Here is a 144,179-nt window from a genome sequence, read left to right as displayed (position 1 = left end):
GTTGAATTCAAGCCTCACTTAGCCCATTGAGCTATCTTCATATTCAGCCCCAAATTTTCATAAGAATTTTATACAGGGGACAGAAAGGTAAGGTGCCCACCTGGCGTGTGGTTGACCCTGGTTGCATCCCCATACTCAGGGACTCTTCTGAGCAGAGTCAGGAATAGCCCTGGGCAAGTCTGGGTATGGGCCCAATCTTCCCCCAAATAATAATTTTAGATAAATGATATCTGTTGTGCATGTTAAAAGCATGATCTTCCTAAAAGTTGTAAATTAAAATATACTGTAATATTTATAGCCCTATCTTAGCATGCCCTCTCATTGAAAATTTTATTTCATGTCCTTCCTCTTTGTTGTTGCTGTTGTAATAACTGGGGGGTCCCACATATCCCTGTCTGTGCTGTTCAAATATTTAGCTGTAGTGCCCCCCAGGGTGTGGCATTTGCACAGGCGACTGTGGTATCCCCCAGGCTTGCTTCTTTCAGTTGTGGTGCTTGCATATGTGCTCTTTTAACTGAGTTCCTCACACCCATTCTGGATGCAGTGCTCACTGGGGTTCACTGGGGAGCCCATCATTGGTTTGACAGCGATTGCACTTCCTGACCGCAGTACTGGCACACCTCTAGTTTGGGTCTCACCCAGGGGCACATGCTTCCATTGCAGTATTTGCACATAACTGGCTGCAAAGCAGTCAGGAACCATTTGCAATATCAGAGATCATATAGTTTCCAGGGTTGCACTCAATGCAGTTGTCAGCACCACGGACTCATGACCACACCCATGCCATACATGTTTTCTAAGCCACTGGGCTCCTTGGTGCCCCAAGAACCAAGCACCACTACCTCCCCAACTCTTTTGGGGAGGTAGTGGAATGGATTGGGCCACATCCGGCAATGCTCAGGGTTTCCTCCTAGCTCTATGCTTAGGGATCACTGCTAGAGGGGCTCATTGGACCTTATAGGATGCCATGGAATAAGTCCTGACCAGTCTCATGCTAGGCAAACACCTTATTTGCTGTACTAGCTCTCTGGCCACTCTTTCCTTTATATTCCAGGTCCACACTGTTCTTGACTCAGACAAGTCATGGCTCTGTGAACTTTTCCCGCTGTGGATCAAGGACAGTCTCTGGATGCCTGGACTTTCCCCAGCATTGACCACATCTGCTCCCATAGCCATTCACTAAATTCTTTCACTGAAAGTGATGGGAATTTATTGAATGGACGTAAGTATGACATCAACAGACACGTGGCAATAGTATGTATGAGGAAAGAACTTGCTGGGCTACTTACTAGCTGTCCATCATGGAAAGTCACATTTGCTTTTGTCTCTCAGTTTGTTCTGGTATAGCAGGTGGGGAGGGGGTCATGAGTCTTATTTTTGCAAGGTTAATGAAAGGATTAAATGGCTGATGTATGTCAAGCTCAGTTCCTGTCAGACAGTTGGCACTAAGCAACTGAGTTCATTTCCTTATTTCCTTTGTTATATAACATCACCACTCTCAAGGCCTTCTAATCTCTGCTCCTCTCACTCCACTTCAAACACACTTTCTCCATGTCATTCTCAAACACTACCTTAGTCCTTAGCACATTCTGTTCCTTCTGCCTGCCTGGAACATTCTTCCTATTAACTGATTAATTTCTTCACATCCTTTAAGCCTTTCCACAAATCTCCCTTATTTTTGGTTGTTGGGGAGATGGGGCGGGGGCACATCCAGCTGTGCTCAGAACTTACTCTTAGTGCTGTACTCAGGCATCATTCCGGAGCTGCACAATTAAAAAATGCCCTCAGCCCATTGAGCTTAGTCTCTCTCTCTCTCTCTCTCTCTCTCTCTCTCTCTCTCTCTCTCTCTCTCTCTCTCTCTCTCTCTCTCTATCTCTCTCTCTATCTCTCTCTCCCTCCCTCTCTCTCTCTCTCTCTGGTTCAAGAGTTTTTCTTTTTATTTATTTATTTATTTATTTATTTGTTTATTTGTTTATTTATTTATTTATTTATTTATGTGGGCTGGAGCGATAGCACAGTGGTAGGGCGTTTGCCTTGCACACAGCTGACCCGAGTTCGATTTCTCTGCCCCTCTCGGAGAGCCTGGCAAGCTACTGAGAGTATCTCGCCTGCACGGCAGAGCCTGGCAAGCTACCCATGGCATATTCCATATGCCAAAAACATATGGAATGTCACGATGGAGACATTACTGGTGCCCACTTGAGCAAATCGATGAGCAATGGTGTGACCGTGACAGTGATTGATTTATTTATTTATTGGCTTTTTGGGTCACACCCAGCGATGCTCAGAGGTTACTTCTGGCTCTGCACTCAGGAATTACTCCTGGCGATGCTGAGGGGGCTATATGGGATGCCCGAGATCTAACCCAGGCCATGTGCTAGGCAAATGCCCTACCCACTGTACTATCACACCGGCCCCCAGGAGCTTTTCTTATATCTGTTTCTGAACTATCTTCTGCTCTAAGTAGTGCTTATGCCAAAATGGCCTCTTTAGGGCTGGGGATTCTGCCACCTTCCACTGCCACAATGGTTCAGATGTTACTTTTCAGCGTTCACCTTTCTTATCTTCAATCTCTTGCTTTCTCTTGAACCATTTTCTTTAGCTCCCTCATGAGATCCCTTTATCACCTGACTTTCCTCCCTCCCAGCCCTGACTGTTCTCTCTCTCTCTCTCTCTCTCTCTCTCTCTCTCTCTCTCTCTCTCTCTCTCTCTCTCTCTCTCTCTCTCTCTCTCTCTCTTTCTCTCTCTCTCGGCTGTGGTTGAATCCTCAGCCGCCCGGGGGTCACTTCTCACCTTTCTGCTCTCTAGATCTATATTCATTTCTCTGATGATCTCTCTTCCCTGTGGTTTCAAATAACATGAACGGGCAGACACTGCATAGATTGTACCTCTGCTCTAAGCTCAGGATACTGCAGCCCACTGAGCGTTCCACATGTCCACCTGGCTGTGTACCAGAAATATCAAACTCAGTAGGTCCAAACCAACAGGGGGGTCTTCCCACCCCCTCCCCAGCCCTGCTTCTCCCGCTGCCGTCTTCCCTGTGCAGGAAGCAGTCAGTCCATCTTCACACTTCTTCAGGCCAAAATCCTGAGTCATCCCAGACTCCTTTTTTTTTTTTTTCCTGTCAATCCTTGGCAGAAACTATCATTTCGATCTCAAAAGCATTTTCAGGGGCTGGAGCGATAGCACAGCGGGTAGGGCGTTTGCCTTGCACGCGGCCGACCCGGGTTCAAATCCCAGCATCCCATATGGTCCCCTGAGCACGGCCAGGGGTAATTCCTGAGTGCAAAGCCAGGAGTAACCCCTGTGCATCGCCGGGTGTGACCCAAAAAGCAAAAAAAAAAAAAAAAAAAAAAAAAAAAAGCATTTTCAGAATCCAACTGCTTCTTACCGCCTTCCCCACTCCCATCCCAATCGCAACTATTTCCATTTTCTTCTCCAGATTATTACAACAGTTTCCAAGCAGTGTCAGCTCAACAAAGCAGTCCAGAAGGATCCCCATAAAGCCTCTGTTAGATTCTATCATCTCCCTCCCAGATCCCGCCCAGGTCCTTATTCCTCACCAGGCTCTCCTCAGCGTCTCTCTGGCTTCATCCCCATACTTGTCCCTTCTTCCTCCAGCTCTAGCCACCCTGGCTTCCTTGCTATTTCTTTTCTTTTCGTTTGGTTGCAGGGACACATCCTGGCTCTGGGCTCAAGGATCACTCCTGGTGTTTTTTCTTGGAGGACTGGGGATTAAACCCTGAGTTAGCTATAAGTAAGGCAAGCACTTTACCCAGTGTATTATCTTCCAGCCCTGCTTTTCTTTTCATTTTATTTCTTGTTTTTTTTTTTTTCCTTTTGAGAGCTGGGGTGGGGACACTTATAGTGCTCAGAAGGCTATTCCCAGTGCTGCTGCTCAATAGTGCTCTAGGGACCATGAAGTGTTAGGGATCAAGCTGTGGGCTCCCACACGCAAAGCACATTCTGCAGCCCTTTGAGTTGTCTCCCAGCACAAACAAGAGCACGTGTTTAACTTGCTGTTTTGTCTTTTTTGTGCTGGGGATCAAACCTGGGCCTTTAAACATGCAAAAGAAGTACTGTACTGTCGATCTACATCCTTGGTCATTATTTATTTCCAAACACCCCAGATTTAGTGATTTTTGAGAACTTTTGGTTTATCTGGTGTACCTGGGTTCGATTCCTCTGCCCCTCTCAGAGAGCCCGGCAACCTACTGAGAGTATCTCGCCCACATGTCAGAGCCTGGCAAGCTACCCACGGGGTATTTGATACGTCAAAAACAGTAACAACAAGTCTCACATGGAGATGTTACTGGTACCCGCTCGAGCAAATCGATGAGGATGACTTTGACAGTCACAGTGACAGTTACTCCCAGATATCTGTGTTTGGTTTCCCCCTTCACTTCCTTTGGGTCTGAGGTCTTTGCTCAGATACCCCTTCTCAGAGAGGCTCCCCCTCAGCTCCATATCCTCTCTTTTACAGTGTAATACCTGGGCTATAGATGTGGCTCGGTGGTAGATTACTTATCTTGCGTGTATGAGACCTTGGATTGAATTTCAGCACTGCATGGATCCCTAAGCACTGCCTGGAGTGACCTCAGAACAAGGAGCCAGGTGTAACTCATGAGAACGGCTGGATGTGGCCCCAAAACAAAACCAAAGAAAAGGAGCAATAGAGGTCAGAGTGATGGTACAGTGGGCAGGGCGCTTTCCTTACACCTGGCTCACGCAGGTTTGATCCCTCGCACCCCATGTGGTCTCTGAAGCCTGCCAGAAGTGACCTCTGAACACAGAGTCAGGAGTAAGTCCTGAGCACCACCAGATGTAGCCCTCCACCTAACAAAACAAAGCAAAGGTGTAATACCTGCATCACCTCCCATTTCCTCTTTCCTCCTTTCTTTATTTTTATCTGTGGCTTTCACTATCTGACATACTGCATTCCTACATTATTACAGTCTGACAGCAGGAATTCAAGGCAAAGAGCAAAATAGTTGGGTAGTCAGGCTTGAAGGGGCCAAGAGGTGCTCAGTGGCAAAAGCTCCTCCCTTGGAAGGTGAGGGTCGGTGGGGGTTGGATGGGTTGTGCTGGTGCAGCCAGCATGTGCCAGGTGCAATCCTGCCAATCTGCTATGTGCCCTCCCCAGAACCACAATCATTCCTGGCAGCCTGGCATGTGCAAGCACTGCAGTTAAAAGGTAGGAACTCTGACAACTAAAATGGTACATGAGCACCATGGTCAGGGGTGCTACCCCTGCTGATCATGCACGAGCGCCACACAAAAACTGTGTGAGCACCAAAACCAAGTGTGTGTACCACCCCTAGTCTTCACATTAATGGAGAGAAGCAAAGAGGACAGCCAAAGACTCCTGGAGCCAAACTCTCTATATTTGAAAGCTTGCTCTCCAAGTGCTCAGCTGTGTGACTGTAACCAAGTCATTTCATTATGCCAATGTCTTCATCTATAAGATGGAATAACAATAAAACCATTGCCATAAGGTTTTTATGAGGGTTTAATGAATTCTGCATACAAAGTACTTAGAATTATATCTGCTACTTAGTAAGTGCCACATGTTTTTGCTATCATTGTTATTTCAATATATTTGGTTCATAGTAATACCTATGTAATTATTTGTTACTATTGTTCTGATTTTAGGGGCCATACCTGATGTTGCTCAGGGATCACTCCTAGAAGTGATCAGGGGATGATATAGAGTTCTGGGGACCAAACCCTGATTGACTACAGGCAAGGCAAGTACTTTCTCTGTTGCACTATCACTATCCATCAGTTCTAAGTGCAAGGCAAGCTGCCTCCAAGCCTGGAAGTCCTATGTAATTGTTACCCATTTGTTCACATTAGAATGTACACTGTTACATTAGACTTAGAATAGCAGTCTGCATGTAAAACATTAAAGAAAAAATTGTTATATGAGCACACAAACTTGATATATAGTATTTTAATCTCTCTCTCTCTCTCTCTCTCTCTCTCTCTCTCTCTCTCTCTCTCTCTCTCTCCTTCTCTCTGTGCCACACCTGATGCTGCTCAGGGGCAACTCCTGGCCTTGTGCTGCAGTTCTCCCAATAGTGCTCCAGTGGTGGTCTGGGGAACATGCAGTGCTGGGGATTGAACTAGAACCTCCTGCCTGCAGAGCACACTCAGCCCATTGAACCATTTCCCCAGTCCCATTTATGGTCATTTAAACTTATGTCAGGGCCAGAAAGATAATACAAGAGCTAAGTTACTTGTCTTGCACCCAGCTGACCCTGTTTTCTCCCCAGCACAGCATATGGTTCCCTCAACACTGCTAGGGGTCACTCCTGAACACAGTCGGGATAACCTCTGAGCACCTCCAGGTTGGGGTCCCAAAACTCAAATAAATAAATAAATTTCTATCAATGCTATTCATCTTTATTTTTCACTCAGTATGAAAACCATGTCGATAGACACAAACCTCCTTTTAGCTGCTCTAAGGTAAATATTCTTCCTGCTCTTATTTATTTATTTATTTATTTTGCTTTTTGGGTCACACCCAGCGATGCACAGGGGTTAATCCTGGCTCATGCACTCAGAAATTACTCCTGTCTGTGCTCGGGGGACCATATGGGATGCTGGGAATCGAACCCGGGTTGGCCGTGTGCAAGGCAAACCTCCTACCCGCTGTGCCTTACTCCAGCCCCTTGATTATTTTTTTTAATGCTCTCTTCTCGTTTCACTTCTCTCCCCTTTGTTGCTGTTGCTTTTGCAATGTCTGGAGACGGAGCACTGTAGCCCTGGGAACAGTGGCAAAGCCACTGAGTTTATGCTTGACAGCATGGAAGTCACAGTGTCAACCCCAGCTCATGCTCTGGTTTCTCTTCAGATTTAATTTCACTTTTTGTTTAAATAAATAAATATTGCATCATGTTGCTATATTTTCACTTTATATCTGTTCTTCTTGATGGAAATTGGAACTGTTACAGTTGTGCTATTGTTGTATATTGTGTTACAGTGTTGTATCAACTATTCTGCATATCTCTTGGTACACAGGTGTAATAATCCCCCCACCCCCCAGGGGATGTGGCTCAGCCATCAAGCACTTGCCTTGCATATCTGCAGCCTGGGTTTAGTATACACACACACACACACACACACACACACACACACACACACACACACACACTTCTCCCTATATACTTGTAAATTGTATTTCTGTATTTAGAATTTGCATTGCCTCTGCTTTCCTAAATTGTTTTTCTGAATTACCTTTTGCCTTCTCACCTGCAAGTATGAGGCTTTTCCCATGGTCTCCTCAATCCTTGAGTCAGACTTTGTTAATTTGATGGGTAGAAAATAGAATAAATAGAATCTCTTTACATGTAAATTACTTTTGTGTTTATTTATCTGAGGGCTTTTTTTTTTGCCACACTCAGCTGTTCTCAGGACTTATTCCTGGCTCTGCACACAGGGATCACTCCTAGTGGGGCTTAGAGAATCATATGTAGTGCCAAGGATTGAACCCAGGTCAACTGCATGCAAGGTAAGCATTTTACTGGCTGTACTATCTGACTAGCCCTCTTCATTAACTTTTAACATCAGAATGCCTTTAAATCTATGGAAAAGTTGCAAAGATAGTTAATGAAGTTTCCATGAGCCTTCACTCAATTTCCCCTAGTGCCTACAATTTATATTACCATGGTAGGTTTATCAAAGCAGAAAAGCCATCATTGGCATATTGCTATTAAACTCCAGACTTCATTCCAATTTCACCAACATTTATTTTCTATTGCAGGATCCCATCTAAGCTAGTACATTGTATTCAGTCCTCTCTTATTAACCTCCTCTGTTCTGTGACCATCTCTTGGTGCTCAGGGGATTGTTGGATAAACATTGGGTCATCCTTGCTCCTCCCACAGGGAGCTTAGGTTTATTGAGTTACTCCCCCAACAGTGCCCCTAATGGCACATCAAGCACTAATAATTCTATACTGCTTTTCTCTTTCCTTTATGTCACTTGCATGGTTTGGCAATGTCCTTTTTTGTATAGACACAGGAAGATAGTTCATGCTATTCTATGTAACATGGGAGTTAATTGACTCTAAAATAATATTTACTCCTGGGCATCCATATTTACTTGACTTAAGCCTCAGTTGCCCTTAGCTCCAAGTACTCCAAAAGCAGGCAGCTGAAGACCTCTGAGACCCAGACACAGCCATGCTCAAGGCCACTCTCCACAAGCTTGGACGAGCTTCATGCATGAAGGAACCAGCAGAGGAACCCAGGTGTGCGGGGCTGAGATCTCCAAGCCTGCTCGGATTGGGACTGGGCCTCCTCCACCCAGATCCCCCATTTTCCAGTAGCTAGGCAGTCACACCCACAAACTGCGCCTCCCCCCCCCCCCATGTAATCCCATCAACAGCCAAGATCCAGAGACCATAAAACAAAGCTCCGGAAGCGCGCGGCCTCATTCAAGGTGCAAACTCTTATTGTCTAGTTCTCTCTCTCAGAGAACCCAGCAAACTACCGAGAGTATCATGCCCGCACAAGAGAGTCTGGTAAGCTCCCCATGGTGTATTCTGTATGCCAAAAACAGTAACAATGATGGGTCTCATTCCCCTGACCCTGAAAGAGCCTCCAATGTGGCACCGTTGGAAAGGACGAGTAAAGAGAGGCTGCAAAAATCTCAGGATTAGGATGAATGGAGACATTACTGGCGCCTGATCGAGCAAATCGATGAACAACGAGATGACAGTGATGCCGTGACGGTAAGGGATAAGAGGGCTAGAGGACTTTGAGGTCTACGAGGAGACTAGGATAATGGAACTATGATGATTGGGACTGCAACCAAAACTACGACTAAGATTGTGCTATAAGGGGAGAGATTTTTTTTTTTTAAACAAAGAAATAAAACATTTTATTAAAAAATTCAACTATTGGGCTGGAGCAATAGCACAGCAGGTAGGGCGTTTGTCTTGCATTCGGCTGTCCTGGATTCGATTCCAAGCATCCCATATGGTCCCCTGAGCACCGCCAAGGGTGATTCCTGAGTGCAGGGCCAGGAGTAACCCCTGTGCATCACTGTCACCCAAAATACAGCAAAAAAAAAAATTCAACTAAGCTTCAAATGAAGTGTCCACTTATAAACACCAAGTGTCCAGGCCTCGAACCCTCCAAAGCTGATGTTTGCCTTTGAGGTCCGACACCGACTGACGCTCTTCTCTGCCTGCAGCTGCCATTTCACTCGTGTCATAAATGACTCTTCAAGACTTGACCAGGAAACGAGTTCCCAATCCACAGAAGACTGTACTGAAGCCAGCCGGGAAGACGCGAATGTCCTCTCCCTCTGAAGCCGCCACCCCCTAGTCCTCCTCTGAAGCCGCCGCCTCCTCGGCCTCCTCGGAAACCACCTCCTCCTCGCCCGCCTCTGCCACCCCCTCTGGAAGGCCCCTTCTCCCCCGGGGGCGGGGGCAGGAACCTCTGCAGGGGCAGCAGCTTGTAGGGGTCGATGTAGAACTTCTGCAGTTTCTTAAAGGAAGAAGCCTTCATGTTTTCTGACAATTTGACTGAAAAATAAAAGTCTCTGAGCTGGCCGAAGATCTCGTCCACTTTGCCGATCTGCTCCTTGTTCTCCAGGTACACGGGCGCGTTGAAGTAAGGCACCTTGTTTTCTTCCGTGGTACACTTACACACGATGTCGTCTTCACAGGGGTGCAGGAACTCTTCCAAAACGACCACGTGCTCTGGGGGCCCGAAGTCCTGGCCCTTGGCGAAGCCAAGGGGAGAGATTTGACTATGCTGGGGAGGAGAGAGAAATAAACTGTCTACCAACCAGCCTGGGGCCCTGTTTTTCCATTCCCCTGGTCCTTCACTCATCTGTCACTGTGGGCCTGTCAGCTTTCAGCAACTGAACACTCAAGTTCCGTATGCACCCATGTGCTTTCTTTGAAAACTCACAGGGCTCATGTGGTGCTGGAGATTAAGCCCTGGGTTCCTGCATACAAAGCATGTGCTCTATCATGCAAAGTATGTACTCCAGCCCTTTGAGCCATCTCCCTGGCCTCTGATCACAGTTTTAGAAGCACTAGTCACATATTTTAAAGAATATTCTTCAATATTTTCTGATTTTCTGATGTTTTCTTCCTGTCTGGATGAGGTTAGGGGTTTAGAGGAAAAATAGCAGGAAAGTAAAGTATCTCCCATCACACACCATCAGAGAACACCTTTTTACTACTAGATCTTACTACTTTTGATCACTTGCTTCATGAAAGTGGCTTCAGTTTACCCTACTCAGTGTTACCATTTTTTTTTCTTTAGTTTTTGGAAGCATTATCTAATCATTTTGTTTTTCTGGATTTTTGTGGTGCCAGGAATCTAATCCAGGACTTAACACAGGCAAAGCATTGTTGCCCTACTGCTGACCCATATCTCCAGTTTCATTTAATTTTCTTTTTAATTTTTATTTTAGGCACTGTGGTTTGCAATCCTGTTAATGACAGGGTTCCAGACATAACACACCCCAGAACATCACCCTCCACCTGAATGTCCTTCCCTCCACAGTAGCCCTAGGGCATTTGTTTATTCTCCTACTCCTTTCTTTATATCCCACGTGTGAGAGAGATGGTTCTGTTTCTTTCCCCCTTTCTTTGACTAACTTCACTCAGCATGATGCTCTCCAGATCCATTCACATAGCAAGAAATTTCATGATTTTATCTTTTGTTACAACCTACTAGTATCCCAGTGTGTATATGTACTATAGTTTCTTTATCTAGTCATCTGCTCTTGGACACTTGAGTTGATTTCAGACTTTGACTCTTGTGAATAGTGCTGTCAACTAATTTTTTTTTAATTGAATCACTGTGGGATACAAAGTTACAAAGTTGCTCCTGATTCGGTTTCAGTCATGTTCTAACACCAGTTCTTTCTCCAGTGTACATTTCCCACCACCAATGTCCCCAGTTTCCCACGTGCCACATCCCCCACCCCAGTTTGTTCTAATTATTTTTGTCTGATTGATTGGTTTGTTTTTTATTTTGGCTTTGGTGGGGGGCACTCCCAGCACTGTTTGGGCTCCTGGGAGTAGGGGAACACACAATGCTAAACGGAAGCTGGGCTCCAAACATGCAGAAAGAATGCTCCAGCCTGTTGAGCTCCCTCCCTGCTCCCTTCATCGGTTCATTTTAATTTCTATTTCCCTGACTCTGAAAATTCCTCAGAGGAGAATTGCTTGCTCATGTCCTTTGCCTATGTTTCAACTTGCCTATTTGTCTTTAGATCTTACTGATTTCTACAGGTGATTTATATATAAATTGCCATCTGTGTCAATTAGGATATCATTTAGTAGTTAATTTTGTGTAGGTCTTTTGCCACATGTACATTTCTAGTTTTTATTTAATCTTGTTTACATATTGTTTCCTTTGTTCTTTGTGCTTTGAGAACTACCTTTGGAACACTCAGCTGTGACTCAGCAGTCCCTAATAACCATTGCTTCTTGAGACTTTATTAATATTGCCTCTTTCCTCCAATGCCCTTTCACTAGCAGGCAAGTTCCTACTTATCTTGACTGCCATAAATCAAATGAAACCTCCTCTGCAAAATTCTTCCCAGTTCCCCAGGTAAGAATAGTTGGTTGCTGTCTTCCCAGTGACCCCACAACTTGTCCCTCTGTTTATGAGAGCATTATTGCCCTCCATGATAGTGCTCCTCACTTAGGGTACATATATGAATATTTACTTATAGGGACCTCTTCTGTTCAGGTTGGTGGCCACGCCTGGTGTTGCTAATGGGTTACTTCTGACTGCTCATTGATCACCCCATGCAAGATGTGGGGACCCTTTCATCTGATAGAGGTTGGATCTTGATTGAAGTGTGTGCCAAGCAGGCACCCCAAGCTCTGTGCTGTTTCTGTGTTCTCTGTGGCCATCATAAAAAAGCTTTTACTGTGCTTAAATTCCAGAAATTTGTGATAGTAGATATTCTTTTTTCTACTAAGTACACAACTCACACTTTTTGAGTATGTGTTTTTGCTTTGGCAGAGTCTCTTGCCCCTGCGCCTGCCTGTCTTCACTGGGGCCCCTTGGAGGGGGTGGGTTGAGTTTCCCTCCCTGCTCCAAGCAGAGCCCCGGCAGCCAAAGACCTCCAGAACCCAGCCACAGCCATGCTCAAGGCCCCTCTCCACACATCACACATTCGGGCAAGCCTCACGCATGAAGGAACCGGCAGAGGAACCCAGGTGTGTGGAACCCAAGGCTGAGATCTCCAAGCCTGCTCAGAACAGGACTGGACCTCTTCTGCCCAGATCCTCTATTTTTTCATTTTCCAGTAGCTAGGTGGTCACATCCAGAAACTGCCCACCGTACCTCTCCCCCCCACCCCCCGCACTGTGTAACCCCATCAACGGCCAACATCTAGAGACTATAAAACCAAGCTCCCGAAAGTGACTTCTTATAGCCTAGTTCTCCCCCTCGGAGAATCTGGCAAGCTACCAAGAATTTTCCTGCCTGCACAGGAGAGCCTGGCAAGCTCCCCATGGCGTATTCATATGCCAAATACAATAACAATGATGGGTCTCATTTTCCTGACCCTGAAAGAGCCTCTAATGTGGCACTGTTGGGAAGGATGAGTAAAGAGAGGCTGCTAAAATCTCAGGGCTAGGACGAATGGAGATGTTACTCAATTTGCTCAAGCAAATTGAGGATCAACGGAATGATAGTGATAGTGATAGGGACCTCTTCAGCAGATCTGGGGGGAGGCGCCAGGGGACACTCCCAGTGATACTTAGCCTGAGTGTGAGCTCGAAGTTTCAGTGCTAGGGCCTGGTGGCGCTTGAGAGTCAAGAGAGCCATACACATAGTGGTGCTGGGTGGGAGATAAGGGGTGCTAGTATGCATGCCACCCCTTTGTGTCATATCCTTTGTCCTGTTTTATGAATATCATCTCACTAGTCACATAGAGCTTAATACTATTGGCCTATCACTTTTTCCTTTCTGCTTTGCCCCTGGTCCAATCCCCTTCAAGGCTATATGTTGAGGTTAGAAAGGCTTGCTTAAGGAGTAAATGATGGTTTCTGTGTTTTAGGTGTACGTGACTAGGGGGTCGAGTGAGGCTCAAGGCCGGACACATGATACAGGCACCCTGTTTTGCTATCTTTGCCCAGTTACTCCCTTTTGCGAGGTTCCACTTCAGGACCGCTTTGCAAGGTCATGTTTTTCCTGATCTAGAGTCTGTCACCCTGCTTCACAAAAGGATCACTACTGGTCATGCCTAGGAAACCATACATGACGCCGTTGATTGAACCTCTGTTAGCCACATGCATGGTAGGCACCTTAACTCCTACACTATCTCTCCACAACATTCATTATTTAAATACATGTAGTGTAGCATTTACCACACTAAGTATTTTAGAGTGTGGCTTTGGTGGTCTCATACAACATTCACATTGTTCACAGCCCTTGCCACTGTCCCCATAACTCTTCATCTCTGAAAGTCTGTAAGTTTCCCATTAAACTGTAGTTCCAATTTCCCCACCCTCCAGTTTCTGACAACCACTATCATACTTTGTCTTTATATTTTGACCACTCTACGTACCTTGTAAACATGGAGTCCCCCAACTTTTGCCTTGAGGTGATTGGATTGCTTAGCATATCTCCGAGTTTCTACTATATTGTGACATATTCAAGAATTTCTTTCCTTTTTAAGGCTGAATGATATCCTAGTCTCTGGATGCATCACATTCTGGTAATCCTTGATCAACAGACCAGAAGAAGGCAGGGTGTTTCCATCTCTTGGCTAATTGTGAATAACGCTACTAGAAATGTGTATGTGCAGATATCTCTAAAGACCTGTTTGAGAAGTATGATTTCTGGTTCATATGGTAATAATTTTTTTGTTTTGTTTTTAAGCTCTAGGGATACACATGGTTCATGGTACTTTGAGTATCATCCAGTGCTAGGGATTGAGTCAGTTTCTCCTGTACATAATGCATGCATGCACTTAGCCCTTTGAGTACTCTCTCCAGCTGGTTATTCTATTTTTAGCTTAAGGAGTCTCCATAATGTTTTCCACAATAGCAGTATCACTTTACAGTCCTACCAAAAGTGTACCAGGGTTCCAATTTCTCTACAATCTCACCAACACTTGTTTTCTGGTTTCCTGAGAGTAGTCATCCAAATGGGTGTGAGGAGACTATTTAATTCATCTTTACAGCTAAGCATTTTGCAACCAGGCATGATGCAGTGAGGGGTTATGGAATGAAGGATTAAGGTTATAGTATAGATGGGAGGTATTCAGACTTTTTGCTCATATATCCCCTTCTAAAACCCTGCCCTGTCTCTGTATTTGTGACATTCAAGTAGAACACTAATTTTAACACAAAGAGGGCCTCAGAGACAAAGGACTAGTGCATGCTTTGCATGTGGGAGGCCCAGGTTCAATTCCCAGCACTGCCAGGAGCACATAGCCAGAAATAACCCCTGGCCCTTCTGGGTATAGTCGTCTTCCTCCCAAATAGACAATTCAACAAGGCCTTATATAAAAAAGGTGACTTTTTTGTGCCATAGCTGGAGCTGCTCCTGGCTTACTCCTTGCTTTGTGCTCAGGGATTACTCCTGGAAGGGCTTCAGGGACCACTAGGATACCAAAATCAAACCCAGGTTAGCTGTATGTGAAGCAAGCAAGTGGTCTTTTTAAAAAAATCTCCCCTTTCCCTACTGTTGTAGTATTTTATTGTTGCAGTGGGTGGTTTCATATATACACACAGACAGACAAACAGACACATGCACACACACACACACACACATACACACACACACACACACACACACACCCCTTGTGTGGTGCTGTCACACAGGCTGCAGTGCTCGTCAGGGTCACACTCTAGTCACACTGGTTGTAGTGCTCACTAGGGGTCACTGTGGAGCTCACACACCAGCCAACTGCAGGTTATGCTCCCAGACGTGGTGCCTTGCACATCTTCAGCTGCAGTGTTGCCATGTACAGGACAGTGCATTGGAGCTCACACACCCTGTTGGAGGCCCAGAGATTCTGAACATCAAAGTCTTAGGGACCAGCTTGGTACACAGGGCAGCACCAAGGATCAAACCCTCAGCCACGTGCTTTTGCCATGAAGCCTACCCCAAGTCCTCACAAATAGACAACTTAAATTCTTTTCTTTCTTCCTTTCTTTCTTCTTCTTCTTCTTCTTCTTCTTCTTCTTCTTCTTCTTCTTATTATTATTATTATTATTATTATTATTATTATTGCTCATCGATTTGCTCTGGCGGGCACAGGAAGGCCTCCATTGTGAGACTGAAATTGATGAGCAACGGGGTGACAGTGACAGTGACGGTGACTACACTACTACTATTATTATTAGTTGGGGGGGACCATACCCACTGTTGGTCAAGTGCTACTCTGGCGTCATGTTCTGAGGTCATTCGCCTTTTAGCTCAGAAGACCATGCAGCGTCAGGGCTTGAACCTTGGCCTCATGCATACAAAGCAAATGTTTCTTCCCTTTGAACTCTCTCCCTGGCCCCAAATGAACTATTTCCTTTATTCATTTATTTATGTTTATTATTATAAAGTCTATTATTGACTACCTACCTAATTCATATTTCATGCAGTGATATATAGGAATCAAACTCAGGGTTTTATACATGCAAGGGATCAAATAGGCAAGGGCTCAGACTCAGGGTTCCTGCACGCAAGGTAAGTGCTCTGTCACTGAGCTACCTCTCTGGCCAAATGGACTCCTTTAGAAAATGTGGTCAGGTCCTCTGAGCACCACCAGCAGTGATTCCTGAGTACAGAGCCAGGAGTAACCTCTGAGCATCTCTAGGTGCGACCCCCCCCCCCCTGAAGAAAACACAACAAAATGTTGAGACCTGGGAAATAGTACAGCTGGTAGGGTGCTTGCCTTGCTCACAGCCGACCTTGGTTTGACCCCTTGCATTCTGTAGAATCCCCCCGAGCAACTCCAGGAGTAATTCCTGAGTACAGAACCAGGAGTGACCCTGAGTATTGACGGATGTAGCAACCTCTCCCTCCCGCCCCCCTACCCCCCACAACAACAACAAAAAGATGTGGTCAGGATGTAGGCAAATCACTAGATTTCTGCAGGAAGCAAAGTGGAGCAGCTGCTGGAGTGTTGCCTCCCAGAGGCCTAAGGGGACAATCCCTCTGCCTCAAGAGAAACGATAATGTTTAATTCACAGCCCAGGCTGAACTGCAAGGGGCAGGAACCAGGGGAAGAGTTCCTGTGCTCCCATCTTCCTTCCCTCCTGTCTTCTTCTGTAGGTTTCCCCAGCGCCAAATCCAGGCCAGGTCAGAGGGCACTGAGTCACTGATGTGCTCCAAGCCAGCCAGCCAGGAGAGAGGCGAAGAGGAATAGCGCAGAGGATGGATTTGTGGATCTGCTCACAGGAATCTGGCTCTTTGAGAGTCTTTTTCATGTGTTTTTACCCAGCAGTGCTCAAGGGCCACCTCCAGTGCAGTGCTCAGGGAACCATGAGGTATCAGGACAGGCCCAGGGCTCCTCTATGCGTGTCCCCTTAGGCCAATTCCTCTTCTGTTATTTGTCCTCTGCCCTTTCTATTAAGTCTTTTTTTTTTTTCTTTTTGGGTCACACCTGGCGATGCACAGGGGTTACTCCTGGCTCATGCACTCAGGAATCACTCCTGGCAGTGCTCAGGGGACCATATGGGATGCTGGGAATCGAACCCAGGTCGACCGCGTGCAAGGCAAACGCCCTACCCGCTGTGCTATTGTTCCAGCCCCTCTACTAAGTCTTTTTATTTAAAAATTTTTAATTAAAAAAATTTTTTTTCTGGGGCTGGAGCAATAGCACAGCGGGTAGGGCGTTTGCCTTGTACACGGCCGACCCGGGTTCAATTCCCAGCATCCCATATGGTCCCCTGAGCACTGCCAGGGGTGATTCCTGAGTGCAGAGCCAGGAGTAACCCCTGTGCATCGCCAGGTGTGACCCAAGAAGAAAAAAAAAATTTCTTTTTCAGTTTTTGAATCAGTGCTCAGGACACCAGGTCAAACCTAGGACTCCCACAAACAAAGCATGTGCTCAGCCACTGGGCTCTCCCCAGCTCTCTGGTATGTTTTTTTTTTCTTTTTTCGTGGCATTTTTTTTAATGATCTAACATGTATTTCTCTCTCTTTCTGGTTTTTGGGTCACACTTGGGTACACTTAGTACCTAGGGTTACTCCCAGCAGTAATGCTTTGGGGACCGTGGCATGCCGGAGATCAAAGTTGAGGCTTCTCTGTGTAATCAGGTGTGACAGCCCAATGAGCATCCCCCAGTCCCTAACATGTTCATCTTAAGTGTCAGTCATTGAAAGGATAGCTTTCCTAGCATGTTCATATTAATATTCATAAACATGAATATTAATGTTTACCTATTTCTTTATTTGGGGACCAAACAGGACCTATTCTTGGCTCCTTACTCAGGACTGACCCCTGGTGCTTTGAGAGAAATCATATAGGGATCAAACCAAGATCAGTGGGATGCAAAGAAAGTTCCTTAATCCCTGTACTGTCCCTTCAGTTCAATATTAATATTCTTAATAGTTTTCCTGTCACGAGCTGAATGTAAGTACCATTGTCATTTGTTACTCATCACTCATTTCAAGAAAATATTGAAACAAGTTTTACATTTATAGGCAGAAATGCTTCATCTTTTGGGGCCAGAGATAAAGTTCAGAGGGTATGGTGCTTACCTTGGGTGTGGCCAACCTATTCAATCTCCAGAATCCCTATGGCCCCCTGAGCACCTCCAGAAGTGATCCCTAAGCATAAAGCCATAAGTAACCCCTGAGCAACTGGATGTGGCCCAAAAATTAAAAAAAAAAAAAACTTAAACCTCCATCTTTTTCTTTCTTTTTGGATATATAGATTTTGCTCCCTCTCACAGAATATTTTCCTAGGATGAAATATTTTACGCATTAAAGTCTGCTGCTTACTATCTAACTCTCACTTCATAAAATTTTTTTGTTTGATTTTGCTTGGGGACTGCATCACGTAGTGCTCAGGGCTTCACTCCTGGCAGTGCTGGGGGTACCATACATGGTGCCAAGCATCAAACTGGGTGCATGCAAGGCAAACACCTTACCTCCCATGCTATCTCTCTGTCTCCATAATCGAGCACCTCCAGCTCTCTCTCTCTCTCTCTCTCTCTCTCTCTCTCTCTCTCTCTCTCTCATGCAAACACACACACACAAATTACAAGTGCCCCTGGGTGTCTCCAGCACAGCCAACCAAAGCGGCATCCTCAGACCTGTGCATCATCAGCCCTGCACAGTCAAATGAGTTATCCCCAGCTGCCCTGAGCACTGCATGGAAGACCCCTTTTGTTTGTTTTGGTTTGGTTTTTGATTTTTGGATCACACTGGCAGTACTCAAGGGTTACTCCTGGCTCTGTGCTCAGGAATTACTCCTCACTGTGCAAGGGGGACCACATGAAATATCAGGGATCAACCAAAGATTGGCCATGTGTAAGGCAACCACCCTACTTGCTTTACTATTGCTCCAGCCTCAATTTTTTTTTTTTTTTTTGCTTTTTGGGTCACACCCGGCGATGCACAGGGGTTGCTCCTGGCTCTGCACTCAGGAATTACCCCTGGCGGTGCTCAGGGGACCATATGGGATGCTGGGAATCGAACCCGGGTCGGCCGCGTGCAAGGCAAACGCCCTACCCGCTGTGCTATTGCTCCAGCCCCTTCCAGCCTCAATTTTTTAAAAATTTAAATCATTGAAAATATCCTTTGAGTGGGGCCGGAGCGATAGCACAGCGGGTAGGGCATTTGCCTTGCACGCGGCCGACCTGGGTTCGATCCCGGCATCCCATATGGTCCCCCAAGCACGGCCAGGAGTAATTCCTGAGTGCAAAGCCAGAAGTAACCCCTGAGCATCGCTGGGTGTGACCCAAAAAGCAAAAAAAAAAAGAAAATATCCTTTGACTCTAGGACTCTTTGTTTATGAATTTTCTTATGGATTAAAGATAAAGAATCATTGTTGGGGGCTGGAGTGATAGCACAGCGGGTAGGGCGTTTGCCTTGCACGCGGCCGACCTGGGTTCGAATCCCAGCATCCCATATGGTCCCCCAAGCACCGCCAGGAGTAATTCCTGAGTGCGTGAGCCAGGAGTGACCCCTGTGCATCGCCGGGTGTGACCCAAAAAGCAAAAAAAAAAAAAAAAGAATAATTGTTACTGTTTCAGAATGTCATCTATCAAAGTGTCAGTAGGAAATCTCCATGACTTTGAGCTCTTGCTCATTAATGTAAGAAGAATCCTGCTACGGGGCTAGGGTACACTGGAGCATGTTTGCTTCTTCAATCCCAGAGGGAAACTTCAAACAGGGAAACCTGGACCAAAAGGGAAGCGACCCATCATTTCCTACGGTGGCCGGCCCGTGGCTGTCTGGGTCCAGGCTGTACCTGGATCTGTTTGACTCCTTCTCCTCGTGGTCTCTCAGGGTCTGCAGAGGAACGAGGGAGCTGAAAAGAATAGTTAGAGTTCGAAAATCTCTATTAGTTCCTGCTCTGGTCTCTGACCAATATAAACCAGCACTGTAGCCACAGCAGAGCCTGTTGCCCACCTTGTAGCCAAACTGCTTGCTCATGATCTCTGACCCAAGCATGCTCAGAAGCCTCAGGAACCAGTGGCCACTGACAAGCGGCATGGGGCACTAGGAAGCACTGGACACTGCTGGACACTGCTACTCTGCCCAAGATTGCCCACACTAGCAAGAACGCACGAAACATATCCTCATGAGTAATAAGTCAAGAGTAAAATGACATTGGAAAATGCATCCCATAGTGAAGTTGTTTCTTTTTTAATTAGTTCCTATATTTATGGATAAACACCACTTCTTCCCTGAATGCGACAGAGTTCGGCATCAATTTAATATCCATTATTTATTTTTAGAATATAAACTATAATCACCGAGAAACCATGTTCACACAAGTAAATGAGCAGGGAGGGAGTACTGCTACAACAATGTCACTTCATTATCTGAGATCCTTCTGAGTCATAAGCCACTATAATTCACATAGTGATTTATCTTTGAAAATTATTTTAATGACAAAATTAGAACCTCAGTCAACTTTATTGAAAGCAAATAACTGGCAACTGCAGGCACTGCAAGAGACCTTATTATCCAATCATGAAGAATCCTTTACTCTTGGTTGGTGCTCAGAATGATTCTAACCTCTAGGAGCCAGGAGATTACCTGTGGTGGGGTGGGGTGGGGGAGAAGGGGTTACAGATCCTGACAATGGTCTGGGGAGATAGCTCAAAGGGTTGTGTTGCATGTTCCCATCCCAACAATGCATACCCCACCCCCCGCCAAGCACTTCTTAGAGTCACCTCTGGCACCCCAAGCTGAGAGTAGTCCCAAACCACCAGTGGGACTAAAATCAAACAGCAACAATAAATAAATAAATATGCATCTGTGTGTAATACACACACAATATGAATCACAAACATAATTTAAATTGTTCTGGTAGCACTGTAGCACTGTCCTCCCACTGTTCATCAATGTGCTTGAGCAGGAACCAGTAATGTCTCCTTTGTGAGACTTGTTGTTACTGTTTTGGCACCACGGGTAGCTTGCCAGGCTCTGCCGTGTGGGCAGGATACTCTTGATAGCTTGCTGGGCTCTCTGAAAGGGACGGAGGAATCGAACCTGGGTCGGCCGTATGCAATGCAAACGCCCTACCCGCTGTGCTATCGCTCCAGTCCACAAATTGTTCTGGTAGCTATTAAAATGTTTTGTTTTAATTTTTGGCCACACCCAGTGATACTCAGGGCTTACCCCTGACTCTGTGCTCAAAGATCTTCCTGGAAGTGGTCAGAGGTCAATATGCCAACTATCAAACCCAATCAGCACATGTGAGACAAATGTCTTTAACCCCTGTACTCTATCTCTCTAGCTCCTCTCAAAATTTGGTGGTGGTGGTGGTGAGAACCCTCCCCGCCCGAAAGGGACCCAGCCCTGGCAGCCGACCTCCACAACCCAACCACCACCATGCTCCAGGCCACTCCCCACTCACTCGGGCCAAGCCTCATGCATGAGTGAAGTCCCCTGGAATCCAGGTAATGTGGAACTTTGTGACCTAGGACTCTGGGCTCAAAGGGACCAGGAAGCAGAGATCCTCTGCCTGTTTCCCCAAGTCTCTGGCAACCCAGGGGTTATTCCTATAAGCCACCTCCTGCCATCCTGCTGTGCCAGATAATCTCATCATCAGCCACCTTCCAGATCCCACGCTGCTTCTCCTGGAAGAGAGCATAAAATGAGGCCCGCATAACCATGCCACCGGACTTCGTGCCAGGCTGTTTTCACTCAGGGTGCCCCAGAGGGGGTGGGCGAGAGCCTTCCGTGCCCCAAGGGACCCAACCCAGGCAGCCGACCTCCACAACCCAACCGCCGCCACACTCCAGGCTGCTCCCCACTCACTCAGGCCAAGCCTCACATATGAGTGAACATATTCCTGGACAGATCATAAGATACTCCCTACCCATTCTCCATAATTGCCACACTATATTTGATGGGGTTCAGACAGTAGGCAACAAATCATAGAGGGAAATATATATATGCATATATACATATTTTCAGATATATATACCAAAGCTCACATCACCCAAACTTTAACAACATGTTAGTGTTATCCTATAGAATGTCTTAATGGCTCCTGCCAAAATAGAACAATCTTCACATTGTTTCCTATATGAACACTTTTCTGTAAGCATGTTCAGCAGTTCTTCATAACAGACAAGACAAAATATATTCTTTCGTTTGTGTTTTGGGACAGGGATTGGGGGTTGGGCTGAAAACATCCCGAATTTGGTGGTGGGAACGTATAATGGTGGTGGGGTTAGTGTTTGAATATTAAATGTAATCAAATATTGTGAACTTAACTTATAAGATAAAAATTATTTTAAAAAATTTGTGGGGGGATGGAGGGACAGCTCAATGGGTTAAGCACGTGCTCTGCATGCGGGGGGCCTGGGTTTGATCCCCAGCACTGCAAGGTCCGAAGCACTTCCAGGAGCATCCTCAGGTTCAGGGCCAGAAGTGAGTCCTGAGCACCGCTGGGTGTGCCTCCCAATCAAAACAAAAAAACAATTAAAATTTTTTTAAATTAATTTAATTTTTTTGTTTTGTTTGGGAGGCTATACCCTGTGATGCTCAGAGATTATTTCTGGCTCTGTGCTCAGAGATCACACCTGCTGATGCTCAGGGCTCCACATGTAGTGCCAGAGATCAAACCCAGTTCAACCGCATACAAGGCAAGTGCCCTACCTGTGGTGCTATCGCTCTGGTCCAATGACAATCTTTTTAAAGCAGGTAAATTAGGCCAAAAAGATAGTACAGGGCTTAAGGCACTTCCCTCACCCCTCAGAATCCCTGAATGAGGCCCAGAACTTCCCTTCCCAGGGTAAGTTGCCTTACATTAATTTTAATAAAGCTTTGTTTAGGGCTAGACAGAGAGTATATGGGTAAGGTGCCTGCCTTGCACATGGCTGCCCCCAGTTAGATGCGTCACCACATATGGTGCACTAAACACTTCCAGGAGTGATCCCTGAGTACACAGCCAGGAGTCAGCCCAGCACCGTGTGGTCCTTTGAGCAACCCCTAAGTACCAAGTCTCATGTGGCTCCCAAAACCAAAATCAACCAATCAAAAAAAAAATGTTACTCTGTCATAAGTCCAAAACCAATCCTAGAGCATGAAAGCCAGATCCCCTGTAAAGACACAGAAGCTGATGCATGAGAGACTGAGAACTCATACGGTCCAGAGCAAACTAGATCCAGACCAGATTCTCTCATAAGGAACAAGTCATGATAAGAACATGAAAGAAGACACCAAGAGATATTTGGTTCCTTCTTCTCTCCTTCCCCACTCAAGGCCTCTGCTGCAGCCACACTCTTTCAGCTCCTGAGAGAAGCGCAGACACCTCCAAGGTTGACGGCTCTCTGGGTGTTTGTGGGAGCATCCACTGCATGTCACAGGGCATTGCTCAGTCCACATGTCAGTGGGGAGAGAAATAATAATCCAGAAGCCTGGAACAAGCTGGGTCCAAGTGATCATTACAAGTTCTGCTCAGTGGACATAGATTACAGCTAACTGAAGAAAGAAGGTCAAGACTTAATGAAACGCTTCACTGGAAACCTGCTTAAAATAAGGCACTTCCAGAAGCCATTGGCACAGTTTCCTATTTAACTGGGACTATTTCTCCTCTAAAAGCATAAAATTATGTTGGGATTTACAATGATTAATAAATATATGGGCTGGAGCGATAGCACAGCGGATAGCACGGTGGGTAGGGCATTTGCCTTGCACACAGCAGTCAACCCGGGTTCAATTCCTCCATCCCTCTTGGAGAGCCCGGCAAGCTACCAAGAGTATCCCACCCTCATGGCAAAGCATGGTAAGCTACCCGTGGTGTATTGGATATGACAAAGACAGTAACAACAAGTTTCACAATAGAGATGTTACTGGTGCCCGCTCGAGCAAATTGATGAGCAATGGGATGACAGTAACAGTGACAGTGACAATAAATATATGAAACTAAACAAACTTCAAAGCTCTTCTGGTATGAATTGTCATACCACCTGGCAACTCTGATGTACACAGAGAACTCCAGGTCACAGAAAGGAGAGACCCTTTCCACAGTTTAGGTCTCTCTGTCCTCTAGAGAAGGCCTGTTTTCTCTTGAATTCATTACCCTTTCTCTCTCCTGGTCTCCACCCACTTTTATGTCTTTTAGGACCACACCCAGTGGTGCTCAGAGGCAACTCTCAGCTTGGTACTCAGGTGGTCATGCAGTGTTGGTTTTTGAACCTGTGTCTCTTGCATATGAAGCATGGTCTCCAGACTTTGGAGCTCTCAGTCTTCCCTCCCTCCCTCCTTCCTCCCTCCTCCCTCCTTCCCTCCTCCCTTCCTCCCTCCCTCCCTCCCTCCCTCCCTCCCTCCTTCCCTTCCTTCCTTCCTTCCTTCCTTCCTTCCTTCCCTTCCTTCCTTCTTCCTTCCTTCCTTCCTTCCTTCCTTCCTTCCTTCCTTCCTTCTCTTCCTTCCTTCCTTCCTTCTTCTCTTCCACACTCAGATGTGCTCAGGGATTATTACTGGCTCAGTGTTTACAAGTTACTCGGGGGACTGGGACCACATGATGCCAGGGTACACCACGCTGTTGGTCCCTTTGGCCCCTTTCTCCTACTTTAATAAAATGTCTTCATTCTGTCACCTCCTAAAATTATTTCCTGTGCGAGTAGATGATGAGCCTGGAAAAACCTGGACAGAGGTCAAGACTAATTTTCCTCTTCCCCACAAAGAGTGACCCCCTCATTCCTGCCTAAAGCCGGGGCTCCCCCAATTCTTCAGTTTTCTCCAAATTTCCATGGCCCCTGGGTGTTGGGGACCAATACCTGCACCATGTTGATAAAGTGAACATCCAGCGCAGTTTGACAGCTGCACAGCGGAGCTGGTGAAATCTAGCATCCATGCAGGTGCCCATGGAAGAATAGTAAAATTTTACCAGTACTGATTCCCCCCACCAAGCACACACACCCTGAATTCTTCGTGGGGAGACCGAGGCATGGCAAGCAGCGCTCTCTCTCTCTCTCTCTCTCTCTCTCTCTCTCTCTCTCTCTCTCTCTCTCTCTCTCTCTCTCTCTCTCTCTCTCTCGGCTCCTACCTCCCTGGTTCCCCAGCCCCCGTAACATCACCACACATAGCTGCAGTCTGTCAAGGAATCTCCCTAAGACCAGTCCATTCCATCTGCATGGGTCCCCCTGGGTGAAGCACAGATCTTGAGGGAACATCACACCCTTGGCCACCTATTAACGTTTCCCCTTTGGTGGGAGGACAATGCTGGCTTGGTTTCTCTTTAAAGTTTCCTGTCTGGGGTCATAGACAGAACATTTTCCGTGCACTCAGACAAGGTGGCTTCAATTTGTAGGACCCACAGGGTTCCCCACGCCCACTAGGAGATCCTTAAGTAAACATAAATAAATTAAAAATAATAAATAAACATTCCCGCCTGACTTTTTTAAAGTCAATGTTCTCTCTTGAGCACATCTCTCTCCTTTTCTCCTCTGCTTTTTTCCTTCTAAACACCTGATCTCATTTGGATACCTCTCTCGCACCCCTCACGCTCTCGAAATTTCTTTCTATATAAAACTATTTTGGGGGGCCAGAGTGATAGTACAATAAGTAGAACATTTGCCTTATATGAGGCCAACCTGGGTTCGATCCTCTGCATCCCATATGGTCCCCGAGCACTGTCAGGAGTAATTCCTAGTGCAAAGACAAGAGTAACCCCTGGGCATCATCAGGTGTGACCCAAAAAGCCAAAAAAAAAAAAAAAACCCACAACCAAAAATCAAAACCTATTTTATTCAAAAAACAACATAAACTTTCCTGCCTCTTCTGACTTAGGATGGACATGTGTTAACAGAGCAGGCCCAGAGCAAGGAGCAGGAGCCAGGTGCCACAGTGCACCTACGAGGGGCCACCATGGTCTTGCAGGTCAGGGGGAGGTTGCAGGAGGAAGACAGGAGAGAATCAACATAATTAATGCTGATGACAACAGCTTTGATTATGTTCAGTTTATAATTATTCTTTCAACTATACTTACGAGCTTGACATGTCCATCTGTTTGTGTGATATATTTTACAATTTAAAAACATGAAAACACTTTGACCCCCAGGAGCAATGAGCAATGATCCAACATCTGGATTTTGGCTTCTGAAACTCATTCTTTTTTTTTTTTTTGCTTTTTGGGTCATACCAGGCAATGCACAGGGGTTACTCCTGACTCTGCACTCAGGAATTACCCCTGGCCATGCTCAGGGGACCATATGGGATGCTGGGAATCGAAGCAGGTTGGCCGCGTGTGCAAGGCAAATGCCCTACCCGCTGTGCTATTGCTCCAGCCCCTAAAACTCATTCTTGAGCAAAAGGAATCTTGGGGGCTGGGGATATGACTCAGTTGTAGAGAACATGCCTCGGAGGTGGGAAGTCATGGGCTCAACCCCAGATACAGCCTCAAAAAAAACCCTAAAAATCAAGAGTAAGGAAATCAGAGATTTTTCAGCAAAGTGTTGATTCTAGAGTTGGAGCAAAGAAAGGAAAGAATGATCCCAGACTATTTTGTTTTTTTCTTTTTCCTTTTGGATTAGGGTTTACACTTAGGGTTGGGTTCAGGGTCAATGTTGTGGTCAGGGGTAGGGTTAGGTTAGGTAAAGGTAAGATTTAGGGTTTAGGTTAAGGTTTGCTTTTTCTTCTGGGGGTTTGAACCTACATGTGTTCTGCCACTGGGTCACCTCCTTGTACCCTGAGCATCTTGTAGTGTGAAGAAATAAGGAAATTCTCAAAAAAAAAATCAAGGAAGGGGACACCGGAGCCATAGTACAGCAGTTAGGGCATTTGCCTTGCACATGACAGACCCAGAAGGAAACACTTAATCCTACTCTGTCCTGAAGTGTAGATGGGATCCCTGGCATCACATATGGTTCCCTGAGCATCTCCAGGAGTAATTACTGAGTGCAGAGCCAGGAGTAACCTCTGAGCATCACCAGGTGTGACCCCCAACCCCCCCAAAAAAATCAAAGAAGGGGCAGGGCAAAAGTAATCAGGAGTCAACCTGAGAAATCTCCCAGTGGTCATAATAGGGACAATTTGGACAACAAAACAAATAACATGCTACTGGATAATAGCAAGAAGAATGAAACCAATAGGGGCCAGAGAGGTAACAGAGAGAGTAAGGCACTTTCCTAGCGTGAGGGCAACCCTGGCTCAATTCCTGGCACCACATACGGTTTGCTGGATTCTGGCAGGTCTCACTCCTGAGCACTGGTAGGTGAGTTCCCACCCACCCCCACCCAGAAGAAAAGAAAGAACAAAGTTTAAAAAAAAATTCTAGATCTAGAGAAAGCTGAATGGGCTGAGCATGAGCACATGCTTTGTTTGCAAGAGGTGAGACTTCTGGGAGTAACCACCAGGAACTGCCAGATGGGACCACTTCCCCTTCACACACACGCAAAAGAAAATTTCCCTTCAGAAGCAAACACTTAATCCTAGTCTGCCCTGAAGTGTGGATTGGCTTGACTGAAGAACGGTGGAATGGCAGTACGTCTGAGGAGCTGAGGGACCAGAGAGGGGAAAGTGAGAGTGATTCTACAGGGGAGAAGCCTGGCAAGTATCACCAAATGAAGCTGACTGACATCAGGTAGCAGGCGCTCCCTGACAGGCTGTGACAAGAGGGGCACTTCACCTCTGGGTGATTCTTGCCCGGCCGGTCATAAGGAACCATCAGACAGATCAGATTCAGGGCCATTCTGCGGAATACCTGGGCATGCGCAAGTCTGAGAGAAGGCATGGAGACACAAGGACTAAGCACAATGGGGTGTGACCCCTAAACTAGATCAAAAAGGAAGACGGGGGAAGAAACAAAGTTAAACTAGATCAAAAAGGTAGATTTGCTGTGGTAAGGTCACTTCCATTATGGAGTCACAGGGATTATCTGATAGAGATTCCTCATCCATTACAGTTTTGCCTTCTTTTGATAAAATGGGATTTAGCATAATTGACTCCATGTTAGAGTCTATCGTTTTGGTTTGGTTTCTTTATTTTATTTACATCTATAAAGTGTTTGGAGGCCACAAAGGCTACACCTCATGGAGCCTGGGGCGGGGGTGGGGGGCATAAGGTGCCAAGGATCAAAGTCAGACCTTCCTCATGTCATGTCATGCTCTGCCACTTAATCTCCTCAGCCCTCTAGTCTGTGTTTGCTTTGTTTTGGGTGTGACATCCTGCAGGCCTGAGGAACTATTTCTAGCAGCACTGAGGGAACCATGCCTTGCAGGGGATGAACCCCGAGTTCCCGCTTTGGTGCAAAGCCTGTGATCCATCCTTTCAGCTCTCTCCCCTACCCTGATCTCTTTTTTTTTTTTCTGGCTGGGGGAAGGGGACGGGACACCAGGTTGTGTTCAGGGGTTACTCCTGGCTCTGCACTCAGGGATCACTCTTTGCAGGGCTCAGGGAACCATATGAGGTGCAGGGATGGAACCCGGGTCGTCCTCATGCAAGACAAGTGCACTGCCTGCTGTACTATCTCTCTGGCCCCCTGCTCTCTTATTTTTAACAATTGTAACCTGGAAGGGATCCTGGATCAGAAATAAAAGGATATTGATGGAAAAAATGACTGAAATCTAAGTTAATCTCATGCTTATCTTATGATAATACAGCAATATTGAAGATGCCTTAATCTTAACAAATACATATGATGTTTGCATTGGGAATACAGTGAGGCCACATGGGAATGCTCATGGCTATCTTTGCTCATGGCTATCTTTCTGTGAATCTACAGTTATTTCAAGGGAAATGTGTGTGTGTGTGTGTGTGTGTGTGTGTGTGTGTGTGTGTGTGTGAAACCAAAGAGACAAACATCCAAATAAGGAGGTCCTGGGGCCAGAAAGATAGTACAGCAGACAGGATACTGGCAACCCGGGCTCAATCCTCAGCACCATATATAATCCCTTGAATACCACCAGGAGCAAGCCCTGAGTACTTCCAGGGCTTTTTTTTTTTTAACCTAAATTTTAAAAAATAAGAAGAGAAAGAGACCCTGAAAGAGCCTCCAATGTGGCATCATTGGGAAGGACGAGTAGAGAGAGGCTTCTAAAATCTCAGGGCTAGGACGAATGGAGACGTCACTGAGACCGCTCGAGAACTTCAACGATCAACGGGATGATGATGATAATAATGATGATGATGATGATGATGATGATGATGATGATGATGATGATGATGAAGAAGAGAAAATAAATGAAGAGAAAAGAAAAATGGTTTTATCCAGGAAAATAACTCAAAGGTTGGAGCACCTCCAGGAACAAGTTCCAAGCTCTGTCCCCAAAACAAACAAACAAATAGCAAAAACAAAAGTAAAAGAGGTCTTGGGGCTGGAGTGATAGTACAGAGGGTAGGGCGTTCCCCAGTATCCCATATGGTCCCTCGTGCACCTCCAGGAGTGATTCCTGAGTACAGAGCCAGGAGTAACCCCTGAGTCTCTCCAGGTGTGACCCAAAAAGCCAAAAAAGAAAAGAGGTCTTGCTTAGTCTGAGCAGAGACACCCCTCACCTCCCACCCTGGGCTGTATTGCAGGGAGAGAGAGATGAGTTAGAAGCAGGATTGACCAAATGGTAGTAAAATGGGATAGTAAGACCTTGGGACTTTATCCTGCAGTGGAATTGGTTCTGGCTATTGAGCAAGGGTGTGGCTCTTCACTCAGTGACTCACCCAAGGTCATACAGCTGTTTCCCTCCGTCCACTATGGATCTCTGCTCCCCAGAGCCTCTTCCTGCCATGGGCTTTTCTCTCTTTACCTGGAGGGGCCAAATGGAGAAGAATCAGTTACTAACAAGAGGAGCCATTCCACTGCTAACCCACTAACTCCATGGCTCAATGTGTTTTGAGGCTCAACAGTTAGAATCTCAATGCATGTTGTGTCCTGTTCAGAATCATATCTTCCACACACAAAGTCCCTTGAGGCAAGGAGTTGTAGGGTGGATTCTTGTGGGAAGATTTGAAATAATGATGGTGGGAAGGTGTAGTGGTGTTGGTATTGGTGTTGAAATATTGAATGTAATAAATCATTGTGAACAACTTTATTAAAATATATATTATATATATATATATATTTGCTTTTTGAGTCACACCCGGCAATGCACAAGGGTTACTCCTGGATCTGCACTCAGGAATTACTCCTGGCTGTGCTCAGAGGACCATATGGGATGCTGGGAATTGAACCTGGGTTGGCCACGTGCAAGGCAAATGCCCTACCTGCTGTGCTATGGCTCCAGCCCCTAGAAAAAAAATTTTTTTTTTAAAAAGAGCAAATGAAAAGGAAAAAAAAAATCTATAAGCTCCTGGGACAGGAGAGAGAGTATAGAAGGTAAGGCTCTTGTCTTAGATGTGGCAAACCTGGGTTCAATCCCAAGCACTGCCAGGAGTGATTCCTGAGCACAGAGCCAGGAGTAAGCCACCTCCCCACTGCATCGCCAGATGTGGCCCCCAAACAAAAATCAAACAAAATCCATGAGCTCCAGATCAAGTCTTCTTCCATCACTCTCCTGAACATTTCTTGTCAGTAGAATGAGAGCCCGTCTGGGGAGGAGACGGACTTGAACATAGAATAAGACAGAGTGAAGCCTGAAGCTGGAGCTACAAAAAGGTGCCCACAGGTCTGCTTGGAACCATAGATACAGCCAGGTCATGGGGGATGGGGGTGGAGGGAGTGGGGGCCTGAATGGTGTGTGTGGGGGGGATGGCAGAGGTAAGGAGAGGTGTGAAAAGGAGGTGAGGAAATGCATTAGTGTACACTTTTTCTCCCAACAGTAGCAAAAGGAAAGTTCAATGGTAAAAGTTACCAGGTTTTAAAATTTATTTTGTTTGGGTTTGGGGGGCCACCTCTGGCAGCGTTCAGGGCTTACTCCGAGCTCTGTGCTGGCAGATCTCAGGAAACCGTATGTGATACTGGGGATTAAACCTGGGCCTGCCGAGTGCAAGGCAAGCACCCCACCTGCTTTACTAACTCTCTAGACTTAAGTTATCGGATTTCTTGGCAGGGAGGGAACTCCTGGAGACTTGGGGGTTGGGGATGGGTGGCTACTCTTGACTCAGTGCTCAGGGGACCCTGTGATGCCAGGGATTAAATTTGCCCTCCCCTCACTCCCATGCCAAGCATATACCCAACCTGTTGCACTGTCTCTCTGGTGCCTCAATTAAATCAAATTTTTCCATACTGTATCTTTTATGCCTCCAGCAAAAATAAAAACAAGGGCCCAGGATGTGGCTCAGCAGTAGAGCACGTGCTTTGCTTGTGTTAGCTGGGTGTGGTCTGGCATCCCCACTCCAAGGCTAACATTCTTAGCAGTTTGCTCCAGGCTGGTCCTACATATACAACTCCATTTGGTCTTCGCAGCAATCATGTACTAGGGTAGCACTGTCACTGTAGCACTGTCATCCCATTGCTCATCGATTTGCTTGAGAGAGTACCAGTAATGTCTCCATTGTGAGACTTATTGTTACTGTTTTTGGCATATCGAATATGCCACAAGTAGCTTGCCAGGCTCTGCCGTGCGGTGCGAGTGGGATACTCTCAGTAGCTTGCCGGGCTCTCCGAGAGGGGCGGAGGAACCGAACCCAGGTCGGACATGTACAAATCAAACGCCCTGCCCATTGTGCTATCGCTCCAGCCCGTACTAGTGTAATCATTTTATAAATGAGAAAGTCGGGGCTCAGATAAAAAGTGGCATGGCTGAGTATGTAGCTGGTAAGTGGCAGAGCTGAGCAAGAGCAGAACCAGTAAAAATATAAATATAATCCACGTTAGGTGCATGGCTCTGAAAGTGATCTGTGGAATTTACTCTCCAGAAGAAGAGAACGTGGATTTTATGGTAAAATTAAAATTTCTTCTTTGTTTTTTGTTTTTGCTGGGGTTTGTTTTGGGGACACACCCAGATGTACTCAGGGGCTACTCTGGCGTCTGCTCAGTGGTTGCTCCTGGAGGTGGTTCCCCTATGCAAAGCAGATGTTCAGACCATCCAACTCGGACCCATTTCTGATCTCAGTCCTCTCCTCTGATGGCTAATGTGGCCACCGCATGCAGAGAACCTCTCATCTCAAAGCCTGGCCCTGCTTTGTCCCCAGAATGGAACCCCCGTATCATTCCTTCACTTCCCTGCTCACTCCAGCCAGAACCTTTTGTCCACACCCCACAGTCTGTCTCTGTTGTCTGCACAGCCCTTTCCACAAGTTTCTGGATTTGTTTCTCTGCTTGTGTCAGTGTCCGCACTACTCCATGGCCACAGGACCTGCTTGCGGGGCCCACTGCTATGTTCCCAACGGCTGACATAACCAGCTCCTGGAAAGATGGTTGGTGAAAAGGGAAATCTTCTACTCTGCTCATGGAGTACTTGACTCCAATTCTTCAAAAGCTGCTGGGGCTGGAGCGGTAGCACAGCGGGTAGGGCGTTTGCCTTGCAAGCGGCCGACCCGGGTTTGATTCCCAGAATCCCATGTGGTTCCCTGAGCACCGCCAGGGGTGATTCCTGAGTGCAGAGCCAGGAGTAACCCCTGTGCATCGCCGGGTGTGACCCAAAAAGCAAAAAAAAAAAAAAAAAAAAAAAAGCTGCTAAATTCCCCCCATCTTCTAAAACCTCACTACTCTGCTTCTCCTGTACTCCCCCATCCCGGGTCTGGCACGGTCACCTGTGCCACCACAGGCCAGAAGTCACCCTCAAGTCGTCCCCCCCCCCGCTTTTTTTTTTAAAGTAATAACAGAGATGTTTTTGTTTTTGTTTTTGTTTGGGGACCACACCCAGCAGTGCTCAGGAGGCTCTATGCTCGGGGCATCTCTCATGGTGGGGCTCAAGGGACCATGTGGGATGCCAGAGATCCAACTCAGGTCAGCCATGTGCAAGGCAAACACCCTACCCCTCTGTACTATCACTCCAGCCCCTAAAAAGGTTTTATTTGTAAAATTTGAGGAAGCCAGAGGGTGGGGGAGATAGTGGGGGGGGGGAGAGACTGAGAGAGAGAGAGACAGAGAGAGAAGAGAGAGAGAGGGAGTGAGGGAGAGAGGGAAGAAGGAAGGGAGGAAGAGAGGGAAGAAGGGAGGGAGGGAGAGAGGGAGATGAAGAGAGTAACATGCTCAAGAAAGAGTTCTCCAAGGTGGAGAAGGAGCCCCAGTCTACCTCCCATTATTAAGTTAGGAAAGTCCACATCTCAAGAGAGGAGATGTAGCCGCCATGTGCTCAGATGCTTCTGCAAATACTCTCAACACAGGGGCTCAGGCAGCCACGTTCCATCTTTTCTTCTCATCACTCTCCCAAGCCCCTGGAAGTTGGTGGTTCTAATCATCAACTCCAGTAAATTCTGCCTCTTTATTTTATTTCATCTGGTGCCACACTTAACATGCTCAGGGACAGCTTCCAGCAGAGCTTGGGGGTCATGTGGTGGGGGGAATGGAAACTCATACACAGCATGCATGCACTCTAGCATCTGAGCTATGTCCCTGGACTCCATTCTGCCCTTTGTCTCTGTAAGTCCCTACCTTGTTTCCTCCTACAGGCAGCCTTGCTTGGCTCAATGTATCAATTTTCTAAAGGGTTTCCCTGCTAATAGTTTGTCCCTGCCACTCTATGTCCACAATGCAGTGACTGTTCAAGGGTTCAAATTGCCCGGGGAAACATCCCAGTGAGTTCTCGGTGTCCTGAAAGATCTTGATGTGACTTAAGGTCCTGCCCCATCAAACCAACAGTCTCCTTCCTCCCTCCCTCTCTACTTCCTTCCTTCCTCCCTCCCCTCTTTCCTCCCTCCCTCCAGTCTCCTTCCCTTCCCTTTCCTTTTCCTTCTTTCTTCCTCCCTCCTTCCTTCCTTCTTTCCCCACATCATGGTTTCATGCACTCTAACAGATGACCCATATCTTTGATAAACCATTCCTGTTTCAATTTTTTAATAGAAATGTTTATTGAGAAGTAGCCAGACAAAGGAAAGAAACTCCCCAGCTAGAAAGGAACATGGCATAGGACTAACTTTACCATTTCAATTTTTTTGTTTTTCTTTTTTGTTCTGTTGTTTTGCTTTTGTGTTTGCTTCAGGCCCTACCCAGCAGTGCTGGTGGCTGCTCCCATCTTCATGCCCTGAGGTCACTCTTAACAGTGCTCAGAGGATGAGGATCCAACACCAGATTCCCACATCAAAGAATAAGCCCAGTCCTTTGAGTTATCTTCCCAACTCCACAGTCTCACTTTTAACCATTCTCTGCTCCTGTCTGGTTCAACTACTTCCAGTTCCTTGAATGTGTGCATAATATTCATTTCGTCTAGAAATACTGACCAACTCCTGTTTGCCATCAGGACTCACCAAGATGCCACTTTCTCCAGGAAGCTCACCCTTACCTCTTGCCCCCCGTTAAGCTATTAGGAATCCTTAGTGTAGAGAACCAGGGCATCCCACTCCTAGAGGGATCCCAGGGTCCACCTAGTCAATTCCCACTCTCCTCCGTGGTTTTCTGCCTGGTGACTGTCATTATTCTGGAACCTCCAATGCCTCTCACTCTTCAAGATCCATCTCAAGTCCATACTTGCCCAGAAGAAACCCTGGGGCCATAGTAATAAGTTCCTTTAGCTCAAGTCTCACCTTTGCTACTTCCTAGTGTGTTACTTTGCCTCTGAGAGCCTCGGCTCCCTCTGTAAAATAAAGATGATAACATTAATGTCCACCTCCTGGTTGTTGTAAGTAAAATTACAGATGTCAAAGGACAGGGTAAACACTAGAGTGTTATATAGATGTGAGATGATTATTATCTTCCCTAGCATGGGGCCCCTGCCACACTCACAGGTTGTGACCCTTCAGTTTGCACTTAATTAGACCCTGTCACCAATGATCTGCTGTTGCTTTGTATGGTAGGCTGCTTTTTTACAAACAGTGTAGAAGCTGGCTGCCATTGGCTCTTTACAGCTCTTGTGCATCCCCAGATATCAGCGCTGAGCAAATGGAAGGTATAGGTCACCACTGAGATTGTAACCAACCACCGTTGTAGGTCACTTATTACACACCAAGCACTTTGCATTACAGTTACAGATAGTTGTATAGATTCTAATTCTCGAGACCAGAGACAGGTCTTTTTATTTTCACTATCCAAACTGAGACTTGAAAAAATTAAATAGGGTGGCCATAGTCACAAGGCTTTTATGACCTAGGGGATAAGGACCTGAGAATCTTTCAGGCACTGTCCCCAGGTTGCTGATAAAAGGCCCATAACTTTCTCTCTGCTGACTCTTATCTTGGTTATCATATGAGATCTGTCCAGAGGAAGAGGAAAAATATTATACGGAAGAGGTGGCTGGCATCATAGACCAGACCCAGGGCCAGGAGACTTTGGACATTGAGGTTCTATCTGACTTGACCTTGAACACTATCTCAAAGCATTTGTCCTGAGGATGCTGTGAGTGACTCGACATCAGGGAAAGCCATCTGCATTATGGGCTGACACAATGCATCAGGTAGGGCACTTGCCTTGCACTCAGCCAACCCAGGTTCCATCCCATCAACCTATATGGTCTCCTAGGATCCACCAGAAGTGATCCCTGAGCACAGAATCAGGAATAAGCCCTGAGCACATCTGGGTGTGGCCAAAAGAACCAAAATGAAACAAAAAAGAGTGCCTGCATTCAACTTCGACCCACATTTGTGTGAAGTGAGTAGAGTCTCAGGGCCAAGGCTCTCACAGCGAGGCACAGATCAGCTCAGACCAGGTTTCCATCCTTCTGGACCTGAAGAGACCCATGTATGATTCATAGTTCACCGCTAGGTGGCACTATGCAAAGAACCCAAAAAATGATCAAATGGAAACCTTGGACACAAATAATTAGAGCAAATATAAATGCTTCCTTTCCAGAGGTCCGAGACCATAGAAGTTGGCCAAGGGAACCAGCTACATTACTAAGCCACTATCAGAGATCCAGGTCTGTACATTTCTCAGTCCAGTGCGCTTTACCTCTGACACATGGTGCTGTTATATACACCTGTCACTCACATTTTTCTGGACTTTCTTCAAGTCCGTGAAATAGAGGATTGGTCTAGATCTGCCATGTCAAAATGGCATCACTATTTCCCTGTCTATTTAAATTTAAATTTAAGACACTAGATTAAAGCTCAGTTATATTAGCCACATACCCAGTGTTTAGGAGATAGTTGTAGATAGCCTAATCTAAAATATTTACATATCAGCAGTTTTTCTAACAATGTTGGAGGGTATTTTCAGGTCTTGTAAGCAGTAGTATTTGTGGATGTGCTAAGATCCTTGGAGGGGATAGGAATAAATTCAACCTAACTCTCAACCCCCAGGGTTTTTTTGTCTTGGGTCACTCCCAGTGATGCTTGGAGTCAATTTCCCAAGCATCTTAATCCTTATACAATCTCCCTGGCTTATCAATTTGATGACTTTTTTCTTGTTTGTTTCTTTTTGTGTGCTACAGACCATTGGGCCCTTTCCAGTCCTCAGCCTGGGTTTTTAACCATATATAAACACTGGTGACAGAAAGAGAAAAGATGGGGCTGGAGAGATAGCACAGCGGGTAGGGCGTTTGCCTTGCACGCGGCCAACCCGGGTTCAAATCCCCGCATCCCATATGGTCCCCTGAGCACGGCCAGGGGTAATTCCTGAGTGCAGAGCCAGGAGTAACCCCTGTGCATCGCCAGGTGTGACCCAAAAAAGCAAAAAAAAAAAAAAAAAAAAAAGAGAAAAGATGAGTAAGAATCCTCCCCCCCCCTTTTTTTTTTCTTTTTGGGTCACACCCAGTGATGCTCAGGGGTTACTCCTGGTTCTGTACTCAGGAATTACTCCTGGGGGTGCTCGGGGGAACCATATGGGATGCTTGGGTCGGCCGTGTGCAAGGCAAACGCCCTACCCGCTGTGCTATTGCTCCAGACCCCTCCTTTTCTTATGGCATTGATCAAGGCAGTATACAATGTATAAGGAAAAAAGTACAAAAAAGTGAATCTTCATGCACAAAATATATACTTATTTAAATATATTTAAAATATATATCATTTTAGTTTTGCGGCCACACCTGGCTGTGCTCAGGTATTATTTCTGGCAAAACTCAGGGGATGATCTGGAGTTCTGGGGATTGAACCTGGGTCAGTTGTGTATAAGGCAAGCACGTTCCCCACTGTACTTTATCTCCAGCCCCAAAATTGATAATCTAATGGGATTATGGTACTGAGTCCAAAAAACACTATTCTTGTAATCAAGTTACCTTAGAACAGTTATACTTCAATGTGTAGACCTGGTTAAAATGCAGTTTCAGGGTAGATAGATAGTACAAAGGTTAAGGCACTTACTAGCATGTGGCTGCAGTCACAGCCCAGGTTCAAATCCTGGCACTGTCTTTGGTCCCTGAGCAGATAACCAGGAATAAACCCTGAGCTCAAACCCCAAAACCTAAAATAAAATAAGTTTCAGTCAATAGGTCTGGGATAGATTCTGTGAGTTTGCATTTTTACATTTGATTGATTCACTGATTTTACTATGTGGGAGAGCAAACCCAGGGTTTCACATGCAAGGCAGTTTCTCTATGACTAAGCCACATTCCTGACCCTACATTATAATAATTATGTATTAATTTTTGTTTGTTTGTTTTGAGGCCACCCAAAAGAACCCAGCTGTGCTCAGGGCTTACTCTGGCTCTGCTCAGCGATCACGTCTAACATTGCTCAGAGGATCATTTAAAATGCTAGGAATCCAACCTGGGTTGGACTCATACAAGGCAAGCACCTTATGCTTATCCTATTTCCCCAGCTCCTCTTGTGTATTTTTACATTCATTTATTTATTTGGTTTTTTTTTGTTTTATTCTGTTGTAGCGCTACTTAGCTATATCTTCAGTGAGAGTAATTATTTTTTTTTTTTTGCTTTGATGTGTTTTGCAGTGCTAGGATTTAAGTCCTGGTCTCATCCATGCAAGCCATGCACTCTACCACTGATACCACTGATCTCTGAATCTCTTTGTTCTCGGGCCACACCTGGTGATGCTGAGAGGCTACTCTCAGCTATGTGCTCAGGAGACCATGCCGAGCGGATTGACTCTAGGCCTCCTATGTGCAAGACTCCATGTGTTCCTGATCTTTGAATTATCTCTCCAGCCTGAATTTGTATGTTTAACAAGCTCCTTGTTAGTGCCAGTGCTGTACATTTCAGAGTACACTCTAAGAAGCAAAGATTTTGAGAACTGGTCCAAAGAGCTAGCACAGTAGACTGGAGGATGATGCTGTGCATGAGGGAGGCCCAGGTCTGATGCCCAGTATACATGGCCCTCTGAGACCCCCAGGCACCAAATTGGAAATAGCCCCTGAATACTGCCAGGTGGGACCCAAAACCCAATAATTATATTTTAAAATAATTAATTATTTATACAAAGACAAAATGGATACTTTCAACTGACATAATGAGTTTTTGTTTTGGGGTGTGTATTTGTGTGTGTGTGTGTGTGTGTATGTGTGTGTGTGTTGGGGACTGCGCCTGGCAGTGCTCAGTGGCTACTCCAGGACTCAGTCTCACGAGTCACTCTCTGATGCTGAGGAGGGACCCTGGGGCTCCTGTCTGTGAAGATGCACTTCAGCCTTCTGAGCCATCTCCCAGCTCCTCAAAAGCTTTTATACTCAGACCCTTCTGGGAAATTGGGTACAAATCTTACTATGCCTGAGTAACCCTTTCTTCCTGGCCCTCAAAACGTCAGGGGTTGGGCCTTTATCGTTTGTCATACTTCTCCTAGGCTGGTTCTGTTCAGACAATATTGCCTTTCTTTTTTCAATCTTTCTCTGTCTCCCCAATGGAGGCATAAGCTACATTAGTCTCATCTGCTTTCATACCCTCAGCACCTACCTACATGATGTCATTTACTACCATACTCTCAGCACCTATCTTAGCACAGAGTCCCAACAATAGCAACATCAGTTTGAATTTTGAGGACTATTTATAGCTTCTTTATTTTTCTCACAAGACTTTTATCAGATGTGTGATAAGCAAATATTTTCTCCACCTGTGATAGTTGGTTCATTCTTTCTGCCATATTTTGAAGAACAGCAGCTCTGTATTATGATGGTGTCTAGTTTAATAATATTTAACATTATGAAAAATAATAACTTATATTGTCATATTTTAAAAATTCTTTGTCTAAATCAAGATCATAACTATGTTGTACTAGAAGTTTATGTAAGTTTTTAGTTTTAGATATTACATTTAAGTTTATGATTCATTTTGACTTGATTCTTTTGCTTGTTCATTTTGGGGGAATACAACCAACAGTGCTTAGGGTTTATTCTCTGTGCCCTGTGCTCAGGAATCACTCCTGGTCATGTTTGGGAGACTGCATATCATGCCAGAGGTTGACCCAGGGTTGGCCATGTGCAAGGCAAGTGCTTAATCCACTGTACTATTTCTCAGGACTGTTAACTTTTTTTTTTTTGCTTTTTTTTGGGGTCACACCCGGCGATGCACAGGCGTTACTCCCGGCTCTGCACTCAGGAATTACTCCTGGCGGTGCTCAGGGGACCATATGGGATGCTGGGAATCGAACCCGGGTCGGCGACGTGCAAGGCAAACGCCCTACCCGCTGTGCTATTTCTCCAGCCCCAGGACTGTTAACTTTTTAAAAACTTGTTTATTAGATCACTGTGAGATAGACCATTACAAAGCTGTTTATTGTAGGGAGCCATTTTACAGAGCTTGGCTCTTATCGTCTACTCAAGAGGAGGCTGCTTGGGATTCCTGTGATCTTATCATTTTGCCATTTGTCTCTCACTAGCCAACGCCCATGCCTGATCGGCATTCTACTACTGTTCCTATGGGGGTCCAAGCATGCATACTATACCATCCCCTCCCAGCAGAGAGGTATAAGTATTGTAACTGCAGTAGAATAAACTCTCTCTCTCTCCTCCTCCTCCTTCTGGCTCTGCGTCTGTTCATTCGGCTGTGTCCCCTCCTTAGCCCCACGAAGGGTCCTCCCTGCTGGACAGGATGGGACCCCCACAGTTCATGATTGGATTTCAGTTATACAATATTCCAACACCCATCCCTCCACCAGTGTACATTTCCCAGCACCAATGTCCCCAGGTTCCCTCCCATCACCCCCCACCCCCATCCTTTGCTGTCTCTATGGAAGGTGATTTTCTTCTCTCTCTCTCCCCCTCCCCTTTTGAGGCCTGTTAAGTTTTAATTCTTGTATAAGAAATTTGGAATTTCTTGTGAAAAGTGGAGATATTTCATTGTTCCAGTGTCATTTGTCAAAAAAGATCTTCTTTGGAGTACTAGAAAGATAGTACATTGAATGGGGCACTTGTCTTGCAAGTGGCCAATCAGGTCTGATCCCCAGCATCCCATATAGTCCCTCAGACCCTGCCAGAAGTGATCCTGCATGCAGACTCAAAAATAATTTCTGAGGACAGCCAGGCATGGCCCAAAACCAAACAAACCAAAAACAAAAAAAAAGAAAAGAAAAGAAAACCCACCTTTTTTCCCTTTTTTACCTTGCATCTTTGTGGGCAATCAGTTGACCATATGGATCTGGGTCTATTTCTGGATGCTATTTTGTTTTATTTATAACTATTCTTTCCTCTATATCATGCTGCCTCCCACACACACCTCACCCCCTTCCCTCTGTTGCTGTGGGAATAACCTAGGCTCTCAGGCACGGGGTTGTAGTGCTTGTACTGTCATTCTGAGAGTTGGTTGCAGGGTTGCTGGGAGTTTCACCGAGTGCCACCTAGATGGACCTCAGGATGCGGGGCAGTGCCAGGCTCTGAACTCAGAACTTCAAGCCCAACAGCCAGGGTCTCTACCCCCTGAGATGTCCCTGGCTCCCACATCATCTTAATTATATACTTTCTAGGGAGACTGAAAATCAGCTAGAGTAAAATGTCCATCTGTTCTTTTTTCCAATCATTTGTGGCTATTCTTTTAAAAATTTTTGTTTGTTTGTTTTTTGGGTTATACCCGGCTATGCTCGTTCGAACATACAATGAAGCACCACATCACTACCAGGGTGCTAGGAGGCAAGGTGGTCAGTGTGGCCACCTAAAATCATTTCTTGATCAAGAAATCAAGGAAGGAAAACGCCCCTAGTTTCCTGACAGCGGGTAGGGCATTTCCCTTGTATGCGGCACCAGGGTTCAATTCCTTCATCTCTCTTGGAGAGCCTGGCAAGCTACCGAGAGCATCCCGCCCGAACGGCAGAGACTGGCAAGCTACCTGTGACATATTCAATATGCCAAAAACAGTAACAAGTATTACAATGGAGACGTTATACTGGTGCCTGTATGAGCAAATTGATGAACAATGGGATGGCAGTGCTACTGTGCTACCCAGCTGTGCTCAGCACTTACTCCTGGCTCTGCACTCAGAAATTATCCCTGGCAGTGCTCAAAGGACCGCACAGGATGCCAGAGATCAAACCTGGGTCGGCCACATGCAAGGCAAATGCCCTACCCCTTGTACTATTTCTCCAGCCCAATTTTGTTACTATTTTTATTCCTTTGCCTTTCACTATAAATTATTAAATTATAAATATAAATTATTCATGTATTTATTTACTTGTTTATGGTGTTGGGAACTGAACCCACAGGCTCACGTATGCAAAACAGTGCTCTACCACTGAGCTACATCCCCAGATCTCTATCTGAAATTTAGAATCTACTTTTCAAAATTTGCTTATTATTTCTTTTGGTTTTGAGGCCAGACTTGGCACTCCTCAGGAGTTTCTCCTGGATCGGTGCTTAAGGTCACTCCTGGCAGTGGGCAGTAGGGAAGCATATGTGATGCCAGGTCTTCTTCACACTTGGTCTTCTGCACACCAAAGATATCCTACATATTAGTTTTATTTTTTATATTTTGCTCTTTGGGTCACACCCGGTGATACACACGGGTTAACTCCTGGCTCTGAAATCAGGAATAACTCCTGGCGGTCCTCGGGGGACCATGTGGGATGCCGAGAATCAAACCTGGGTCAGCCGCGTGCAAGGCAAATACCCTACCCATTGGGCTATTGCTCCAGCCCTTATTTTTTTTTATTATTATTATTTTTTTAGTTTGTTGGCCACATCCAGCGGGCTCAGGAGTGACTCTCTGGCTCTGCGCTCAGGAGTCATCTGCTTGCAAGACAAGTGCCCTACATACTATGCTATCGCTCCACCCCTGCACTGTATCCAGCTGAGTTATCGCTCCTGCCTTGCTTATCAAATTATATTTCTAATATCCTACCTTGGTTCTGTTTATGATTGTATTGAGTGTATTTATCAGCTTGGAAAGAATTGATATCTTAACCAGACCCAGTGGTACTCAGAGCTTACCACTGGCTCTGTATTCAAAGATTACACATCTCTGTGGACAATCAGTTGACCATATGTATATGGGTCTCTTTCTGAATTGTATTTTGTTTTAGTTAGAACTATTCTTCCATATGTATGATTCTATTTCACATACATCATTCTCCTTTTTTGGGGTGTGGATGGGGGCTTGTTTTTGTTTTTATTTTTTGGTCATACCCAACAATACTCAGGGGTTACTCCTGGCTCTGCATTGAGGGATCACTTTTGGTAGTTCTTGGGGTGTCCTCAGGGATCAAACCTGGGTCAGCACATGCAAGACAAGTGCCCTATCCACTGTTTTATCTCTCCACCCCCAACCCCTTCCCTTTGTTGTTATGGGTCCCAGACCCAAATAATCAATCAGCGGATCATTTGTGGTTCTAGGGATAGAGCAGGAGTCAGTTGCATGCAGGGCAAGTGCCTGATCTCCTTACATCTCTCTGGCCTTTTTCTGTTTTGGTTTTGCACCACCTCTAGCAGTGTTGGTTAATCCTGGTCCTGTGCTTAGGTGCTCAGCAGACCATGTGGTGCTGGGGACCAAACACAGGCCTTCTGCATGCAAAGCCTGTGCTTAGCCCTTTATACTATTTCTCTGGCCCTGAGTACTTTTTAGAAACATCTATTATAGTTAAAGTATCATGTTTACTATGATGTTCACATTCCTGACCTTAGTGTGCTCTTAGTGTGCATAGTTACCACCCCTCATTACTATCAAAGTGTCCAAGACCCCCTACCCATGCTTCTGTCATTTCCAGTTCACCTAATTGAGTATCTTGCCTGGGAAGACAGCAGTTTGGGCCATACTTAAAGCAGCCAGAGGCTATTCCTGGATCTATACTCAAAAGGGACCCCTGGCAGTGGTCAGACAATCATCTGCACAGCCAGAGATAAAGCAGGTCAGGCAATTGCAAGTGCCTTACACGTTGTACTATTTCTCCTGCTCCTAAGTGAGCATTTTCTTAAATGATTCTATTTTATCTTTATTATTAGTTTATTAGTTATATCTCTTAAAAAAACTTTAGCAGGTTCTATATTATACCCCAGGTTCTATACCATACATATTTAATTCATCATAGATTGAAATAATTTAATAATCTCTGAGATTATTTGAAGGACCAGAGCAATAGTACAGTGAGTAGGGCACTTGCCTTGCATGAGACCAACCTGGGTTCGATCTCTGGCACCTCACAAGGTAACCTGAGCCCTTGTGACTCTACAGCCCAAAGCCAGGAGTAAGCCTTGACCACCACGGGTGTGGCCTCCCCACAAAATCCATCAAGAGCTCAAAAGGCTGGAATGCAAGCTTTATATGTACTAAGCCCAGGGTTTGATCCCTTGTAATGCATAGTACCCTCACCCAGCACTGCCAATTAGAACCCTGGTTGCCTGAAAGCACCACCATGTGTGGACTGAAGGCCTCAGAACCACTGGGGTTGGGCTGTACCACACTGCCACATCACTGGACCCAAGTACTGAGCCACCAGACTCCACACAGCTGGGCCGAGTGTCTCGGGGGTGGAAGCCCACCCTTTTAAAAAACCCAATAACTACAACAACAAATTATCTATGACTTCCCACATGCTGTCAGAGTTTTACTGCAGCTTCTAGCTTCTTCCTAACACCTCCTGTACTGTGGCTGCCATGACTCTGGTTTTTAAAGATGCTATAAACTTCACATAGCACATTGCTGACTGCTTTTACTGTCGTTTGTGAATTGCCTTTATAGAGATTGAGAAATAAGAGAAGTATCTTTTGCATTTACCTCAATTCTACCAGTCCCCATACTCCTCCTTTGTGTCGATTCAAGACTCCTTTGATCTCTGCTCCATCCCCCATCTCTATCACTCACTTTGCAAAAGTCTGCAGGAAGCCGGCACTGAGTGGCTTTTCCCAGCTGTCCTTTGTTGCCCTTTGGCTTTTAGCCATCCTCACAGACCTGCACCAGGCCATGGTCCTTCTCTAGGTCTCTCCCTCTGCAGTGGTGCTGGTCTCTCCCTCTGCAGTGGTGCTCGTACATGGTCCTGTGCGACGCTGGGCTGCTCCGTTTTGCTGCTCTGCCTCTTTCTTACTCAGGCTCCAGGCATCTGGGCTTTCAGCCTGGTGTTTTTTCACCCTGCCTGCTCTTCCTCATGGCAATCAAATTCAGCCTGGGTTTGGGGTTTCTTGGCAGTGTGAACCGGCCTCCAGTTGGTACTGCCGAGGGCCCCAGGCTCAGGCTGGATTCCTGCCCCTCCTGGAGTGGCAGAGGAGAGTTTCTGCAGCGAATTTCCTGTCACCCACCACTAAGCAGATGGGCCTTGCGCTACTCTGCAGAAATGGATCTTTGCTGACAGATCTGTACCTGGACCCGAGAGCATTTGCTTCCCCTAGCCCAGAGGCTTAAGACTTTGCTCTGTTAAAAATTAAGGGGCAACTGGGAAATAGTTCAAAGAACTGAATGCATGACTAGCATGCAGTTCCCACACCACAAGGTCCCCATGCACCACATGCCCCACCCCAGCACTATCAGATGTAACCCTGGTGCCCACTCCCCGGGCCCCCCTCCCCCCCGCTAGATCCTAGTATCACCGCTTCTCTGGGCTTGAGTATTGACCCATTGGCCTGTACAGTTTGACAAACATTGCCAGGAAGAGGTCCCTGGGATGCTTTGCAGATCCCCCCATCCCTGCTCCACACAAAAAAAAGTTGTCTCCTTTCCATGCTAAAGAGGGGCAGTCTGATCTTTAGTTGCACCTCCAACTTTCTTCCCCCAAACCCAACACACTCCTCCTCCTCCACCACCACCTTCTCTCTCTCTCTCTCTCTCTCCCTTTCTCTCTCTCTCTCTCTCTTTCCTCTCTCCATTTCTCAAATTTAGGAAATATGAGAGAAAAGTCAGAGAAAAGAGACAACCCACATAGAGAAAAGAAAAAGCACAGAACCAGGAGTAAGCCCTGAGCACTGCCAGTTATGGTCCTACCCCCCAGCCCCCCCCAAAAAAAAATCACACTCAAGAGGAAACAGACTCTTATGGGGCACACCTAATTGTACTCAAGGCTTACTCCTGTCTGCACTCAAGGATCACTCTTGATGGGTTCAGTGGACCATATGGGGTCCCGGAGATTGAACCTGGGTCAGCTGAATGCAGAGCAAGTGTGTTATCCACTATAAAAATCTCTGGCTATGGACTCCAACTCTTGATGGGGGTGGACTACAGTTCCTATATGGCAAGAAATACTACTTGAATTAGATAGTACAGGGGTTAAGACACTTGCCTTGAATGTAGCTGACCCCATTCAATACCCAAGTGAATACCCCATTCATCACCAGGTGAGACCCAAAACCAGAAAAGTAAACAAGAAAGAATGCTGTGGTTATATTTGGAAATCAGAATCTACCCCATGGGAAGCACATTTTAGTGCAAGAGAAAGCTAAATAAAAACTTTCTAGTGGCCAAAGGCAGAGCCCCTCTGAGTACATCTGAGGAGCCTAATAAATCAGACATTTAGCCAGGAGAAAAGAGGGTATAAGGTGAGGCTTGTGAGGTGAGGCCTGTGAAGAGTTTCGCAAAGTGGACAACGCAGTACTTCATTTATTTCCTCTTTTGTTTCAACCTACAATCCCTGGTGGATAGATTATTTACTTTGTTCTATAGATGGAAAAACTGTCAGTGGGGCTCTATCACTAAGACTAGGGGCCAATGACAGCCTCAATGATTTTAGTTAATCACTGTCAACTGTCACTGTCATCCAGTTGCTCATCGATTTGCTTGAGCAGGCACCAGTAATGTCTCCATTGTGAGGCTTGTTGCTACCATTTTTGGCATATCGAATATGCCACAGGAAACTTGCCAGGCTCTGCCATGCGGGCGGGATACTCTCGGTAGCTTGCCGGGCTCTCCAAGAGGGACGGAGGAATTGAACCCAGGTCGGCCGTGTGTAAGGCAAACACCCTACCCGCTCTGCTATGGCTCCAGACCCAATTTTTCAGTTAATAGTTAATAGTTTTAGTTAATAGATTTTAGTTAATAGGGGGATAAAAGTGCCCCATGTGGATAAAATCTTGCTTTTGGCCCACACCCAACTGTGATCAGTAGCTGCTTCCCCAGATCACACAGAGTCTCTCCCTACTGTGCTCAGAGAAAATGCCCTTTCAGGGATCCAACCCGCTTCCTGCGGGGAAAGCAGGCACTCACTCCTTAAGCTATCTCTCTGGCCTCAAGACTTTTCCCCCAAAACTAATTTTTTGAGTAACAACCAGCAGTGCTCAAGGGTCCCCTCTGGTGGTATTTGGGAGACCATGCAGTGCTGGAGACAGAATCTAGGGTTTCTCCTGGTAGAGCATAAACTCCAACCCTTTGAGTTATCTCTCCCACCCCTCAGTTTTCTCATTTTATTTTTTTTTTAATTTTTATATTGAATCACCTTGTGGAAAGTTACAATGATTTCAGGCTTAAGTCTCAGTTATACAATGCTCGAACACTCATCCCTTCACCAGTGCACATATTCCACCACCAAGAATCACAGTATACCTCCCCCGCACCCCCCGTCCCCCAACCCCCCACCCCGCCTGTGTAGCTGATAAATTTCACTTTACTTTCTCTTTACTTTGATTACATTCAATATTTCATAAAAAAAACTCACTATTATTGTTTGGAGTTCCCCCCCCCACAGCCCAAAGTCGGACCTGCTGAAAAGGAAGCATTTGATAATTTGTTTTCCATTGCTGAGTTTTCTCATTTCTTAAATGAAAAGAATTCTATTACTTCTCTTCATAGGTATGTCATAAGTAAATTAAGGGATAGAGAGATGATGCAAGAGGTAAGGCACCCGGCTTGCATGTGGCTGACACCTGTTCGCATTCCCAGGACTGCATCGGGCTCTCAAGCTCTGCCTGGAATGACCCCTGAGCACAGACCCAGGAGTGATGCCTGAGTATAGATCAAAGAATGAATCCTGAGCATGGAGCCAGGAGTAAGCCCTGAGCACTGCCACATATGAAGCCCCACCCCTGCCAACTGAAGTAAATTAAAGTTGGTAAAGAGCTTAAAATAGTTACTAGCACTTAGTAAGGATGGTGTTTGTTAAATAACTAAATTAAACCAACTGACAGCATTAAAGTGAATGTAGTGAACTTCTTATAATTGAAAAGTTCATAATCTGTGTTTATGCATTTGAAGCATACACTTTATCATTGGGTTCCATCCTATCTCCTACCCCTCTATTGATGCTAGAGTACTGGTACAGTGTACTGACAGTCTAACCTTTTAGAACTATACTTGATGCCCAGGTTTTGAGTTCTGCCCCAAACTATCACACTGGGTGCCAGAGAGAGAGAGTACAGTGGTTAGGACATTTGCCTTGCATGCTGCTGATCAGGTTCACTTCCCTGCATCCCATATGGTCCACAAGCACCTCCAGTAGTGATTTCTGAGTGCAGAGTCAAGAGTAACCACTTAGCATCACCAGGTATGGCCCCCAAACCAAAACTAACATACGCACAAATGAAACTATCACCTTGACAGGTTGTGTAGCTAAAAGTTCTGGTTGGTTGACCAATATCCACTCACTAATCTTGTTTCCTCTGCCTTCTCTTGCACTTAGAGAATGGAAATGCTATATAATAACTTTTCAAACCCTTCCAAACCATTTCCAGGTCAAATAGCTGCAATACATAATTCTGCCAAATGAGGCATACGCAGAAATCTTTTGGGGGTTCTAAAAGGCTTTTGTTTTCTGTTTTCTTCCCTTCTCTCCTCTCTCTGCATTCTCTTCCTGGCTGTTGTTATTGTTGGAGTGACTGGATTGGGTGACACTGGTGCCTGGCTTTGGTGCTCATACAGTTTTAGCTGTGATGCTCTCTGGGATAACATTTCTGGGACCACACATCAGATTGTGGTGCTCACACACACAGCTGTGGTGTCACCTAGGTTTGCACTCTCTTGGTGGCTGTGGGCTTGCACTCTTAGTTGAGGTCCACAAGTAATGGTATGGTGTTCATTGGGGGTATTTCTTTTTATTTCATTTTATTTATTGCTCATTATGTCAAAAATTATCTTTTTTGAGTTGGGGCCACACCCAGTGATGTTGGGGAACTATGCCTGACTTTGTTCTAGGAAGTTGCTCCTGGTGGCTTGGGGGACTCTGGTGCTAGGGATCAACCGTGGGCCCCATGCATACAAAGCATGAGTTCAGTCCTTTGAACTGTCTGGCCCCTGAATCTTTTCATTGTTTGTGTAGTACTTCAGTGTATGGACTAAACACAAATTTGCCCATCCATTCCCCTCTATAGAAGGACGATTAGATTGATTTGATGTTTTGGGTTTTGGGGGGTTGGACACATTCAATGATGCTCAAGAGTTACCCCTGGTTCTGTACTCAGGGATCACTCCTGGTGTGCTTGGGGCCATATGTAATGCTGGGGATTGAACTGGGGTCAGCCATGTGCTATCTCCCCAGGCCCCTGTTTTGCCAATGTGAGTAGTGTGTGTAATACCATCTTCAATTTCAGGTTCAATTTTGCTCAGGAGTTCAATCAGGAAGTAACAATGGTGCCATCAGTGACCCCCACACTGCAGAGTTAGTGATCAGTTGGAGGATCATATGGTACTCTTAGGAGAAATAAAAAAAGAGCTTCATTTGTTGCATGAGCCTTATTGGGATAATATTTGTATTGTATACTTACAGAAGCCAAATCAGACAATATTGGAATCAACTGGTTAATTAGCTAAACATTATATAATAATATTTCTAGAGTATGTTGGGAATATCATATCATAGATCATATAATTAAATTATATTATACATCACATAATTAAATACTACTAAAGGTAGAGAACTCATAACTGCCCTAATCTGGCTCTGTAGGTTAGAAAGTCCTTCTTTAAAATGATCTGAAAATATCTATGTTAGCAATGGGGTGTCTGATTCTGAGAGACTTTTTGTTTATGTGATATCAGGGATTCAACCCTATGCTTTTACTTATGTGAGGTATGTACACTACTACTGAGACACACCCCTGGGCCTCTTTTGACTCTGAACTTAGCCCTCCTTTGAGGATCTGTTTCTGCTATATAGGATGGGAGTAAGACTAATACCACAGTAATAAGATGGTTGTAAGAATCAAATGAGTTAGTGTGTGTATTTATGTGTGTACATAGATACAGGTATTAATTCACATACATGAATGCATGTAGGTACATATATCTATATGTGTGTATGTGCAATATATACACATGTCATATCCACGTATATTCATGCATGTAGAGAATGCATGAGAGGGCAAGTTAACACCTGGAAGAAAATAATAAATAATAAATTTAGCTATTATTGATTTATACTTCCTGTCATCTACTCCTTATCAACTGAAATTCATTCTGATAAATATCTACTAAGTATCTACTACATATCAGAGATTATACTAGGAGACACAGAAGTGAGAAATTTTTTCTTCTATTACTTTCACTTCTTTGCTGTGTTTTTTAAGGTCCTCTATGGCATTGCCAACATAGAACAAGGGTTAAAAATAGGACTTCAGGGCTGGAGAAACAGTACCACAAGTAAGGTATTTGCCTGGCATGTGGCCAACCCAGGTTTGATCTCCAGCACCCCATATGGTCCCCCAAGCCCACCAGCAGTGATCCCTGAACACAGAGCCAGGAGTAAACCCTAAGCCAACATTGGGTGTGGCCCAAATCCCTGCCCCCCATAAAAGGAATTTCTAGGGTGTGGGGTGTGGGATCAGTGGTGGAATGACTGCTTTAGAGGCAGAAGACTGAGTTAAATCCCTGACATCATTACACATGCCAAGTGTGATCCAATTGGCACTACCATTTGGGGTCCTTGGCATCATAACAAAGGGTGTGAGTTCTGGTATACCACAATGGAAGTATGTGACCCCTTGTCATTCAACAGCAACACAAGAAGGGAAGTAGGGAAAATAAAATAATTAAATATGTAAAACGGGGGGCGGTGTTCTGGATTTAAATACTTTTTTTTTTTTTTTTTTTGCTTTTTGGGTCACACCCGGCGATGCACAGGGGTTACTCCTGGCTCTGCACTCAGGAATCCCCCTAGCGGTGCTCAGGGAACCATATGGGATGCTGGGAATCAAACCCTGGTCAGCCACGTGCAAGGCAAACGCCCTACCCGCTGTGCTATTGCTCCAGCCCCCTGGATTAAATACTCTTGGTTTTTGTTTGTTTGTTTGTTTGTTTTTGCTTTTTGGGTCACACCCGGCGATGCCCAGGGGTCACTCCTGGCGCTGCACTCAGGAATTACCCTTGGCGCTGCTCAGGGGACCATATGGGATGCTGGGAATCGAACCAGGGTCGGCCGCGTGCAAGGCAAACGCCCTACCCGCTATGCTATCACTCTAGCCCCCAATACTCTTGGTTTTTAATACCAGCTACATTACTCCTAATTGTGTAATTGTGAGAGCATTGCTTAATTTATTAGTAAGCACTTACTTAACATGATGTTCAATAAATGCTCATATTATCTTATTTAACCCAGTGTACTTAACAGGCTTTCAGCATAAGCCTAAAAATATGGATAGGTTATCCTAAAGGTTTCTTGTCCCAAAGTCTATCAAGTTTTATATTATGCAGAGTAGGTATGAGGGAAAGACCAGCAGGAATGGCCCATAACATTTTTAGGAGACAGGCACTACACAAAACTGAATTCACCACTCTAAAGAGTGAAAAATTACCCCTTGGAAGCTCACAGATTGATGTGAGCTAAAGCAGGAAACAAAACCATGTAACACTTGTAGTTTAATCATGGGACAAGCACTATAAATACTAGTTTTTCCTGAAGGTTGGTGCTGTGCCTGGTCACAGTGGAAGTGCAGAGAGTGTTCAAAAGCACAGACTCTCAAAGCAGGGATGTAGCTCAAAGTGACATAGCACTTTTTTTAGGGGCAATGGGGCACACGAGGGTTGTGCTAAGGACTTACTCCTAGCTCTGCACTCAAGGATTACTCCTTGCAGGGACCATATGGGGTGCCCGGGATCGAACTTGGGTCGCCCAAGTGCAAGGCAAGCACTCTACCTACTGTACTATCTCTGACCCCAGAATACATGTCTTGTATATGCTAAGTCCTAGGTTTGATCCCTTGGGATGCATGCCAGCGCCCCCACACTTCCACTTCACCATCACTTGCAGTGGCCGCACAATAAGAAGACTGAGAATCTCGGACTCTGAATCAGGAGTATCTGGGTTTGAGTTGGACTTCCTTTTCAGCTCTCTAACACTGGGCAAGTTGCTTTCAACTTCTTTATGCCTCAGCTTCCTCTTATGCAAAGCACAATATAATAATAGTAGTCTAAAGAGTTCTAAAGGACTGCATAGTGATTGCTCAATAAAAGCAAAGGAAAACGGCACCCTATATGTGGTAAGTTTCCAGTCTGGGAAGACTTGGCAATGTCTTCCTTTTCTGAGTTGCAGCACCTCACAGGGAACCTGATCTCTGTGTTCAGAAGACAGCCATGTGCCTTGCTTGTCACTTCAGGAAGTTCCTTATTGCCAAGAATATCGTCTCTAGTGGACTTGGGAATTCGCAAGACTGGAGATGTTCGGGCAGTGCCGCCTCACCTTCTCATGGAATTTGGTTCTGCCCACTGCCCCAAGGTCCCCAGAGTACATGTGGCAGGCTCCCTGTCGGCCAGCCTCTGGAGGATTGATTCCTGTATACTCGTTTTCTCTAGCCTAGGAGACAAGAGCGAGGAATGTGCCACTTTAGCACCCTCCTAGAGCGGGGAAGACTAAGAATCTAAGGGTCCCTGAGCCCTACCCTGAGAGTCCCACAATTCAGGGACGCTGAAGAAGTCTTAAAGGCGGTACTCAGGAGACTGTCTCAAGTTCTTAGGGCAAAGGGAAAGTGTATGTAAAGCGACTATCCCAGAAGCTACATGAATTTTTCGTGGACGTGGGGGTGCAAAGTGCGTCCGGGTAACTAATGGCAACTGGGCGGGGGTGAGCCCACTCTGCGGGTGTTCTTGGACGGAGAAAAACTACGTTTCCCAAGATGACCCGCGGCTCATCTCGGCTCTGCCGCCCACCTATTGGCGGGCCGTGCCGCCAGCCGCACAGCTGATTGGCCGCGGCGGTGCGGGGCTCCCCCGCTAGCAGGTTAGTGGGCGCCGCCGGCAGCGGACGTTGCCCGGGCGCGGGCCGGGCGGGGTGGAGGCAGGAGGAACCCGGCTCGCCATTCTGGAAACGGCCGGGCGCTGCCTCCGTAGCGTGGCCGCCGGCTGCGAGGCGCGGGGCGGGGGCGGAGACTGCGTGGCGCAGGCGCGCTGCTGGGCTTCTCCTGGGTCCCCAGACAGCTGGAGGAGATAAACAGAAGAGGAGGAGGGAGGGGGGTGCGTGTGTGAGAGCGCGCGAGGGAGTGTGAGTGTGTGTGAGCGCGGGTGTGAGGCGGTGCGCAGGGGCGGGCGGAGGCGCTGTCCGGCCGCGGTCAGGCGCCGGCCGAGGAGCATGGGAAGGGGCTAGAGCTGCCCGGGCCCCCCAGCCCCTTCCCCGGGATCCGCGGCCCCCCTCCCGGGAGAGGGGCTGGGCCCCCCCCGGACGGACATGGGCTCCTGAAGTTGCACCGCAGCTGGTCCTGGAAAGAGGCCTGACAGGTACGGGGGAGCCTCGCCGCCCCCTGCCCTCGGCGGGCGCCCGGGCGAGGACGGGCTCCCGCAGTGCCGGCACCCGGGCCGCCCCGCTGCGGGCCGGCCCCTGCCACGCCGGCCCGGGAGCCGGAGCCCGCCCGCGCCGGGGCCCCGGGGTGTCCCGGGCAGGGGCAGGCCTCGCCGGTGCACAGGGCAGCGTGGGTCGGGGGCCTGGTGGGGCCGTGCGGGGCCGGCCCTGCGGAGGGCGGGGTGGAAGGCGTCCCACCGCGGGACTTCTTTGCGGAGTTTTTGTTTGACATCTGATCTGGCGCGGGATCTCGGGACGCTGGGGGCAGGTGGAAGCGCCAGAGTGCCCCGCTGACCTGCTCTCGGGCTCTCCGTGGCGGTGCCCGTCCGTGCCCCTGTCTGCTCTCGCCGCTCTCTAACTCGGCGCCTCGCTTTCTGGCAGCGGCACATGCCTTCAGTGGCCCGCTCTGGCACCGAGCTGTACTCCGCCAAGGTGTTTCCAGCGGGAGACTTGAGCGCCTGTACAAAGGCCCTTCGGGGCACCGGGGGTCCTCGAAGGGCAAATAGGAAGAGTGGAGACGAGAGGAGCCACTGCGAGCTGCAGTGGGTCGCCCGGGTTGCCCGCCAGGTCGAATCTGCTGGGTGCCCTCTGGTTCTCCTCTGCAGGTGTCTACCAGGTTCTCTGTAAATGTGCTCTGGGGACTGAGGGCGAACGTCTGGAAGGGACTTTGTTTGACTTTCCGAGGTGGTGGTAGAGCCCATTTAAAGTTCTCCTCCCGGTTTATGAGTTTGGAAGCTTTTCCATCCTTCTCAGGTACAGGTGAACGATCTGGGTGCAGTGGCGCGGTGAAGTGTACGCTTTCAACACGCCTGAATCCATTTTGAGAAGAAAACTCTTCGGAGGATACCTCCTGACTCAGTGCCCAGCTTTTTGTATGTTAGCGCTTTTCGGTGCCTCTTTGAGTGGCCAGCCTCTTGCTCACTGTGGGGAAGGAACTACTCCAGGCTATTTCTGTTTTGAGTTCTAGCTGTTCTTCCTTGTTAATTCTTTGCTTGTTGAAAGGTTTTCAAATGCATCTCGGCCGTTGAGTCTATTGACTCAGTCCTTTATCACAGACCCAGGAGTAACTAGTAGGCTGAGTATTAAGATCCGCGATGATAGCAATGGATTTCTTCACTGTCGGTCATTTATGTCATTGGTTTGTGGAAAATAACCTTTTCTTTGTGATCATGCTGCCCTATTCCCCTCTTTTGAACTCTTTCGGGGCATTCATGTCCAAGTCACATCTCAATTTATAGAAGCACTTTGAGTCAACTTTGCAGAATTGTTGGATAATAATCTTTTATCTCTACATGTAATTCTTCCAGGGGAGAAATATATGTGATGATTGTGTGGTAAAAGTGACTTTTTGGTTTTGGTTTTGGAGTTTTTTTGGGGGAGGGAACTGTACTGGCTATACTCAGGGTCCACTCCTGGTTACTCCTGGTGGTTCTCCAGAGACTGTGCGATGCCAGGGATTGAACAGGGCCTCCTGCATGCAGAGCATGGGCTCAGCCCACTGATTTACTCTCTGGCCCATGGTAATAGTGTTAACAGTGATGGTTTGTCAGTTTTGAATTTTGTTTGTGGGCTACACCCATCAGTACTCTGGGCTTGCTTCTGGCTCTATGCTCAGGGACCACTCCTGATGGGCCTTCAGATGCTGGGGATCAAACCCAGGTCATTCTTTTATTTTTATTTTTCCTCCTTTTCACCTCCCCCACCCCCCCCACCTCCGTTTGTTTGTTGGGTCACACTCAGCAGTGTGACTGGTGAGTGGCTGGACTCAGAGAAGCATATGTGGTGTTGGGGATAAAACTCAGGTAGGCTGTGTGCAAAGCAAGCACCTTACCCACCGTAGTATTGCTTCAGCCCCCTTCACTCACCTTACAATTAGGTCATGTGGGGCTGGAGAGGTAGTACAGCAGATAAGACACTTGCTTGTCTTGCATGCAGTGACTTGGATTTGATCCCTGGCACCACTTATGGTCACCTGAGCACTGCCTAGAGTGATCTAGGAGCACAGAGCCAGGTGTAAGCCCTGAGCACCACTGGGTGTGGCACAAAACCAAAAAGATTTAAAGTAAATAAAATTAGGGCATGTGGCCTGCATGTGCAGACCTGGGTCTGAGGGAGTCATAGCAACATGTAATAGGGTAGTGTTGCCTTTCTTTTGGGTACTGCTTTAAAGATCTGTCTTATTTCATTACCTATTTCTTCCTTACTTTCCCAGATTGTCCACTGCATCTTTGTGTTGCTATTACAGATGGACCCATATAACTGCCTGGCTGTGTTTTCCTCTTTCTTAAGATAAATACTCTTAAAAACTTGGGCACTGGCATTTTCTAACAGAAACCATAGCCTTAATGCTACATTTAATTCTCAATAATTTACTTTAGAAAAGATTCCTTAAAAATAACTATTACTGGGACTGGAGCGATAGCCCAGCGGGTAGGCATTTGCCTTGCATGTGGCCGACCCGGGTTTGATTCTTCTTTCCCCGCTCGGAGAGCCCAGCAAGCTACTGAGAATATCCCGCCCGCACAGCAGAGCCTGGCAAGCTACCTGTGGCGTATTCGATATGTCCAAAACAGTAACAACAAGTCTCACAGTGGAGATGTTACTGGTGCCCGCTCAAGCAGATTGGTGAACAATGGGATGACAGTGACTTTGAACTATTATTGAGGATCAGTATATGTTCAGTCCTGTGCTAGATAGTGTTCATACTTTAATCCTCATGAATACCCTGTGCGGTAGAAATAACTTTCCCTGATTATACAGATTAAGATGTAGGTTCAGAGAGGGTAAGTAATTTGCCTAAGATCACACAACTAGTATGGGAAAGGATTGGAATTCAAACCCATGTGTGCCTGCTCTGAGACTGGATATTAATCTGACTTGAGAACTGTGTCACTTGAGGAAGAGGTGAAAGAACTCAAGCTAAAGGCTTGGGGAACATGATAACTGCCTTCACATACTTGAAAAACTGTTATGTGGGAAGGGTTATGGACATTCTCTGTTTGATTTTGGAAGACAGCAACTAGTATCGTAGGACAGAAATTCCAAGAAGGTAAACTTTGTCTTGATAAGAGAGAATTTCACTTTCTAAAAATAAAATTGTCAGGGCTAGAGTGATAGTATAGCACTTGCCTTACACATGGCTAACCAGGTTCAATCCCCAACACCCCATATGATCTTCTAATCCCAGAACCAGGAGTAAACCCTGAGCACTGTCGGTTGTGGCAAAACAAACAACAACAACAACAACAAAAAACAGAATAAGAATTATCTGCCATGAGAGAGAGAGTGAGTTTGAAGGTATTAAAGCAAAGGCCTTTGCCACTTCTTATCAAGGATCTGGTTGAAGTAGAAGTTGTGAATTGTTTTCATACATATATAGGAAATTTGTCTCAGTGATACTTTAGTATTTTAGGGATTTATTGGTTGTTGCACTTGAGGCCACAACCAACTGTGCTCCAGGTTGGTTGCTATTGGTGCTTAGGGGGGACCCTACAGTGTTGGAGATTGATCCTGTGCTTCCAGTATGCAAAGCATGTATTCCAATCTTTTGAACTATCTCCACAGCCCTCTTTGAATAATTTAAACTTTTTAATTCTGTGAATACCATATCGAATTCTTTGCCATCTTGATTCGTTAAAAAAAAAAAAAGAGAGGTGTCCCTAACGCCTACCTTTTTTTTAATGGTGCAAGGCACTTGCTAGATCATTTTCTATTATGTCATTGAATCCCCAGAAATCTCTTCTGAAATAATATCCCTCACTTTACACTGAGAACACTGAGGCTCCAGACAGTTCACCAGTTTGGTAAAAGGTTGCACAAGTCGCATGGTGGGACTGATATTCGAACCTGCATCACCTTTTCTTAGCTCTTTGGCCTGTATCTCCTCTGTCATGTATCTACTGAGAGATACCGTTTCCTCATCTGTGGAATGAGACTTCTGATGGCACCTACTATACAGTGGGTTTATGAGGTCTGAATGATGAAATACATAATTTTCAGTAAATCTCACTGTCTTTCAGAGACCAGATTTGCAGGCAAAGGAATACCCCTTTGGTTTCTTCCGGTGAATTCAGGCCTAATTGCAACCCTGAAACTTCTGGGACTCATTCTTTATGCTATTAGTAATAGCTGCTGACTCCTCGAAGGGCTTTGTGGCATTAGTGACTAATACTCTAAAAACTCGAAACCTGAATAAGAGGAGGATTCAAACAACAGGTTGGACTATAGGTAGCATTGTCAAAGACCTGTGAGCAGAAAATTCTCATGCTGCCACAGGAGTCAGATGCAAGGGCATTGTTTGTGTTTTTATTTTTAATGTATTATTTGCAGCAAACAGGGACACAACTGTTAGAGCTGGGACAGAGATGAATGCCAAGAATAATAACCCTTAATCCTCCCTGTAGCCATCTGGGGATGTATTAACCCCATTTCTTGGGAAGGGAAGCAGAATAGCATCAGACCTTGCCGAAGTAGCCAAACGGGAGCTTGCAAGAGACAATGTTAGGATCATGATCTTGGTAGAATCTTATTTTTGTTTATAACCCCCACATTGTTTTTGCAGAAAACATATAATAGAACCTTTTACTTGCAGCAAGCCTTTCTTAGGAGTCAGGCATTTCTGGTCAGAGAGCCTTATCAGTTGAGACCTTAGTGTTTGGGTGGCTATGGCTTACCTGAGTCCCTTCTGAGTCAGACATGTGGATATAGGACAGCTGCATGTAACTTAGGAAGGAAGTCATTCCAACTTGAATGACTTAGGGGTAAGAGAGATAGTACAACAGGTCAGGCACTTGTCTTGCATGCAGCCCACCCAGGTTCAATCCCTGGCACATGTATGGCCCCCTGCACCCAGCCAGGAGTGCAGTTAGGAGTAAACTCTGACACGGCTTTGTGGTGTGGCCCCAAAACATAAACAACAATAAAAAAAAAATAGCTTGGTTTTCCTTGTCCTTTCTGCTAGGAGTATGGTTAAAGGATGAATGTTCAAAGGCTTCCCTCTAAGAGACATTTTGAATTGTGTCAGAATTCAGAAAGATGCACATAAAAGGCAAAATTCGAGACAGCAGATACTCTTGAATACAGTGGAATAGGACAGTGTTGTCAAAATATGCTCCCTTTCTCTCTGTGTGACCATCCATGACTGAGCCTCGGAGAAAACATATAAATTAACTATGATTTCTGAAAAGCAAGATTCTGAAAACATGAAGAAAAAAATTTTCACAAAACTCAAATGATGTTATGGAACCTGATAAGGCAAAATTGAAATTATAGCACGTGCTTAATAAAGGAAAGCATTTCTTAGGATGGATTTCCACAGAGAAACCGTCAGTCACATATAGAATTAGCTGAGCCAGAAACCTCAAATGGAAAATAATTTTTCTAAAGTTTCTTTGATGATAGACCTATACTATCAACTATTCAACCATATCTCTTTCTCAGGTACAGTTCTTGTGCCACCTTACTTAGCTCATCATCCTGAAATAAACTTTTTTTTTTCTTTTTGAGTCACACCCGGCGATGCACAGGGGTTACTCCTGGCTCATGCACTCAGGAATTACTACTGGTGGTGCTCGGGGGCCCATATGGGATGCTGGGAATCGAACTCGGGTCAACCGGTGCAAAACAAATGCCCTGCCCACTGTGCTATCACTCCAGCCCCTGAAATATACTTTTCAAGTTTGAGATCAGTCAAATCAATGAGATGTCTTTCGTTGTTTTTTTGTTTGGGGTCATGCCTGGCAATACTTCTGGCTCTGCACTCAGGGATCACTCCTGGCAGTAATCAGGGGACCATATGAGATGGGATGTTGGGAATAAAACCAGTACATGCAAGGCAAGCACTTTCCTCACTGTTCTATTGCTTAGGCCCCAAATCAAGGTTTTTATTTCTTAATTTAAGCCTAAGGAATAGTAAGAGGTGTGTGTGTGGCGGGGGGGCGGGGGTGGTAAGAGGAGGAGCAGGTGGCAGTAATACACGGGTACAGCGGGTATGGTGCGCTTGCTTTGCATGAGGCCTACTAGGCTGTTCCTGGCATCCCATATTGTCCATCCAGCCCTCCAGGAGTGATCCCTGAATGCAGAGTCAGGAATAAGTCCTGAGCACAGCTGGGTGTGGCACACACACACAAAAGTATCTTTTGGGCAACACAGCCTGAACTTGTAATAGTAATCTTTTTAGTGGTTAAAATCTTAGGCTTTCCAGTTAAACTATTTAGTTTAACTCTCCATTTATCAAATATAACTTTGGGCAAATTAACTTGTCTTGCCTCACTAACAGTTATCTATAAAATGAGATAATAATAATACCTGTTTCAGGGTTGTCAGATGAAACTTGCAAAATGCCAATATCCATGATTATTATTATTTACGAGGCTTAGTGTAACACATTTTGTATGTTTGTCTTCCATTCCTTATCAGTCTGTGAAGATAGAGATTATTATTCTGTTTTACAGTTTAGGAAACTTGGGTTTGGAAACGTTTACAAGCCCAGTTGGCTGAATGTTGCTGGAGATGGCCCTTGTGCGCCCCTGAGCATTTCTTGGGAACCTCCCTCTTGCCTCCCACTCCCGTTAGAAATGCTGTCACAGAAAGTGAACCTGGCTTAAGTTCGTTGGGTTCCACAGCCCAACTCTGTTATGTTGTGCCAGTTCTAATGATCGTTATGCATTGGAAGTGCATTTGTCTTCAGAATTGCACCAGCAGGAGAGCCACTACAAATAGAGTGAAAGGAAAGTTGCTTATATCTTTTGCATAATTCAGGATGTCGAAAGGGGGTCATTTGTCACCTAGACCGAGGACAACTCCAAGGGGAAAGAATACAAGTGACTTGGGTTCCATCATCACCTGACTGCTACCTAGTGTCCCTAAATCCATGGGACAAAGTGGCATTAGGGAGGGTTTGTGGCTCAACTAAGAGTATACCTCATATCACAGATGGCAAATGTCTCATCAGAATCATAATGCCAATTAGAGACCTAGTGTGGCCTGGAGCAAGAGATCTTAGATTCCAGCTCAGTGATTCCTTCTCTCACAAAGCATTGTGCTTCTGTTCTTCTTTATAGATGAGAATGATAGTCGCTTCCTATCTTCCTCACATTGCTGGGAGGTTGTATCAGTAGCTAAGAGGGCTGGGTCCATACTTTGCATAGGGAGTTCCAGGTTTGATTCCTGACCCCTTGTTCCCCTAGTGAGATAACCCCCAGGGACAACCCCCAGGAGAATCCCCCACGTACCTAGCCAGGAGTAACCCTTGAGTATCACCAGATTATTGGGGGGGGGGGTGTTGAGGGAATTAATTGTATAAATAAAAATACATGAGCAAAAGCATTTTGTTATGTACACATTATGTGGAAGATAATTGTGCTGTTGTCAGTATAACTGTTATCCTGTTATTCATTGATTTGCTCAAGCGGGCACCAGTAATGTCTCCATTGTGAGACTTGTTACTGTTTTTGGCATATTGAATACGCCACGGTTAGCTTGCCAGGCTCTGCCGTGCAGGCATTATACTCTCGGTAGCTTGCTGGGCTCTCCTAAAGGGGTGGAGGAATCGAACCCCGGTCAGCTGCATGCAAGGCAAATGCCCTACCCAATGTGCTATAGTTCCTTAATAGGATTAATTGTGCTGTTATCCACTCAAATAGTAGTACCTACTAAGCCCATTCACTCTCTGGAGACCTAAGGCAATACATTTCTCAACCAGAGGTCATATGGCCCTCCTGTGGTTCTCCAGGGTGTTCCAAGGGGACCGAAGGTTAAAACTGAATACATGGGGGAGTGGCCACAACAGGAGACTAGGGCTCCAGCCACAAGAGAGGGGGCCTGCAGAAAGGTAAGGAGGTTGGAGGAGGGCCATGGTCAAAAAAACTTTGAGAAACACTAATCAGTAAATTTAGGAGACTTAGGGTATCAGTAGATGAGTCAGATGAAGAAACTGGCCCTCAGAATGCTTATGAGTTTTTAAGGGAGGGAAACCACATAAATAAAAAGTTCAAGGTAAAGGCAAAGGTAAGAACCATTCTATTCATAGAACGTGATCTTTTTTTTTTCTTTTTGGGTCACACCCGGAGACGCTCAGGGGTTACTCCTGGCTCATGCACTCAGGAATCACTCCTGGCAGTGCTTGGGGGACCATATGGGATTCTGGGAATCAAACCCGGATTGGCTGCATGCAAGGCAAACACCCTACCTGCTGTGCTATAGCTTCAGCCCTGGAATGTGATCTTGAGACAGAGCAAAGAAGAAAAAATTTAGGAGCTTTGCTTTATAATTGAGACTCATGAAAACTATCCTGTTAATGTGCATCATTCTGCATTTTTAATTCAGTGTTATTCAACCATTCACCACTAATTTCAGAATATTGTCATCACCCCTTGCCCCCCCCAAGAAACCTGTACCCTCTAAGTATACCATCTGCCCACATCTTCTCTATCAACTCTAAACAACCACTATTCTGCTTTCTGTCTCTATAACTTTTCCTGTTCTTGACATTTCATGTAAATGAAATCATGCAATATTTAGCCTTTTGTGCCTGGCTCTCATTTACAGTGTTTCCGTTTTCATCCATGTTGTAGCATGAATCAGTACCTTATTCCTTTTTTATGGCTACTTAATATTATATAGATATGACACATTTTATCCATCCATTGATGAGAATTTATTTATGTTAATTATGAGTTGTTTATACTTTGGGGTTATAGATAAAACTTCTATGGACATTTATAGATAAGTTTTTGTGTGGACATTTGTTTTTATTTCACTTAGGTGCACATCCAGGAGTGGCTCATTTAGTAATTGCATATCACTTGTTTTTGTAGTATTGCAGGAGATCAAGGCTAGGTGCAATACTTTGAGGGGAAGGTTTTCTTAAATGTTTTTCTTACTGCAAATAATGCTGTGTAACTCACTTGTAATATTTATAGTGTGTCAGTTATCTCGGTGTAATTGTCAAACCGGCCCCATGAGTTAGGTACAGTTATTATCTCCATGTAACAGATGTCTTATTTGTTTTGTGTTTTTGTGCCACACCAGGTGGTACTCAGGGTTTACTCTGGGCTTTGCACTCAGGGATCACTCGTAGCAGTGCTCAAGAGCTATATATGGTGCTGGGGATCAAAGTGCAAGGCAGTCACCTTACCCACTGTACTGGCTTTCCAGCCTTTGTTATTTATTCTTTCTTACAATTCATGGAAGTTGGACCGTACCCGGGGGTGCTCAGCGCTTACTCCTGACTCTGTGCTCTGGGATCACTCCTGGCAAGACTCAGGGGACCATATATGTTGCTGGAGATCAAATCCTCATCAGCAAACACCTTACCTGCTGTATTATCTCTCCAGCCCCTAAAAGTAGTTTCTTAAGCACTTCCCATGTACCATATATTGTGATAAGTTTTTTACAGAATTATCTCATTTAATGTTCCCAATAATCCTGTGAGATCTTACATATAAATCTGCATTACAGGTTTATAAAAAAAAACAACCCATGATCTTGAAGATCATTTTGCCCAAGATTATTCAACCTGTTGCGTAGTAGAACCTGCTTCATACTCAAGTTCCTTTCAGTCCAAAGCTGGTTTCTAATAGCAATTCCTATCTTAGTATAATAATGGTAAATCTTTTTGTGGTAGAGTACTTGGAAATTCAGAAGAACAAAGAGAAAGAGAATCACTTTTCAGAGGGGTATTGTCAGAGATCTCCACTAACCAACCAGTTTTAGTGCATACCCTTTTTGTTAGGGCATTATAGGTATACGCACTTCGGAAATTGTCTCCCCAATCCCACCTCAAGGCTGAGAGAACCATCTGTCCATCTTGAACCTGATTTTTTTTTAATTCAAAAGCTTTGTTAATGATACGTGCAATGCTGCTACTCCCTTCCCATCACCAGAGTGCCCAGATCATTTCACCAGTATCCCAGAGTCTCCTCCGTTCTTTTTCCCAGCACCCTTAGATTACAGGGGGGTTTGGTTGTGTGTGTGTGTGTGTGTGTGTGTTTGTGTGTAGAACCAAAGACTTCACACAGGAAGAAAGTATTATGCTGCTGAACTACAATCCTCGTCCCTGGATTATCTACCCTATTTGGGGGAGAGGGTGCAGGGGGATTTGGGCTACACCTGGCAGTGCTTGGGGGTTACTCCTGGCTCTGTGCTCAGGAATCACTCCCTATGGGCTCAGGGATGCTGAGGAATGAATCTGGATTGGCCACATGCAAGGCAGGCTCCCTTTCTACTGTACTATCTCTCTGGTCCATAGATTATCTACTTCAGAATCATTTTATGTTATGTGAATTTATCTTTAGTTTTTAAAAAGGAAGTATCTTTTAACTATCACTGCCTATTTCTGACATCCCTCAGAATCACAAATCTGTTTCTATAGATTTGTCTGTCACGGACATTTCCTATAAATGAAATTATGTCAGTTTCTCTTTTCATCTAGCATCATTTATTCAAAGTTTATTCACGTTATAGCATGTATCAGTACTTCATTCCTTTTTATCATTACCATTTAACATCACATTATATGTATGCACTCCATACATTTATTCATTTATTAGCTAATGGGCATTCAAGTTGTTTATACATTTTAGTTATTATATAGTTGCTGGTGCCAGAGCAATAGTACAGTGTACAGAACATGTGCCTTCCAGTCAGCTGACCAGGGTTTGATCCCCAGCATCTCATATGGTCCCTCAGGAATGATCCCTGAGCCATTAGCAACCCCCTGAGCACCACTGGGTGTGACTCCAGAACAACAACAAAAATAAAGCTATTAATATTCTAGTGGACTGGAGTGATAGTACAGCAGGTAGGGCAATGGCCACCCCAGGTTCGATTCCTCCGTCCCTCTGAGAGCCTGGCAAGCTACTGAGAGTATCCCATCTGCATGACAGAGCCTGGCAAGCTACCTGTGGCATATTCGATATGCCAAAAACAATAACAACAAGTCTCACAATGGAGACATTACTGGTTCCCGCTCGAGCAAATCGATGAGCAACGGGATGACAGTGACTGACAGTCTACTTTTGTTTTGGGTCTACCCCTGGTGGTGCTCAGAGTTTATTCCTGGCTCTGCACTCAGGGATCCTCCTGGCAGGCTCAGGAAACCATATGGGGATCTGGGAATTGAACTCCGGTAGGCCGGGTACAAGGAAAACACCCTGCCCACTGTACTATTGCTCCAGCCCTCTCTAATAAATCTTATATGGAGTCTTTGTTTTGTAACAAAGGCATATTGTCTCTCCTCTTGTATTTCAGTGCTAGCAGAGATGATAAAGACATCCCACTCTATGTGCCCCACCAACCTGTAATGGAATTTCCTATATCAATTTTATATCTCTGGGAGGGAGGGAGGGAGGGAGGAAGGGAGGGAGGGAGGGAGGGAAGAAAGGAAGGAAGAGAGGGAGGAAATGAGGGAGGGAGGAAGGGGGAAAGGAAGGGAGAAAGGAATTTAACCCACTATAGATAATTGTAGAAATGCCATCCACTATAGATAATTGAATTTATAAGACCTTATTAATAGAATTCAGATGTGGCTAATGTCTGTTGAGCATCTACTATTATCTAGGTTCTGTTACATGCTTTCATAAAATGTCGATTATTTTTGTTTTGTTTTGTTTTTGGGAGGCCATACCAGAAGTGTTCAGTTACTTCTAGCTCTACACTTAGGGATCACTCCTTGCAGTGCTTAATCTCTTGACTTCATTACTTATTCTTTATAACAACCGTGGAAGTTAATTAGCATCACATTTTGCAGATGAGAAAACTTAGGTTAATTGGCACAATGAATGTATTGGAATTTAAGGCCCAGATGTCTAAGTATTTTATCTTATTTTTAATTTTATTTTTCCAGTGCTGGAGATTGAACCCAGTTCTAACACATATAAGGCATGTGCTTTGCCACTGAGCTGTATCCCCAGTATGCCAAAGTATTTTAATTCTGCTTCTCTTTTCACTGTGTTATAGAGGATCAAAATAAGAACTTGTGGCACTCTTGAAATGGGTGGTTCCTCATGTTTGTTTGGATATTATTATTCAATCCTTCGTTCTACATGAGTAGTCTTCACCAGGTGTACTTTGTTCTAAAACTTGTTAGCCTCGGGCTCTTAGGCTACTGGTACCTTTTGCATTGCAAAATGCATTAATTCCTTCAAATTAAGGTGTTACTTGAATTTTATTATTTTAATTAGCTTCCTTTGTAGTAGTTCAAATGTGTAAATGGAAGGAAGTTTCCCAGTAGTCTAAGCTAAAAAGTTTGTGTAAAAGGGCCCAAGAGAGTACAGTGGGTAAGGGGTTGCAGCTGATCTGGATTTGATTCCCAGTTTCCGATGTGATCCTCTGAGCATTGCCAACAATGATTCCCGTGTGTAAAGCCAGGAGTAACCCCTGTGTATCACTATGTGTGACCCAAAAACAAAGCAAAAAGTTTGTGGAAGGGATAGAGTTAAGTGGTGACATACTAGGTAGGCATTTTAGAGCTCCCGGAATAGAAAACCTTTTGGAAGGTGTTACATCTGCATAGCCGCTCATATTTTCTTTATAATATTATGTCATGTATTTTCCTCGGTGCCTTAGGTTTTGGGTTTTTGGTGTTTGTTTGTTTGTTTGTTTGCTTTACTTTTTGGCTTTTTGGGTCACACCTGGCAATGCTCAGGGCTCTACATTCAAGAATTATTCCTAGCAGTGCTTCCGGGACCATATGGGATGCCGGGATCAAACCTGGTTCGGCTGCATGCAAGGCAAACGCCTTACCCGCTATGCTGTACTATCACTCTGGCTCCTTGATGTGTTTTTTTTGTTGTTGTTTTTCCAAATTGCCAGCTTCCAGAAATTGGCTTTCTTCTTCCTCCTCTCTAAGAGTACAGACTAGATTTGTCCTGCTGCAGCTTAAATTTCAGTAGAAACCTTTTTTGTTTGTTTTTTTGTTTGGGTTTCGTTTTGCTTAGGCCTTATTCTTGGCTCTGCACTCAGGAATCAGTCTTGGTGTCACTCAGGGAACCGTATAGGATGCTGGGATTGAACAGGGATTGGCCACTTGCAAGGTAAATGCCCTAGCTATACTATCTCTTCAGCTCTTCAGTAGATATCTTTCTTTTTGTTTTGGGCCACACCTGGAGATACTCAGGGGTTATTCCTGGCTCTGTAGTTAGGAATTATTTCTGGCGGTGCCTGGGGACTATATGGAATTCCAGAGATGAATGAACCTGGGTGACCACATGCAAGGAAAGCTCCCTACCAGCTGTACTATCTCTCTAGCCTGAGTAAATGCCTTTCTTAAAGCTTTTTACTCTTAAATCTCTCTTAAACTTTTTATAGAGAAAGTTTCTTATATTGCATTTTCATGTTCTGTAAATAAATTAGCCCTCTAAAGTTTTTAAGCTTCAACTGTGATGATAAGCGTCTATTCAGTTAGCAATGCTGCCCATAAAATAAGAATATACATTTTTAAGTTACTTACGATCTGTTAATGTTCTCACTTTTCACTAAAGATTTCCAAGTCATCTTTTTGCCTTTCCAACATATGTTTGGTTTGTTTCTCCTTCTATTTTGTGCTTTCTTTTAAGATCTATGAATAAGGGACTATAAATAAGATTTCATTGATAATTTCATACTGTATCTTCTGAGTTTACTAATCTAAGTACTCATTTTGGTCATTAGATTAAATTAGACAACTTAGGGGGAGTGGTGGTTTTTGGGACATACCTGGCTGTATTTGGGAGTCATTCCAGGAGGGCTCTGGGGTCCATATGTGGTGCCTGAGCTCGAACCTGGGTCGGCCACATGAAGACAGGTGTCTTACCCACTGACTATCTCTCCAGCCCCTGTGGAGTTGTGGCTACAATAGCCTTGATGACATCATTTTCAATTGATGCCAACTATATTGGATGCTCTTGTAAAGAAGGGTCTCCATTTGGCTTGATCTTTACAGTCAAGCACAATGCCCATCATCATAAGTGACAAGAATTTTATTTTACAGATTCTCAAGGTCCCTTATTTTAGTTTTTTATTCTCTTTGTAGAACTGAACATTTTGTAGGTAGTTTGCATACCTCATGATAGAAATCTCTATATTCTGTGTCAATGAATTCTTTGTCAAACTCACTATTTCAGAGCCCTCCCTAAAATACTGCTTCTAAAACTTGACTAGATCTGATACAGAGAATTATCTTAATGGACTGGAACACATGCTTTGCACGTAGGAACCCCAGGTTCAATCCCTGGAATCTCATGGTCCCCTGAGCACTAAGCTGGGAGTATCCCCTAAGCACTGTTAGGCATGGTCCAAAAAGCAGAAAAAAATTAAATGGCCAGAGAGTTAACTCAATGAGCTGGAGCACATGCTTTGCATACAAAAGAATAAAACATCACTCTCTCTCATTTCATTAACCATATATTGATGAGATTATTTCCGTTTGAGAGATATGAAGTATGAAGTTAGTTATGCCCCTTATTCAAGAATGTTTACCTTTAAATGTGGATATTATAAGTAATTGCTGTTTAGAAGTGTTTTCAGTTAGGCTTTCATGCCTGTATATTTGTGAAAAGCCACTTACTCCAAGGTTTTTTGTTTTGTCTTACTCATACTGTTTGTTTTTGTGGTGCTGGGGATTGAAACCAGAGCCCCACAAAGGCAAGACTAGTGACTACTGATCTACATCCCTGGCCTTTGATTCTGAGTTTGTTTTCTTGTTTTTAGGTTTGTGTTGTTATTTGTTTGTTTTGTTTTGTTTTGGGACCATACTCGGTGGTGCTCAGGGCTTACTCCTTGCTCTGCACTGTTGGTTTCGTCCTGGTTTGGCATTCACTCTGGGTTCATAGACCTTATGAGGCGCTGGGATCAAATCCAGGTCTGTGCATGCAAGGCTAGCACCCTTGTACTGTACTATCTCTCTGGCCCCATGATTCTGAATTTTCCTAAAAGGAGAGAAGATGGGCTATATTCCATAGTGAGCTGTCTCCCAGTATGCTGTCATTCTTCTCAGGATGAGCGTAGCAATGTTCACCAAAATGCTAACAGCAATAGTTATATTAAATTTGACATTTTGGTTTATAATTTTTGGTTGAGAGCCACACCCAGCGGTGCTGGGGGCTATTCCTGACTCCACACTCAGGGACCATTTTCAGCATTGTTCAGGGCCCCATACAGTGCTGTCAATCTGATAGTACACCAGGTAGAGCACTTGCCTTGTATGTGGCCAAACAGGTTCGATCCCTGGCATCATCTGTTGTTCCCCAAACCCCGCCAGGGGTGATCCTTGAGTGCAGAGCCAGGAATAAATCCTGAGCGTGACCACTGGGTGTGGCCCCAAAACCCCAAAAATTCTGGCCCATTGAACTCTCTCTCTGGCCTGACGTTTGTTTTTTTTAAACCTCTCTGCTGTCTGATCTGGTTTTAATTCCATTTTTATTTTACCATTTAATGAATTTTAGTGATTTTTTTGGTTGTGTGGTTTCTCTGTTTCCCCCTTTATTCCTTTAAGTATTTCCAAGCCATTCATCAACCTTAGCTAAAGTCTCTTGCCTTTGAGTCTCTGCTTTCAGCATAGGTACTGTGTAGGTACTCATTTCAGTATTCTCCCTTCTCTGACTTAGAGCTTAGTGCTTGGTAAGTACGCAAGTAATATTTCAAGGAAACAAATGAATGAGTAGCGACAATTTAGGTGGCTGTTTTGGTAGATTCTCATAATGGTCATTAAAGTAGGACATTTTATGCCATAGCAGTGAGGATTGTACCTGTAGATCTGAGCTTGAATTCCTGCCCCAGCACCAGTTGTTTAGCTGTGTCACAATGTGAAAACTGGTTTATGTCCATGAGTCTCCTTCACTTGTAAACTGGTGAGAGTCATAGTCTCTACTGCCATACAAGGCTTTATTAAAGAATTTTTTTTTGGGGGGAGGCTGTTCTGGGAATCAGACCTTGGGTCACACATGAAAGGCATGTGCTCTTCTACTGAACCACATGCCTGGAGATCTTTGTTTTCTCTCTCCCTCTCCCCTCCTCCTCTTCCTTTCCTGCTCCCTCTCTCTCTCTCTCTCTCTCTCTCTCTCTCTCTCTCTCTCTCTCTATCATCCTGTCTCTCTATTTCTCTCTCAAAAAATCTGAGTTATTTTATTTATTCTTTTTTTTTCTTTTTGGGTCACACCCGGCGATGCACAGGGGTTACTCCTGGCTCTGCACTCAGGAATCACCCCTGGCGATGCTCAGGGGACCATATAGGATGCTGGGAATCGAACCCGGGTTGGCTGCATGCAAGACCAACGCCCTACCCGCTGTGCTATTGCTCCAGCCCCTTATTTATTCATTTTTATTGAACCACAGTGAGATACACACGTCTCATTTTTATTTATTTATTTATTTATTTATTATTTTATTTTTTTCATTTTTTATTGAATCACCATGTGGAAAGTTACAAAGCTTTCAGGCTTAAGTCTCAGTTACACAATGCTCAAACACCCATCTCTTCACCAGTACACATATTCCTCTGGACTTAGTTACGAAAATACTAAAATACAGAAATCCAAAACCTTGTGGCCGCTATTGTAGCCACACGACCTCATATCTCTTCAGTCTCAGCAATGGAGAACAAATTATCAACTGCTTCCTTTCCAGCAGGTCTGACTTTGGGGGGGAAACTCCAAACAATAATAGTGAGTGTTTTGTTTAAATATTGAATGTAATCAAAGTAAAGAGAAAGCAAAGTGAAATTTATCAGCTACACAGGCGGGTGGGGGGCTGGGGAGGTAGGGGGTTGGGGGGAGGTTTACTGTGGTTCTTGGCGGTAGAATATGTGCACACGTCTCATTTTTTAAGGCACTACTGCTAGCTGTACTTGGAGGACCTGGGGACACTCTAGTTGATGTTAGATGGTGTAGACTTGATGGTTAGAGGTTCACATTCATAGTGCTCTCAGGAATACTCAGGTCCTTGCACAATCTCGGCGTGTACTTTAACATTTGAGCTACCTTCCCAGACTCATGCAAGCTTTTCGGCCAATCTTCCTCTTGTTGTTTTCTGTCCTCAGAGGATCTCCTCCAAGTCACTCATGTTTCCATTTAAATGTCATCTTTTCAGAAAAACCCCTCTGTATCAGAGATTCGTAGCTGATGATGGATATTAGAAAAATTTACAAGATATAGGAGGGCCACAAAACAAGACACACAGCAGTATCTCTTTTACACAGATAACCCAGGTTCTAACTCAGCACCACATATGAGCCCTGCCAGGAGTGATCTGGTTGCAAAGCCAGGAGTAAACCTTGGGCATAGTCAGGCATGCCCCTCAACCCCTCCCCACAAATATTGGAACAGGGGAAACAGAATAGGCAAATATTATTCATAAGGAGCCAGAGTGATAGTACAGTGGGTAAGGCACTTGCCTTGCACACTGCAGATCCGAGTTTAATTCCTGGCATTCCATATGGTCCCCTGAGCCTGCCAGGAGTGATCCTTTGCACAGAACCAGGTGTAAACCCTGAGTACCACCAGGTGTGGCCCCCAAACAAAACAAACCAAAAAATATTCACGGTGTCCATGGGGATACTGCTGCCACTACCACATACTCAGTTTATACCACGGCTACCCTGAACCTCGATGACCAGGGTCACCCCTTGCCTCCAGGTTAGTCTCTCCATAATCTTCTGATTCTTTCATCAGAGTATCTCAGTAAAAGCCAGAGATTGTCTAGTTCAACATTTTAATACTGAAGGTCATATGGGTCCCCAGGATATTCAGGTTCCGGGGGGCGCAGTAAGACCACCGTCTTAAACCAGTAAGAGAAGCCACAGGAAGGGAACAAGGTTGAAAGGGGCCATGCACAGTTGGAAAAATGAGGAACCCTGGTCTAGGAGGTATAACCTGGACCATATGCAATACTGTGGCCATGAGTGAGCCCCCTAAGGAGAAGGTTAGTCTCCACTGTTCTCCTTTCGTGCTGGGGGTTCTTTCTTCTCCCCCAGTCTCCTTAGAGGGGGAATTCTCGAATGCTGAGCTGCCAGAAAATTCTACAAATTCCACATCTCTGATCTCAAGTCTAAAAGTAGCTCATTAATCACTCTCAGATCAGCTTTTTTTGGGCTATGTGATTCAGTGACTGCCCAGTAAAGAATCTCACCTGGGTTTGGGTGATATTTGTATTGTAAACTACATGAAAACAGGAAAGCAAGTGAAGTTCAGGGAATTCATTTACTTAAAATGGGGCCAGAGGGTCACAGTCCAATGCTGGTTCAAAACCAATCCCCTGCATCCCATATGTTTCACCAAGTGTTGCCAGGAGTAATTCCTGAGTATAGAGCCAGGAGTAACACCTGAGCATTGCCAGGTGTGGCCCCCAAACCAAAAAAAAAAAAAGTAAAAGAGTGGACGCAAGGATCTTTATTGACGTAACAGAACTGATCTTATTACTATTATTGTTTTGGTTTGGTTTTTGGTCCACACCTGGCAGTACTCTGGAAACTCTTATGAGGAGCTTGGAGAACCATATGTGGTGCTGAGGATCCAATGCCGATTGACTACATGCAAGTGTCTTACCCACTATATCATTTCTTTGGACACTTCGTACAATACCCATTTTCTTAGGCATTCTTTCAGTTATAATTAGTCTTCCTCTTTATTCTTGGTAATCGTGACAGAAATTTCTGTTGTTTCAGTGGTCAGAATCCTCTGACCATTATATCCAAAGCATAACTATAAAATAATTCCAGGCCAGTCAACATTTCACTTATGTCAGTTTGTTCAAATTCACCTTTTTTGTTTTGTGGTACTAGATACCAAACCCAGGGACTCACTTAGTCCAGGCATGCACTCTACAGCCATATCCCTAGCTCAAATTCTTCTTTTGTTATTATTTTGGGGTCACACCCAACAGTGCTTGGGACTGCTTCCAGTTCAGTGCTCAGGGATCATGCCATGCCAGAGAGCTGACTGAGGGTTCCTTCAAGAAAAGCCTGTTCATTTCTTTGTCCCATTTTTTGATGGGGTTGGATGTTTTCTTCTTGTAGAGCTCAACCAGTGCTTTATATACCATTGATATCAACCCCTTATCTGATGGGTATTGTGTAAATATCCTTTCCCATTCTGTGGATAGTCTTTGTATTCTGGTCACTGTATCTCTTGCGGTGCAGAAGCTTTTTAGTTTAATGTAGTCCCATTTGTTGATCTCTGTTTTTACTAGATTGCTTAGTTCCGGTGAAGGGATGGGTTCCCAAACTTTGTATGAGGGAAGTATAAGCACAAAAGTGTATAAATCTGTAACTGTACCCTCACGGTGATTCTCTAATTAAAAATAAATAAATAAATAAATAAATAAATAAATAAATAAATAAATAAATAAAAAGAAAAGCCTGTGCTCCAGCATGTGCTCCTTGCCCAACTTCATATGTATATGTATATATGTGTGTGTGTGTGTGTGTGTGTGTGTGTGTGTATATATATATATATATATATATATTGCATCACACCCAGCAGTGCTCAGGGGTTACTCCTGGCTTTGCATTCAAGAATTACTCCAGGAAGTGCTCAGGGGACCATATGGGATGCTGGGAGTCTAACCCAGGTCGGCTGTGTGCAAGGAAAACGCCCTGTCCGCTGTGCTATCACTCCAGCCCCAAATTAATATTTTTTTCACTTGATAGCCATAGCCCCCTGTGGAAAAGCCATCATGAAATTGTAGTTGTTTTAGGATTGGCATCCCTGAATGTTCTTGGTGCCACAGGTTTTATAATTTTAAGTAGTGCTCGATATCAGTGTCCGTATTTCCAGGGCAAACTCAGCTGCAATGCTAGATGGCTTCTACATTATGGGGAGCTTTTGCACTTTTAAGATACTATGATCCCCAAATAAATGGAGGCGTAAGCCACAAAGAACTTGAGCAGATTGAAACATAACAAGGCAGTAAGTTTTTTTGTTGTTCAACTATGCTGTCTGTAATAACATTGTTTATAATTAGTTCCTTCCCTTGTTAAGTGACAAAGGAAAGTCTGGGTATCACAGATGAGGTGGATAAGATATGATTTCAGGAGGCTGTGCTAGTGATCTGCAGGAGACCAGCTGATGGAAAACCAGGGGCAGAAGATTTCAAAGTGCCCTTGAAGGTCTTGCTGTGAGTTTCAGAGGCTTGATAGGAAGACCACCTGGTAGGCCCTGACAGCTGTCGTCAGGGCACAAAAGGCGTCACAGGGAAGAAAGATTTGACATCCTGTGGGTTCCAGAGGTAGAACCAGAACTAAAATGTTCTGGAACTGGAGAGGTATAAAAGTGGGTAGGACTCTTGCCTTCACGAAGCCAACCCTGGTTTGATCCCTGGCACTCTATCTGGTCCCCCACGCTCGCCAGGAGTAATTTCAGGAGTAAGCACAGAGCCAGGAGTAAACCCTGAGCATCACCAGGTGTGACTCAAAAATCTTAAAAAAATAATAATAAAATAAGAAATAAAAAGAGGCAGAACTTTCTTTTTAAACTTACCGATTTGGGGGCAGGAGAGATAGTAGAGTGGGTAAAGTGCTTGCCTTGCATGCAGTCAACCTGGGTTCAATCTTTGGCATTTCTTATGATCCCCCAAGCCCACCAAGAGTGATCCCCGAGTACAGAGCTATGAGTAACCTCTGACCACTGTCAGTTGTGGCTCGAAAATTAAACAACAAACCCAAAACCTTACTGATTTGGGCAGGGCTTAAACCAACTCAGGTTCATTCCCAGCACCATGCTTAGTCCCCATATCACTGAAGTAAGTGATCCCTGAACATTGCCTGTGCTACTCCAAAAAGAAAATACTCACTGATTTGGGGGCTATGCATTTAACTGAGTGGTAGTGAGTTAAAAAACCCAATAGAGGTCTGAGGTTCAGTTCCTGGGCATCACATGTTTCCTGAGCACAGAGCCAGAAATAGCCCCCCCAACCCCCAGCACAACTGGTGTGAACCAAGCAGCCCTCCCCTCAAAGTTCCAGGCTATTCGTATGATGCTAAGCAAGGGAACTGGTCTCTTCCTTGATGTGTGCTTTGTTCTTAACTTTCAGAATATGCTTCCTTCTTCCTTCACGTTCATATTCACTGCCTTTCCATATTCTGATGAAGCATCCGTAACCACTTCCTGGACTGTGAGTCATTGTCTCTGTCCCCAGCCCCCAGCCCATTCCACAGGTTCTGCAGGGAGCAAGGCCAGCCCATCATGTCATTAATCACTGGCAACAGCCATTTCACTGGGCAGACTCATGAACTATGGAATCAGGGCTCTGAAGCTACCTTATTCTATCCACTAAGGTTTGATATTTCTCCCCCTCCCCAGGTAATTAAATGTGTGTCTTGTGGACCTGGGCTTGGCTGGAATGCTCAAGGTTCCTGAAGATCCTTCTATAGCTTCCTTCTGTTGACCCATTAAGAGAAGATGGCAAAAGTCAACATAACGAGAGACCTCATCCATAGGCAGATCAAGGTAAGGAGTCAAACCTCTGAGCTGGAGCATGAGGTTCTTTCCTCCCCAGATTCACTTTACAATGGAAGGAACTTGATCCAAGGAAAGCACCTTACCCACCTTTCCAACCCAAATATGGCAACATTTACTATTTCTTTTTTTCAGTATATTTTTGCAGTTTGACAACTTTGTAATTATGTATTTCTATGATTATCTAATCTCTGCCAAGTATAGTGCAAGCTCTGCAGGCCAGTTTCTTGTTGTGAGGTCTAGGATCAATGATTTTGCCTAAAGTCATAGCTAATTAGTGGCAGAACTAAAGTCAGTCTCTTTGTGTGTGTCGGGGGGGGGGGGGGGGGAGGGGACTATACTTGGCTATGTTCAGAGGCTACCCCTGGCTCTGCACTCAGGAATTACTCCTGGTGGTGCTCAGGGGACCCTATGGGATGCCAGGATTGAACCCAGTCTGCCACATGCAAGGAAATGCTCTCCATGCTGTACTAACTCTCCAGCCCTAAAGTCACTAGCTCATGACTCCTATTTTCTTTTATGTAAGAACATAGAATTCACGGAGACTTATGTCCAAGGCCCTTGTACCCAGGCTTCTGAGATTAATAGAGGCTGGTGAGGTAAATCAGTATGGATGCGTGTGCATGCACATCTGGACCTGGGTGGTGAGGAGGTGGGATGAAGGCATGCACAGTACTTGTGTGCTTGGAAAAGGCTTCTGAGGAAGAAAATAGAGCTGCTTCATTTTGCTCCAGCTACAAAGTTGTACATATATAATGACCAAAACTTGTACCTGCTCTCTGCAATTTGTCCATAGAAAACACTGATACTATGAGAAGCAAGGATGATGACATTCAAGTTTATTTAGCAAAGTAGCCCAAGCTTTTTAAGGGGAAACCTTTAATAAAGGAGCACAGGACTTTAATGCTAGATATTTGACCAAATCATAATGTTTGTATAGCAAGAATCCTAAGTAAGAATTTAAGCTTGTCACACCTCCAATTAACTACCTATAAAACTTTGGTTATTTTTCCTCCAGTGCTTTAGTTTCCTGTTGTTAAATGATAATGTTGCCTGCAGACTGATAGAAACTGAAAAAAAATGATAAAACTCTTTTAAAAAGTTAAGTGTTTAAAAAAAATATGATTAAAAAATATTTTAAAGGGTTGAAGAAGTTTGACAGACTGAAGCACAGGCTTTGCATGCAGGAGGCCTGTAATGATACCCCCAGCATTACATGATCTCCTTGGCGTTGTTGGGAGTGATCCTGAACACAGTGCTGGGAGAAGTCCTCCAAGGACACAATGGGAATAACCCCCAAGCACAAGCAGGTGTGGCCCAAAAACTTAAAAAAAAATAATTTTAATATGATAAATGCTAAATGTCTATGTTCACCGTGAAGGAGGATTGAGAGTATGTCTTTATACGAGCCATGTGTGTGATGTATATTTTCTCCCTGCATCCCTAATTTTTTGGGGAATCTTGTTCATTTGAGGATTTGGGTTTTTAGGTTTTTGTTTTTGTTTCAGGACCACATATAGTAGTGCTCAGGGGACCATACCCCGTGTTAGCAAGCAAACTGGGATCAGCTGCATGCCAGTGAATCACCTTACCTGTTGTACTGTCTCTCCAGATCCCGTTCATGGGTTTTTATTATTTTGTCACACTCATAAAGCCTAATAAAATCATAGAGTTGGAGGGACCGTGCAAGTTTTTAATCATTAATCCCCCGCAACATGTGTCCTAAAGATGATGCCCACCTTTCCAACCCAAATATGGCAACATTTACTATTTCTTTTTCCAGTATATTTTTGCAGTTTGACAACTTTGTAATTAATTATGTATTTCTATAATTATCTAAACTCCACCAAGTATAGTGCAAGCTCCTACAGGCCAATTTTTTTTTGTCATTATTTCTAACTCCTGTGGCACTCAGCATAATGCTGTCTATACAATAGGCATATTGTAAGTAACTAACACTGAATCAAGTCAGTTGAACTCATTTGTTCTGTCCTCTAGGAACAGGGTGCCCTGAGCTTTGAACGGCGCTACCATGTCACTGACCCCTTTATTCGGCGACTGGGCCTAGAAGCAGAGCTGCAGGTAAGAAGAGACCAGAATGCCGCTAGCTAGATGCACATGGCTGGCTCTCCATTCTCTGCTTTCAGAGAATCCTCTAGGCCATTACTCAAGGCATAAACAAGGTTTTTTTCTACAGATCTTTCCTGAAAGTTACCTCTTTCAGCTATGCCTCCTTCCAACCTATTTCTCCTGTTTGGTAACTTTTTTGCAGAGTAGACTGAGATGCTTTTGTTTGTTTTCACAAGGCCTGGATACCAAGAACAAAATGATGTTAAGGCACACTGTTTTAGGTTGCACTGCCCTAGGGCAAAATAAAAGAGAACTGGATTGGACATTCTGAGTTTGGAATCCTGTTGGATAGCTTTGTGGACATGTCAGCAGTTGATATTACTAATCAAGAGAGAACTCTGATTAATTTTATTTATTTTCATTAAGTTGCTCACAATAATGGATTACATTCACTATTTCAATACCAGTCCCACCAATATTACTAAACCTTCACACCACCATTATTTTAAATTTTCCTGCCACCACTCAAACCTGCTGAAAAGGCATATACTAGATAATTTATTTTGTATTGCTTATTATGAATAGCATAAGATGTCGCATGGCCACTCTTGCGGCCACCTGCCCCTGGAATTCTAAAATTTTAGATAATTAGGGTCTGGAGAAATCTCTGCTCGGTTCCAAGATTCCTTTGTGTCTCTGGATCATGGCCATTAAGGAGCTCAGCAGCTGGAAGCAGTTTGTGGGCTGTCCCACAGGGACATGGAGATGAGAAGGACCCGCCCATCCCCTATCCCTTAGGCCTGGTGTTTGCTGTTACTGCTCCCACCTATCTGGGCTTCTCATTGGGTTCTGGAAGTTGGCAGCCACAGGGATTCCTAGGGCGCGGATGGAGGGACAACACCTGCTCCCCTCTGAGGCACCCCGGTGAAATCGGCCTGGCTCAAAGTCCAGAGGCATCTCTGCAGTGAGCTGCTCAGTTCCGAGTTTCTTTTGTGTGTCCAATGCTCAGTTTTTAGAAGTTGAATAGAAGCAATGGACATAAAACAGTTAACCAAGAAAGAGTAGTCATGAGGCGGAAAGAACAAAACCAGAAAAGTGTAAAAGCCAGGTAATGAAAATTTTACAGAAAGGATTGGTCAGTTTTACTCAGTGCTTCTGAGAATAAGTGTGAGGACAGTACAATGACTGCTGTTGGGTCAGGGGATGGGAATAAGACATTAGATTGAAGCTACTGAAGAGTGAAATGGTATGAGGAAGTGACAGTAGCAAAAGTGTGAGTGACTCTCTGCAAAGGAGATGGGAATTCATGCATATATGTATGCATTTCAAAAGTGATGGAACGTATTTGTTTAAAAATTTCCTCACAGGTGAATGGAAAGGTAGAATGTTAAGTAGTTTAAAAGGTAAACTATGGGGCTGGAGTGATAGCACAGCAGGTAGGACGTTTGCTTGTACGTGGCCGACCTGGGTTCGATTCCCAGCATCCCATATGGTCCCTCGAGCACCGCCAGGAGTAATTCCTGAGTGCATGAGCCAGGAGTAACCCCTGTGCATCGCCAGGTGTGACCCAAAAAGCCAAAAAAATGGTAAACTACTAAAGATAACCATCTTGGCTTGCTCTTCAGGCCCATGCTCTCCCCTGAACACATATTTAGCTTGCTTGTCTCTGTGTTTCTTTGCTTGCTTAGTTCCACTCTGGAGAATCCTGTGTTTTCTCTCAAACATGTACTTCTCCCTTTCTCTCCCCTCACATCTTTCTAAGTTTGTTCCAACATGAAGTTCTTGATTCACACACACACACACAAAAAAAAAAAAGATAAAATAATCTTCTCTTGTCTCTAAATCTGCTCTTCACCTCTTCAGGCCAGTACTCTGATTTCACAGAATCACCAAGCATCTCTCTTCTAACTTCTAATGACTTTCACCAATAGGAAATCATTTCAGAATATTGAAGAAAGAATGACATCTTTTTTTAATTTCCCTCATTTCCTTATTGGTCATTAAAATTTTTTTTCTTGTTTTGGGGGCCACTTTAGTGAGCTATTCCTAGATCTGTGCTCAAGAGTGACCACTGGAATGCCTAGGAGGACCCTATGTAGTTTTGGGGGCATTTGAATTAGGATTGCAGCTGACATTGCCACATGTAAGGCAAGCACCTTATTTCTTGTACTATCTGTCTGACCCTGCACCACTTTAATTTTGTTGGGGTTTTCCCCCCTAGCTATATTAATGAATATAGCAACTTTTTTAAATGGTTTACAAAGGAAGATGAGAAATGGGCAAGAGTTAGAGAGGGCTTTCAGATCAGAGGAAGAATTTGTATGAGTAGGAAGAAATATTAGACCTTGTCTATATGTTGGTGAGAGGGGAAGGCATTGCTTATATTGGAAAAAGAATAACTAAAGGAGAAAATTCCTGGGGAAGGCTGAAAGGGATGAGATTCAGAGTTTGAGTAAAGAGCATGGCCTTTGACTAAAGCAAAAACATTTCTTTTTGTTTGTTTGTTTTGGTTTTGCTTTTTTTCGGGGGACATACCCAGGAGTGTTCACGACTTAACTCCTAGCTTTGTGGGGTGCCAGGGATTGAACCTGAGTCAGCAGTGTGTAACTCAGGTGCCCTACTATAGCTCTGGCCCTCAAACCAAAGACACTTCTATCATCTATCATTCTTATAGTGAATAGTGGGTCTGGAATAAGGAAGAAAGTAAAAACCAGTTAGGACTAGAGGATGTCTCTATGGGCTGGAGTACGTGCTTTGCATATGGAAGACCTGAGTTCAATCCTCAGCACATGGCACCTCAAGTACCACCAAGAGTGACCCCCCACCACCACTACACACACACATACACACGTACCCCACAGCACTAGTGTGTGTGGCCCTCAAACAAAATTAACAGACCTTATTAATACTCAAAATGTAGTCTGTAGATCCCTAGAAATTGCCACCACCTTGTTATGGCTATTCATGAAATCAAAGGCTTTTACAGGGCCAGAGTGATTGTATAGTGATAGTATACTATAGATACTATAGGCCTTGCACATGACTGATTTAGGTTCAATCCCCAGCACCCCATATAGTACCCTGAGCCCTGCCAGGAATGATCCATGAGTGCATAGCCAGGAATAAGCCAGGAGTAAGTCCAGAATACTGCCAAGGATGCACCTTACCCCCCTCAAAAAAAAGCCCCAAAGTTGCTTTTATAATAATCCTAAATATTGGCCAAATATTTCAATTTTATTTTTATAAAGTTCACTTGTATCTCTTGTCATCCCATCGATCTTTGATTTGCTCGAGTGGGTGCCAGTAACATCTTCATTTGTCCCTGTCACGTGCTAGTGTAGCCCAATGGATTTTTATAAAGTTATTCACAATAATTTATTATATTTGATATTTCAACACTAGTCCCACCACCATTACACTTTTCCACCACTACCCAAGCCTGCCCCAAAGGCAGATGCTAAATAATTTATTTTGTATTGCTTGTTATGAATCACTGTATCACTGCCATCCTGTTGTTCATAGATTTGCTCGAGTGGGCACCAGTAACGGCTCCATTGTGAGATTTATTGTTACTGTTTTTGGCATATCGAATACGCCACAGGTAGCTTGCCAGGCTTATTATGAATAATCAACTAAAAAAGGTCCAAAAAGATTTTCTTAGAGGAAAGTGTGTGAAAATTGTTGTATCTCACCTTGTAGCCATTAATCCCCTGTATAAGAGCTCACTAACATGTTGTTACAGGTTGAGCCTTGTGCGCTAATGTATATATATATATATATATATTTGGTTTTGGGGTCACACCCGGCGATGCACAGGGGTTACTCCTGGCTCTTGATTCAGGAATTACCCCTGGCGGTGCTCAGGGGACCATATGGGATGCTGGGATTAGAACCCAGGTCGGCCGCGTGCAAGGCAAATGCCCTACCCGCTGTGCTATCGCTCCAGCCCCTATATTTATATTTTTTTAATTTTTTTTTTTAATCAAGGTTTGTTGCCTTCTGCCTTACATCCCATCAAATGTGGTATGCTACTCTCTCATCAGTGGTGTAGAGTGTGAGGTATTGCTCCAGGATTCTAATTAAATAGGGTGCTAGAGGTAGAGTTAAACTTTTTTTTTTTATCTTCAGAGAGTTAAACTTTTAACTGGATGGTGATTTAGGGGTCCAGAGGCATCTCTGCAGAGTGTTGCTCTCTTCTGAGATTTATTTGTAAGTCTCTGAATCAAGGCCGTTAATGAGCTGAGATGGTGCCAAGAGGCAGTTCATGGGTGTGACTGCCAGAGACCCAGAAGTACAGGGGAATGGGAAGTATAGGGAAATGGGAGGAGGGGACCCATTCCTGACTCTGAGAGCCTGAAGGTTTCAGTCACAAAACCTGCATACCTGAGTTTTTCAGTAGATTCATTTTCATGAGTGAGGGGCTTGTCCCGAACCTGTGAAGATCAACGATAAAGCACAGCAATGATTGGGTCCTCTGGAAGTTTGTGGCTGCTTGGATTCTGTTGGTCAGGGAAAGACACACCCGGGCCCCCCCCCCCCCCCCCCCGAGGTACCCAGATGAAGTCAGCCTGGCATGAGGTGAGAGGACATCTCTATAGGATGTTGCTCTCTTTAGAGATTTATTTGTGAGTCAGTTTGCCAGAATTTAAAAAAATTTTCAAAGAGAAAACCTGGGGACATTGATGGTGTGAAATGTACACTGGTAAAGGGACAGGTGTTGGAACATTATATGACTGAAACCCAATTGTGAACAACTTTATTTAAAAATAATAATAATAAATTTAAAATTAAAAAAAGAAAATCATTGAGTAAAACTGTCTCTGTAGCACAAATCAAGGCAATAACAAACTACCATCGAATAAAATTGTCACCTTCTACATGTGTAGTGACCTTAAAATGCCATTGGTGTGAAGCATTAAAAATGACCAGTTTTACTAAATTTTAGCTTTAAAATAAGTCTTTAATAATCTGTGCAGTGAGAGAGAAAGTAGCCATAATGTGCTACTGTTATATACTGAAGTATGTTTGTTTTAAGAAAAACTACTTGTGGAGTTGCAACAGCTCAACTAATTGACTTTTTTTAAATGAAGCATTGTCTGGGAAAACTGGTTAGTCATGTGTGAGTGTTTATCAGATATTTTCTGAAAAATTAATAAAGTGAGGGGTCAGGTATGTTGCTTAGCTCAGTGGAAGAGCATCTGCTCTTCCATATGTGTGAGGCTGCAAGGTTATTTTGGGGGGTGTTGATTGTTTTTGTTTGGGGGCCACACCTGGTAGTGCTCAGGGATCACTCCTGGCAGACTCAGGGGACCATATGGGATGCTAGGTATCAAATCTGGGTCAGCTGCATGCATGCAAGGCAGGCACCCTACTTGCTGTACTATCTCTCCAGCCCCATGAGGCTGCAGGTTTCATCCCTGGCACCAGAACACCAAAGGAATGTTGTGTGTGTGGGGGGGGGGGTTGATTAATAATAAATGAAGTGGGCTGTGATTTCAGGAAAAACGCTGGCAGTATTTGTTGCCAAGACTTTTAAACGAGGATCGGGGTAGGGAAGAATTTAGTTAAACCTATTTCCCACCTGAGCTGGATAGCTTGCCAGGGCTTTAAAGCTTTTTTTGATGTGACCTTTGGTGACATATCAAGAAATGATGTCAGCACTGGTCGGGGATCACTTGGCGTAAACGCATCTGCTTTGCAAGTCGGATGGTTACTCTAAGCCCTAGTGCCACCCCAGCAGGTCTCCTATCCAAAGTGTCTCTCGAAGCTGCCACTCCATGCACTGTGGTGCAGAATCAGATCTTCACTACATCACTTCTTTGACCTGGAAGTTTGAATGGACGACAGTTAATGCCTCTTCCCTCCTCCCACCTTCTTTGTGGCTGTTGATGCTCACTTAGGGGCAGGTCATTTTTTTAAATAGAAATGAACTCTGGGGGCCGGAGCGATAGCACAGCAGGTAGGGCGTTTGCCTTGCACGCGGCCGACCCCGGTTCGATCCCCGGCATCCCATATGGTCCCCCAAACACTGCCAGGAGTAATTCCTGAGTGCATGAGCCAGGAGTAACCCCTGAGCATCGCTGGGTGTGACCCAAAAAGCAAAAGAAAGAAAGAAAGAAAGAAAGAAAGAAAGAGAGAGAGAGAGAGAGAGAGAGAGAGAGAGAGAAAGAGAGAAAGAGAGAAAGAGAGAAAGAGAGAGAGAAAGAAAGAAAGAAAGAAAGAAAGAAAGAAAGAAAGAAAGAAAGAAAGAAAGAAAGAAAGAAAGAAAGAAAGAAAGAAAGAAAGAAAGAAAGAAACTCTGTGTTTGTTTATTTTTGGTTTTGTGACCATCCCTGTAGTGCTCAAGGGTAATCTGCAGTTCAGTGCTGAGGAACCATGTGGTACCAGCATCAAATTGGGGCCTCCTGCATGCGAAGAATATTTTTTGGTTGGGGAATCTCCCAAGCTGTAATCAGGAAGCCTGAGGTCACTCCCAGTAATTCTTATACCCGAGGATCAGTGTGAGGGCCTGAGGAGGCCGTGCTGTTGGGCTCTGCAGTACTCAGGGTTCCCCAGAGCCATACCTGCCTCTGTTTGGAGGCCTCCAAGGCCGAGACCAGCAGTGCTCAGAGGGCCTGCTGTGCTGGAGATTGAACCAAGTGTTGCCATAAGTAGCATTCACCTTAAGCCTCGACCCCTTTGGCCCAGAGTTTACCTTTCACCCTTAATGCTCACATGTCCTTAGTTGTTTGTACATGCTGGAGATAGCGAGCACTGTTGAGCCCCAGCACTTCCAGTCAGCAGAGGGGCTGGGACTGTGCTCAGTGCCTGTGGGCAATACCAGGTGTCAGACTCACAGCCCACACTTACACTGCAGAAACTTTTAGCCACTGAGCACCTCCCCTAAATAATACATTTTATTTAGTATCTGACTGTTAGGCCCCTCCCATTTTTATTTCTTAATTTTAGTTTGGGGACCAAACCCAGCAGTGCTCTGGACTGCTCACAGCACAGTGTTTAGGGTACCATGCCAGGGATGGATCGCGACTCAGGCTCCCATGTGCAGAGTATGCACCCCACACCTCAGGTCATTCGTCACTGTTTTTTTGGAGGGGAGAACCACACCCAACAGTGCTCAGGGCTCTATCCTGCATTCAGGGATCATTCCTGGTGGGCTCAAGAAACCATATGGGGTGCCAGGGATCAAACCTGGGTTGACTAAGAGCAAGACAAACATCTACTACCTCTTGTACTGTTACTCCAATTATCTTATTTATTATTAAGTAAACACTCTTATAGTTCTCATTTTATGGATTTAAAAGATCATATTTGTACTTTTTACCCCCGCTGTTTAATTCACTTCTCTGAAATCAACTAATACAATCAGTTCAGATTCTTTCTAGGGAAACCTTACTCATAAAATTCTCACCTTTCCTCGTAATATTAGCCTAGCATATTTTATCTAACATTTTAAATTTAAAAGCATACTCTCTCGAGTGGCACCAGCTATGATTCCAGGTACTACAACAGTGACAATAATACAATTAAAATATACATCACAAGAGGCTGGGGAGATTGTACACAGACAACCAGGTTCAATATCTGGCACCGCATATGATCACTGGGTCTCATCAGGTGTGAGTCCTGAGAGCAGAACCAAGAGTAAGCCCTGAGCACCATCAGGTGAGGCCCAAATACTTAAAAAGTATAGATGTATATCTATATTGTCATGATTTTATCATGTCAATGCATATTTTTCTAATTATTTAATTAGATAAATAATTATCTTCAGGATATTCTCTTGTATTCCATAATCTATTTAAGCTGTATCTATTGATGGATTTATAGATTATTAATCTTGTGTATGTGCAAATTACTTCTTGCAACATCATTTGGCATAAATGGGATATGTCTATACAAGGTAAGTATCTAGCAGCATTGTGTATAATTGGTGCTTAATATAAATAGTAGGGGGCTGGAGCAGTAGCACAGGGGGTAGGGCGTTTACCTTGCATGCGGCCGACCCGGGTTCGATTCCCAGCATCCCATATGGTCCCCTGAGCACCACCAGGAGTAATTCCTGAGTGCATGAGCCAGGAGTAACCCCTGTGCAACGCCGGGTGTGGCCCCAAAACCTATATATATATATATATATATATATATATATATATATATATAGTAGGTCAGAAGGTAAATGCTTCCATGGTTTTTGGGCCACACTCAGCAGTGCTCAGGGACCATGCCCTGTCAGGGATCAAAACCAGCCTCCCACATACAAACCATGCTCAGTTATCTCTCTACCCACTTCTATAATTTTGATAAATAGTACCAAAATTACCTGTCATGGAGATTCCACCAATTTATTTTTCTTCATTCTTAATTCAGACATAATGCTTAACATTTGTTCTGTTCCCATCCCAAATTTCTTCTCCCCCTTATGTCCTTCATTAATCTGATAAATTTCCCAAGCAAGTGAAACAGATGGGCCAGAGAAATATCAGCTTGACTTCCTAGGAGAATGTAATCAGGTTGGTACTGGAAAGAAAGATGGGAGGAGCCTCCTAGATTGGGGGAGCCTTGGAGATGGGAAGAAAAAAGTGCCTTAGGCTAGAGGAACAGCATGTGCATAAGCCAAATAGAATAGTGTTCTTGGTTCAAGAGAACAGATGGTCACAGGATCCAAGTGGATAGATGATTACAGATGAGGTGAGTAAGGTGGCTGTGGTTGGATGTTCATAATAAATGGACATTGTAAACTATTTTTAAGACTACTAGTTTTTTCTTAAGGGCAGTGGAGAGCCAGTGTGATCAGAGTTAAACTTTTTTAAGAAATTAATCTTGGCTTCCAAAAGAAGATTGCTGAAGTTTAAACTAGAGGCAGTCAGACCAGTGAAGAAGATGTGGCTGTTTTCCAGAAAGAGGTAACTGTTTCCCAAACTAAAGAGGATGGTGATTTGGATGGAGAGACAGCAGTGAATGTGAAAAAATTTTATCAATAAGTGGAATTAAAAGAATTCTTGGGGGCTGGAGCGATAGTACAGCAGGTAGGACGTTTGCCCTGCATGCGGCCGACCCGGGTCTGATCTCCGGCATCCCATATGGTCCCCTGAGCACCACCAGGAGTGATTCCTGAGTGCAGAGCCAAGAGTAACCCCTGAGCATCGCTGGGTGTTACCCAAAAAGCCATATATATATATATATATATATATATATATATTATATATAGATGTGACGGTTAGGGATAGAGATGTCTAGGATAAAAGTAAGCTTTCTGGCTTGATGAAGTTATCATTTGCTGGATCTGGAGAGATTGTACAGCAGATAGGGCACTTGTCTTGCATGTGGCTGACCTGGGTTTGATTTTTGGCATCCCATATGATCCATAAGCATTGCTGAGACTGAGCTATGAGCACCTCTAGGTGTGGCCCCAAAATTTAAAAAAGAAAAAAAATACCCTCTCACTTGCTGATTTAGGGAACACTGGGGAAGGAATAGATTTGAAAGGAAAGATGGTGAACTTTGTTAAAGTTGTCTGAGCGCTGTACATAACCATTGTCGTCTAATGATGCCTAGACACGTGGATGTAGTCTTTTGTTCCAAGTCAAAGAGAGATTTACTCTGGAGGTGATTTGGTAGTAGCATATAGATTGAGGCAATGAAGTGAGTTGTGATTGCCTGTTAGTGTGTAGAGTGGGAAGAAAGCCTAGGAAGGATCCATAAAAAAGCAACATAAGGAACAGGTAAACAAATAAAGAGTGTCAAGAAAGAACTACTAGGAGAATAGGAAGGAAAACATAGTGATACCACAGAACCAGGAAGAAGAGTTTTACTAAAGAAGAAGTGACCAGACTTTCAAATATTGCCAGGAGTGAAGTAAGATAAGGACTATGAAGTGTCCATAAAACAATATAGGTATTCCTCAAAAAACTAGAAATTAAGCTTCATTGTAACCCAGCAATACCATTCCTGGGAATATACCCTAGGGGCCCACACACAAAGCAGAAGAGCCATCTGCACTCCTATGTTCTTTGCAGCACTATTCATAATAGCCAGAATCTGTAACAACCCCACTACCGGAGAATAGATGATTAGATAAAGAAACTATGGTACATCTGCACAATGGAATACTACTCAGTCACCAGGAAAAAATGAAGTAATGAAATTTGCTTATAAATGGATGGACATGAAGAGCATCACGATGAATGAAATGAGTCAGAGGGAGAGGGACAGACATAGAATGATTGCACTCATTTGTGGAATATCAAAAAACATAGTATGAGACTGATATTCATGGACAGTAGAAATGAGGGCCAAGAGGACTGGTGCATGGTTGGAATCTTGCCACAAGTGTATGTGTGTGGTGGGGGATTGGAGGAGTGTTGGGAGGGGGGGCAGTTTGGACAGAGAGAGAAGGGACCACTATGACAATGATAGTTATAAATGATCACTCTGGATCAGAACTGAGTGCTGAAATGAGATAAGGATATACTTGAAAACATTTCAGTACCTTTATTACAGTAATACTGGGGGCGGGGGTGGGGAGGAGAGAATAAAGTAGGAGGGGGTAAGTCGGCAATAGAGGCAGGCTTGAGAGGGGTGGGCAGTAAGGAAACTGGGGACATTGGTGGTGGGAAATGTATACCAGTGGGATAAGTATTGGAACAATGTATGACTAAAACCAAATCATGAACAACTTTGAAACTGTGTATCTCAGAATTGATTTAATGAAAAGAAAATTGTCCATAGATTTTAGAACAAGAATGTTAATGCTATTAATTTTGTCAGGAGCAATAGATAAATAGAAATGGACTGAGGAATTACTAGGAAGTGAGGAAGTGAAAATAGAGAACTAACCTTCAAGTAGTAAACTGCTCTCACTATACCAGTGAAGGGTAAGAAAAAAGGAAAGCCCTGGATAGATGTGTATTTGGCACCAAGGAAGAACTTTTTAAAATTAGAAAAAGTTGACCATATTTAGTTCCCCACCCCCAAAAAATAAAAGATTAGGTAAAGAAAGGTAAAGTTAAAATATAGGATAGATCTTTTGGGACTGGATTTTTTCTTGAATGTTGCAAGAGATGATTACAGTAATGATTCATGGATTTTTAGGGGTTAGGGAAGAAAGTAAATATGTAAATAGCAGAGAATAGAGGAATTGGCTCATTGAACATGGAGTTGTTGCAGATGAAAAATCATTAAGACATGGTATCTTTTTTCTATCAGTAATATCTTTTTAGGACTGGAGTGATAGCACAGCAGGTAGGGCGTTTGCCTTGCACACAGCTGACCCAGGATCAATTCCTCCGTCCCTCTCAGAGAGCCTGGCAAGCTACTGAGAGTATCCCGCCCACATGGCAGAGCCTGACAAGCTACCCGTGGTATGTTCGATATTCCAAAAATATTAACAAGTCTCACAATGGAGATGTTGCTGGTGCCCACTCGAGCAAATCAATGAACAACAGGACAACAGTGCTGCAGTGCTAATATCTTTTTAAACTTAACATCTTATCTTGAAGTCACTCGTCAATTCTTAGATTTGAATTTTTTTCACAGTTTCATAATACTTAATTATGTAGCTATGTATGCCAAGATGTACTATGAATTTTTCACATAGAGACTTATTTTTTGTGGGGGCAAGAGCCAGATATCAAACCCAGGGCCTCATATATGCTAAACATGCTCTCTGCCCCAGGGCTACAACCCCAGCCCATAGACTCAGTAGATTCTAATAGTTTTTAATTCTGGCAATATCATAATGAATAAATGTTTTACATCTGTATTTCAGTATTGCTGAGTACACACCTTGAGGGTAAAACCTTAGAAGTCAGAGTACTGATCACTGTGTGTGTGTGTGTGTGTGTGTGTGTGTGTGTGTGTGTGTGTGTGTGTGTGTGTGTGTTGAATACTGTCCAATTTCCCTCCATTGGAGTTGCACCATGTGTCTTCCCAGTAGCAGTGCATGAACATGCCTGTTTCTCCAGAACTCATCAGTAGGTTGTATGGTTACACTTTTGAAGATTTAAATTCTCATCTCTCATTACAGATGAGAAATGGTCTTTCTAGGGCCAGAGCAGTAGTACAACAGGAAGAGCACTTGCCTTGCATTCATCCAACCCAGTATGATCCTGAGGCCCTACCAGAACTGATCTCTGAGTGCAGAGCAAGGAGTAAATCCTGAGTACCGCTGGGTGTAGCCCACAAACCAAAAAAAAAAATTTTTTTTAAGTATATCCTATAGTCTTAAGTTATGTTTTTTATATGAACGCAATTGAATATTTTTTTAATCTGTTTAAGGGCAGTGACATTTTAATAATCACTTTTGCCAGTTTTTGTATAACAGAATAAGAATTTATGTAACAGCCTACATAGTCACTAAATAAGACAAGCAAAAGCTAATGAAATTGTCATCTCTAGTGGCTGGAGCGATAGCACAGCAGGAAGGGCGTTTGCCTTGCACGCGGCCAACCCGGGTTCGATTTCCAGCATCCCATATCATCCCCTGAGCACCGCCAGGGGTAATTCCTGAGCACAGAGCCAAGAGTAACCCCTGTGCTTTGCCAGGTGTGACCCAAAAGGAAAAAAAATTGTTATCTCTAGGGAGTGGAAGGCAGAGGACAAAGGTGGGTAGAGGGCCAAAGACATAGTACAGCAGGTAGGGTGATTGCCCTGCATGCAAGTGATTCCTGAGTCCAATAAAATAAAATAAAATAAAAGGTGGTGGGGTAAGGGTAGAGAAAGGGGAGTAATTATTTGGTTTTTGTTGTTTTGGTTTGTATGGTTTGGGGGCCACATTTGGCAATGCTCAGGGGTTACTCCTGGCTCAGTGCTCATAATTGCTCCTGGCAGTCCTCAGGGGGCCATATGGGATACTGGGAATCAAACCTAGGTTTGCCATGTGCAAGACAAATGCCCTACCTGCTTTACTATCTCTCCAGCCCCCAAGAATGGAGAGTAACTCTTATCAACACCTTATTGTAGAGTATTTGGTTGGGTTTGGGACCATACCCAGCACAGGGCTCAAACTCTCATCTCCAGCATGCAAAGATTACACTTGATCTCCCCAAATCACAGTTAACTCGGCACTGATAAGAAGCAGATGGTAACTAAGACAATTAATTTTTGAATGAAGTACTTCCCCCCCTTTTTTGGGGGGTAGTAATTGTGATGACTGGATTCCACACACTCAGCTGCTTGTGCTCACTGGGGTCCCATGTTTTTTTGTAATGTGCTTTCGTATCTTTGGTTGTGCTGCACCACAACACACCTTTGTTGTGGAGCCAGGGTTCACAGGCAGCGGTGTCTTATCAAGATTGCATTTTAGCAAGGAGGGCAGTGCTGGGATCATATTTGCAGCCTCTCACATGAAAGGCAAGCACTCTGCCATCCAGTCATATCCCAAGGCCTCTCAGAGTGTGTGTGTGTGTGTGTGTGTGTGTGTGTGTGTGTGTGTGTGTGCGCATGTGCGCATGCGTGCACACGTGCATGTATGCATTTCAGGGGGTCTTGGGGGCTGTATCCAGAAATGCTTAGATTTACTCCTGGCTCTATGCTAAGGAATCACTCCAGGTGTACTCAGGGTGGTATCAGGGAATCAAACCTGGTTGGCTATGTGTAAGGCTGTGTGCAACTATCCTACAATGGTCAGGGCAAGCACCCTGACAATTATAGGATAGCTGTGAAATTGCTGCAGCAATTGAGCAAAAGAGCAAAAATATTAGTGTTTAGAGAATAAATATATCAGTGTTAAATAGAATAAATATGTATAGTATTGATATATCAGTTATTTCCTTCACAGTGGGAGAAGGGAAATTAAAAGGCAAAGAAAAACTCTACTACATATTCAAAATAGCAGTATTAGTTTAAAAATACATGTATAAGTATATATTTGTAAATTACTTCCTGCTGTGTCTGCTGAAAAGGTTCCAGGTGCAATGACACCTCAGTAGCTATGAGTGACTGGTCTATGATCCTCCACTCAAAGGAACTAGGGAGGCTGGAGAAATAGCTCAAAAGGCTGAAATACATGCTTTGCATGTAGGAGGTTTGAGTTTAATACCTGTTACCATATAGACCCTGAGCACCTCTCGGAGAAAGCTCCCTACTCCCCCACCACCACTACCAACATGAAGCTGCAATTCACCCCTGAACTCTGTAGGCTGTGGTGAAATTTAAATAGAGACATTATATTAAATAATAGTATTGTTTCAATGTCAGATTTGCTGGTTTTGATAAATATGCTGTGGTAAAGTTTTTTGTTTTGTTTTGGGCTTTTTGGGTCACACCTGGTGATGCTCAGTGGTTACTCCTGGTTCTGCACTCAGGAATTATCTCCTAGCAGTACTTGGGGGACCGTAAGGGCTGCTGAGGATCGAACCCAGGTCAGCCATGAGCAAGGCAAATACCCTACCCACTGTACCATCGCTTGGGCCCCATAAGTATTAAACAATAGTATTGTTTCTATGTCAAATTTGCTGATTTTGATAAATATGCTATGGTTAAGTTAAAGGATATCCTTATTCTTAGAAATATATACTGGGACCTGAGTGATAGTACAGTGGATAGGGCATTTGCTTTGCACAAAGCAGACACAGGTTTGATCCCCAGCATCCCATAAGGTCGCCTGAGCACCACCAGGAATAATTCCTGAGTGCAGAGCCAGGAGTAACCCCAGGTATCTCCAGGTATGGCCCAAAAAGAAACACACACACACACACACACACACACACAGAGAAGTATTAAATATGTAGAGGGTCCTAAAGTATACCTCTTACTCTCAAATGATTATTGCAGGAGAGATTGGGAAAAGTGTACATTAGCACATGTGTGTACATGAGAGAGCAAAAACAACAAAATAATAAAATGAAAAGTAGGAATTAAAACCAGATCAGACTGGTAGACAGAGGTTTAAAAGATTAAAATGTCAGATTAGGAGATAGCTCCCTGGGCTGGATCCACAGCACTGCATGGAATTGGGACTAGCTCCCAGCACCACTGGGTGTGGCTCAAACAAAAATAAATAAAAATTGAAAATCAAGATGTTGAATTTAATGCAACTACTGCTGTGGCCTATTGGTGAAGATTGCTATACCCATCCTGAGGAGAAGTGACAACTTACTGGAAGTCAGCTCACTCTAGAGCATAGCCTACCTTTTCTCCTTTTAAGAAAACTCAGGGGATCAAAGCAATAATCCAGTGGGTAGAACGCTGTCCTTGCACACAGCCACCCAGGTTTGATCCCCAGCATCCCATGTGGTCCCCCAAGCACTACCAGGAGTAATTTCTGAGTGCAGAGTCAGGAGTAACCCTTGAGCACTGCTGGGGGTGGCCCCAAAATAAGTAATTAAAAAGAATCAGGGCCAGATAGATGGTACAGCTAGTAGGGTGCTAGCCTTGCACACAACAGACCCATGTTCTATCTATGACACCATGTGTGGTCCCCAGAGGCCTGCCAGGATTGATCCCTGAGCACAGAGCCAGGAGTATGCCCCAAAACAAAGTAAGAAGTGCAGTACCTCAGCCAGCTGTCTGCAGCATGGTAGGAAGGTGTGTCACCACTAAAAACACAGCAGCTGAAAAGGAAATGCGAGAGCATCAGAGCTAGGGGTGCAGCAGTAGCTCAAGGTATCTGACCCCGAGAGCACCACTCCACTGCCCAGCATCTAATGCAATCCCCGTCATAGTAACAGGAGTAAAGCAAAAGAAAGGGGAAAGATGGGAGGAAAGAGATGAGCATTTCTAAGGTCAGGTGAGTGGTGAAAATAAGATTAGAGAAAGAGCTAACTAGATTGGATATGATTGAGGAGCAGCCAAAGGGATGAGGTCCTCGGGCAAGGGACATGGTGAGGGGTGCAGAGCCTCATGCCCTTTCAGTAAGCATTGCAGTCTCCCCACATCGCCACGTAGCTTTCTGAATCCCATCCTTTTGGGGTTTTCATTAGTTTCGCTTGATTGATTAAATCATGGGCATTCGGCATTCAGGTCAACCTCCAGCCCTTCTCCCCCTCCCTTGGGGGTGGGATTGAAAGTTCCAAAGCTCTAATCACATGATTGGTTCCCCTGGCAACCAGCACCATCCTTAGGTGCCTTCCAAAAGTAACCTCATTAATCAATGGGGTGTGGCAGAAAGGATATGCTTATTCTTAGAAATTTTTGGTTTTTGGTTTTTGGGGGTTTTTTTGGGGTTTTTTGGGGGGTGGGTTGTTATTGTTATTGTGTGCTTATTTCGGGGCCACACCTAGTAGTGGTCAAGGATTACTCCTGGCAGAATGCTTGGGCAGCCATACAGGATGCCGGGAATTGAACCTGGGCTGGGTTGGCCACATGCAAGACAAGAGCCTTACCTGCTGTACTGTCACTTTAGCCCAAGGAAGGAGTTTGTTATGAATACTAAGATGCCTTTATTTTGAGGGCTCGGGGGAGGTCACACCTGGCTGTACTCAGGGCTTCCTCCTGACTCTGTGCTCAGTGAATTACTCCTGGAAGTGCTCAGAGAACCTTTTACAGTACCAGGGAATAAACCTTGAACCCAGGTCAGATGTGTGCAGAGCAAGCACATTACCACTGTGCTATTACTATACTATCTCTCCAGCCCCTAAGATATAATTTAACAGCACAGAGAGATGATTCAAGGGCTGAGTACATGCTTTGCATGAAGGAGGCCCACGTTCAATCCCCAGCACCACATGATTTCCTGAGCACCAAGCATAGATCCTGGAGTAGCTTCTAGTACTTCTGCATGTGGCCCCAAAATTCCAAAGCAAAAAACTCTATCTCTCATCACTTAGAGTTCAAAGGGTTTTAGGTGCTTTGTGCCAGAAACAAGGGTGAAGACCAAATGTATAATTCTTATTATAAATCACAATATCAAAACAGGTTACCTAATCTCTCTGAGCATAACTTTTCTTATCCAAGAAATGAGTATGATACCTGTTTAACAAGGTAAAGAATGTAGAGTTCAATTTCTATATTAGTTTTCTATTGCTGTCATAACAAATTACCACAAACTTAGTAGCTTAAAACAATACACATTCAGGGGATTGGGGGTATAGTTCAGAGCTGGTATATGTGTGAGACCTTACATGTGTGCCTTACATATGTGAGACCCTGGATTCTATTCCCAGCACCACCATAAAAGATAAAACACTTGTGGGTACCAGAAAAAGGGTTGGAGCACATGCTTTGCATGCAGTAGTTGCCTGGTGTGACACTCAGCCCACATGGCTCCCTAGCACCTGCCCCTTTGCTCTGCTGAAAGTGGCCCTGAGCATCACTAAGTAGCCCAAAACATTAACATTCTGTAGATCACACTTTCTAAAAGCAAGCTCTGGACAGGGCAATATTTCTTCTGGAAACTGCAAAGTAGAATTTGTTTCTTTGAAAGTCCTTTTTTTTTTTTTAATTTACTTTTTTTTTTTTTGAAATTACAGTTTTTATTTGGAGGTTTTGAAGGGAAGGAGGGAGAGAAAGTGGGAGAGAGTGGAGAGTAACATGCTCAAGAGAGAACGTGGGCTTCTCTGAGGGTGAAGAGAGAGTCTCTACAAATATCCCAGCATTAGACATGAAAGCATGAAAGTACACATCTCAAGAGAGGAGATGCAGGCAATACATGTGCTCGGGGTGACACATGTGCTCAGGCGACACATGTGCTCGGCCTTGTGGGCACAAGCAGCACATGGACTCCGGCAGCATAGGTGCCTACTTTTAATTTTTAATATGTTTTGGGACCACACCTGCTAGCACACAGAGGCTACTCCTGACAGCACTAGGGATCGAACCCAGGCCTGCTGTGTGCAAAGTATACATTCAACTCTGTTGTGCTCTCTCACCCTCAATTTTTAAGTTTTAAAACTAGTTTGTTTTTGTTTTTTGGGGCCACACTGGGCTGTGCTCAGGGTTTACTCCTAACTCCACAATCAAAGATCACACCTGGCACAGCTCAGGGACCATATGGGGTGTAGGGGATTGAACCCAGGTCAGCTACATGCAAAGCAAATAAATACCCTGCTGTACTATCTCTGCAGCCTAAGGGTTTGGTTTGGTTTTGTTTCTTACTATCAAAGCACTTCCATTAAAATTTACCATTTCTAGAATTGCATTTCCCAAGTGCCATTCCAATAAGAGTTGATACTCTTAAGTTTCAACCCATTTGTGTTCAATCGAACCAAAGGATAAATGTTAGAGAGGGGCTAGAGCAATAGCGCAGCAGGTAGGGCACTTTTTCAATTCAGGTTCTATCCCCAGCATCCCATATGGTTCCCTGAGCACCAGCAGGAGTGATCCCGGAGCACAGAGCCTATAGTAAGCCCTGAGCACTACTTGGTATATCCTTAAAATCCAAAAAGAAGGGGCTGGAGCAATAGCACAACGGGTAGGCATTTGCCTTGCACTCGGTCGACCCGGGTTTGATTCCCAGCATCCCATATGGTCCCCTGAGCACCACAAGGAGTAATTCCTGAGTGCAGAGCCAGGAGTAACCCCTGAGCATCACTGGATATGACCCAAAAAGAAAAAAAAAATCCAAAAAGAAAAAATTAGGGGAAAGATAGAATGATAATTGAGTAGAAAAAGTTTACCTTGATTTATATATGTAGAGATAAATAACTAGAAGAAAATAGTAGTGTTAGTAATATTGTAAGCTGTCATTTTGTAGCTTTACCATTGGGAAGGTGTTTAGGGTTGCTCCTAGCTCTTTATGTATCGTACCATTCATGAGGTCATCTATTTCAGTTGTCTAGGCTTGAGAGGCCTTCTTTATAAATTGTGTCTGTTTTCATATTTGGCTTTTCCTTCAGACTTCATTTTATAATTTTGAAGATATATGTATGATTTCTTTGATGGTATTTATAGTATTTTGAACCCTACTTTTGAAAAACAAAATATAGGCATGTTAAGCATTAGGGCAATTGTTTAAATAGGCAACTTTCTTTTTTTTTGTTTGTCTGTTTGTTTGTTATCGAATCACCCTGAAATAAACTATCACAAAGCTATTCATGATTTGGTTTCAGTCATACAATGTTCCAATACCCATCCCTCCACCAATGTACATTTCCCACTACCAGTGTCCTCAATTTTCCTCTCATCCCTCCCTCCCACCCATCTGCCTCTGCGGCAGGCACCTTTCTTCTTGCTCTCTCTCCTTTTATACATTATGGTTTGAAACTGGGTGGTGGCTTTGGGTTGTGGATGTGACTGTCAGGACTTCTGAAGTTACAGGGAGGTACAGGGTAGGTAGGCTATCTCCACCCCAAGAGAGCCCGGAGATATATATCACAAAATCCACATACCCAAATTTTTAGAGATTAACATCTTGGTGAGGTCTGTTCTGAGACTGCAGAGTCTGGCCAGAGCATGGCAACAATTTGGATTGTGGGAGCAAGTGGCTGCCGGGGCTCTGTTGGGTGGGCACTGCAAACCCACCCTCCTCCAGTATATCCTATTTGTACGGCCTTGAACAGGTCTGAGGTTAGTTGTGGCTTCTGATCTCTTTAGAGATTTGTTTATGAATCTCTGAAGCAAGGCTGGCAACTTACTTTTGCTCTAAAGGATTGTCAGTAGCTACCTGTTTTTCTCTGATGCAGCTATTCTCTTTCAGTCAGTTTTTGAGGGCATAAATTAATATTGAATTTAATAACATTAATATTGAATTTTCTTAATAACAATTCTTTTTCATAAAATACTTTTGACAAGTGTGGGGAAAATAATTTCATTTTGTTGGGGGATATATATTTGAGGTTACTGGGGATTAACTTTAGGCTCTATGCTCAGGGTTACCCCTACAGTGCTCAGAGTACCATGCAGTGCCAGAAATCAAACCCAGAACCTCACACATGCAAGGCAAGTGCTCTACAACTGAGCCACATTTTAACTGGCATCACTCTAGTTTTCTTGGGCCAAGGGAAGCCTTCTGATTTGAATGACTGGTGTGATTATATTAGGCCCATGTGGATAATCTAGGGTGATCTCCTGATCTCAAGGATCTTCACTGCACTCTTATTTTTTAGTTCTGTACCATTACATATTCTTAGATTCCAGAGGGTCACGAGGTGGATGACTGGAGGATATCATCATTCTGTGAGCACTGTGCCCAGCTTTTTGTAAACACCATAGCAGTCATTTGGGATCCTCTATATTGAGGAAGTTTGCAAGCACAAACTCAGACACACTCAGATACACTCGCACACTCACACACACACACACACACACACACACACACACACTACATGTAATGTTCCTATGCGCAGACTGTCACCCAATTTATCTTACTAGAGCAGACTCCATCTACTTGAAACAAGTTCCAGAAGATGAGGGACTTTGTTTTGTATGCTAATGTAGCCCCCAGCATCTGAACAGTAACTGGCATGAGATGAATATGGAGTGGATACTTAATAAATTTTATATACGCCAAATGAATTAAAGTGCAGCCTTCTAATTAATTGGTTGCCTTTGGGTCAGTTGCTCCTCTGGGCTAATTTTCTGGGGCTGAGGGATGTATGGTAAGAGGCAAAATTGGCTTGGATCTCACTTTAATCACTCACTATTATCTACACTTCAGTTTATGTATCTAAAAACTATGATCCATGAAACCTGCCCTTAATGGCTCAGAGCATTCAGTTATCCAGTGAGATTATGACCATGAAAGTACTTCATAGAGGGCCGGAGCAATAGTACAGTAGGGTGTTTGCCTTACACACTGCCAACCCATGTTCGATCCCCGGCATCCCATATAGTCCCTTAAGCATTGCCAGGAATAATTCCTAAGTGCAGAGCTTCATATATTGTAAGATGCCAGGCAGCTCACTTTAGTTTTGGTCACTCCTCTGCACCTGGAAAGCATCACAGATGGTAAGGTTAGGTTTCCTGTTCAATTCTGCTTCTTAATGTTAAGTTCCCCAGAAGAACATTTAACTGATTCTCTTGTTCCTTCCCATTTACTTCACCAGGGTCACTCAGGTTGTGTCAACTGTCTGGAATGGAATGAGAAAGGAGAGTAAGTATGAGCTATGGCACCTCGAAGATATGGAAGGAAGAGTCGGAATGCTGGGCGAAGAGAATTGTCCTTGTTCTTTTTTTTTTTTTAAGTTTTTTTTTTTTTTTGGCTTTTTGGGTCACACCTGGCGATGCACAGGGGTTACTCCTGGCTCTGCACTCAGGAATTACCCCTGGCTGTGCTCAGGGGACCATATGGGATGCTGGGATTTGAACCCGGGTCGACCGCGTGCAAGGCAAACGCCCTACCTGCTGTGTTCTCTCCAGCCCCAAGAATTGTCCTTGTTCTTAATAGAGCAACATTAAAGAGTCAACTCAGGCCATTGTTGCTCTTTGCTGTTTGTGTCATTACCAAAACACAGTTCAACAGTGAGTCTTAGACACATAGAAGGTCAATTGACCAACCAACCCCTCCTTTTTTTTAATTAATGAACCAATGTCCTTAAGGAATAATGATAAATTCTCAAAGCAGAACAGAAGATTCTCAACTAATGTTTAAAAAATAACCTGAAATTGGGGCTGGAGCAATAGTACAGCGGGTAGGGCGTTTGCCTTGCACGCTGCCGACTCGGATTCGATTCCCAGCATCCCATATGGTCCTCTGAGCACCGCTGGGGGTGATTCCTGAGTGCAGAGCCAGGAGTAACCCCTGTGCATTGCCAGCTGTGACCCAAAAAGAAAAAAAAAAAAAACTTGAAATCCTGTGACATCTACTGTTCAAGTTCTATACTGCCTAACTCTTCCTCATCAGTGGGGGTGTAAGAAAAGGAGGAGGGAGGCGGCTCGGAACTTGGGGAGAGTTCGAGCCCCTCACTTTGCTTGCAGCTTGCTGGCCTCTGGCTCCGATGACCAGCACACGATTGTGTGGGACCCACTGCACCACAAGAAGCTGCTCTCCATGCACACAGGCCACACTGCAAATATCTTCTCTGTCAAGGTAAGCGGGAGAGTCCTCTGAGCAGTGAGTGGGTATATCTGGTGCCTCTCGGAGTCACTGACACCACCCCATCCCTTCCACGGTTGGCTTCTTCTCTCAGAGCCAGGAGACTGGCTCCCGGAGAGCTGATCTGTGTGCATGGGCGGGGGGCGGGTTTGGTTCTGGGCAGGACTTCAGAGAGCAGTCAGACCCCCATTTGACACCCCAGCTCACCTGCCTCTTGGGAACCTTGTGATTTGGGTGTTTTGTTTTTTTTTTTGTTTTTAGTTTGGGAGCCACACCTGGCGGTGCCAAGCGCTTACTCTTGACTCTGTGCTCAGGAGTCACTCCTGGAGAGTTTGGGGACCATATGGCCAAGTGCCCAAGCTGCTGCACTATGGCTCCGGCCCCAAGGGAGATCTGTGATTTAAGAAATCACCTGGCATCTCTGAGTCCACTTAGTCATCTGCAAGAGGAAGTAGCTGAGTATAAACCAATACTTATGAATAAATAAATAAATAATTTAATTTTTAAAAAATAGTCCACAAAATTAATAATGTGTTAGAGTTAGAGTTCCTTGAGATAACTATAATTGTTTGAGTTCAGAGACTAGAATTTGGCAGTGACTTAGATGCTTGCTAACCATTGGACCAAGTATTTATATTCATAGGCCTTTCTCCTATTGTATAAAAATAATGTGGAATGGATTGGGATGCCAGGGAGATAGTAGCACTGTAGCACTGTCCTCCCGTTGTTCGATTTGCTCCAGCGGGCACCAGTAACTCTCCATTGTGAGACTTGTTACTGTAACAAGGGACATAGTAAGGCAGGTAAAATGCTTGCATGTGCTGATGCTGGTTTGGTCCCCAGCACCACAGAATGTCCCCCAAGAACCAACCGAAGTGATTCCTGCGTGCAGTCAGGAGTAAGCCCTGAAGTATGGCCCCAAAACAAAAGAAACAAAATAATAATGATACTATGGAAGAGGATTCCTTTCCAAGTGAAATGACTCTTTATTTAACCCATGAGCTCCCCCTAGTGGCAGCTACAACGTGTGAGGCTTGGGGTACAGATTACTTTGGGAGTGAACCCGCGTGGTGGCAGGTGGGGGTGAGGGCAGGGGTGTTGGTTGCATACCTGGGTTGCTGAGAGGAGAAGGCCTGTTCTCCTCTAGGGGTTCAGGGGTCACTCCCAGAGGTGCTTGTGGTGCCACAAATTCTTAGTAAGAATTCATCTATTTATTTCTAACAGGGAGTATACTGTCTCCAGATAGGATTGGACATTATTAGTTGTCCCTATAGGTGATTAAATTCTGTTCCTCTGTCCCTTGACCTGCAGTTCCGTTAGAGAAATGTGTGTTGGAGAAGTGAATTGTCGCTCTTATGTGCACATGTAAAGTCAAGTGGAATTTCAGCTAGTTAAGTGTTGCATGATGCCTCCTGCACCGGTACTCACTTTTGTTGTGTATTGGAATCAAGTTTTCCATTAAGATAAAAAGAGGGGACCAAAATGATAATACAGCAGGTAGGGTGTTTGCCTTGCACATGGCCAACCTTGGTTTGATCCCTGGCATCCCATATGGTCCTCCAAGCACCACCAGGAGTGATCCCTGAGTGCAGAGCCAGGAATAACCCCTGAGCACTGCTGGGTGTGGCCCCCAAAATGAAAAAATTAAGAGTGATGCATAGGGTAAAGGTAAGGTGGGGTCATGAGCTGAGGGTGTCATGGCACTCTATCACATGTCCCTTGAAAAGATCTGCGACTCAGGCCATCTGCAGCCCTCACAGGGACCTCCGCAAGTTCAGGGTAGCGCGTTCCCAGAGAATGGGCTTCCACATAAGGACAGAATGGGCAGGAGATGCCATGGAGCCTACCTTGGGTCCTTCCATACGAAAGGGCCCTAGCAAATGTCCTGTGGCCAGAGCTTATTACAGACTCACAGCAGCGATGTGAGCAGTGGTTGAAGTGAGGTTCCCCATGTGGGGAGAAGGGGCATAAAAGGAAAGGAAATAAAGAGGGGGGCAGAGAAATAGCTCCACCTGAGTTTGTCCCCAGAACTGCATGATTCCTAGAATAATATCACTAGGAATAACCCCCAAGTACAGACCCAGGAATTACCCCCCGAACACCACAATATGTGTCCCCAAAACAAAAGGGAAAAGTTCCTAAGGTCTTCCTGTACAGGTATTATCTGTGCCAGTTCTGGCTTTTGGTGTGTAGGCAAACTGAAACATAATCTTGAGCTCATGCTCTGGATCTCGTTTTCTTCATAGACTATTTTGAATGGGTTGCTTTTCTCCCCGGGTGTGGAGAGGGACAGAGACGCTCACCCCCAGACTAGTCTCCATCTGTAGCCAACCCTGCCCCACACCTCCTGCTTTTCCCTCCTTCAATCTCTCTGGAGCAGTTCCTGCCTCACGCTGGGGACCGAATCTTGATCACGGGGGCAGCTGACTCCAAGGTGCATGTCCACGATCTGACTGTAAAGGAGACCATCCACATGTTTGGAGACCACACAAACCGAGTGAAGCGCATTGCCACGGCGCCTATGTGGCCCAACACATTCTGGAGTGCTGCTGAGGACGGGCTTATCCGGTAAGGGCCTGAAGCAGGAGGGGGTCGATGCCTCTCCTGCTCCCCCCGACCCCCCACTCCCAGGTCCTCTGCCTCTGTCCATCTGCCTCTGCTGCTACTTTCCACGGCCAGGCTCCTTTCCTTCAGCAGTTCTTGCCACATTTGTGTGCCCAGGGCAGTTGTCTGTGATATACTCAGTGTGGAACATTGTTTAGTCCACTCTTCCTTTCTCCCCCGCCCTACCCCACTTTACCTGCTCCTGCACTGTGTTCAGGCCTGCTGACCTTTGGGTGCACAGTCCTTGCCTCCTCTGGACTTTCACACTGGGCTATTTGTGGGTTGGGAAGTATCTGGGATTTTCTGTGCCTTACTATCATAAGACCAGCCTAAGCATCAGGTTCTCCAGGGCCAGAGAGATAGTATGAAAGTAAGTTAAAGCACCTCCCTTGCACGTGATCAACTCAAATTAGATTCTCCAATACCAGTGGTTCCCAGAACCCAGAGTCCAGAGTAGCCCTCAATACTGCTGGATGTGACAAAATGATAGGAGTATTGAGGAGCCTCTGATTTTCAGAACAGGAAATGATGTGGTGAAAACTGTTTTTGAGGAGACTTCAGCAAGACTATAGTAGGTAGGATGTTTGCCTTGCATACAGCTAACCCAGCAGATCCCGGCATCCCATCTGATCACCTAAGCCCACCAGAAATAAACCACCCTCCCCCCCAAAAAAAAACAAGAAAAATCATTCTGAAAGAGCAATCTGGTGAGGATGGTTTAGAGAGATAAGGTAAACAGTGGAGAGATAAATGCAGAGGCCTAGGCAAGGGTGGGGAAGCACATGGAGAAAGTCCTCTCGGCTCCCTGAATCCTGTGTGTTCCCTGGCTGCAAGGATGGCAGTGCACAGCCAGGCAGATAATTCAGCACAGTCTTTACCGCCCGCATGGGACTCCTGGGCATCTTTCAGCACCTGGTGTTTCTAGGTAGCTCTTAATTTACCACTAGATTGTCTTCTCTGTCACCTCCATGATTCTTTTGTTTCCTGAAAGAAAAGTAAGTGAGGAATGGAATTAAGGAGCTGAAGGCCATGCTATAGGTCGAGGAGCAGAGCAGTGCCTGGCAGGGCCTGAGTCTGAGTCAGATTCCCAGAACCACACACATGGCCGCACCCTCCCCCTCCTGCCCTCTCGTCACCAGCAGCACCACCTATAAAAATTATGTTTATTCCTCTGTTTGTTTTTGGTTTTTGGGTCATACCCACTGATGCCCAGGGCTTATCCCTGGCTTTGCTCTCAGGGATCACTCCTGGCGAGGGGGGTGGGGACCCACAGGGGGCAAGGGGGTAAAGGGGATTAAATCCCCAGATCTGCCATGTACAAGGCAAGCGGCCAGCCTGGAAAATTTTTACTTCTAAGAAATTTTTCAAAAGAAGCAAAGTATCGTTATTAAAACACGATCTTAGGATATTTACTAGCAGTGCCATTCTAGGCAGGTTATTTAACTCAGTTAAGTTTCATTATTGTAGTGGTACCTAAGGTGGATGAGGACTTAACTTGTACAATACTCAGGAAAATACTGGAAACAAAGCAATTTCAAAGTGTTAGTAATCAGTAGTAATTGTACATGAGTTGTAGTAATACTGTAGTAATACAGTATATGGGTGTTTTTTTGTTTTTTTGGGTTTTTTTGGAGGGGGTTGGTTTGGGTTGTGTTTTTGGTTGTTTGTTTTATTTTGTTTTTGTGGGGGAGGTTTGGGCCACACCCAACAGTGTTCAGAACTTACTCCTTGCTCAGGAATCACTCCCGGTGGGCTCAGGGGACTGTATGAGGTGTTGGGGATTAAAAACCAGGTCAGCCCCATACAAGGCAAGCACCCTATCCACTGTACTATCTCTCCTGCCCCAGTAATACTGATATGTTGTTGAAAATGGTTCTAGTAGTATCAACCTTAGAAGAAGTATGCTACAACAAAACAGAAGGTATGAGATTCTTTTGGTGTTCTTATCTTTTACTAACGGTTCCAAATTCCCTCCCAAGCCCTGGTATCACAAGGCTTCATTCCTCCTCTGCCTTTCACGTAAGGATTTGCCCCCCAGTCCCCTCACTGTGTCCTCTCTCACAGCCAGTATGACCTTCGGGAGAACAGCAAGCACTCGGAGGTGCTGATTGACCTGACAGAGTACTGTGGCCAGTTGGTGGAGGCCAAGTGCCTCACTGTCAACCCCCAGGATAACAACTGCCTGGCGGTGGGGGCCAGCGGGCCCTTCGTGAGGCTGTACGATATTCGCATGATCCACAACCACAGGTATGAAGGGCTCCAGCCCCACCGGCATTTTCTTTACTCTCATTGACAGCCCCTTTTGTTTTTAAGGGAGGTTTGTGGGGTTTTTTGTTTTGTTTTGTTTTGTTTTTGTTCTTTTAATTTGTGGACCTTAAAATTTTTAATGTATATTTATTTTGGAAAATACAGAAAGTACAATGAATGACCTGTGTTCTATCAGCTGAGAAAAATCAGTGTATAGTATTTTTTGCCTATGCTTTTACTGTGAATATTTGTATAGTTATAACCTTGTACATGTCATCTTATTTTATTCTTTTTTTTTTAGAAGATAGAAAAGTTTATTGGAAAGTAAAAAAGAAACTCCCCAGCTTGGGAGGTACTTATATCTTAGTATAGGACTAAAATCTCTCTCTTTTTTTTTAATCGAAAGTAGAATGTGCTCAGCACCTCCATCAAAGTCCAGTCCTGAGCGGCCCTGCCAGCCTGGGTTTTTAGCGCACACCTGGACAGGTGCAGGAGTGTCTGACCTGCTTTACTCTCATTAGTGGACTTGGGAACCCTCTGTATTAATGAGTTGGAGGGGGACTTGAGCTTTAGTGTCTTCCTCTGTCAAATGGAGAGCAAAGGGTGATCATGAGGACCAGGACAGGAAACCTGATCTTGGTGTAAAGCCCCATCATGCTCTGAAGTTTGCATTCACAAGTCTAGTTCTTAGACCCCTGGGCTTGTTGAGGTAAGGAAGCACGATACCTCTCTGCTTCAGGGACATAATCTTAGAGTTTCCTGTAGGGGGTGTTCTGGGGCCCTGACCTTTTCCTTCTCATCAGGAAAAGCATGAAGCAGAGTCCTTCGGCCGGTGTGCACACCTTCTGTGACCGGCAGAAGCCCCTTCCAGATGGTGCAGCCCAGTATTATGTAGCAGGTAGGCTGCAGCTCGCCTATGGCTCTGTTTCTTGCTGGACGCTGAACTCCTACAGGGCATCCTAGGAGGCAGCAAGCAGTGGCGGTCAGGAGCCAGCGTTTCCGAGTCAGGCATATCTGGCCTTTGATCCTGACTGCCATTGTTCAGTCATCATCTGACCTTTGGTAAATTGCTTATCTTGATGAGTCTTAAATTCTTTCCTGTAAAATGAGATCATAATAACAAAGTGAGTTAAAACATCTGAAGCAGTTGGCCCGCATATTTGACTGAGGGCTTAATTTTAAATGCTTTCGTGACAGTGATTGCTATCATCCTTTATCTGACTTCATACTACTCCCTCACCATGGCGGGGTGGGGGAGCGGCAGGAGAGGCACTCTTGGGAGCCACGGCTTAAGGTGACTGGGCCCTTCCCTGCAGGGCACTTGCCAGTGAAGATGCCTGACTATAACAACCGTCTTCGAGTGCTGGTGGCCACCTACGTGACCTTCAGCCCCAACGGCACGGAGCTGCTAGTCAACATGGGTGGGGAGCAGGTATGCGGCACTGCCCGGGACGGCTTCTCCCCACCGTCGCCCCGTAGCCAGCAGCCAGGAGAGGTTCCTTGGTAATGTTCACTGTGTGTGCTCTCAATCAGGTTAATTAGTAAGTTTTATATAAACTCATTTATCCTACAAGCACTCCATCCTGAGCTTTTCCTTTACATCCACTTAAGGAGGATGTGTACAAAATAAGGTCCACCCAAGAGTAAGGAGAGGCATGCGTAGTTAAGGAGAGTGACGTAGTTATGCCATTAGGAGATCAGGTGTGAGCATGCGTAGAAGAAATGGGATGGAGAGTCGGCAAGCGTCCCAGTTCAGAAAAGGGCACTGGCTCCAGAAAGCTAAGCCGTCACCTGGCCAGAGGTGGCCTACGGATGGGCAGTGAGTCAGGCGGTCTTAACAGAATGGCTCAGACACACTTGGTGCTGGGCCCTGGTGATGCTTCATGATACTTTTATGGCCCTGGATAACACTTAGACTCTAAAAAGGGGCTGGAGCAAGTTCCAGCAAGTTCGGTCCTTGTACACACCCTTCCCAGGTTCAATCCCCAGAATTCCATATGACCCCAAGCTCCGCCTAGAGTAATTTCTGAGTGCAGAGCCAGGAGTTACCCCTGAGCATCACCAAGTGTGACCCAAAAACTGAAGGGAAAAGAAAAAACCCTTACACTCTGAGCCTATTTGTTCATGTGTGGAGGGAGTAATGATAATTGTCTCTCTTCGTGGGGTAGTTTATAGGATGAAATAAATCATAGTAAATACTCAGCAGAGTTTCTGGAGCAAAGTAAGAATTCATTCAATGTTCATTTATAATAAAATTCACAAAGGGAAGTTCCCAGCAGTGTCACTTTGGGGACACTGCTGTCCTCTGAGGCTTCTGTTTTCCCATCTGTAAAATGACACTTTGGGCTGTAACCAAGGAGGACCTTCTTATTTTAAACAATTGATTTTAATTCATGACTGAAATTAAGTAATCCACCCTCCCCAGACCAGCCTTGTCTCACTGGGGAGATTTCCCCTCTGAGGTTTGCTCCTCAGAAACCCCTCCAAGTCTCCGTCAGTGGCTCATGCTGAATGCCCACTGTGTTCCCTCCTGCAGACCACCAAACCTGGCCCAGGATCCAGCCACTTTTCTTTTTTTTTTCCTCAGGGTGGGCCCAGGACGGGGGTGGAGGAAGGCTACTCCCAGCACAGTGCTTGGGATCAGGGCCGGGGCTTCTTGATGCAGAGCATGCTCAGCGGGCCTCTGGGCTGACTCCCTGCGCCCCAGCCGCCTCCTCACCTCACAGCCTTCGTCTCTCCTCTTGGCCCCCCGCTCTAGGTCTATTTGTTTGACCTGACTTACAAGCAGCGGCCGTATACCTTCCTCTTGCCCAGAAAATGCCATTCCTCAGGGGGTAAGTTCTTCCTCCTGGCGTCTCTGCTGGGGAGCGTGCGCGCGTGCTGCCTCGGCTGAGGAAACTGCCCCCTTGTGCTGTGGCTCAGATTCCCTGGAAGAAGTCGGTTTTCCTACTTGTGTGGCACTGTCCGTGCAGTAAGAAGGACGGTAGCAGTAATTCTGAGAGACTGAGAGTGTTGGCCTTACCGCCCTTTACACTTCTCTCTGAAAATTAAAATAATAATAATAATAATGCCAGCTCTCCCCTGGACTTTTCTCATGAGGACCTGAGGCAGTTGTTCTTCACTGCCCATCCTGGATCAATCTCCTCAGTGCCTTCTTCCTGGACCCAGCACTGATTTGGGTACTTCCTCACCCCCACCTCCTACCCCCGACGCTTCCCAAGGGCAGTGCCCACTGACGCTGTGTCTCTTCAGCCAGCAGAGGGCGCACAGGCTTTTCTCTCCAGCCTGGCCAGCAGAACTGGCTTCCTGGGAGGGGAGCAGCACCCCAAGCCCTTGAGACCTGTGAGGGGAGCTGGAGGTCTGCGAAGGCAGGTTCGAGCCTCTCCCAAACTATCACTGTTCCTTTCTCCCCACCCCCTGCCAGAAGTTCAGAATGGCAAGATGGCCACCAACGGCGTGTCCAACGGCGTCTCCAATGGCCTGCACCTCCACAGCAATGGCTTTCGACTGCCGGAGAGTCGGGGGCATGTCAGGTGAGGCCAGCCTGACTTGTTCCTCCTGCCAGCCCTGGTTACACCACAGGGACTGGAGGAAGCACCAGCGTCCTCTCCCTCAATCCCCCCCTCCACACACACACACACAGAGGCATCCCTTTGAGTCAGGCGAGCAGGACAGTGAGGTCCTTGCAGTGTGACTGGTGGTCCCAGTGCCACTCCCACCTGTGGGACTCTGGCCATGCTCAGCCTCTGGAGCCAGGCATCCCAGCTGCAGCCTGGACTCCCGCCTGATGGGCTTCCCCCCACATGACCTCCTCCATCTCGTCACATCTTCTCACCTCTATTCTCAGCTGCGTCCTGCACTGGCTTGGGATACAGAAGTGCTCAAAGCCTCCAGCCCTGAGAGAAACAGAATTCCCCGTGGAGCGGGCTGGTGGTCATAGGTCTGGCTCAGAGTGTGGCAGGTGGTGTCTGTGACTCTCACACCCAGGAGCTTGAATGAGAATTACCAGCTCGGACAACCTGGTTTCTGCTCCTCCGCCTTTCCACTGACTTAGAATCCGTGGAAGCCCAGGCAGGGATGAGGGTGGTCCCCTCTGCTCGATGGCCATGCACATCCCACAAGCCAAGGCAAACCAGGAAAGCCCTCAGGCAGGACCCTCCTGACTTCCTGAGGGACTGTGCTTCCCTTGGGATCGGACTCGATTCTGCGCTGCTTCTCCTCAGCCCGCAGGTAGAGCTGCCCCCAGACCTGGAGCGTGTGAAACAGCAGGCCAATGAGGCCTTTGCCTGCCAGCAGTGGACCCAGGCCATTCAGCTCTACAGCAAGGCTGTGCAGAGGGCCCCTCACAACGCCATGCTCTATGGAAATCGAGCAGCTGCTTACATGAAGCGCAAGTGGTGAGTGGGCCTGCGCCAGGTCAGGGATGAAGGCAGGAGGCCTCACGGGGCTGAGTTACTGCCGCATGTGGGGAGGGGGGTGGTGCAGTGTGGGAGCTTCTGCCCAGGTCTCTCATCCTGACTTCAGGGCTGGCCCTCGCCCCACGTACTCCTCAGTCATCTCAAGCAGCAAGAAAGCTCTCAGCTTCTCAGATTCACAAGGCTCTTCCACATGGTGCTTTGTCAGAGTGCCGTGGCCACCAGAATTGCATGAAATGGGGGTCTCAGATTGGTCTTTGAAGAAGTGAATTTTGCTAGATGGAAATAAGATGTGTGGTGAATTCAGTTGATTTGTGTGTGGAATGATTCTGTAGTCATTGATCTTGTAGTTTGCTTTCCTGTGTGTTCAGCCCCTTTGGACCAAACATGAATCTCGAGATCTCCAGCCAGTTCTGGGTTGTACTGAGAACTAGTGGCTGGTGACAAAGGGGTAGATCCAGGACCCTAAAGAATCCCTTCTCTTTGGAGTCCATCAGGGCCCCCAGCCCTTCTGCCTGCTGCACCAGCAGGCAAGCAGGCCCCCCTCCCCCAGCCTGGGCCAGGACTGGAGATGGATAGAGCTGGGCCCACAGCCATTTCTGCTCCGTCTGGCATCCGTCGGCTCTGCCCAGACAGACAGGCCAGCTGGTGTGCCATCGTCTGGCTGCAGCGAGGCAGGCCAGAGAGGGAGACTTAAGAAAACCACCCAAGATAGCAGAATGGTAAAGGGGGGCTTAGGAACACACTGCCCCTCAGACCTTAGGTCAGGCAGCAGGCGCGTGCCACGGGCCCAGGGGGCAGCCAGGCCCAGGAGGTGAGGGTTTCAGGGTCCCCGCCCAACACTGGGGTGGGGCACAGTGGTCCCTGTCCAGGCGCCATGCTGAGAGCTGCTTTCTGTCCCTGTGTGTCCTCAGTCTGGTCTCTGAACTCTCCCCGTGTATGGCATACTCGGGACACAAAGCCTTGTCACTGCTGTGCTTCAGAGCACCCACCTCTTGGGCAGTGGCCAGCAGAGAGGCAGGAGGAGAAGCAGCAAGTCTGAACGGTCAGGTCAAGTGTTGTGGGTCTCCCTCAGGAAAAAATGGGTGATGGCTTCAGCCGTGGATCAGGGAAGCATCAGGGAGATGGGGCATCTGAATGGGCATTAAGTGTGGGCAGGTGTAGTCAGAGAATGTTGGGGGGTCAGGGATGAAAGGAGGAAGGAGACAGTGCGGGGAGCCTTTCCCAGGGAGATGATATTGGGGGGTGGGGGCAGGGGACTGAGTGAATTGCTGGTTTGCTGAACAACAGGCCATTTGGCTGAAGCAGTGGGTTCGGGCAGGGACTGGCAGGAGATGAGTCTAGGAGGTAGCCTGGGGCTGGCCCGGAAAGGACTCGGAATGCAGAGCGGTGGCGTTCTGGCCTCAGTTCAGTGGGTGATGGGCAACTGCTGAGGAGTTTTAAGCTGTTGAGGGATGGTGCTGAGGGCGTCCTCTCAGGGAGATTGATCTGGCAGCGAGTCTAGGTGGGTGAGCCCCAGGGCCAGCCTGCTCACTCCCCTTCCCCCCATGCCTGCCAGTGACCCCTAGAATGTCACAGTCTGTCCCAGGCCAGTCTCCCCAGGGCTGCCATCTGTTCCTTGGATGCAGTGGGAGTTGTCACCCCCGGGCTGCTGGCTGGTCTCTGATCTAGGTCTCCCAGGAACTCCGAGGGGCACCTTGCTGGCAGTAATTGGGTTTCCAGGCAGCGCCTGCTCCTTCGTCACAGCCGCTCATTCTGACGCAGGCCGCGCCATCGAAGCGCCGTTTCCTGTCTGCCCCCACACTGGCTGATCCGCCTGTGCCTGGCTGGGCCTGGCTGCTGGAGAGCCGGCTGCTCGCTCTCAGGGTGGCGGTCAGGAGGACACTGGCCCTGTCACGCCTGCTTTGGCCTGTGTAGGAGGGCTGTGAGCAGTGCCCAAGCGGAAAGGCCATCAGCCCTCTGAGTGCTGCTTGGCACAGTTGGGTCTCAGGCCACCTTAGCCCAGCGGGACGAAACAGCACTCCCAGAAGAGAAGCAGCCCCGTGACCGTCCAGCCCTCCCCTTGAGAGGTGGAAGCAGCGCGCTGGGGGAGTGTGACCCCGTGTACGGGCACAGGCAGGGGAAGGAGGAGGCTTTTCCTTGACTCTCACCCCCACCCCCACCCCCACTTAGTCCTCCTCCAAAAAGCACCGTTCTCCTTCCCTGCATCCTTGCCTTAGGAGACTGGAGGAGTGAGTAGGGCTGATTTGGATCTCCTGGTGTATATCCGCTCCGCCATCAGCTTCCATCGAGCTGACTCTGCCAGACTGTCAGACCCCCTCCTCCAGCCCCAGGAGGTACAGGCCACAGCTGCTGTGGATCAGTGGGCCAGGACAGCGCGGGAGCAGCTCGGCTTGCTGCCTGTTGGTCAGGCCCCGAGCCCCCAGCCTGGCGCTTCTGGCCTCCCCAGACCTCCGAGCTGTCCTTGAGGGCGCCGGCCTGGGACGTGACTTTGAAGGCCAGCCGGGAGGGATTTTAGGAGGTGCATGGAGGAAGTGAGAAGGAGGGCTGAAGCGGGCACAATGCCAGCACTTGTGCTGCAGCGCTGCAGGCGCCTGGGGCGAGCTCTGCACAGTTACACTCTGGGTCCAGCAGAGGGCAGCCCAACACTGGTCTTTGCCGTACACGCAGCTTCCAGCCGCCCCTCCACCCCCACCCTACCTAAGCCCTCAGGCTTCCTGGCCGGTTTCCTTAACACACTCTGTCTTCTGGGAAGCGAGGCCTTGCTGCGCCAGGGTTTTCTTCGGTGCAAGGAACCCCTTGCTCTTGGTCAGAGGCGGGCTCTGGTGACCACAGGAAACTGGGACTGAGTGGGGACTCCTTGCCTGCTGCCCTACCTCCTGACCACAGTCACTGGCCTTCTCAGGGATGGCGACCACTACGACGCTCTGAGAGACTGCCTCAAGGCCATCTCCTTGAACCCGTGCCACCTGAAGGCGCACTTCCGCCTCGCCCGCTGCCTCTTTGAGCTCAAGTACGTCGCTGAGGCCCTGGAGTGCCTGGATGACTTCAAGGGGAAGTTCCCAGAGCAGGCCCACAGCAGTGCCTGTGATGCTCTGGGCCGTGACATCACCGCTGCCCTCTTCTCCAAAAATGATGGCGGTGAGTAGGCCTGGGAGGGCCGGTCTACACGCTTTCTGACTTTCTGAAGAGGATGCGATTCTCAGGTTGGGGGGGTCCTGGGTTTCGATGCTTCTCAGAAACCAGGTGACCTGGAGACAGTCTCCCGCTCTCTGAGAGATTCCCTCTGCTCCCCTGCAACAGGGGCCAGCATTTGCTGTCCAGAGACTGGAGGGTTGAACAGAAGCATGTCGAAAGCACCCAGTGGAGTGCCCCGGGCCCAGGGGAAGGGTGAGCTGGGCTCAGGCAAGCTGTCGACTCTAGCGGGGTCTTCTCACCTGAGTATAAACTTAGGGCCCTGTCTGCTCTGTGGGGACAGTCCCGGTGTGCCTGCCTATACCAGAAGCAGGAGTCCTGGGCGATAGAAATGCCTCCGGTACACAGCAGGGAGCCGCAGCTTGCAATCTTGGCTCTGACATGCAATATCCACGTGACCTTGGGCGAAGCACATCTCTCAGCCTGCTGTCTGACCTGCAGAGAAAGAATTTGAAGCTCTGTCCACATCACCTTGGAGCACTGCAGAGCAGGCTGGAAAAGTGTCGGACCCTCTCTTTTTTGCAGCTACTAGCGTGAAATATGCTAACCAGTACGTTTCACACATTTCCCATGAACTAACCAAGCCGTTGGTTTTACTTTTTCTTTTTTGGTTTTTGAGCCACACCCAGCCGTGGTGCTTAGGGCTTATTCCTGGCTCTGTGCTCAGGGGTCAGTCCTGGTGGTGCTGGGGGACCATATTATGTGGTGCCAGGGATCAAACCTGATTCAGCCATGTGCAAAGCAAGCACCCTACCACTACACAATCTCTCCGGCTCTTTTCTTTTTCCTTTTTTTAGGGCGGGAGGCTTGAGTATATTTCACTCTTTTACCATGTGCCAGGCACTGTGCAGGACCCTGGAAGTCTGGCCTTGGACAAATACTTAGTATTTCTGGTTTCATGGTTTTAGAGCCAAATGAAAGAACCAGACAAACAATGGAGAAAGAAGTGTAACAAGTGCCACAGGGACCTGCCACGGTCTGGGAGTATGGGAGAGGGCTTGTTGGCAGTGCTTGATGAAGTAACATCAATGCTGAGGTCTCCAGGAGCTTGAGAAGAGCTAACTAGATATAAAATGTAGTGGAGGGTGGGGTTGAGGGGCCGGGAGAGTTCCTGGCTTAAGGACTAACATGTGTAATGGCCCTGAAGCAGGCAGCAATAAAGAGTTGAGAAAATGGGTGTGGTATTTATTACCCACGACACTTAGCCACCCCAGTGCTCCGGTTGAGATCCGCAGTAACCTCCAGAGAGAATCTGTTTGTTCCTTCCTGCCTTGAGAGCTGAGGATCTGTTTGGGAAAATCACCCGTTCAAGGTTTGCTTGCTGGTACCCAGCAGCCTTTCACTACACGGAGCAGACCTTGGGCCAGGCTCCGGGCATCTTTCTGGGGGCCGAGAGGGAGAGGCATCAGGCCTCTCTGGACATCCTCCCAAGCTGGGTCCGACCGTGCTTCCTCACCACGGTTGTTCCCAGCTGGCCAGGCAGGGCAGAGGGAGCCCTGCATTGCTGTTGCCTGGGTCGCACCCAGGGCCAGGGCTGGGAACAAGAGTGGGGGAGGGGAGAGGGACGGGCCCTCACCTCTCCCTGCTCTCTGTCCCCAGAGGAGAAGAAGGGAGCTGGTGGAGGCCCCGTCCGCCTGCGCAGCACGAGCCGCAAGGATTCCATCTCGGAGGACGAGATGGTGCTGCGGGAGCGCAGCTACGACTATCAGTTCCGCTACTGTGGCCACTGCAACAGCACCACGGATATCAAGGAGGCCAACTTCTTTGGCAGGTCTGAGGCCCTGAAGAGGAAGAGGGCACCGCTTGGTTGGCAGCTGGAGGTTGGGGGCTCGGGGGCAGAACACAGCACCTCCTCTACCCCAGGGCAAACACCCTCCCTACTGTGGGCCTCAGTTTCAGCATCTAAAAAGTAGAACCCTCCACCCTCAGTCATGGGGCCATGCAGAGACCAGCAAGGTCATCCACAAGGCATCCAGCAGAGTGCCTGGCCGCTTCTTCTATCCCCCACCTCCTACGCTGTCCGTCTCCATGTGCCGGCGCTTGGTCTCTTTGCCTGGATGCGTGAGCCTCCCTCTGCTAGGGGTGTGAGACAGGAGTCCTCAGGACTGTTGTGGGTTCCTACCTGCAGGTAGAGGGACTGGAGGACCCCATCTGTGTCTCAGACACCAGAACCCCAGCCCGCTCCTCTGGCCAATGTTCTGCTCCCGATGGGAGATGAGACCCAAGAACATGCGCGGAGAATGTCTCCGCCAAGATCCCCGCCAAGCATCCCCGCAGTGTGTGAGGCTAGGATAGACAGATCGAGGGACATGGGAAAATCACTCCTAATTCCCATGGAGGGACCCAGGCAACTCTTGACCCCGTCTAAGAGAACAGCTGAAGAGAAGTAAAGGCCCTTCCGTATGAGAATTATTACCCCGTTCATGTAAGTTTTGAGTCGGTAAAGACCCTCGACTCTGGGGGCTGCGTGGAAACCAGTTCTCTGCTCCCGCTTACCCGAGCCAGGCAGCCTCTCTGGCAGGCTTGCGGCGAGCCCTGCGCCTGACCTCCCTGCCCTTTGCCCCCTGCCAGCAATGCTCAGTACATCGTCAGTGGCTCTGATGACGGCTCCTTCTTCATCTGGGAAAAGGAGACCACCAACCTTGTCCGCGTGCTCCGAGGGGACGAGTCCATTGTCAACTGCCTGCAGCCACACCCCAGCTACTGCTTCCTGGCCACCAGCGGCATCGATCCTGTTGTGCGGCTCTGGAACCCCCGGCCAGAGGTGAGGACGTGGGAAGGTCGGGGTGAACCTGGCCGGGCCTCCTCCCAGCGGGAAGAGAACTCAGTGATGCAGAAGCTAGACGCCGCTGGGATCCGCTCCTCCCCGGCACCCAAGGCTATGTGTCTGAGCCTTGGACTTCCGGAAGCTCAGATGCTGGGCGTGGGGGTGTCAGGAGCTGAATTTGGCCCCTGCCTTCTAGGGGAATGTCCTAAGTGAGTCACAGGGAGACTCCCACACCAGATCAGTGGCCAGGGACACCCGTGCAAGAGGGCAGGGAAGGGGCCACTTCCTGAGATCGTGCCTCGCTACCACGGTGCAGTGGTCCCAGCAGGCCTGCTCTGTGGAGGCCACTCCCTCACCCCGGGGCAGGCCTGCAGGCTTCAAGCCTTGTGAGCCTGAGTTTAAATCCTGCTCCTGATTCATCTCTACCCACCAAAAAGAGATGCTCAGGGGGCGGAGAGAGTGTGCTTGGCATGCAGGAGTCAGTCCCCACACTGCGTGCCCCCTTGCCAGCTCTACTAGGAGTGGCACTTAAGAGTAGAGCCAGAGGGGCTGGAGTGATAGCACTGCGGGTAGGGCGTTTGCCTTGCATGCAGCCAACCTGGGTTCAATTCCCAGCATCCCGTATGATCCCCTGAGCATCACTAGGGGTAATTCCTGAGTGTAGAGCCAGGCGTAACCCCTGTGTATCGCTGGTTGTGACCCAAAAAGCAAAAAAAAAAAAAAGAGTAGAGCCAGAGTAGGAGCCACAGCACCACTGGGTGCGCACCCCCTACAGCCCCCCCTCCAAAAAAAAAAAAAAAACCAAGAGAAAAAGGAGGAAATCTCTGTGGAGCATTCAGGCCTGGAGACACTCAGAGACAGTGTGGACCCTCCACTAGAGTGGGCAACAGACAGGTTTAGTGGTCACTCCCGTCCCGGGGGTGATTTGAGGTGCGGGCTGAAGGGGGGAGACTCTGGAGGAGGATGACAGCAGGAAGGGGCGATGGGACCTCGGCGTCTGTAGTCTCCCCGGGTGTCCAGCCTGCGCCCCCGACATGTCCTGGTGTTTGTCATCCCATACCCCTCCCTGTGTGTACCGTGAGTGTGTACCCCAGCTAGGTGCCCCCCTGAGTGCCCGTCTCCCCCACCCTGCGGTGTGTCCCGGCTCCTGCGGCCAGGTTTCTCCCCACATGCCCCCCGTAACCCCGCATGGTGCTGTGTCCCTCGGTGTGTGCTGGTCCCCCACACGTCCACCCCTGTCATGCGCGTGTCTCCTCTCTGCAGAGTGAAGACCTCACAGGCCGAGTGGTGGAGGACATGGAGGGGGCTTCCCAGGCCAACCAGAGGCGCATGAACGCGGACCCCCTGGAGGTGATGCTGCTCAACATGGGCTACCAGATCGCAGGCCTGAGCAGCGCGGGGGGTGCCGGGGCCTCGGATGACGAGGACAGCTCTGAGGGCCAGGTGCAGTGCCGGCCCAGCTAGACCCTCCTGCTACTGGCTGGACCCTGCGCCTGGGCAGGAAGTCAGGGGGTTCTGTTTGGTTTGTCTTCCTCCCCCCTCCCCTACCCCGTTTTGTTAGTTTGGCAATGGGGGTGGGGGTCGCTACAACTTGCTGGCTTTCAGACTTCGGGCCGGAAGCCCCTCAGTGTGCCCCTCCCACTTCCATGTCCCTGGAGGCCCCAGCCTGAAGCTGCCTTCAGGGACCACCCGCCCCTTCAGCCGGCAGCAGGAAAGGGAGTGAACCCCCATCAGTAAGGGCTCCCCCAGCAGCAAGGCTCGCTGCCCTGGGGCTTCAGGGAAGGCCCTGGTAAAGGACCGGGTCCTGTCCTCCCAGAGCCACAGTGTCGGGGCCGGGCCACAGGGAGGACGGGACCCCCAGCGCGGGCCAGGCCACGCCACTGCCCTGGTCACGGCAGAGCACGCAGGCCCCACGCCCGCTCTCACTGGTCACCTCTGGGGGTTCGGCCTCTTTCCAGGACCCTGGCATGGGAGCCCACCCACCTCCATGCCAGCTCTCCATGTCAGCACTACAGCCACTCTCCTCTCTGGGGCGCTCCTCGGCCTCACTGTGACCTTTCTGCCAGAGCACCCAGCTGGGTCTATCCTCATGGAGGGGGGCTCCCCGCTAAGGGCCCTGCCACCCTCCCGCCCGCCCCACGTGCTGAGCCGCCACAAAGACCAAAGAAGTGATGGCTTTTCTCTGTCCCCTGCTGCTCTGGGGGGAGGGGGTCTCCAGAACCACTCAGATGGGAAGGCCCTAGCTCAGCCCCCGCCCCCTCCGCAGCCCCGAGCTTTACACTGGACGCAGCAGCAGGTCAACCCCCACTCACCAGGCCCCCCACCCGTCCCCTTGGCGCTCAGCTAGGAGCTGCGTGGTGGTGGTGGTGGGTTCATCCTCCCGCCTCTCCCGCCCTCTCCCCCTCAGTGCTTATTTGGCTCCAGCTCTCCAGCTGCAGCCTCTGGGGAGAAGCCGCCTCCCTCCGCCCTCCCCTTCCTCCCCCCTTCCTCCCTCCACCCCTGTCTCTGCCAGGTGCCTCCTCTCAGTCAGGCTTCAGAGCCGCCCTGGAGACAGGAGGACCATGTTAAAAGCTTTTTCACAGTTTTAAGAAGCTGGGGGGTGAGGAGAGTGGTAGGGGCGCTGGCACCATCTCGGCTCTGCTTTAATCCAGACAACACAGGTGGCAGCTTCTCCCTGTCCCTCCCTACCCCAGCCCCTCTCCCCCCCTCGCCCAGCTTGGTAATGAAGTATATTTATTGGGGAAGGGAACAGCTGCTGCTGCTTCTCCTGCTGCTGGGACCTGCTCCCCTGTCTCTTCGCCGTGACCTTTCTCTAGCCAGGGAGGGGGGAGTGGGGCTGGGGCCCGGCCCCGTGGACCAGCAGAGCCCCTCCGCTTCCCTGAGTTGGAGCCACCCGCCACTTCCCCTCTCCCTGCCCCCTGCCCCCTGCCCCTGCCCGCCCAGCCCGGGCCCTGCAGTGTGGAGAGACACATAAGCCTTACTGTCCTCTGGGGGCAGGAGCCGAGCCTTTTTGTTGCTCTGCTCCCAGGAGAGTGAGGGTGACGCAATTGATTAAAACATTTTGTTCTAGGTGTGGCTGGTGGCATTTGTGGGGTGCAAATGGGTCTTGGGGCCACAGCAAGGGCAGGGGATCCCTCAGCTCTGTTGCTGGATGACTGAGTGACCACACCTCTGCCAGGCAGAATCATGCGGCCGCCTGCCCACCTCTCCTCACCTCGCAGGAGGGGGCTGGGAGCAGAGCCGCCCTGCACTGGCGCTGCAATAATCACCCTTCACTCTCCAGGCAGCTTTCTCAACTGAAGTAGAAGGGGTCTGGAGTGGTTTTCCACATCAGACTCCGACGAGTAGACATTTTACATTGTGACCCAAGAGATCCTTGCTTAGTTTGTATGTGTATAATGAACATAAGTTTTGCACAGTTTGCTTACGTCTGCTACATGCCATGTGTTCTATTTACCGTTCTATTTTATTAAGGAGAGAAAATGCTGGTTATAACCCACTAAATTGATTTCACAACCAACCTGCAGTTTTTTGATATGCCCAGGATTAGAGGATTACTTAAAACAAACAGAGAAAGTTGCCAATTTTTCTCAGTCCAAAGCATTCACCCCACCATTAGTATCTCAGTAAATTGTATTTCTCCGGGGGTGACACCAGCATTGCTCAGGGGCTACTCTTGGCTCAGTGCTTGGGGCTCATTCCCAGTGGTGTTCAGGAGACCATCCTGTGCCAGGGATTGAGCCCAGGGCTCTGGCATGCAAAGCATGTGCTCTAGCCCTTTGAGCCATCTCCCTGGTCCTCAAAATTTTTTTACAGAACCATTAAACCAAAAGAAATAGCTACTAGTTGAATTTGTGAAGTAGTTAAGCCCAAATCACTTAATAAGCATTTTTATCAAAGTCACTTATTTTTAAAGATAATACAGGGCCTAGAGCAATAGTTACAGCAGATAGAGCATTGACCTTGTATGCAGCCAACCCAAGTTCAATCCCCAGCACCCCATATGGCCTCCTGAGTTCTGACAGGAGCACTCAGGGAATCACAGAGCCAGGAGAAAGCTCTGAGCACTGCTGGGTGTGGCCCCCCAAACCAAAATAATAATAAACATATAATTGAGGCCTGGGAGCTGACAGGAGCTGACAGGAGCTAAGATGTTTACCTTACATGCAACTGACCCTTGTTTGATCCCTGGCCCCCCAAGGAGCATCGGGGTCACAGCCAAGCAGAGAACTAGAAATATTCCCTGAGCACCATTGGGTATGGCCTATATCCTCCTGAAACAATAAAATACAATTAGAAGGAACAGTATTTCTTATTTGATTCTTAAATAACTACAATCATCAATCAGATCTCTGCTTTGGGGTACTGCAAAGCCTGTCAGACGGGCTGATGAGTTTGTGATAGAGCATATGCCTAGCTTTTCAAGGCCCCTGGTTTGATCCCCAGCTCCCACATAACCCCCCAGAAACTCTATATATAGCCCTGGTGGGTCCTGGGCATTGCTAATCCTTAGCACCAACCTGCTGGGCCCAAGATCTCTGGGAGTGGCCGCCACACCCCCTTGTACTTTCTATTCTGATCAGACCCTGCCACCCTCATTTCCTATTCCATGTTGACTTTCATTTGCTTTATCATAGCAACCACTAAAATCCCAGCTTCTCAGGATGGGGCGATGGCTCAGTGGACTGGAGGGCTTGCTTTGCATGCAGGAGCCCTCAGTTCAATTCCCAGAACTACATGAGCCCCTAAACATCACTGTGTGTGGCCCAAAAAGAATGAGGGGGTTGAAAAGATGTCATAATCAAAGAAGTGTCATGCTAACACTAAAACAACTATCTGAAAAGAGTTACCACCACAAGTGACAAAATCAAAGAAAAGGATTTTGAAGGTTCCTTTGGGTGTCAGCGCAATGGTACAGTGGGTAAGTCATTTGTCTTGCATGGTCAACCTGGGTTCCATTTCTGGCATCCCATATAGTCCCCCAAGCATTGCAAGGAGTAATTCCTGAGTGCAGAGCCAGGAGTAACCTCTGAGCATCGCTGGGTATGACTCAAAAACAAAATGAGACTAAATTTTTTGGTAGCCAGCAGATATTAAATTTGAGGTATTGTGTTTCCCAGATTTCAGCAAATCCAGTGTCTCTTGTGAATGTACTGTGTCACCTTCAGGTGCCTTGATGAAGAGTCTGGGAACTGGTCGTTACTGTGATTCAGCACTGTGGGAGTGATGGTTTCTCTGCTGAAATTGTGTGGTTTCTCTGTCTGTATTTTTTGAAATGTTAGGCTGGAGCCAGCACAGCACGGTATGTTCAGTTAAATGCAGGCAGTAGACAGGACAGAGGCCCTGTCCAAAGCACAGGAAGTGAGAGAAAGATGCCATGGGCTGCTGTTACTTTTTTGTATTCCCAAATTGAAGTCCAAAACGCTGCTTCAAGGGAGAGTGTTCTGGGCCAGGGGGGTAGCACAGAATCCCAGATCACTTGTGGAACCTGAGTGACTCGGTGCAGCCTCACTGTGACAGGGAGCAGGGGTGGGGGGGGGGACAGCAGATAAACTGAAGGGACTCCCTCTGCCTGGTGGGAGGCTATAGGGTTAATGCTGTTAGCAAGTAGGAGCCATGGAGGACTTGCCAGTAGCTGTTGCTCCTTTTTGTAAGCTAATAGACTCTATTTAGAGAAGTCTCAGGTTTATAGAAAATTGAGGGGCTGGAGAGATAATACAGCAGATAAGATATTTGACTTGTACACAGCAGACTGGGGTTGAATCCCTGGCATCCCATATCATCACCCTAGCACCGCCAAGAGTAATTCTTGGCATTGCTGGGTGTAGCCAAAAAAACAATGCCCTAAGCATTGTATTATCACTCCAGCCTTATCTTCATACAGATCTTGTACATTACTCATTTTGGGTGCTTGTTTTGTTTTTGGGCCACACCCAGTGATGCTTGGGAGTTATTCCTGACAGTGCTTGGGGACGATTGTGATGCCGGAGATTGAAACCAAGTTGGCTGCATGCAAGGCAAACGCCTTAACCTCTACATGTTACTTATAATAGCACCCTTGAATTATTGGTGATGAAGGTTAAATAGGTGGAACAAAGGGAATTTTTAGGGCAGTGAAACTACCCCCCCCCATTAAAAAAAAAAAGAAAATTGAACAGGTGGTACAGAAAGTTCCATATAACCTCACTCTGGCTCAGTTTCCCTTATTAACAGCTTGCAGGAGCATAGTATATCTGTTGGAACTAGTGACTCTTGTTATTAAGTTATTAATGTTCATATTAAAGTTCATAGTTTAAATTAGGGTTCACTCTTCAATTATACAGTTCTATGGGTTTTGACTGATGTATATTGTCATATCTACTATTACACTGTCATAGAAAGTAGTTTCACTGCCCTAAAAATTCCCTTTGTTCCACCTATTTAACCTTCATCACTAATAATTCAAGGATGCCATTAGAAGTAACATATAACACAGCGGGTAGGGCGTTTCCCTTGCACGCAGCCAACCCGGGTTTGATTCCTCCATCCCTCTCAGAAAGCCCAGCAAGCTACCAAGAATGCCTCGCCCACACAGCAAACCCTGCAAGCTACCTGTAGCATATTCGATATGCCAAAAACAGTAACAACAAGTCTACAATGGAGATGTTACTGGTGCCCACTTGAGCAAATGGATGAACAATGGGATGACAGTACTACAGTACTACAGAGGTTAAGACGCTTGCCTTGCATGCAGCCAACTTGGGTTCACTCTCTGGCATCATTATGGTCCCCAGGCATTGTCAGGAGTAACCCCCAAGCATCATCAGGTGTGGCCCCAAAACAAAACAAGCCCCAAAAATGAGTAACATACAAGATCTGTATGAAGATAAGGCTGGAGTGATAATACAATGCGTAGGGCATTTGCCTTATTTACAACCAACCAGGTTTGATCCCCAGCATCCCATATGGTCCCCTGAGCACCTTCAGAAGTAACTTCTGAGTGCAGAACCAGGAGTAACCCCTAAGCACTATCAGGTGTGGACTCTGCAAAAAAAAAAAAAGATATGAGGTAAACTGAACATCTCTGATGGAAAATATTAAGGAAACAGTAAATAAATGATCTATTTCTTGTTCAGATATAGAAAGCTTCAATATTAGTAACATGTCAGTTCTTCCCAACTTGATCTATAGTGAAATGCCAAAAATCTCAGAAAGCTATTTTGTGGATATGGAAAAACTGATTCTAAGGTTTTCAGAGAAGCAAGTAGCCACCACAACTGACAAAATCAAAGAAAAAGAGAGCTGGCACTGCCCAACATCAGCTTATAATTATCTGATCAATATAATCAATAAAGGAGTAGTCAATTCAATGGGGAGAGTCTCTTCAATAATGCTGAAACAACTGGATATCTACATGCAAAATAATAACAGGGCTAAGAATGTGTCTCCAATGATTCTATGAGCCTTGATTGATGTACAGTGTCATGTACATGCTTTGCATGCTTTGCATGTACAAGGTCCTGGTTTGATTTCTGGTACAACATACCTCACCCCAGCACTCTCAAAAAAAAAGTGATTTAAAATGCATTAGACTGGAATGTAAGATACAAAATTATTGTAGGATAACATTGGGATTGTCCTTTTAGCCTTGCCGCAGGGAATTTAGTTTACCTTAAAGCAATGACCTTTCCGTATGGACACAGAGAGACAGTTACTATTATGCTTTGTAATTTGGGAGCTGATTGACTCCAATAATACTTCCTCTTGGGCATCTGCTTTCTTAACTCAGTTGCCCTTAGTTCCTAGCACCCCAAAAGCAGGGTCCCGACAAGGGATGGAATGGAACCAGGGCAAGCTGTGAGCTACTCTGGCATCAAAATGGGCCAGGCCAAAGTGCCACAATACTTAGCTATAAGTTGAGAGCATGGTCATAGACAAATGCTGTCATGATCCAAAAGTAACAACAAGACTAGGACCTTGCTGCAGTTAGGAAGACTAACCTGACCTGAGGACTGTGGTCTAGAAAATATAGTGAGATGTCCTAGGGAGAACCAAACTTTAAGTTTGATATATCTCTTACTGTGCTCATACAGAATGACATTGCTAGAAATATTAGAAGTAAATTTACTATAACTATTTAAGTGTATTACTAGCTGAGGAAAGAAGAAAGCGACACACCCTGGATGGGATCCTGCCCTTAAGCAGATCTCCTAGTAATCTGGAGTAATCCTCTTAGATGAGATTTGGTCCTTGAGTTAATCTCCTGGAGGAGTGATCTTACACCTCTTTGTTGATTTGTTAATGTTCAACCCACCTTTGTATCACCACCCTGTTGCTATATAAACTAAGACTGTAAGAGCAAAGGAGGGGGAATCAGAATAGGAGGGAGAATCAGAGTCAGAGTCAGAAGTAAGAGAGTCAGAAGTGAGAGCAAGAAGGGCTTCGGAGAGAGATTGGAAGAAGAGAGATCGGAAGAGACTAGAGGAGAGACGACAGAGTCAGAGTCAGAGAGAGACAGACCGAAGAGAGCACAGTGGCATACACAGAAGCAGAGCACAAGGAGGAGCCATCCCATCCCGATCCGGTCCATACACATTGGTTCAAGAGCACCTAAAGCAAGCATCGAGAGAGAGAGCATGCATCCCTTCCGCGCGAGCTTATACTTTTTACAATTATAAAGCGTTCTAGAAGGCAGGGAGGTGGGGGGATGGCTAAAGAAAGAGTTTGAGAAGACAAAACAGGTGACCTTGAACTTCTAGGTACATCAAAAACTCAGTCATAGGAAGAATTAAATTGGGTTGGGACAGTAGCTCCAAAGACTAGTACATATGTCTGGCATCCAGGTTGGAGCCCAGCACCACGTGGTCCCCCTGAGCAACATGTTGGGAGTAGTCCCTAAGCACCCCCTCAAAAATTATTTTTGATAAACTGAATTTTACTTTAAAAGTATATGAAATCATTCTTAAGAGAATAAAGAAGACAAGGACTGAGAAAATATTTACAAAATACATCAGATAAAGGGCTTATATCTAAAATATACAAAGAACTCAAGATTAAATATGAAAACAACCCAATTAAAAATGGGAGGGGATTGGGGGTCAGAGAGATAGTATAGTAGGTAGGATGCCATGTTTCCCTGGCACCCCATATGGCCCCCTGAGCCCACCAGGAGTGATCCCTGAGAGGAGAGCATGCTTTGGGCACTGCTGAGTGTGGCATATATATATGAGCAAATGTATATATGTGTATGTATATATATATATCCGTACATATATACATACATGTGTATATATGTATATATATATGTATCACTGTCCGCCCGTTGTTCATCGATTTGCTCAAGCGGGCACCAGTAACATCTCCATTATGAGACTTGTTACTGTTTTTGGCATATCAAATACACCATGATGTGTGTGTGTGTGTGTGTGTGTGTGTGTGTGTGTGTGTGTGTGTATGGGAGGCCTGAGGCTGGAGAGATAGAATAGTGAGTAGAGCATTTGCCTTGCACATGGTTGGCCTAGGTTGGATCCCTGGCATCCTATATGGTACCCTTGCCATGGTAAGCTCTGCCAGGAATTATCCTTAAGCATTGCCAGTTGCCCAAAATAAACAAAAAATAAACTCACACCACCAAACCATGGAGAAACGTTAACTATGCATTGCTTAGAGAAAGAAACCAGTCTGAAAGCCATACAGCATGATTCCAATTATGTGATGTTCTAGGAATGGCAGAACTGTAACAGTGGAAAGATCTTTGGTGTGTCATTTTAACATGCTTCTGCGTGTGTGACTCATTCAGCATTCTCACTGCCCTGCTCCATTGAAGGAGCTCAGATAAGTCCTGCACAAAGCACAGCAAAACAGACATTAGACTTGAGCCATTGTGTCTGGTGGGCAGGCGTGGCCAGGAAGCCGGCTGCCAGTCTCTTGTGCTGAGGTAACATGTGAAGTGTGGTTGCAGAGCTTCAAAGTCATCATCCAGCCAGAGCTTCTCAGAAAACTTTACAAACAATCAATGCCTTACCCCAGGGACTCTGTTTTAATTGGTTTGGGATGGCAGCCTAAGCATCCATCATTATAAAGGCTCCCAAAGCTGAGGACACTGATGCATTCCTGTCCCCACATTGTCCAAATGGGCACAAAGTTCCAGAGGTGAGAAAGAAGGGCTGAGCTACCTAAGGATGCCAGTGGATTAGAAGCAAAAATCAGTCCCTAACTTGTTTCTTGGCCCAATTACTCAAAATCTTTAGGCCCAGGAAATAGCTCAACGGGCTATAGCAGTATTTCTCAACCAGGGCCTATATAACCCTCTGTGGACCCCTAGGATGTTCCAAGTTGGGGACACCAGTAGGACGGGGGTGGGCTGTAAAAAACTAAAGCTCGCCCCGAGGGGCGAGTGCACTCGCGGGCTCTCCGGGCAGCTCTGTCTCACCGCCCGCGTTCGGTGCTCTGGAACCGCAGTGTGTGGACTGGATCGGGACAGCCGGTGGTCAAGGACAGGCGAAGTAAGAACGAGGACCAAGCTGGTTGCTGATTAGTTACCGTTTATTCAATCTTCCATCTTTCTCATCTCCCGCACTCCCAGCTCCAGCCTCTCTCTCTAGATCTACTGCTCAACTCTGCTTCTCTCTGGCTTCTCTCTCTCCTCCTCCTTGTCTCTCCCACCGTGCCCTCTAGGCTACCACCAGCCAGGTAGCCAAATTAACATAAGAAAGCCCTTCCTGAGGGCAGGACACTCCAAAGCCCTTCCTGACTCTTAAGGTTTCTTTCTTTTCCTTAGTCCAGGAACTTATTAACATCTTAATACTAGTTATTTTTGTATGGACATAGCAAGGGATACATTGAGGCTAGCAAGGCAGCTCTCCTGGTAACATCTTGCCACAGGCTCAGACCACAGCACTCAGGCCAGATTAATCATTCCTCACCCTAACAGGGTCCGAATCTAGTTATCACTGTTTGGATCATGACAACATGAATCTAGTTATCACTGTTTGGATCATGACAACATTTGTCCATGATCAAGTTCTTAACTTATAGTTAAGCATTAGGCACTTTGGCCAGGCCCATCTCGCTGCCAGGGTAGCACACAACTCACCGCTTGCCCTGGGTCCTTCTTGTCCCACGTCGGGACCATGCTTTGGGGGTGCTAGGAAGTAAGGGCAGCTGAGGCTTAGGTCAAGAGAACAGATGCCCTGGAGGAAAATATCATGTAGAGTCAAATGACTCCCAGGTTACAAAAGCATAACATTTGTTAAGTCTTCCTGTGTCCATACAAAAAGGACTTGCTCTGAATAAACTATGCAAAGGACTCAAGGAGAAGAGAAAAACATTATTTACAAGTCAACAGAACACCAAGAAAGAAGCTACAAATAAACAAAGAGGAATAGGAGCACTGTAACGGGAGTAACCCAATAAACCTAAACTACTGAGGCTATGTTATCCTACAGTGGGCAATGGGAAGGAAAAAGGTCAGGAGGGGCCAGTGGCCAGAAGAGGTGAGAAACACTGGGCTAGAGCAGATGCCTTGCATTGGAGGCCTTGAATCTGATCCTTGGCACCTCACACCCCCCTGAATATCTCTAGGGAGGTTCCCCCAAATCTTTTTATTAATTATTTTTAAATTTTTATTTAGACTTTTGGGGTCACACACCTGGCAATACTTGGGGGTTACTCCTGGCTCTACACACAGGAATTACTCTTGGTGGTGCTCGGAGGACCATATGGGATGTTGGTTAGCCGCGCGCAAGGCAAACGCCCTCCCTGCTGTACTATCCCTCTGGCCCCAGTCTTTATATATATATATATATATGGGTTGGGTTTGGGGGCTACACCCATCAGTGCTCAGGGCTTACACCTAGCTCTGCACTCAAGGATCACTTCTGGGAGACCCAGGGACATTTGGGGTTAAGGGAATTGAATCCAGACCAGCCACTTGCAAGGTAAGCACCCTATCCACTGCATTATCATTGTATCCCCTTAAAATGGTATCTTTTGAGGCTTTCTTTATGCCTGGTACTAGTTCAGTGAAAATGCAAACAGGAGACTGGTCCCTCTCCTGATCCTCTATAATATGTGAAAAAGGAAGAAGAACAAATATAGGGATGTTATCCCTGAATGCTGATTTACCAAGATCCATGAGTCCTTCTGGTTCATTCTGCCACCAAGATCAAAGGCATTCTGATGGACACAGTGGCAGGCCCGAGGTGCTAGTGTTTGCCTCCTGCTCTCATCTCATTGTATTTTCTTTTTTTTTTTTTTGGAGGGGTCACACCCGGCAATGCTCGGGGGTTACTCCTGGCTCATGTGCTCAGGAATTACTCCTGGTGGTGCTCGGGGGACCATATGGGATGCTGGGAATTGAACTTGGGTCGGCCGCATGCAAGGCAAACGCCCTATCCACTAGGCTATCCCTCCAGCCCCTCATTGTATTTTCTATGTTAAGTTTTGGTTTGTTGATGTTTGAGAATTGGCCCAGAGTCTCACATGTGCAAGGCATATACTGCAATGCCAAGCCACATCCCCAGCTCCTACATTGTGTTTTACATAAAGTCCTGGTTCTGAAGAGGCCAACATTTATACCTATTTGGTGGTGCTACCATGCTGGTCCCAGCCTCTTCATCCTCTTTAATGCCCCTAATAGGGGTCTCCAGCAGAGAACCAGGGTCAAGGGCTAAAACCCCAACTCTAAAATATGCTTCAACCGTTTTTTTGTTTGGGCGCCACACCCAGCAGTGCTCAGGGCTTACTCCTGGCTCTGTTCTCTGGGATTACCCCTAGTAGAGCTCGGAAGACCATAGGGGGCACCAGGATCAAAGCTGGGTTGGTTGCATGCAAGACAAGCACCTACCCACTGTACTATCTCTCCAGCCCTGCTCTGGGTACTTCTTGACTTTGTAAGAAGGCTCCAAATCATAGTGAGGTTATGCCAATCCATGTGCTCTTTAGTTAGGAGTTCTACTGTTCTACTCTTCTACCAAAGAAGAGTTCCAGAGGCTCATTACATGTCTTTGGAGGCCTGGGTTTCACCCCAGCATCACATGGTCTCCAGAGCACTGCTGGGGGGCAACCTCAGAGCACAATCAAATATGACCCCAGAAAGGAAAAAAAAAAAAACAGAGTGGAGAGATAGTACAATAGGTAAGGCACTTTGCGGAGGGGAGAGAGGAGGGGGTTGTTTTTAGTTTTGATTTGGCTTTAGTTTGGGGCCACACCCAGCAGTACTCATAGCAGTACTCATGACTTACTCCTGGCTCTGCACTCAGGAATCACTCTTGGTGGTGCTCAGGGGACCATATAGGATGCTGGGGATCACACCCGGGTAGGCCACATACAAGGCCCTACTTGCTTTGGCCCCAGGGAAAGCACTTGTTAGTGCTTACAGCCAAGCAGATTCAATCCCCGGCATGCCATATGGTCCCTACAGCACTGCTAGGAGTTATTCCTGAGTGCAGAGCCAGGAGTAAGCCCTGAGCATCACGGGATATGGCCCCAAAACAAAAAGTTCTACAACTGTGATGTGTGTATGGTTTTACTGCCACAAGAGCTAGCATTGAGGATTTCTTTGAGTGTCGGGCTGTGTTTCCCTGCGGCAGAGAGACAGAGAACTGACCAGCAGCTTCTCTCTCTGCAGCCGGGGCAGTCCGACGGTGTGGGTGAAAGTCTCTCCTGAGGGACCTGTAAAGGTGAAAGGGTTAAGGAATGACTCAAGACTCGTGAGGGTCTAGAGCGTTTATTCAAGGCAGAGTTGATGCTTATATACTTTGCAGGGGGATTGAGAAACTCGTAGGTCACGTACACAACGTACACAGCAAATGGGCAGTGAAGATAGGGGGCTTGTGCGTATAACCATTAACTTACACATCCTTGACAATTTGATCAGAGTGAGAGCAGGAACAGAGCTGTCAGCCCTAACTGTTTTCATTGTGGCTCAATATCCTGTTAGCGGGGGCTCGTGAACGTCTGTTTTCAGTCCCTCTGTTGAGGCAGGCGGAGGTCATGCAGAGATCACAAGCTGTGGGGGAGAGGGGCCTAAGACTTCTCGTCCACGGCTCCCCACAGCTCCCCCTTTTTTCTTTACTTTAGCAGACAGGCGGCAACTCACGGGTCGGCTGCGGACGGTTGCAGCAGGAGCGCAGCCTTCGCCACGCTCTGGCTACTCTGGATCGCACCGACGGAGGCTTCTTGCTGAGCATCTCGAAAGCCGCAAGGTTGAGATATTCAGGTGGTGACATCTCAACAGTCTCCAGGCGCTGGTACATTACGTTGGGATGACTTTTTGTAGCTTCGTCGATTTGAGTCTTCACGAAGGTGGTCAGGCGTCGAAAAGCCCATGGGCCAAAGGATATGAGCAACATAAAGCCAATAAAGGGTCCCAGTAAAGCTGGGAGCAATGTAGATAACCACGGTGTGGTTGAAAACCAGTTCTTGTACCAGCTCTCACTCTGATCAATTTCTCTGCGTCTATCTTCTAAATTTTTCTCTACACGTCTGATACTATCTCTGACTAGGCCTGTTTCATCTTTAAAAACACAACACTCTTCTTTTAAAGCAACACACACTCCCCCTTCCCTTAAAAACGCTAAATTTAAGCCACGACGGTTCTGGAGGACCATTTCTGCCAAGGAGTTAACAGTATTAGTGAGATGGTCAAGGCCCTGTTTTAGATCAGCAATGTCCGCATCAACCAGTCTCTGGAGAGTGGCAAGATGACCACGCGTCTCAACTAGGGAGGCGATGCCAGTTCCAGCTCCAGCAGCACCAACCGCCAGGAGGAGTCCGACTGTGATGGCCGTAATGGGCTCGCGGCGGTAGCGTTGGGAGCCGCGCAGGGCGAGGTCGGAGAGCAGATCTGTAGGGGAAGAAGAAGGGGGATCCTCAGGGGCCGAGGCCCTGGGTTGGGTGAACGGCTTGATAAGGCGCTCCGGGAGCCAGCGGGTTTCTTCCGTATCAGGGTTATGGACGCAGGCGTGGCCTTTTCCGTAGATCATCCTGGCAGAAAGGAGTCCATCCCCTCCCTTTTTCAGGGCTGGGAGAGATCCTGGTTTCCAGGGTTTTTCTTGATGCTGAGTAGGCCCAGATTGTGTCAGTCACACAGATTGCCGGATTTCTCATTTTCCATAGCAGTGATGATTTCCATTCTTTCCTTAAGCCAACTGGCCTCTAGGGTCTCCCTGAGGTTTGTAGGGTACTTGAAACAGTACCTGTTGAATACCTGCTCCTGTCATTTAGACCAATCCCTTGACTCTTTCCCTGAAAGAGGGCTTTGGGGTCTCATAACTGATTTTCCTGTCTGCATGAGGGGTAGACCCTATTACAGAGAGGAAAGACTTTTATCTGGATTTATGCAAACCAACATAGTGCCATGAAGCATCAAAAACATACTGAAGGTACAAAAGAAGAGAAAAGCAAACATTTCACTTTACTCACAGTGAGATGCAACACACCCATTTGTTGTGGGTCCTAGTCAAAGAAGCTAAAATCTGTAGAGGAAAAGTGTACAATTTACATCATGTTTAACCCATTCAATTCCATGTTGAAAACCTTGACTTCCCATTAATAAGAGCACTGTACTGGGAGTCCAGTGTACAGTTAAACATGTCTAATTCATTTAATCCCATTTTAAAAAAAAAAAACACTTGATTTTCCACAACTTTTGAAGAATTCAATAATCTAAGAGCACTGTAACAGGAGTTCCAGACAATCCATCCAATATCTTTTCCATAGATCCTACCAAAAACATACTAGAACAATTCTGCATGTGATTTAAAGAGTTTCTTAAAACAGTGATCAGTTTCTTTCCTTTTTCCAACTGATGATATCTGCATCCATTATCTTTCTGACTTAAGACATACATCTATATTCTTTATAGTCCCACAAGTTTAAACTCTTATTTTTACTGAACTTAGTACAACATGATCTTCCAAGTTTGGGCACAAATTACCAATCATTTCATTTAACATGACAAAACTACTTTCAGTGTTATTTCAAAAGCATTAGGTCAGTTCTATAGATATTCAACAACTTTAAAGATGCTCACAACTAAAGTTCTTACAACATATTCATTGGGCAAAGGTTCACTCCACATTAGAAATTAACCAGGAGACATCTTAGAATTCTGATTTCTAGGAAAACACAAATATAAAGATTAAAACACTCATAGATTACCGTAAAACATTAAGGATCTCACACTTGCATACAAACTTCTATGTGATGGTCAGAGCTAGATATGATATCTGGTGACAAAGCTTTGCAATGAATAAAGTTATCAGAATAATAACATGCATCTACATGTACTAGACAGACTGATTTAACAATAGTCAGTAAAATTTCCCACATTTTCCATGAAATACTCCATTCTTATCTCAAACTTTAACCAAGGCACAATGCTATGGCTTCAGACTATCAGGCTGACACCTGAGATTAATCTATTATAATTCTTTGCTAAGTATCTCTAGAAATTTTAGTTACCAAAAGTCTCAGAGATCAAATAAAATACCAGTAGGATAAGATTTGCAACCAAATTCATAACTCTAGAAACTCATGTTTTAACTAAACTATTACTCTTTGAACCTGCTTTTCCACAATTATTTCAGCTCACATTCTAATAATCCAATGCAGATGCATATGTACACTGACACAACAGCATAAGACCTTTAAACCATCAATTTTTATAAAACATGAGTAAACCTTCTTTGGCTTAAATCCAATAGTTTTTGTATCTTAGTTATTTCAAATCATGAGCTCTCTAACAATTCCACAATACAAACATGCTTTCAGACACAAAAAGAGTTCCCTTTTTTTTTTTTTTTTTTGACTAACCTTTGATAATAACATAGAAAAGACACTTGGACTGTCAATGTTTATGGAAACATAAGAAAACTATTTTGATGGCTTCTGTACCTCTGTTTGTAAACTGGCTAAATTCCTCATTAAGATTGGCTGAATCTTGTAAAATAAAGCCTTGCATCCTCTGAACGCTTTATTTCACTTTAGTTTTAGGCGCTACTTCTGCAGCTCTTCCTAGATAGTAGAGACTCTGAACTTCAGAAGAATTACAACTGTTAATAGCCATTAATGTTCTTACAATAAGAAATCTAGATTGAGAATTTTGCATTTTCCATAGGTTCAACATAGGCTCAACATTCGGATAAGAAATCTCTGTTTAACAGAGGTTAATCTCTGTTTAACTTGGTCTAACAAGTTCCAAAAAACACCTCAACCCTTTAAATTGCTTGACTACATACCACTTTGATCTCTTGTAGTGATCCTGCTTTCCCTGGTCTAATTTTTACTGCTGATTTTCACTCTGACTCCAACACTCAAGTTCAAGTGTTCCACATAGAGACAGACAGACAGACAGACAGACAATGAATTTACTAACAAAAAAAAACACCACTACATGTGCACATGTATGCATTTGATCGATCGATCTGACCCTTCAAAAAATGGCAGGAAGAGAACTGACAGACTGAGAAAGGAAGGAGAAGTCCCCAGGGCAAAGTTAAGCCCTGTCGGCCGATTGGGAACATTACTCCCCGTTTCTCTGCCTGACCAGCCGGTTTCCTGCTTGTTAAAAACGGGTCAAGAAAGCGCTTTTGTTGATATAAGCCGGCAAAACTATGACCAAGTTGTTGAAGCTTAAGGTTGCCAGATGTTACTATTTTAAGATCAAGACTACTTCTGAGGTGGATAGACCACCTTAGCGACACTCTTTTTCATTCCTGATATTATTAAACACTCAACCACATGATCTTGCATTTTCCTGACTTCTCTGCTGATAATAATAAGCATAACTAAGAGAAATATAATGAGACAAATATACACACACACTAAAGGCACTTGCACAAATCACACTCCTGCACTCATTCGGACCGGTCCTCTTTCATTCCGGTGCGCACCCAACGCAGCACATTCACACAGAAATTGAGTCCACATTACCTTTTTCAAATGGGCAGTGCGGAGCTGCAACTTTTGAGTGCGAACGGAGGAGGGTAAAAGTTCAAAACCCAGAAATAAGTGAGGAGGGTGCAGTTGAATCTTATCTTGGGAAATGGAAAATCCGTGAGATTGAAGGGAGGAGACAAGGTGATTGGCGGCACGGATCAAGAGATCCTGGTCAGAGGAGAGCAAAAGAATATCGTCCATATAGTGATAAAAGGAGACGGAAGTGTAAAGGGAGCGAAAAAGGGTCCACATAGGAGGCTACATAAATCTGACAAAGAGTAGGGCTATTCGCCATGCCCTGTGGAAGAACTTTCCAATGATAGCGAGCTGCCGGGCCGGCAGCGTTAGTGGGAGGTAAGGAAAAGGCAAAACGAGGACAGTCTGTAGGATCAAGGGGAATGGAAAAGAAACAATCCTTAAGATCCAAAACTATCTTATGGGAATCCTTAGGGAAGGCGGTGGGGACAGGGAGACCAGGCTGAGTCGCTCCCATGGGGTGCATTGAGGCGTTAATTTTTCGGAGGTCATGAAGAAGGCGCCAAGCGCCGGATTTCTTCTTAATTACAAAAATGGGGGTATTAAAAGGAGAAGTTGTGGGCTCAATGTGGCCCGCGGCAAGTTGTTCCTGAATTAGGGAAGCGGCGGCGGCCAGCTTTTCAGCCGAAAGAGGCCATTGCGGGACCCAAATGGGGTCATCAGAGGACCATGAAATGCGCAGGGAAGGCCGAGGGTTGGGGGAAACGGGGGAAGCAAGGAGGAGGCCGGGGGCAGGGCAAACTGTGCATAAACGGAGGTTGGGGAGGGGAGAGGCTGTGTCCCGGAGGTGTAGCCGAGGCCCTGACGGCCAGGGTTGGGGGAGAGGGAGATGGGTTTAGTTATCCCTTGCAAAAAACGGCCGAGGCCTTTAGAGGGAACATAGCCAGAGGCTAGCATTTGGTCAAGGATCTTTCTGTCTTTGCACTTAAGGATAACAAGGCCCATTTGATCCATGAGGTCACGGCCCCAAAGGTTAATAGGGAGGCCAGGAATAATATAGGGGCGAACCAGGCCGGAGTCACCGTCCTCATCTTGCCAGATGAGAGGACGGGCACTGAGAAGGACTCGCTTGGCCGTACCAGCAACACCGCTAACAGGGTTGGGGGAAGGAGAGGTAGGCCAGTCGGCGGGCCAGTCCTCGGGGGAAAAACAGGTGGTATCAGCTCCAGTATCAAGGAGGCCGTGGAAACGGCGACCCTGAATAGATAGGGAAAGAATAGAGGAGGGGCGCTCCTGGCAGATGGTTTTTATCCAGTAAACATCGGAGGAACCAGGGTGGGTGGCGCCGCGGGGGTGGGGAAGCGCCGGCAATTCCACAGCTAGGGGGAGGGGAAGGGCCTGTGCAATACGGCGTCCGGGCACTAGCTGTACGGGCTTAAAAGGAGCAACAGCATGGAGAAAAATTTCCCCGGTGTAATCATTATCAACAATAGAAGGCTGAATAATAAGGCCATCAAAGGTGGAGGAAGCTCGGCCAATGATCATAAAAAAATATCCAGGCGGAGGGGGGCCAAAAATGCCAGTGGGGATGGAATAAACACCGCCCTGGGGTGTTAATAAGTGTGGGGCGGAGGCACAGAGGTCAAGTCCTGCTGAGCCGGGGGAGGCCCGGAAGAGGGTGGAGGTAGAGGGGCGTAATCCAGCAACGGGTACTGGGGTGCTGGCGGAGGGGCATGAGTTCCCGCATACAGGGCCTGGGCCGGGGCTGGGGAGGTGCCCGCCTGAACCCCCGAGGCTGGGACAAAGGGAGTAAAACGAGGCTTGGGGCGCGGGGCCTGGGGGCGGCCCCTGAGGGAGTTTCCCTGAGCCGCGGGTGGCTGGCGGCGGGTAAGGAGGGGGTTAGGGCCCAAAAAATTCCCATCCAGGTCCGTGGTCGCGCGGCAGGAGGATTTCCAATGGCGGCCGCGGCGGCATCGGGGGCAGAGGGAGGGGCGCTCGGAGGTGGAGCCAGCCTGCACAATAGGGCCGCGCCGCTCCGGGCATTTCCCAGCAAAATGGCCAGGGCGACCGCAAGAGTAGCACACGTGGCCAGCATTTTGGCCCTGAAAAGCCACTAAGGCTCCAGCCACCTGTGTAGCAAAGGAATGAGCATTTTTGCAAAGAGAGATCATTTCTTCCAAGGACCGAGAGGGTTTAGGGGAACGAAGAAGTTGACGGCAGGCAGGATTAGCATTTTCAAAGGCAAGCTGCTTAACAAAGGGGTTAGAGGTATCCGAAATGCCTGTGGTTCTGTCAGTAGCTTCCAAAAGGCGGGTAATAAAGGCATGGTACGGTTCATCATCAGCCTGTTGAATTTTGGCAAGGGGAAGAGAGGGGGCAGAGGAAGAGGGAAGGGATTTCCAGGCTTTAAGAGCAGCCTGCGATGTAAGGTTAAGTAAGTGATAAGGGAGGTCCCGCTGTGCATGAATGGAGTCATAGGGCTTTGAGCCCGATATCTGGAGGAATTCTAGTTCATTTGTCCGGGCGAGATCTTTACAGTTATTAATGAACTCCGCCTCCCAAAGAATAATTTGTTCAGGGCGGAGGCAGCGGCGAGCAGTGATGCGCCATTCCTCGGGGAAAAGGTTGCCGCCGTAAGCGAGGCTTTCCAAACAGGAGAGGGTGTAGGGAGCCCGAGCGCCGTAATCCTGAACGGCTTTACGGAGTTCCCTAAGAGAGGCCTGATCGAGGTCCCTAAACTCGAGTTCCTGGCGATAGATGTCGCCAGGGCCGCGGCGAGGGGGCGGAGGAGAGGGCTGCGGGAGAGCACCCGCCGCCTCCGCGAGGGTCGGAACAGGACGGGGGGAATCAGAGGGCTGGACCGCAGGGACAAGGCGGCGAGCCGCACCCTGAGCCTGTGAGCGGGTCGTCATGGGGTGAAGCGAGGAGGCGGAAGATGCAGGGGAGCCCTCCGCCGGAGGGGCAGCAGGGCCGACAGGGGTGGAGGGAGGGTCCTGGGGGACGGGGCGCAAAATAACAGGAAAAGCCTGTGGAGTGTCAGAAGGCGACAGGAGAGAGAGAAGGCGGTCTATAGAGGAGGATAGGCGATCCATCGCTGCAGCCGAAGAGGCCTGCAAAGGGGGATCAGGAGGAGTTGCAGCAAGAGAGATTAGGGGAGGGTCCCCGTGATAGGCTGTTGCCGCGGCATCCAAGTCGGCCTGGTCTTCGGGAGACAGGGGAGTGGGGGAGGGTGAGCGTTCAAGAGCAACAAAAGAAGAAGAGGAAGGAGTGGGAGGCGGAGGGGCCGAAGCTGAGGCAGAGACATAAGGTGGGGGGCATGAATCCGAAGGGAGGACGGGGGTCTGTGCGCGGGAGGCGGAAGCCAAAAGAGCTTGGCCATCCTTGATGATAGCAGCACAGGATTGGGAAATGGGAGCAGCGGTAATAATGCCATCAAGGAGCTGCCAGTATTTTAAGATGCAGTCCTTGAAGGCAGGGTCATGCCGTTCGTCGCAGTAGGTGGACAACTCGTCGCCTAGGGAGAGCCAGGTGGAGCGAGCAATTTTAGGAGCAGTAATAACGAATGAGGGAGAAGCCTTATGTAGGATAGCAAAGAATTGGGAAAGGTCAGCTTTGGAAACATGGACCTTGCGGGAGACTAGTTCGTCGAGGGGGCGGAGGAACTTGGTCTCAGTACTAACAAGGGAGCCCATAACGCAGGGCGAGAAGAGGGAGGCAAAAGCCTGAATACTGTGGTCACGAGGACGTAGCCAGAGGCGAGGGGGTCGACTAAATGTAAAAAATGGGGCGACAGGGTCGCGAGGTGCATGCACGGAGGAAACTCACACGTATTCCGACTCCGAGGGGACGAACACGAGGAGACCCGGGATAGACCGTCGACCGGGGAGGAGAGACGGGGGATCCACCGACGTTGGGCGCCAGTTGTCGGGCTGTGTTTCCCTGCGGCAGAGAGACAGAGAACTGACCAGCAGCTTCTCTCTCTGCAGCCGGGGCAGTCCGACGGTGTGGGTGAAAGTCTCTCCTGAGGGACCTGTAAAGGTGAAAGGGTTAAGGAATGACTCAAGACTCGTGAGGGTCTAGAGCGTTTATTCAAGGCAGAGTTGATGCTTATATACTTTGCAGGGGGATTGAGAAACTCGTAGGTCACGTACACAACGTACACAGCAAATGGGCAGTGAAGATAGGGGGCTTGTGCGTATAACCATTAACTTACACATCCTTGACAATTTGATCAGAGTGAGAGCAGGAACAGAGCTGTCAGCCCTAACTGTTTTCATTGTGGCTCAATATCCTGTTAGCGGGGGCTCGTGAACGTCTGTTTTCAGTCCCTCTGTTGAGGCAGGCGGAGGTCATGCAGAGATCACAAGCTGTGGGGGAGAGGGGCCTAAGACTTCTCGTCCACGGCTCCCCACATTTGAGGACAGGAACTGTTCAGCTACAGCCTATCAGACCAACAAGAATCCTACAGAATGTGAATTGCTGTTTCCCACCATCGGCACGATGGAACCCATGGCAGGGCGAATTACTTCCCTAACACCAGGCCAAGCTGATAGAGCTGAAGTTGAGGTTCTGGGTCTGCTGGCTTAGTTCAAGGTTTAACCTGTGCTTGACTGCCTATGCACAGTAAGAGACTGAGCCCTGCTCTCCACCAGCAGGGGGGCAGAGGGAGGGGTGAAGTCACCCTCCTTCAAGAGAAGGAAACTGTTTCATAAACTTTGATGTCCACGGGTTCTCAAATGGTTTCTTATATGGTATCAGCCCCAGCTGCTCCTTTGCCCACCACAGAAAGATTTGGGGCCATCCTGGAAGGCAACTTAGGTCTTAATGGGGAGAATCCCAGTCTCCAAGGGCCAGAGAGGCATAGAATGGAGCTGAGGCAGAAAGGCTTCAAAGAGACACACCGCACTCCCCCACCCGCCTCCCCACACACTGCACCGCGCCCAGCAGTCGCTCCAGCCTGCCGAGACCACCCTAGGCTCAGCACTGCTTCCCTGCATTATTGATCCGGTGATTCTTCCTCAGAGTCTGTAAGGAGAACGTCTGTGACCAACAAATAACTGGTGACATTCCCAGAGCATCTCCTGTCGGCCGGGCACCGGGTGGGCAGGCAGTCCCCCTTCTCACGGAGCTCACAGTCTCGTGGGGGAGACCAGCATGTAAACAGCTAATGCTAGTGCAAGCACACATGAATATTCAATAGGTAGAAACAGCCTTCGTGCTCTGGGAGCAAAGAGGGAGTATTTGTGGGAAAGCCTGAAGGTGGGTAGGGGAGTCAGAGAAGGGCACTCTGCAGTGTGCCAGCCAAGATGAAAGCAAAGCCTTGCCCTGTGCAGCTCCTCCTCTGAAGGGCCCGGAGTCCCCTGAGGTTAGCTCCCAAACAAGGCAGGCAGTGAGAAATAAGCTGGGAAAGACGGTTGGGGTTGGAGCCCAGTTCATGGGGGTGGGGGGGGGGGCTTGAATACTGGAATAAAGGAGTGAGATGGCCCGAAGGATCAAGTCCATGAGCTGGGGACAGGGGATGTGCAGCCAATCGAGACGCTCCCTGGCCCCCAGACATCTTCCGAGCTCACCCTTGAAACAAGCAGCATCTTAGCCTCGAAGCTTTCCGGCTTGGCGGTTCCAGCGCTGCCATCCGTCCCTCCCCCAGCCGGCCCTGTAAGTGGATCCAGATGGTCATTCCTATTTTAGGTCGGTGTCTGCTTGGGGGGGAGGGGAGCTGTGAGCCTCATCAATCCTTTGCCGAGATCTCTGTGAGAGGAGTGTCTTCCAGGACCCTGCTGTGATGCTCGGGGGAACTGGAGGGAAGTGTTCGTCTTCACTGGTGATTTCCCATCTCTCTCTCTGAGTGCCGGGAATGGCAGCAGTGATGGCTCGAAGGGCACGGGCCAAGGGAGGCTTCTGAACTGAGAGAGAACCAAGGTGTGGTGTACATTTGAGATCAAACTCCGTAGATTGGCCACGGTTGGGGACATGCCTGCGAGGCCCAGACAAAGAGGAACTGGCTTCTCCTTCCAGGCCCCTGGCCCCGCTCACGCCCCTTGCTTCTGAGCTGCAGGCCAAGGGGAGGGCGATGCTGGCGATAGAGAAGGGAACTAGGGCTCTTTGATCAGACTCGACTCCTGGGCACCGTGCCCACCAGCCTCCAAGTGTTAGCAGGAAAATTTCCACGGTTGATGGGTTCTTGCTCTGTGACGTGAAAAGAATTTTGCGGCAGAGCTGGGCTTATGAAAAGCAGGTCTAGTTCTCCAAGCCTCAGGGAACAAAAACAATCGCGTGGGAGAAGCAAGACGGTCCTCCAGGTGCTGAGGCTGCTCCAACTGCGCTCCGGCAGAGACTTTTATAACCTTCTGTCTCTGGGCCCGTCCACACGGAGACTGGGGCCCGCTGGGCTCCGTGTCCTTATAAGGTAAGCCGAGGAGCAGAATTTGAAAAAGGCTCTGTTTAGCTTCCTGCCCTGCGGGGAAGGCCCAGGAGAGAGGAGGCCTGGCCTTGGAACAGGCTCTCCTTTGGCGTTCCCTGGCTAATGCAACCCAGAAGCTGCCTCCAGCTGCAGTCACACCCCACACTAGAACAAGGGCCCCTGTCAACAGATGACAAGGGGCAACAAAACACCAGAGGACACTAGGAACACCAACACAAGGGCCCCTTAGAAAAACTGGTGCTGCAGATAGCTCAGGGGTTAGGGCACATTGCCGGAAGTGGCCAGGAGGACCCTTAATGCCGCCTGGGAGCCACTCCGTACCACCCCCTTGCTGAGGCAGATTGTCACACTGTTTTCCTGCCCTTGAACTGTAGCCAGCCTATGACACCAAACCCAGCCTGAGACACAAGACGTGCAGGGACAGGGATAGAGCCCAACAATAAAGCGCCTGCCTTACATGTACGAGGTTCTGTGTTCAGTCCCCAGCACTGGAGTGGGGCCGAATATGTACTTGGCACTTGATTCTTTTTGAAGTTGCCAATGTGGGGTGTGTAAATGTCTCTTCCTTTAACTGTAACATTCCACTCTGTAGCTGCATCCCCTTTCCTTACAGAGCTCTGCCTCTGTCTCTCTCTTCTCTCTCCTAACCTTTTTTGTTTTGGGGCCACACCCAGTGATGCCCAGGGGTTATTCCTGGTTCTGCACCTAGGGATTACTCCTGGTGATGCTCAGGGGACCATATGGATGCCGGGGATCGAACCCGTCCGGCCACGTGCAAGGCAAGCACCCTACCCACTGTGCTATCTCTCCAGCCCCTCTCTCCTAGCTTCTTAATAAAACTTTCAGGCTTCTAGGAGACAGTTCAAAGGGCTGGAGCACATGTTTGATCTCCAATACTGTATGCCCCTTACCTCTGTCCCCCCAGCCCCCGTAGTAACCACTAGGAATGACCCAAAATGCAAAAAAATAAATAAATAAATCAAAACTTTCAGACTTAGAAAAGATATCGGGGACCAGAGAGATAGTACTGGAGTTAAGGCATTTGCCTTGCACATAACGGACCCTGGTTCCATTCCTGGCACCTCATATGGGCCCCCAAGCTTTGCCAGGAGTAAACCCTGAGCACTAATAGGTGTGGCCTCCAAAAATAATTTATTTGCCATTCATTCAATTTAGCAAATGTATTCTCCCTCAGAGAGTTTCCAGTCTAGTAAGGCAGGCAAAACAACACACAGCTGGAACTGGAAAGATAGTATAGCGGGGTAGGATGCTTACCTAGTACACGGCCAACCCAGGTTTGATCCCCAGAATCCCATATGGTTCCCTGAACACCATCAGGTGTAATTCCTGAGTGCAGAGCCAGGAGTAACTCCTGAGCATAGCTGGGTGTGCACACCCCCAAAACAACAAAATAAAACAACACACAGCTACGAATGTGCTATGAAGGAAAGTGGGTCAGAGGGGTTCAGAGAGAGATAGTACAATGCAAGGCCTACCGGGATTTGATCTTTAGACCACGCCTGAGTGATACCTGAATGCAGAAACAGGAGCAAGTCCTGAGCACTCCCGTGTGTGGCTCCTCCCCCTGAACACCCAAAAGAGAACCAAGGAAAATCAACAGGGACTTCCTGATTTAGATTAGGCAGCAAGGGAAAGACTCTGAGAGGGGCTGGAGAGATATCGCAGCAGGTAGGGCGTTTGCCTTGTACGCGGCCAACCCGGGTTCAAATCCCAGCATCCCATATGGTCCCCTGAGCACGGCCAGGGATAATTCCTGAGTGCAGAGCCAGGAGTAACCCCTGTGCATCGCCAGGTGTGACCCAAAAAGAAAAAAAAAAAGACTCTGAGAAAGCAACATTTTTTTCACTTGCCTTGTTTTTGGGCTACAGCCGACAGTGCTTAGAGCTTATTCCTGGCTCTGTGCTCAAGGAGCACTCCTGGTGGAGGTGCAGGGACAATATGGGGTGCAGGGGACTGAAATTAGATAGGCCATGTGCAAGGCAAGCCCCCACCCCCAAAAGCAACATTGCATCAGAGACTTGAAAGATAAATACAAGTTAACTAGTTAAAGTGGGTTGGGGGCACTTCAAGAAAAAGAGAATAGCATATTTTAATTCCCTGGGGTATTAAAACATGAAAAAAGATGAGAGTGGTGAGAGTATAGTGGGTGACAAAAGGGTGACAAGGTCCAGTCTGGGTGCTGGACCTTGAAACCGCCTATGATACTGGTTTGAAGTGCCACGCAAAGCCAAGGAAGGCTATCAGGTTAAAGATCATACTGGAGGCAGGGAGTGGGTTCAAAGGACTGGAAGGCGTGTTTTGTATATGGGAGCTCAGGAATCCTGGCACCAAGTGGTCTCCAAACAAGTCTGGGTATAGCCCCCCAATGAGTAAAGAAATAAATGTGTCATAACTTGTGTCAGTGCTACCAACTGTGGAACAGGTCCTAGGAAAGGTTTCCTTGTTTTATATTCATTCATACGTGCAATGAATGTTTAGATGACACCAGCCCTGTGCGAGTATCAGGGGGATGACAATGATGGTAGAACACTGGAAGGCATAGCTATTCCTCGGAGCCCGTTATCCAGGAGAGATTAGGAAACTACGGTGATTGAATCAATAAGTGATGTAATTTATTCATTCAACAAACCAACTGCACACCTAATCTATTTAAAACCCTATGCTGCATGCTGGTTTTTGCCTTTCAAGGATCATATAGCACACATAGGTCACACAAAACATACTTGAGTAATTCTGAGTAGGAGAGAATCATTCTCAGCTATGATATCTGTGAAGACTTTCTAAAACATCCATTATTTGAGGCCAGAAAGGCAGATTAAAGGGCTTAGTTCATGTTTTGTGAGCAGACCTGAGTTGGATCCCCATCACAGCCCAGTCCCCTAAGCACTGGGCCAGACCTTGAGCGCTATCAGGCCTGGCCCCAAAACCAAAATAAATAAAACATCCATCATTTGACCAATACACATCTCCAGGCATCTTTTCTGCACTTGGAAATGTGCTAGGTCCTTAAAGGACCTTAGTGTTGCATAACACACAACCCAGTACATCAAAATACTAGGTTCTAGGTTCAGAGGTGCAAGTGGAGGGGTTTTTTGAGGGGATGGGCTATGTTCAGGGTTTTTTCTTGGTTCTGTTCTCAGTGATCACTCCTGGCAGTGCTCAGGGGACCACATGTGGTCCTCACGAGACCACAAACCAGGATCAGCCAGATGCAAGGTAAAAGCACCTTAGACCCTGTATTGTCTCTCTGGCCCCTAGCACAGGGTCTTCAGAGAGCCTGTCTTGCAAGTCCCAATGTTCCATGTGTACCAAATATGATCCCGGTAACTCTGCTATTTGTGATCCCCAGCACGACAAATCACACTGAAGCCAGGTGTGCAGGCATTACAAAAAAGATGCAGGGCTCAGAGAGCACCACCACTAAAATAATGCACAAGCCACCAGTCCAGGGACATAGCTCAAAGGGTTTGAGCATATGTTTTGCATGCCAGAGGCCTGGCTTTGATCCCTGGTACCACGGGGAGCACCATTAGAAGCAACCTGAAAGTACTGAGCCAGTAGTAGCCCCTGAGCATCTCCAGCTGTGGCCCCAAAACAAAACAAAATTCACAAGCACCAGGGGCCGGAGCGATAGCACAGCGGGTAGGGCGTTTGCCTTGCACGCGGCCGACCCGGGTTCGATCCCCGGCATCCCATATGGTCCCCCAAGCACCGCCAGGAGTAATTCCTGAGTGCAAAGCCAGGAGTAACCCCTGAGCATCGCTGGGTGTGACCCAAAAAGAAAAACAAAAAGAAAAAAAAATTCACAAGCACCATAGCCAGAAAATGCAATCTCTGATGAGCATGTGTGAACACTGCAGCAAGCACCACAATAATGAGGGGACCTCAACTTCATAGTGAGTCCCCGGAGAATATGTATGCAAGCACCACACCTAAACAATCGCAAATCTGGATGAAAACCATGACTGAGTGTGCAAGCACCACAATCTGATGTGAGAGCCCAGTGAGCACAGCTAAAATGTAGGTACCCCACAGGCAGGTATATGTGCAACCCCCTCACACACATTGTGTTGTCATCATAACACCAACAATGAAGGAAAGAAAAGGGGGAGGAAATAGGATGACTGTTTTAGGGCCAGAGAGCTCAACAGACTGAGCATATGCTTTGCATATGGGAAGGCTCCGTTCCATCCCTGGAACACATGATTCCCCAAGCATTAAGCATCATGAATAACCCCCAAGTGCCAGGAGTAGCCCCTGAACACCATTAGGTGTGTTCCCAAAAAAACAAATTAAAAAAAAACATTTTTAAAACATTAAAATAAAATATGGGCCAGAGAGATAGTACAGGAGATGTTTGCCTTGTTTCCTAACAAACTGACACTATATATGGTTCCCTAAGCACCATCAGGGGTCACTCTGAGCACAGAGCCAGGAATGGCCCTGATAATTACCTACAGGGTATAGCCTAAAAGCCCCAAATAAGCAATAATAGATATTAAGTGATGACAGCAGATTTCCTATAAATCAACATCAAGGAAATGGTAAAAAATACTTTTCCCAGGGGCTGAAACAATAGCACAGCGGGTAGGGTGTTTGCCTTGCACGCGGCCGACCCAGGTTCGATTCCCAGCATCCCATATAGTCCCCTGAGCACTGTCAGGAGTGATTCCTGAGAGCAGAGCCAGGAGTAAGCCCTGAATATCGCCGAGTATGACCTGAAAAACAAAAAAAAGAAAAAAGAAAATACTTTGCCCACGGCCAGAGAGAGCTCACATGCTGCAGTTCATACTTTGCATACAGGAAACCCAAGTTTGATTCTTGTACCACATGGTTCCCTGAACACCACCATGATTGACCACTCCCTCAAGCACTGTGCCAAGAGCAGCCACTGAGCATCATCAAGAGGGACCCTAAGGGGCTGGAGCGATAGCACAGCAGGTAAGGCGTTTGCCTTGCACACGGCCGACCCGGGTTCGATTCCCAGCATCTCATATGGTCCCCCACACCGCCAGGAGGAATTCCTGAGTGCATGAGCCAGGAGTAACCCCTGCATCGCTGGGCGTGACACAAAAAGAAAAAAAAGGACCCTAAAACAAAACAAAACCCTAAAAGCACAGCTCCCATCTTCCTATGTGGATTTACCCTTACCTCTCTTCTGCCTGACTTTGTTGTCCCATTTTCCCTACCATGCCAACAGATTAAAGACAGTATGTTGGGGGCTGGAGCGATAGCAAAGGGGATAGGGCGTTTGCTTTGCACACGGCCAACCCTGGTTTGATTCCCAGCGTCCCATATGGTCCCCTGAGCACCACCAGGAGTAATTCCTGAGAGCAGAGCCAGGAGTAATCCCTGAGCTTGCCGGTTGTGGCCCAAAAAGCCAATTTCTTTCTTTCTTTCTTTCTTTCTTTCTTTCTTTCTTTCTTTCTTTCTTTCTTTCTTTCTTTCTTTCTTTCTTTCTTTCTTTCTTTCTTTCTCTCTCTCTCTTTCTCTCTCTCTCTTTCTTTCTTTCTTTCTTTCTTTCTTTCTTTCTTTCTTTCTTTCTTTCTTTCTTTTTCTTTCTTTCTTTGTGCCAAGGACGAACCCAGGAGACTTCACATAAGCAAGCACTCACTTTGCCACTGAGGTATATCCCAGGCTGGCTCAGCATCCTTTTTAAAGTCCCAGATAAGTCAGTATTTGAGCCTGGTTTCTATATTATTTTTTAATTTTTGAGCCAGAGAACATATGGTTCCCCAAGTCCTGCCAGGAGTGATCCTTGAGGGCAGAGCCAGAAGAGAGCCCTGAATACAGTTGGGTGTGGAAAAGAAAGAGAAAAAGGAGAGAGAGAAAAAGAGAAAGAGAGGAGAGAAGGAAGGAAGGAAGGAAGGAAGGAAGGAAGGAAGGAAGGAAGGAAGGAAGGAAGGAAGGAAGGAAGGAAGGAAGGAAGGAAGGAAGACGGAGGGAGGGAGGGAGAGAGGGAGAGAGGGAGGGAGGGAAGGAGGGAGGGAGGGAGGGAGGGAAGGAGGGAGGGAGGGAAGGAGGGAGGAGTGAGTTTGGGCCAGAGACATAGTACAGTGGAATAGGTACTTGCCTTTTATGCAGCCAACCTGGGTTCAATCCCCAGCACCCCAATCCGGATTCCCAAGCCCCACCAGGAAAGATCCCTGAGTGCAGAGCCGGGAGTAAGCCCTGAGCACTGCTGGCTATGATCCAAAAAAATATATAAATATAGATTTGGGGGGGGAAGGAGATGGGGTTAGGGCCACACTCTAGTGCTCAGGAGTTGTATGCAGAGGAGCATATGCACATAGAACCTGGGTCCACCATATATAAGGTAAGAGTCTTAGTCCCTGCACTATATTTCTGGTCTCTGAATCTGGCTTCTTTATACAACTATGTACTATTTGAGACAATTACTTAACTTTCAAGTTTGGAGAGATTGTAGTGGGTTAAGGTGCTTGTCTTGAAACCCTAAGACCCCTTTCAAATCCCTAGTACCACATACGATCCCTCAAGCACCACTAGGGGTCAATCCTGAGCCTAGTGCCAGGAATACAGGTATAGACCCCACACAAAACACCTGCCGCATCCCAGCCCCGCCAAAATAAGCACTTAATTTCCCGGAGACTTTCAGCCTTTGTACATATTGCCC

The 144,179-nt window shown here is 46.5% G+C and overlaps 2 protein-coding genes across 2 annotated transcripts; one reads left to right on the top strand and one right to left on the bottom strand.

Moving 5' to 3' along the window:
* Nucleotides 1–8,867: 8,867 nt before the first annotated feature.
* LOC101558485 (H/ACA ribonucleoprotein complex subunit 1-like) lies at nucleotides 8,868–19,658 on the bottom strand. The gene is made up of 3 exons (XM_055139870.1): nucleotides 19,575–19,658; nucleotides 19,377–19,454; nucleotides 8,868–9,767 (listed from the first exon to the last, which is right to left on the bottom strand). The coding sequence occupies exons 1-3, from the start codon at nucleotides 19,656–19,658 to the stop codon at nucleotides 9,219–9,221; spliced, it is 711 nt and encodes a 236-aa protein (XP_054995845.1). The 3' UTR covers nucleotides 8,868–9,218.
* A 32,430-nt stretch (nucleotides 19,659–52,088) lies between these two features.
* Nucleotides 52,089–116,280, top strand: WDTC1 (WD and tetratricopeptide repeats 1). Its single transcript, XM_004603488.2, has 16 exons — nucleotides 52,089–52,511; nucleotides 73,845–73,991; nucleotides 75,999–76,082; nucleotides 96,989–97,035; nucleotides 97,860–97,971; nucleotides 100,358–100,545; nucleotides 102,646–102,828; nucleotides 103,632–103,726; nucleotides 104,145–104,260; nucleotides 105,587–105,662; nucleotides 106,253–106,361; nucleotides 107,052–107,225; nucleotides 110,149–110,384; nucleotides 112,038–112,209; nucleotides 113,010–113,202; nucleotides 114,469–116,280. Exons 2-16 carry the CDS (start codon nucleotides 73,944–73,946, stop codon nucleotides 114,667–114,669), a joined length of 2,034 nt encoding a protein of 677 aa, XP_004603545.1. The 5' UTR covers nucleotides 52,089–52,511; nucleotides 73,845–73,943; the 3' UTR covers nucleotides 114,670–116,280.
* The last annotated feature ends 27,899 nt before the right edge of the window (nucleotides 116,281–144,179 follow it).

Source organism: Sorex araneus, chromosome 5 (genome assembly GCF_027595985.1).
Source record: "Sorex araneus isolate mSorAra2 chromosome 5, mSorAra2.pri, whole genome shotgun sequence".
Classification (NCBI taxonomy): domain Eukaryota; kingdom Metazoa; phylum Chordata; class Mammalia; order Eulipotyphla; family Soricidae; genus Sorex; species Sorex araneus.
Note: the sequence above shows the minus strand (reverse complement) of the source record. Positions and strands in the feature narration are given on the sequence as shown.

Excerpts from the sequence above, each read along its gene's own strand:
- LOC101558485 (XM_055139870.1), bottom strand. The coding sequence starts at position 19,658 with ATGCCGCTTGTCAGTGGCCACTGGTTCCTGAGGCTTCTGAGCATGCTT. Across the intron at positions 19,455-19,574 it reads GCAAGCAGTTTGGCTACAAG|ACCCTGAGAGACCACGAGGA; the intron begins GTGGGCAACAGG and ends GTTCCTCTGCAG. Across the intron at positions 9,768-19,376 it reads ACAGCCACGGGCCGGCCACC|CATAGTCAAATCTCTCCCCT; the intron begins GTAGGAAATGAT and ends TCTCCTCCCCAG.
- WDTC1 (XM_004603488.2), top strand. The coding sequence starts at position 73,944 with ATGGCAAAAGTCAACATAACGAGAGACCTCATCCATAGGCAGATCAAG. Across the intron at positions 97,972-100,357 it reads CAAATATCTTCTCTGTCAAG|TTCCTGCCTCACGCTGGGGA; the intron begins GTAAGCGGGAGA and ends TCTCTGGAGCAG. Across the intron at positions 113,203-114,468 it reads TCTGGAACCCCCGGCCAGAG|AGTGAAGACCTCACAGGCCG; the intron begins GTGAGGACGTGG and ends TCCTCTCTGCAG.